The 114,070-nt window shown below is 42.0% G+C and overlaps 1 protein-coding gene across 2 annotated transcripts; it reads right to left on the bottom strand.

Annotated features, from left to right (window-relative positions):
* Positions 1 to 13,404: 13,404 nt before the first annotated feature.
* Positions 13,405 to 103,890, bottom strand: adcy2b (adenylate cyclase 2b (brain)). 2 transcript variants are annotated; one of them, XM_061741051.1, is made up of 26 exons: positions 103,085 to 103,890; positions 80,724 to 80,921; positions 64,482 to 64,643; positions 63,459 to 63,608; positions 56,573 to 56,721; positions 55,322 to 55,433; positions 51,439 to 51,566; positions 50,782 to 50,940; positions 48,096 to 48,228; positions 40,263 to 40,439; positions 40,135 to 40,175; positions 39,903 to 39,983; positions 38,568 to 38,637; positions 38,190 to 38,287; positions 37,464 to 37,548; positions 29,302 to 29,442; positions 28,650 to 28,772; positions 27,637 to 27,691; positions 27,391 to 27,532; positions 25,520 to 25,604; positions 22,158 to 22,316; positions 18,281 to 18,427; positions 17,993 to 18,100; positions 15,501 to 15,615; positions 15,248 to 15,372; positions 13,405 to 14,313 (listed from the first exon to the last, which is right to left on the bottom strand). In XM_061741051.1, the coding sequence occupies exons 1-26, from the start codon at positions 103,346 to 103,348 to the stop codon at positions 14,161 to 14,163; spliced, it is 3,360 nt and encodes a 1,119-aa protein (XP_061597035.1). In that variant the 5' UTR covers positions 103,349 to 103,890; the 3' UTR covers positions 13,405 to 14,160. The 2 variants fall into 2 exon arrangements, with proteins under 2 accessions (XP_061597035.1, XP_061597036.1); XM_061741052.1 differs by lacking the exon at positions 27,637 to 27,691 and having other exon boundaries at positions 27,391 to 27,575.
* Between the last annotated feature and the right edge of the window lie 10,180 nt (positions 103,891 to 114,070).

Below are 114,070 nucleotides of genomic sequence, written 5' to 3' on the forward strand. Positions count from 1 at the left end.
CTTTACAGAGAAAATCCTTCATTTTGCACAGAGTAGGTTTAGATCCGCCAGGATCAGGGATCGATTAATTGGGTCTGCGCCCAGAGCGAGCAAGCGCAGCGTCATCATTTATCCCGGCGCGTCCCCGCGGCCGGGGAGGTCGGCTGAGGCTGCCGCTCGGGCGGTGGGCTCCGTCGTTACTGCTGAAGGATGGTAGATGTAGATGCGTGGGCTGTCGTGTCTGCTGGACTGGACTGTTCGGGCTTTCGAAAAAGCATCGGAAAGTAACTGCTGCAGCGCGACCAGAGAGCTGCGGTGCGGGCTGTGCCCGTCGCAGCTGATCAGGCTCGGATGAACCCGACACACTGAGTCCTGACAACTTATTAATGTAAATAACTTAAAGTAAAATCAAACTAAGTTTTGTCCTCGCTGTATTTTTAAATATGCAACCCGGAATGGACAAATTCATCCTGTTCAGTCTTCCCACTGGGACAAAACCAGTGTCTCATACGTTCAGAGACCGTGGTGCGAAAGTGCGAAAGTGAAACGCCACTGAAACAAAACACAAAGTTTTTCATCAAACATATCCACTCAAGTCTGAACTGAAGTCACAGAAAATAAACTGACCATCTTAAAACACCCATGTTTGGGTCCAGATACAGCTGTGAAGCAGCTTTCTCCACAGTGAACATAATTAAAACTAAATATCGTTTCAGGCTCATCAATGAGCACCTCCACATGCATTGAGAACCTGAACCTTAAATTGTTAAGATGTGTTTATATTAATTTAGTATAAAAATGTGTTGAGACAATTAACAAAGAAAAGGGGAAATTCAAACTGCTGGTAGAGAAATAAAATAAGATAGCATTTGAAAAATAAAATAAAATCTACTTTATTTTTAAGAGAAAAAAATATGTTCAATTCAAGTTAAACATGTTAATTGGCAAATATGTACTTTTTTTAATATAACAGTCAGATGCAGATGTTGATACAACTATGAGGCTACTTGAATATATATACACACACACACACACATACACACATACACACATACACACATACATACATACATACATACATACATACATACATACATACATACATACATACATACATACATACATACATACATACATACATACATACATATATATATATATATATATATATATATATATATATATATATATATATATATATATATATATATATATATATATATATATATATACATATATATATATATATATATATATATATATATATATATATATATATATATATATATATATATATATATATTATGATGTTCTGGACCTTCGCTTGAGTAAATTTTCTCTAAATGGACCTCTTAAAGTTGAATACCCCTGCTATACAGTGTTTATATTTAATGGGCCCCGGGCCACTCTGTACTGAAAAAATTGGGCCCCAAGGTCAGAAAGGTTAAGAACCCCTGCTCTAGGGAATACGTTGGAGAAGAAAAAATAAGGGAACTTTAGTTCTAGTTAGGTTTTATTGCAAAATATTTGCGTAATTTCACAAAACATTTGCGAGAACGCATTTTGTCCAAAACACCCTTTGCGCATCACTGCCTGTTTGACCAGGAGGCTGCTATACTCTGGCCCGCAGTCATGGAGGACCTTGAAGGTTTTCTACAGTCAAAAGATGGGTCAGAGGAGGATATCATGATTCTTGCAGCTGAAGGCTTATGAAGTCAACCAAAGCAGCCAAACTTGAGAAGCCCTTGTACCGACCAAGCCCCTTGTCACGGACGCTTGTCCCCTTGTCCCCCCTTGTCACTCTGAATTATGAACTCCGTGCCTAACCTTAAGCACTGACATAATGGCTTTACAGGACGGCAGTGGCTCAGGTGGTAAAGCGGGTCGTCCAATGATTGAAGGATTGGCGGTTTGAACCCCACTCATAAATCTGTTTGTGCCTTCCTGTACATCCCAAGCCACTGCCACCACAGTTTGAAGTGGTGCTGCTGCAGGTACATCCCATGATGTCCCATAAAGGCTGAGTTCAAGAGCCAGTCCTGCAAGGGATGAGCAGAGTCTCCAAGAATGTAATAGCCAGCAGTCACCACACCAATATTCCTGATCTGAGCTGGCTAACTCCCAAAGTGTGGGCAGTCTGAGAACCGTACCGTCATGCAAGCTTCCTGGCAGTCCAGTAAACACATTCCAGAACAGCCCCTTTCCATCGACAACACCTGAAAGAACCATGGAATGCCATCGTTTATGGTTAAAATAGTCCGTATGATAATAAAGCACACCATCGCCTCAATGTCCTCCGTTGTTGTCGTCACATACGTGACCCGAGTTGTCGCCTAAAAAGACGTCACTGGCGTTACGGGCCACCTTGCCATGAAGGCCCCATCCACAGTGAGATGGGAACATATGATGGTTGGGAACTAGTAGAGGCGAGTAGAGTCGAGACGAAAACTAATAGGAAAGGGGCCGCCTCAATGACGGTGTTCCCCTCCAATCCTCAGTTTGCAGTTTCTGTGTGAGTATGCAGGGGTTGTTTAATTAGATGTGTGGCAGTAGGTGGCCACGCGAGCCAACAGACCTCCCATCAGAAAACCGATCACACTTTAATTCCGACTGATAGACTGACTGGCATCCTGATTTACCGTGCATTTCCCCCTCATTGCCCATTTGAACCCTATTCCACAGCTGTTTTAGATTGGGTAGGAAATGTTGCCCTCAGGTGTAATAAAATTGCTCTCATTTAGAAATTGACTGAAAGAATACATTTTGGAATGTAGAAATAATCTTTGTTGGCTTTGTGTAAGATTGGTTTCATACCGTGATGGATTTTAAATGCCCTGCACTCCTTAACGAAGCATGCATATGCAACGAGGGCAGCGAAACATGTTTTCCCATAATGAGAAGCAGAAGAGCGCTGTGGAGAAATAGCCTATAGAGATGAGAAAGAGGTCTGGCGATGGTGGCGGGGGGGTCCTTCAATAACTCAGGAACCATTGAATGGCTGACTCCGGTCTTAAGGAGGTTTCATTTTCACAGCGGCCTCCTGACAAATAGCTATAAATCCCTCCAAATGCCAGCAGTAATTACACCTGTGATCTGAGACAAGCTCTGAAATGAAAGAAAGCTGGTCTTGATTGTTAGCTGTCACCCTTTCTCTGGTCACACATTCTGACTGTCCTCTATGTCACAAGCGCCATGAAACCTATTGAACTCTTCTGAGGAATCGTTGGCAGTTGCATCAAAACAATTGCTCCCCGGATATCCAGTTTGTGTGTGTTGCAATCAGGGATAGCTCTCAGCATGGTGTCCTTGTATGAGCCACCCCCTGCTGCACTGTCATAATTAATAGGAAGGAGGGAAAATAACAGCAGGTGGTTCTGGTTCTGACACGCATAAACACACATAAACACGAGGCACTCATGCACACAGGAAAACAAGGTGCGGCAGTGTCATGTGGCTTTGGAAAGTGGTAAAGGCTAAGAGGTTAACTGGATCATAAACTTTATTCCAGGCTACTATCAAAGTGCAAGACAAATATTGTACTGTCAAAGATTAAGGTGTGCGTGTGTGTATTGCTATGAAGGTCACATTTGTTTGTATTTCTGTGCTGCACAGACAATTTATATCTCCAGTGTTACTTTGCAGAAACTCTTCATTCTGGAGCTGTTTAGACCAATTCTCTTGGGTTCACCTTTACACTCAGTTTGCCAAGATTAACTTGCGATGCATGGGGGGCCTGGGTAGTTATTTATGCTTTATCAGCAGCCTCTGCGAACATACTTTTTCCGACCTGCATAAGGTTCTGATACTTGTCATCCATAGCTGAACTGCACTTTCCACAGTATGCTGGAGGCGTCCTCTGTCAAGTGTTATAAACCAACTCCGCCACCTGAGTCACGCAGCACATTCAATGAGATAGCTCTGAAGGGCCCTTAAGGGACAAGTATTACCAGCGTAAAGGAAGACGCCGCTGCAACACTGCAAACATGTGCTTTCTGGTGATTTTGTTAGTGCACTGTTGACTCTCTGGAAGACTAATTCAACCATGTGAGATGACAGATAGCTTTTGCTTGTCATTTTTAAAAGTGGCTCAGTGGGCTTTAAGTCTGTGTGCTTATGACTTCAGTGAGTTATTCTTTTAACAAATAAACAAATAAATAAATCTGAATGTGGTTCCAATTAGGGATGTGGTGTTGTGTTAAACTAAATCTCCAACACCTTAAAATCCAATTAAATCAATCTACAGTAGGATGGATTTGATTGGGTTCCCCCAAGATGTGAAAGAACAAATATAGGTCTGCCAATATCTATGAAATTCAATGTAGTTTTAGCCGAATAAAGGTCTGTGTAGTTTATAAAAAAATATGTATTTATCCCTGTAGGGAAATTAATTGTTGCAGTAGTGATGATTTATAGTTTTTTCAAAGAGTCATTGTAGAGTTTTGTAGCTGTGGGCAGGAACCATCTTCTGTAGCGGTTTGTGTTGCAACGGATCTGAAGAAGCCTCTGACTGAAGAATCAGTGTTGTGAAGAGGATGCCCACGGTTGTCCATGATCTTCTTCACTTTCATCTCCAAAGGCTGCAGAAATGTCCCCAGAACAGAGGCAGCCTTCTTCTATTCTATCAGTTTGTTCAGTTTCTGTAAGTCACTGGCTCTGATGCTGCTCCCTAAAACATGACTGCAGATGTGAATCCTTTCTCCATGACAGACTTATAGAAGATATACAACATCTTGCTGCAAACACAGAAGGACCTGAGATTCCTTAAAAAATAAATTCTGCTCTTCCTTTTCTTATAAACAGCATCAGGATGTGTCTGTGTTGTATTATTATAAGCAAAGGCCCTATTGTATGTAGGAATTGTTCTCATTCTTGTTTTTATTTTTCCGACGAAATGAGGGCCTTTTTGCCCCCCCCCCAAACTGGTTTGTATTAATGGGCGTGGCCTAATGGCTCAACAGCGCTCCCTAGAAAACTTGGTGCCTCAAGCCCCACAATACGGTTTGACGTACATGCACGAAAATCGGTACACACTTGTATTATGTCGCAACTTAAAGAAAAGTCTCTTGGCGCCATGGCCGAAACCGAACAGGAAGTCGGCCATTTTGAATTAATCGTGTAATTTTGGCGCAATGTATGCCATTTCTTCGGCCGCTTCTTCGCCTGAACCGTAACGTTCACCCAGGTGTGTTATACATCAAAATGTGCGTCTCAATCCTGCGACGTCGCGCATTACTTTTCTCAGTCAAAAGCGTTACTGTGGCGATGATGCCAAAAAGCACGCCCCCCCTTCATCTGATTGAAGGGGAAAAGCCTAGTTAATGCAATAAATGTCTGAGTTCTTGAAAGATGTGAAATGATAACTGAGAAAAGAAAATACCGCATGTTACATTTAAAGTAAGACAGATTTTCTTTTAAATCATGATCAACTTTAACACAACACTATTTCTTTTCTGGCTCTCTGTGTAGGCGTCTAATGTCTCCACAAGTTTTCCATCAAGCTGAGGGTTTTGATATGAGCCTCGCCATGACAGGAAACACTGGATAGGAGGAGGACTAGACATAAATCAGGAGGTAATGGCCACGTCTTACCAATTACTTCACCTTTAGGAATTCAAGCTTTGCGTTTAGATTTCATTTTTGCCTATTCTGACTTCTCAACAAAAACATTTACTGAAGCCTAATTCTATCTTAGAAGTAAATACAGTAGAAGAAAAAAAGAAGTCTGGACTTTAAACCTATATTTATCACAGAACTGCACGTGATTATATTTCTGTACGAAGGTCAAGTAACAAAAATTTGTTTCTACCTATATTTTCATGTGTTCCCCCTTAAGGACACAGTGAGCTGTAAACGAAAGAGTGCATTATAATTACATATTCAAAGGCCACAACACTGGATAAATTAAGCAACATTATTTATAAATGTTTACAACTTTAATAAGAAGATTTCCAATAATGTGAAATTGAAATGTAAAATGTGTTCGAATGGCAAAGAAATGGCTTGGGAATCCCTGTTGCATTGTGGGGCATGACCGTATTGGAATAGTGACAGATATGGAAACTAAACAACAAGTTGTGATAAGATGACACAAGATACTAAAAGATAAAGAAAATGAGACAGATAGCAGGGGAGTAACAAATCAGTTTACTTATTTGGGTCGGATTAAGTTTTTAAATAGCTTAGATCCATATGAGATCCCAAAGAATTCACCTCTGCGGAGACACCATGTGTGCTTTTCTTTTTAACCTTGTTTGCAGTTTGAGTGTATATATAGCTGAGCAGTTCCATAGTTACAGATCTCTCGAGTCACATGTGCAATTTCCAAATGGATGGCTGTAGGAAACCTTCAAGCTGGCAAGCTCTTATAACACAGCGTGATGGCCCATCTTTGGCTTCCTGCCTGGTCAGGATTTCTCCCAGTAGGGGACTAGTGAGTCATTAGAGAGTTGTTTTCCACACCTTGGAGATTGAAGTGGTTGAAGCTATGAAGCCAGCTTCTGACAAGGCTGGGGGGGGTTCTTTGGGAGATTGCTGTCTATAAATTGGATTCCACAGGTTGTTAGTATTTTTTGCCACAGAAAAAGAAATGATGTGATCTGTACAGAAAAACTGCAGTCAGTTAAATATAACTTGGACCAAGCAGGAGCTGCACCTGTGATGCCCTCGTGCTGTTCAAGATGGCATGAAAGAATGGCATCGTCAACCTTATAAAGAGGAGCAGTTAAATCCTTAAGCTGTGAAATGGCAGAGTTACCTGAATCAACAGTTAAAATAAGATAATTAAAACTCTTAAAAGATCTGTTTCACTACTGCGGTGAGGCTTAAAACCAGATCGAAATTTTTCACAAATACCAAACTCCTCTGAAAAGTTTTGAGTAGGTTAAGAACAACTCTCTCCAAGACTTTAGATAAAAAGGGCAGTTCAGATATGGGATGAAAATTGGAGAAAACTGAAAGGTCTGGGTTGCTCTGAAGAAGTAGGGCTCATTTGGTTCCTTCCTCGCTGCTCTTCAATAGAGAATCGACTGTTGCATCTACTTTCAATATGCTGCCGCACAAGTTGCTGCCATCGAGTCAGAAACAATGTTCAAGTTTTGGAAGTAACTTCTTAGGTTACATTATTATTATATATATATATATATATATATATATATATATATATATATATATATATATATATATATATATATATATATATATATATATATATATATATATATATATATATATATATATATATACATATATAAAAAATGCATTTCTGGGATAGGGTCCAGCAGACTCCCATGACCCTGCAAAGGATAAAACGGGTATAGAAAATGGATGGATGGATGGATGGATGGATAATGCATTTCTTAATTTGTTATTTTACTATTTGACATCAGTGCATATTGCTTTATGGCCTCTATTAAAGCTGTTCTTTTCCCATCATCACTCTTATCAAACATGCTTTTGAATGAGACTACTTTTAGTATTTCGACAGTATACTGTACATGTAATGCTAAACATTTATTTATTTCAATTTTTACCATGTGTCACGTTGCAAATTTCTGAGTATTATGCCATTTACTTTTGGCTTCTTCTGAAACCTTTTCATTTCTGTGGAGTAATTATTCATGTCAAAACACTTGCTCACAGTTAGTTTCTAGGTCACTAAAAGCGGAGAAGGTGGTGAACAAAGCAATCACACACACACTATTGAGCTTATAATTACAGAGAGTTGAGTGGCTGGCTGGCTGTCAGGGTAGCTGACAGCTCTTCCTGAATTGGGAACATTTCTGTTCCAGGAATTTCATTTGAATATGAAAGCAAAATGAACTATTCATAAAAGTATTCAGATAACGGCGGTGCAGTATTGGGCCCTGAAAGGTACATACTGCATGCTTTGCTATTTCAGCTTTAATCCAGTAGAGTTCAAGCACCGTACCTTGATTTTTGTACTTTCTTGTCTATACGTTAGAAATAATAAGTCAGCACTCTTTGTGACAAAAAAAGACACTATTAAATTTGTCCTGTGAAGAAATTACTTTGCGCCACGTGCTGGAATTGCAGAGATATCTGATTGGGAGAAGCACCATAAGTAAGAGCATTGTATTCTGTAGCGTGGATTTGAACGTACACATAGAACATGTCCTACTATTCCACCTCAGGGTCATACATGCACACAATGAGGTGAAATATTGGCAAAAATTTACCACATGGAAAGTGCCATAAGTAACAAGCAACTGTGCACATCATTTTCAGAGCTATTGTCAATTTAAAATCACTAATTTACCTAACAGACATGTTTCAAACTGTAGGAGAAATCATGAGTACCTGAAGTCCCATGCAGGCACTCGGGGATCATGCAAGCTAGGACTAAGACACGTGACTCCAGTTTGGGTCTTTTATTACAGCAGGAATTTTGATTCAGAGGCAGTCAGCATTTAAGCTTAGTATATAAGAAATCACATTAACAGCAGTAACCAGGTCAGACAGGATGTTAGCAGAAGGTTGGAAGCATTAAACAATGTTAAAATGCAAACAAGGAATCACTAGGAAGACTGGCTGCACTGCTAACATGGTTAAACCAATCTGGCACTTGGAATTGGGTGCTTATATGCTGAACAGGAGAAATGAATCACTGGTATGGAGTCTCAGTGTAACTGAACCAGACAAGCAATCATGAAACATGTACCAGGAAATTGGGGATCTGAAGGAAGAGGAGAACAGCGGGTGGACAACCAGAAAAAAGGCAGAATGTAGAAGATATCCATCCATCCATAATCTATACTCACCTATTCCTACTCAGTTTCACGGGCGTCTGCTGGAGTCTCTCCCAGTTCTCTTCAGGGGAAAGGCAGGGCTACATGGGTTGCCAGTCCATCGCAGGGTCTTTTATAGAAAAACAACCACACACACTCACACTCTGTAATATATGTACATAATGCATGAAAACTAAATGTTTTTTATCTGTGTTTGACTGGGCAGGTAATAACCCATTCTTAAATGCGCATATATATCTATGCTTTGCTCAATTTTGTATCTTTCAAATAAACTTTATTTGAAAAAATATTAGATTTTGAAATGAAATTATATCTTTTATTTATGATAACTACATCGTAAATACATTTGCACTTCATACGTGGGTCAAAAAAAGATATGGATCTAGAACAGTCTCATAATTCACAAATGCACAGGACAAGTTTTACAAATGCACAGACCGATTTGCAAATACACACACCGTTTCACACGTGCACAGAACAATTCACACGTGCGTAGGACAAGATAAACAAATGTATTTTTGATGCACACACAAATATAACCTGATTTACAAATGTTTTTTTGTCTGTGAGCTGCGTTGGATTTGCGTGTGACTTTTGAGACTCCGCTGACGTGACTCGATCCACAAAAACGTTTTTTTTAACACAGAAGGATCTGCAACCAATCAGATGTCTTCCTTTGTTCCAGCCAATCATAAGAGCTCACCCCACGTGGGGGACGCAGAGCAGTGGATAAAACACGACTTACTCGTAAACCAATCAAATTAAAGGGGCGGATACACCTGCTGTTTGAACTGCGTTAGCGCCGTTCGCTTAGAAAAGTGATTAATATTTCGAGTTGGTGCAGTAAAGATAAATAAACAGCAACGGGAGATGAAACATAAATAAACAGGATGGAGAGGATATCACTGTTCTGCTTTTCTTGTGATCTCGGTAAAGAAAACAGTGCGATCTGAGATGGTCTGTGGGGCCGTTCAACCAGAGCCCTTGGGAGACTGGAGAGCTCTTAGTCCTGCCGATGCAGCAACTGATGATGAGAAACAGCGGAGATATTTATGTATTTGCTCCGTTTGGTTTGACTACGTGTTACATGGGATTGTCCCGCTGATTCAGCTCAGAACCAGACGGACCGCAGCAGAGAGCTGGCCGTCATCCTTTTGCCTGACGGGGACGAGCTGCAGCGGCCAGGTGGAGCAGCACGCGCATGTCAGGAGATTAATTTACCGAAATATCTGGAGTAAAGTCGGTATCAGTCGACTGATAACCGAAGAACCTCTGTATCCAGCTCAGATGTTTCATGATGGGTAGACAAACCCCCCACAAGCACCATCACCGCTGCATCTTCCCATGAGCATGACTCTGTCTGCACCGGGACTGTGTTGATCTGCCGCCGCTGTTTTGACATATGTTTGTCTCTGTGTGGTGGCGATGTCACATCATAAATGTGAGGATAACAGCTGTTTGTTTCTGACCTCCACGTCTGGTCACTGGTCAGCTGGTGTCTGACCGGGACCAGCGCCACTCGCGGCCAAAGCCAGAACGCGACCTGCAGCAATATTCACCCCCGTACACAGGCTCGTTCTCCTGAAAGACACCTGTAGTTCAAATACAGAAATATCTCTGCTGTTTCTCATCATCAGTTGCTGCATCGCAGGACTAAGAGCTCTCCTGACGGCTCTGGTTGAACGGCCCGACAAACCATCTCCGATCGCGCTGTTTTCTTCACCGAGATCACAAGAAAAGCAGAACAGTGATCTCCTCTCCATTCCGTGTTGCTGTCTTGTTTATTTATCTTTACTCCACCAACTCCAAATATTGATCACTTTTCTAAGCGAACGGCGCTAACGCAGTTCAAACAGCAGGTGTATCCACCCCTTTAATCTGATTGGTTTACGAGTAAGTCGTGTTTTATCCACTGCTCTGCGTCCCCCACGTGGGGTGCGCTCTTATGATTGGCTGAAACAAATGAAGACATCTGATTGGTTGCAGATCCTTCTGTGTTAAAAAAATGTATTTGTGGATCTAGTCACGTCAGGAGAGTCTCAAAAGTCACACGCAAATCCAGCGCAGCTCACAGACAAAAAAACGTTTGTAAATCAGGTTATATTTGTGTGTGCATCAAAAATACATTTGTATATCTTGTCCTACGCACGTGTGAATTGTTCTGTGCATGTGTGAAACGGTGTGTGCATTTGCAAATCGGTCTGTGCATTCGTGAAACTTGTCCTGTGCATTTGTGAATTATGAGACTGTTCTAGCTCCATAAAAAGACAGCAAAATTGTGTGATGCTGAACAATCAGGGTAGTTTGGTTACTGAAACAATTTCTTCAGTGGCTTTTATACGTCCATTGTGGAGTCTCTTTTTGCACTTGTACTGCTGAAACCCTGCACACCTGTGAGCTTCGTATTCGTGTTTCATTCCAAGGTTTACCTATAAAAATTGCTTTTGCCACAAAACGAGATTATGTGTCAGCCATTAAGATTATATATAGAGCTGCACCTTTTCTCATTTTACCAACTCCTCTAAAAGATAGCAGTGAGAGGAGTGGCTATGACATGGGAATAATGGCCCACGAGATAACTAAAATGCAAGTTAATGACCAAATTCTTGCAGGGCTATCATATCTGACAGCCTCAGCTCTCTTTAGTCCTGAGTATCCATTAACAAATGTTAGTCTGTGAAGACACTGAATCAAGAGCTTATGTCAGGGTGGCAGGCTTGTTTTTAAGTACCGTAAGTTGCACACATATGGACATCTTTTTTAATGGTCACACAATACTGATATAGCCTGGAATTATGTCAGTGTGACATAAACATTGCAAGTGGCACCAGTTTAATTCCTACGTATTATTCCAGATCTTTTTGTTTTGTTGGTCTGCTCACTCACAGGAAAGGGTCAGAGTTGTTCCGGTGCTGTCCTCGTCAGAATACGGCCGTCGTTCATCTGCCTGCCCTCTACCAAACACACCGACAGCATGCACATGTGACTCGAATTAAAGCAGTTTTACATGGAATATGGGATTTTATGGAGTTTGGCAGACGGGTATGGCTCAGTGGTCCCCATTTGAAAGCCTGATGTATCACAGCAAGAGATTTAAGTCTTTGTTCTGCCAATTTGCATAATATACCAGTTGCAGTGTGTTATGTCATGTGGAAAGGAAATATAACTGTCCTAGAAGTAGCTGTTGCAGTGTTATCATAGGAAGTGATAATTAGCAATAAACATAAAGATGTTTCACAGAAATATTGAATGTAAAAGACGTCAAAGAGTGAACTAGAAAGTACGTAGACAGTAATCTGAACTCATTTGCAATAGTTCCACTAGTATTGATGTAATTTGAATGTTGAAGCGGTTTTATCCAGTTGATGAATTACAGTTTCTTCTAGTTATTATGGCTGATTAAAGAGCAGAAAAGAACAGACTTAACCTTCTGATTCCGGCTCCAGTACAATGGTCAGTTAAGGGTGGGATCGTTAGATTAGATCATTTAAAGGCTGAAGGTATTTGTTATTGCAAGAATGTGATTTCTTCCACTCTGTGTAAGTCTTTTGTTGTTTTTGAATATACCTGATCAGCACCACTATCTGCTTTCTACTCAAACATTAATAAGGAGGAGATGTACAAAGGTTTTAAGGGGCAACTTAAAGAGGGAATTGGAAAGTCATGTTCATATTTGACCGTCCAAACATTTACACTACTGTCACAGTTAGTTTTTAATGTAAATTCATTTTTGTAGCCTGCTGGTGGAGGCGTATATATATTCTGCCTCTACCTTTTGTGTTTTGGCAGTAATATCCTTTATTCTTAGAAACAGTAGAGTGGGCTATTTCAGTCTGTTTGATGTTCGAATTGCAGCGTTTATTTATAAAGATTATGAGGTAACACGTAAAGTAATGTTTTCCTCTTCAGAATGAAAAAAGACTTCCTGAGAAAATCAAAAAATAACGAAGGTAACAAATGTAACAGATAGAAGTATTTGGTCTATAAAACTTCAGAAATAAAGCAACACATTCACTTTGATAATTTGAGCTCTTAAGTAAATTGACCGTTATGTTAATGAGTTTTAAACCTTGATTTAAAGGAACTGAGGGGTTCAGCGTTACTGTAGTTTCCGGAGAGGTCTGGATGGTTGACATGGCAACAGGTCTCTGATGTATATCGGTCAGTGATTCATTCAGAGATTTATAAACTAACAGAAGTATTTCAAAAGTGTACTCTCTGAGGTACAGGGAGCCAATGCAGGCTCCCTCAGAGCTGGAGGGATGTGGTCCACTTTCTTAGTTCTAGCAAGAACCTGGGCAGCAGCATTCTGGATCAGCTGTAGCTGGGCATTTGGTCTACACCCCACATGGGCCATGGCGGTCCAACTTGCAGCAGAAACACTCACCTGAATTGACTGGACCATTCTGAACCGTACTGAACTGTACCAGACCGCTCAGTGGAAATAGGGCTTAACTGGCCTCAGTCTTAGATACGAGACTAGAATATGGATTTTCAGTCAACTCAACGTCTGGGTGCACAAGATTGATGGTAAAACACGGTAGTGTTTGATGGTAGAGTTTAGCTATGCTTAAAGCATCTGTTTAGTGAAAACCTGGTGAACAAACTGCGTGAGTGTTGACATGGTGGATTTGTGTTTAAAGCATTAAAACAATGATGCTTAGAGAGTATAAATATCTATACAAATGTTTAATGAATAACAAAAGGATGGCAGTGAACATTTAGACACATGCTGTTGGTTTGTTTCCATATGGGTTATGAAAAAGAAACATTCCCTCGTGATTCCTGTGTCTGATTCCCCCTGCTTGCATGGGACACAAATAAAGCTAATAGGCTATAAATACAAATCACAGGTTTCCATTACACTGGCAATTTGTTGGCATCAACAGCTCTATATGACAAGAAACTATTGTAACATTCATTTGGACTGAAACGGAACAAACCAGCTCTTAGTGCCAATGAGGCAATGGTAAAAAATAAAAAAAAAGAAGAAAAGAAAACAGCTCAACAGGCAGCTTAATTTGCTCAAGTATAAGGCTCTGAAGCACTGCAACACTGGCATGGGTAATTAGCGCCACACCACTACTATTGTACAGACAGACTCTTTAGTCAGGCACTCCTTTAGGGAGGGAAGAGACTCCTCCAACTGAAGTCCTTGGTTACACTTGAGATGCGAAAACCACTCCGACTTCAACTTTCAAGGACTGACTGGTTCACCATGGCCCTGATGGGAATCGTTTTTCTCAGGACAAAAGTGATTCTTCGCAGGTGTCGATCCGTTGCACTGCTGACTTCCTGTAACGGGATTTACTTACAGGGCATGGGGAAAAAAAACAAACAAAAACAAAACACTTCTGCGCCACTTTGTGTGTGCAGTTGTGTCTTCAAGTCTATTTATTCAGTTAGTTTGGCGTGTTCACGGCATCACAGTCCCTTGTGACAGAGACCGGGTCATCTCCGTGTGAACAAAGTATGTCTTCAGCTCTCCTTTGCCTTTCACGTTGATGATGCCGCGACATGAACACATGTACCCTAGTACTTGTAAGATGTCATTGGTCTCCTCTGTAACCTGCACAGGGTGACAGAATTACGCCAACATGACAGATGTTCGTGCATGTTATGTGACCAACCCAGTCTCACATAAAAACGTACCCTGCCTACGTTGGTCCAAAGTGCAAAAACGTAGAGGGGCTACAATATTAGCCCTTGAAATGTATAACTGTTACATTTTGAAATGTATAACTGTTACATTTTTCTGCCTATTCATTTTGCGTCCAAGTCACGTGACTTTTAAGATTCTGGCCGTGACAGCAACAAACATGGTGGACATTTTTCATTTTTGAGTGAAAGAAATCTATATTTTGAGTTAGTTTCTGCATAGAAATATATATATTTTACTTTCATAATATTCACTCAGTGAATTTACATAATCACTTGCTTGCTCGTGGTTGCAACGTTTTTTCAGATCTCGTCAGAATAATGTAAAACGGTAACGTTTTAAAAATGTGAAAAAGTAACATTTTGGTTGTTAGACGGTGCTGTGAAAAAAATCTATATTTTGATGCTTCCTCGTTGTTGGGAATTATTTTCAGATCTCGCCAGAATAATAATTTGAAATTGCAACATTTTGGTGCTGGGATACGTGGCCGTGATATATACACGGCCACGTACAGTAAGCCGGCGGGGATGGAGGTGGGGATCCCCCCCCCCAAACCAGATTTTGATAGCGGAGCCAGTCAGCCCACAGAAAGCAGTTTTATTTTGAAAACCAACCCGATTTTCTTGCATTCCAAAAGTCTGACTTCCGGCCCGCCAAAATTAAAGATACAGCCAGACAAATGAATGAAAAAATGAAAATAATCCCTCTGGGATCCCCCTATACGTCATAGTGACGAGGGGGATCCTGGACACGTGACAGATGCCCCCGATCATAGGCAGGGTACGTTTTCATGTGACACTGGGTTGTATGTGACATGCCCCAGTAACTTGGAGAGAGGTCCTACCTGTATTTTACCCAGCACCCCTGTGGTCTCCATCCTACTGGCCACATTCACACTGTTTCCCCAGATGTCATACTGAGGCTTCTGGGCTCCAATTACTCCTGCGATCACTGGCCCATGGTTTATACCTGGGAAAAAAAGAAAGAACTTTCTTTTCAATAATCTTTTAAAACAGTTAGCTTTTTGTTGCACAGCCTAGTTAATGGATATAAATCAAAATGAGCACCGTATTAATGTTGTAAGAGAATTCTCTCACCAATTCGGAGTCGGAAGTCATTGAAGGAGTGTTTGTTGATGACATCTAGCTTCCCAACAAGAGCGAAAGCAAACTCCACCATCGTGCCTATATGCATGTACTGCCTGTCATGTTCCTGAAGAAAATACAGACCGTGAGGAAAGAAGTCAACCCACTCATAGCTAAAACCTTGATGAAAAATGCCTTCTGCAACACACAGGGTTTCTGGAAAAGCTGTCAAACCTTCTGTTTCGCAGCCTCTGAAGAAAGCAGATATATAAAAAAAAACAAAAAAAACAGAGCGGTAAAACCTTCTGCTCTGTCGTGATTACTGAATGTCCCATCATGTAGCAATAATTTTACAAAACAATGACATTTCATGTGTCTTGGAAGTGTCGTGGCAACACATGTGCGTGAGGGGTGGAAGCACGCACATTGCTTTAGTTCACAATACGTGAATGAGTGCCATTTCAGTGTATGGTGTCAGACAACTTTGGTTATTTAATTATCAAAATCCTGCTGTCTCATGAAGAAAAGATCCCCCTCTGGAATCCCGAGAGTTGCCACCTGAACCCAGCAATGCATTATCATGTGTTTCTAATATTATTATGACTTTTTTTGCCACAACTACTTTGAAACGGGTCAACTGGAATCATGAGGAAGTCTGAAAACAAATTGACTGTGATAAATTAGCAAATTTGTATGCAACAGCTGTCAGCTCAGAAAATCATTGGTTGTCACAAAGAAATGAAAAGCTGCTTTTGTCTTTGTCAGAGCAACAGTAAAAACCTTTGTAATAAAAATGACTGAGAATTTTGAATAATAAATCTGACACTGTTATCACTGTAAGTTACAATGCACTTTACACACAATTAAGCCGGCTTTCTATCAGTGTGATGTTTTTTTTAAAGCACTATTACCTTCTGAATGAGGGACTAATTTTCTTCCAGACTGCATGTATTAAAATGTCTCGTAATGGCTCAAATGTGTTAAATAATATTGTGATGCTTAAATATAATGTTCTGTGGTGAAAGACAGGAGTACGTGATTAGTGGGGACAGTGCAGGGACAAGGAAAGCAACCACAACGACATGCTTGGAAAGATAGGAAGCACTGGTGAACCCGGCAGCACCAAAAGGCCTTGGACACCAACACGTGTGGATGACTGCAGAATCTTTTCCTGGGTGCAAAACAAACCCCTTCACATCAACAGAGGTCAAGTATAGCGTGGAGAAGGTAGGTGTGTCATTGTCAAAGTCTGCAATCAAGAGATACCTTCATGAATGTAACTACAAGAGGGTTTACAACAAGGAACAAATCACTGGTGACATTTCAAGCATGGAAAAGCCGGATTAAACTTTGCCAGAAAAACTTATACAAAAGCTTCCCTTGCTCTGAAATCCGATTCACTGTTGGTGTGACTGATGACAGAAGTAGCAAGAGGATTTCTGAGTACAGAGCTTTACTCTCTCACATTCTGCAAAATCCTACAAAACAACAGCATCGTGGCACAGAAGGATAATGGCCCTAAACATTGCAAGACCTTTTCAAGGGAAAGAAATCTAACATTTTTCAATGGTCAAGTCATTCACTTGGTTTCAACCCAAATGGGGCAGCTTTTCCAGTGAACCATCTCCCGTGAGGAAACGCTGAATTTGGTGTTTTTTATGGACTCACATAGTTATTGACTGCAAAATGTTTTTATTCAAGTATGAAACATTATGGTTATATACACATTTTCACTTTATCAAAATACTTTTTGGCCACTGAAAACGGATATACAGTGGGTACAGAAAGTATTCAGACCCCTTTAAATTTTTCTCCCACAATTGCTCAGTTTAATTGAAATGCATCTGGACTCCAATGAAGGAGCAGAAACATCTCAAGGAGGATCAGAAGAAATGGACAGGATTAGAGTTAAATTTGAGTGTCACAGCAAAGGGTCTGAATACTTATGACCATGTGATATTTCAGTATTTCTTTTTTAATACATTTGCTAAAATGTCTACATTTCAGTTTTTTTCTGTCAAGATGGGGTGCTGAGTGTATATTAATTAGAAATAAAATGAACTTTTTTGACTTTAGCAAATGGCTGTAATGAAACAAAGAGGGAAATATTGAAGAGGTCTGAATACTTTCCGTACCCACTGTACTTCACTTAAAATGACTGTAATTCCTGAATGGTACATGCAAAGGTTTTGTGAGAGCTTTTAAATTAAAGCTAAAAATCTACACACAGATTGCCTCTTTATTTTTATATCAAGGATATATGGTAGATACATCGCAGACTCCAATGAAATATCAACCTGGATATTTTGGAGAAGTCTGTCAGGGAGATGCGGGTGAGCAAAGGAGGTGCAAGGAGCTACAGTGGGTGTGCAAAAACTGGGGGGAGGCGACAGAAGATGTAATTGTTAATCAAATGGCATCACTTTCTCCATTTCACTCACCTCTGACTGAAGGCGTCACCCATTCTCACAATTATGGACGAGCATTTACGGATAAAAGCCTACCTGCACACACTCTGGTCCTGGTGCCGCATTGAGTCCAGTTGCAGCCATGTAGGTGCTACCGATAGTCTTTATCTTCTCCACTCCACTGAACTTCGGCTTGGACAGCAGCTGTTGGCACATGAGGCACAACTCATGCACATGAGCAGGATAACGCAATGGCATATGCTGGCGTCCTTTCCCTGCAGCTTACTTGGAATCAAAACCAGAGGAGTGCTTATAAGAAAATAAAAAGGAGCAGCAATTGTTCTTCGTGAAGCGAGCGGGATTGTCAACTAGAGTGGAGCGTACCTCATCAAAGTCTGCTATGATCTCGTTGAGAAGACGAAGGCACTCCAGCCCTTCCTTGTTGACATCAGACTCAGTATAAAACTCTTTGAAGTCTGGGATGGAGGCGAACATCACACACACCGACTCGTATGACTGATGATAAAGGTCCTAATAAAAGGCAAGAAAAAGATAACAGCTGCAAATGTTGCATCGATTAAGCAGCAGAACAGAGAAGATGAGGAGAAATGGTCTGCGGTTAAAGTGAGCCTTAAAAATCCATGAGGTGTACGCCTCATACTCAACATTGACACAGGCTCTTTAAATAAATCAGATTAAGCTTTAATCATCACTGTGGGGACACTGGGTCACCACAGCAGCAGAACAGTAACAGCATTTATCACAAGAAAGACACATGGAAGAACAGGCCTCATTAACTACGCTGATGTGAGGACAGCAGGTGAGAACAGCAGAGAGGAAATGTTAGTTAATTCAACCACCCTGAGGAATACAATGATGGCTATAAACTAACAACACATGTAGAAGGTGCAGTTCTGGTATTTAAAGAGAGACTATACTTTTGTGTAGAGCAGATATTTGACAGTTATTGAATTTCTTTTTCACATCAATGTCTATGCGAGACATCTGAAGCTCCCACCAACAGACTACGAGTTTCAATTAAATCAAAAACACTTGGAGCTTTGCAGAAAGATTTTTTTTAATTAAATATGGAGATCACTGTTTATTTCCCAGCTTTAAACTCTCTCTTCTTAAAGTGCAAGATTAGCTTCCCAATTAGTTATCTGTATATAAACAGTACAAGCCAAATCTGAACAATGTGGGGCTAGTGATCAAATAAAGTCAAATAATCATGAATCAGAATCATGATCATCATGTATCTGCTGAAAACCTGATCCTTTACCAGCTCTTGCTTCTCTGAGACCCGCCCTTTCATAAAGTGCTGCTTTTGTATCAAATCATGATGACAGTCACTGTAGACGTCACCTGTCTGAAGTAAGATTTCCACCTGTAAGGAATATACCGAACCATTCACAACAGGGCAGGGACGGGTTTTATGTCTGAGAGCTACTATTCATAACGACTACATGTCAACAGTCATTCAGCGGTGTCCCTACTCCCCTTCATGTCAATTTTGCTTCATTTTTCTGCTTGGTGGCATGTTTATCCAAAGCTTACCAGAGGCAGTTTCTTCTGCGTCTATTGTTCCCTGAATCAAAGTTGAATCCAGAGGACTCAGTCTAATTTTGTGTTTCAAGTAAAAAACACTTTGGGTGGCTACTTTTTGGGAATATTTTGGAGGCCTAAAATGAAGGAATGGACGTATATTAGGAAATTAAATTAGGTTGATGTGAGAAAACATTAAAAAGAGGTTCATACAGTCTTAATTAGGGCACTGATAGTGCGAAGGCCCCATTGTATCTGTAGGAATTTTTTTTCTCGTTATTTTTATTTTTCAGACGAATTGAGGGCATTTTTGCCCCCCTAAACGTGCCCCAAAAGTCACCAAATTTTGCACGCAAGCCAGGTCTGGCAAAAAATTTGATATTTAGAGTTTGCATTAATGGGCGTGGCCTAATGGCTCAACAGCGCCCCCTAGAAAACTTTGTGCCTCAAGCCCCACAATACGGTTTGACATGGTTTTGAGTCCTTGAACATAATTGGTGCATATTATCCCCGTCCCTTTTTCTGATTGGTCGATATTTGATAGTTCCTACTTTCTGCCATAACTTTTGAATAGTTTGATATAGAGAGTCGTGGCTGGTGTCATCTGCTAAATGTCCAGGCCTGAAGAATCTACATGCAAGTCATACAAGCGCTTCCACTGCAGCACGCCTGAACGTGCACAAGGGTGCGAGGGCCCGTTCATCGATGCATTCAGCTTTAATTTTATTTAAGTTTGTTCTTGGTATAAATATCAGCCTAATATGACTATTACTGGAACTATGTTGTTTGGATCACAACCTCACTAAAGCTGCAAAATTTACCCTTATTTATGCTATATTCCATTTATGCCTATAAATATGCTCTATGTGGCACTTTTAACATTCAAAGGGCTTTGTGCAGCAATAGCAGGACTAAAATGACACAATGCAAGATTTAAAATAAATAACATTTTTAGAAATGTGGAAATTAAATATCTATAATAATTGAAAATTGTAGAAATATATTAAATGAGCAGTAAAAGCAAAAGTTTGATAGAAAAGGGTTAAAGGAAACCAAAAACAACAACAACACAAAACAAAAAGGAGCATATTAAAACAAGCACTTCACAAAAAGATAAGTAAATGTGAGCATTATTTATTCATTATTTGCTTCGTCTCAGTATCCAAATTTTCAGTCGGCTCCACAGGAAATGAGCTTGAAAACTTAAAGCTCCCATCTCAGACCTTCTGGGAACAGCAAGGTAGCCTGCTGCAAAAGACAGAGCTGTGGAGGGACTTGAAATAACATGATCTTTCTAATAAGGACTTTTTGTGTGTGACAAAAGTGAATTTCAATTCTGTTCCTAGTTTGACAGAAAAACCTGTTTATGCCAATTTTAAATGAATAAAATGAAGAGGAAAATGAAAGTGGAAACTAATACGCCATCAAGCTAAATAATTGTATTTGAGGGTTTTGGAGTCAAACCAGTGAAGTCAGTCGTCTCATAATTTGAATTGTGAAAATCACAAGTCAGCCAGAGTTGTACATCCCCATGACAACTCTGTTAATTCTGTAACTGATTTGTTTCCTTGGGCTTCATTGTTGAATGCAGCTGGGAATCATTAGCATATCAGTTGAAATGCATGCTGTTTCCTGATGATGTTGGACAGAACTTTCCTAATCAGGCCCGTTTTGAAGATTTCTGCTTGAAAGTGACTTCCTAATAGAAAGTCAGTACATCTCAGAAGCTCCAGAGACATTTGAATAAATCTGTTGTCAAAGAGAAGTTAACGCAAGTGACATTACAACAAGATTGTACGATTAAATAAATGCATTACTGGAAGAGAGTAAATGAAGATGGAAAAACTGTATAAATAAATAAAGAATAATTGTCATCTCCATTTGACAAAATACTTAGGGTGCATATCTGTTTGGATTCATGTGATAAAAAAACGAAACCATCCACAAATCATTTTAGAAAGTCACTAAAATTTTAAATTTTAAAAAATAATTTTCAAAACTGACCATTTTGACAGATTCAAAGATGCCATTGATGTTTTTTAAGAGTTGTATGAAATCCTTTTAAATCCAACTGTGTGGGGTTTGTTTGCGCCCTGCGATGGATTGATTTGTTTAGGGGGAAATGGTCTACATTGGCTTAAAGCTGAGTTTTTCCCTATTCGTTAGGCATGCTGCATGTGTGTACATGTGATTAAAATGGCTTAAATAGCTGCCTGGCCACAGTGCCTACGATACCTATGCATGGACAATGTCAGTGTATTTAGATGCATCTCTAGATGCATCAAACCATTAGATGTACTCGTAATGTAACAGAAATGTGAAGCCAGTGAAGTGAATCATTGTTTTTTTTGTGAATACCGAGGCCTTCCAAATCTGAGACATACAGTATAACCCCTCCAAGGTGTTCTGGGTCTGAGTCAGGTACCTCCCTAGAGAGGTGTCCAAGAGGCATCCTAATCAGATAAAGCACCTCAACAGGCTCCACTCAATGTGGAGGATCAACTCAAGTAACAGGATTTCTTACCCTGTCCCTAAAGAAGAGTCCAGCCATCCTCCACAGAAAACTCATTTTGACCACTTGTATCTGCAATCTCATTCTCTCGTCTCTAGCTGCAGGTCATCACCATAGATGACGGTTGGACTGTATCTCATCTGGTAAATGGAGTCTTGCCTTTGAGAGATGTGAGATGAGATGCTAAAGATGAGTGTCACTCACCTCGTTTTTCCAGTTGCGTCCCAGGAAGTGCTCGGCGACGTGGGCCGGTAGAACATTCTCCAGCAGAACCCGGTTGAGGTTCTCCATGGTTTCGATTTCCTCACACTCCCTCTTGAACTTGTCCCTCCACAAGAAGTCCAGTCTGCAGTAGTATTCGTTCTGTTACCGGAGACAACTTCGTCAGTCGTATCAACGCTCAGCATTAAGCTTGTGCCAAAACACGGAAGAAAACAAATATAAGAGAAGTATTTTTTTTAAATGAATTATTTTTAATTACAAGATGTAAAAATACAAAGATGTTGAGTTTTTTATAGCACCGACTGGACGCAACGGTTGTTTAGACCTTGACCTACAGATATCTGTAATTCTCAGAGGTAGCACACCCAGTACTGGAGTTGAGGGGGGATGAGGGGGGATGGCATCCCCCCTGAAATAAAAACAGTCCAAATCATCCCCCCTGTAAAACTGCCATCCCCTCTTTCCATCCCTTATGTCATTTCATCAATGAATGTGGTTTTTCTGCTATTTCAACATTTAGAGTCATCACCAGAAAAATAACACCAGAAAAATAACTTATTTGACAACTTTCACCTGTTTCAAGTAAATTTTCACTTGAAATAAGTAGAAAAATCTGCCAGTGGGACAAGATTTATCTTCTCATTACAAGCAAAAAAAATATTGTTCCCCTGGCAGATTTTTTTTACTTATTTCAAGTGAAAATCTACTTGAAACTGGTGAAAATTGTTATTTTTTCCAGTGATGAGTCTTGTTTTAAGTGTAATAAGATTTTTTACTAAAATTAGACATTTTAACTAGAAATAGGACAAATATTCTTATTTTGAGTTTTTGCAGTGAACCATTTTAGTTATCCTGTGAAGGACAGAGGCATATTGATAAGTTCAGAAAACTGTTTTTTATTTTTGTGTTTTGATGTATTTGATGTAAGCCCAGTGGATATTTAAAGCTTACAGAATGCTGCAATTAACTGCTGCTACTGTATGTCATTCCTGCAGGTGTTTTGGTCAGTGCTATTATTTGTAATATATTATATTATTTGTAATGAGCACAAATTATCTGTCCCCATATGATAAAATCCACCATCCCCCCTGATTTTTTTTTACAACTCGAGTACTGAGCACACCTGTATTTTTTCGTCATCATTGCTTGGAAACATTCTTGTCATTTCAGAATCAGTGAAGTAGATTGAAACTGAAGGAATTCTTGGTATTCATAGAAAGCTAATGTCCCTGTAACACAACACTGAAATAACTCAGGGAGCTGCATTGTTTTTGCTCAAGGAGATAGTAGGCAGAGAGGACTGTTTTGCATAACGGATAGCCACTGCTTCGCTTTGTATTTTAGTCTGCTCATGCTCGCGGTTGTTCTGAATCCATCTGCATATGTTAAGAAGAGTTGCATATTGAGGTCAAGACTTTCAAGGGTTCTGTGTTTTTGCATCTCACAGGGTTACATGACTGCCCTTCTGTAGCCCGAAATCTCCGAGCTACTTGTAGGTTCGGCTTCTGCAGTCTGCAGAGCAAACGAAGGATGTGTGTGGGAGCACTCGAGTCTCCTGTGAGATCTGCTTCATATATGTGTGGTTAGCAGCCTTAATGATGAATGTATGCACAGAACGTCTTCCCCTGGAGATTAAAATGTGTTGCCAACTTAAAAGATTCCAACAGTGAAGGTAAGCAGAGCTTTGTTTGAGCTCTTTTACTGCAGTGCTGCTATCCTGAGGCTGAGATAAATTCTGCAAAAGCCTCCGGCCCTCTTAGGATAATTAATGGGAATCATTTGGCTGCGTATACAGACTCAGTATCAGCTCTCTTTAGGAGAAAGCGCTCCGGTACCTCCGCGACTCTAGAAAGTAGGCCAGAAGAAATGGAGCTCATTCAAGATGCCGTTTAAAAACCGGATAACAAGCCTTTAAATGAGTTTTACTCCACTGCGCAATGTGTTCTTGAGGGATGAATTACTGATGCCTTGTTTCCGCTAACCTGAATTCTCCTCCCTCTGACTAAATCACAAGAAAAAAAAGGCTTGTTAGGGTTGCTGATAGTAAGACCGCCGTTCTCCCAGAAATGTTTTTAGGATAACGAAGGTATAACAAAACAGTATCTGGAACTGTAAATGTATTTACCCGTTAAAACTTTTGCAACAAAATGCTAGTTGTTATGCTTCTAAAACAAATGTTCCATTCCCTTCGAGTGACAATTTCCCAGAATGGGAACAATCAAAGGAGCAAATGCGATTCTCAGGAGAGACCCAGTTTTGGGGACAGAAGCTCGGAGGCCTTTTCTCTGTCCAGAACATCTCACAGATGATAGATGTTACCGCCCCGAAAAAAAATAAACTCCTCACACACAATCTGGGTCATCTGAGTTGAGGTCATGCGGACGGCAGGCAAAGAGGAGATTCAGGCGGTGAGGCGGCCTGGCTGGTCCGATAGGACAGAGATATCTGTCGCAACAGCTATTTATTCCATCTCATAAAAAGCTATATCACATCAGTGCTTTCAAAATTTATTTTTTAAGAGTTAATGAAGAGTTAATTTCATCTAAAATCCACTGGTGACAATTCCCTTGGAACATCAGGGCTCTGTTGGTGCTGAAGCTGATTCTGAGTGTTGAATGGCCTGATAACATCGTTCTGAGTGCAGAGGATGACCCAGCTGCAGAAACACGCCTCATGATACACACTTCTCTCCCTTTATGCGACTTCGGACAGCAATTACCCAACTACCTACTTTTTAAAAAATTACACAATATTCCAGTCACCCTTTTTAAAGCCTGATGTTTTTAATACACAGACAATCCAGTTTTGTAATTTTTGTTGTGTTTATTTATATATTGAAATTAAAGAATACCCTAATTTTGTCTTAGGCAGTTTCTAAATTATGATTTTCTTTGCATCATTATGAATATATTTGGTAATTTTGTTCATTTATTTATCCTATTATATGATCTTTAATTTTTGTGGGGGTTTTTTTTACTATAGGGCTGGTGTAGAGAAAATTAATTAATGTATCAAATATAATATATCTTAGCCTGATAGGTCAGACCCACAGCGGTCTGTCTAGATTTCTAGGCCTAATCCAGCATTATAGGGTTAAATGTGTTTGTTTTCATGTTAAAGAGCATCCTGTAAATCAGGCATGTCCCTTACATCATTATGTCTTACGTACGGTGTTCCCCCTAGAATTAAAGAGCACAGCATTAAACACGAGTTTCATATGAAACCATGGATCACTGTGAGATTTTGTTCCTGATTTTGGAAACATTAAAGTACACTTTTTTTCATTTTAAGTGTTTTATATGTCCTGTTTGCTGAATGTTTGTTATCACAAAAGGGTTACTCACCTGTCTGGCTAGTACAAGCAGCGTGATGAAGAAGATGAACAAAGACACGGAACCCATGGTCTTCGGATCCTTCAGGACCCCTGGTCTGAAACACAGAGTACCACACTTACTGCCTCTAACTCATTTACCGTTTCAGTAAAACATGTACAAAACATTAACAGTCTGATCTTTCTGGGTGGCAAATTGACAAGCAAGTTTATTTATTTCATTTTAATATAATGTGTGGCTTCTTTATAAAATAAAGTTGGACTTAATGAGCAATGGCTTTGAGAGACAGAAGGATAGACTGTGAAGAAGTACTGACATGTGTAATCATCGCTGTTTGACAGATGTCTGGGAAATAAAAAAAATCATATTCATGCCATCAATTTAGCAGTTTAGACAGCTATTCCTAACATTTAACTTCTATATAGGATGAAAACCTGCTCAGAATCCAGCACCACGACAGCAGGCTTCACACGGTCGTGTGCAGAAGTCGGTACCGCTGCTATTCATGCAGACTTCGGTTTTTTGTTTAGTTTATTGGGAAAATGACATGGACCTTTTCAGACCAGGCCATCATTTATTTAGCTAAAATGAAGTCAAATAAATAAATAAATATAAACGTGGGCAAGAGTAACTCGTAGATTAGCAGCAGTAGCTTGAGTAAATGTTTCCTGTGTGACTGTGTGAAAGCCTCTGGCTTTGTTGTGGTGACGTTTTGAACACTTCTTGCTGGTCTTTGGATCTTTGTCCTGTTGCATGACTCAGCAGACTTTAGCTGTCAAACAGATGGCCTCACATTTACCTCTAGAGCAGTTGTTCTTGTTCAGTCCGGCTTCAGGACCCTTAGAAAACGTTTTCAAATGTATTTAATGAAAAGGTGATGCAGTTTAAAGTCGCTTCATACACTAACATTAAATAAAAGTGCAACAACTGAGAATAAGGACTCGATATTGCAGCTTTACTTTCACCTGAGTCAAAGCGCCAGTGAAAACGGGTCTGGGACCCACTTTTGGGCCTTTAGAGTACTCTGGTGTGCAGAAGGGTTCTCGTTCACCTAAACAACCGCAAGGGATTCTGGGTTTCTGCCGAGATGCTGTGTCTGGGTTGATGTTGGGCACTGAGGCCAAACAACTCCACTTTTGCCTCATCTGTGCAGAAGCATCGCTCCAGAAGTAAGGTTTGATTCAAATCTGTTGCAAACAAACCTTACTGGTTCAGTTTTCTTCTAATTGTCATGTCTTGAACTTTAATGCCAACAAACTGCCATGAATATCTGCATTTACAGTTGTCTGCCGGGCTGCTGATGATGACCAGTTCACCGAGGGCTGATGTTTAACTTCTGCACATGACTGTACAGACAATCATCGATCAACAACTTTTTTATATTTAAACCATGTGAACCTAATCAAATGTCTCCCTGGAATAAAGAAACAAACATTTAGGAGTAAGAGGGAAATGCAGGGCAAGTATTATTTTTTCACCCCCACCAGTATCTCTCAGTGCTCTGAAAACTTTTGGATTGACGGGACTTTTTTCAGTAGTTGTCAGTCAAAAGTGGAAAAAGAATTCCCCTCCATCGACACAGCCTGCAGTGTCTCGCTGCCACTCATCCTCCTCATCTCCAGGAGACACACTTGACTGACTGTCAGAGGGGATACCGCCACCTCAGCATCAGCCTCTCCCCCAAGTCCACATTCCAGTCTCATCCGTCAGTCTAACCAGCTGCGCTCCACTGAAGTGAGCAGGATGCTGCGTTTCAAAGTAATGATATTTAACCTAGAGGGGGGGCTTCATTGTGTAGTTTTTTTTTGAGTATAGGTGGACGTGTGTGAGCGTGTGTGTGTGTGTGTGTGTGTGTATGCATGTGTGTGTGTGTGTGCCATTACCTATCTAGTTTATCAGTGCGGTACGTTGCTTCGCTAAATCCATCCAGCAGGAAGGCGTGTGTCTGGAGGATGATGATGTTGTAGATCACCACGGCGACCAGCATCACCACCATCTTCAGCTCATAGTTGATCCTCAGAAACACTGAGCATGAAACCAGGCCCAGAATACAACAGTAGATGAAGTACTGAAGACAGAAATAGTGACAAATAAATAAATAAAAATGATATCAGTGACATGGTACTCACTAAACTTTGCAGTTTCATCTTTGTATTTGTCGTGTGAAACCAGATCAAGACTGAACTTCAGAATTCAGGATGCAGGTGGGCAAGAAAAGAAAAACAACTAAGGCGAGATATGCAAACAAAAAACTACTAATGTGCGGAAAAGAAGAGGGAAAAAAACGAATACACAAAAATCCAGGAGGTTGGAATCAGGAACTCGAGAACAAGACAATCTGGGTGAACAGTTGGACTAACGAAGCACGAGGAAGAGATAACACTATGGATATTTTCAAAATCACAGCCCATACTAGTAATTGTTCATTGTATGTGAAACATCTGGACGATGCGCAACTTCTGGAAGAAAATGCCAGCATCTACAACAGAGCCAGTATCAGCAGTCATGTGACCAGTATATTATACTGTAGCATAAGCACTTTACGGCAACATAATACCTATGTTGTATGTTGAGCTAATGCGTTCTGTATACTGCGCAGAATGGGCAAAATGCAGTAGGCTACGTGGTTTTGAAAATGGCAGATGACAAACAACGAGGCCTGGAGGCCGGATAAATAAGACAGGAACTAACTCATCAAAGAAGGAGCTTAACAAAAGCAGTAATCAAATGTAAAAAACAAACAAACCGTGACTTTAGACTTTACCAAAAACCAAACACTTAACTACAACAAGAGTAGGATCAAGGATAAAAACAAAGACAGCGATGGTGTCAAGCTTAGAAAAAGCATAAAGTTAGGGTTTTGTTTGTGCTCCAGAAAATGAGGACAGAAAAAAACCCCTGTCTGTGCATGTAGAGAATAACAAACAAGAAGAATGAAATCCCTGAGCTCGTCCCTGTGTCCAACAGGTGTCTCTTTTCAGATTTGACAAAGCAGCATAAAATCAGCATCAACTTCCTAGGATCATATGCATCCTCAACACCCGGGGAGTGTATTTACAAGGAAACTAATACGTATACAAGTACAATCTGTACGCTGGTATGTTCTATCCACCTACGGTCCAGCTGTCGCTGCTGTACTTACTGGCAAGTAAAACTTGTTTTTATGTTCTTCTATATAGTCCACCTGCGTGTCGTTGGTGAGGTTCACGGTGGGAGCAGTTGGCTGCACGGCCCCAGCAGCTCCTCCAGATTCCTCAACGAAGAACTGACAAGCAAAACAAAGTACATGCTCTCAGTATTTACAGCCTTTTGTGACCTTGTATCAGGTTCATGAAACAGCAAATAAGATGAAACGAGATGAGCAGAGCCGAGGGGGATACAACACTTTCAGTAAGGAAAATAAATAGTCCGAAAGCATTACATTTAAATATCTCCACATTAGCTTTCGAGTAATTTTCATCAGACTGTTCATCACAAATAAGTGGTGTTTATCTAGAATATCAGTGCTGATTAACTGTGCTCTTCACCATTTACCCACATTTTTATCTTTATCACATATCACCTCCATTCTTGTTCTTTTAATCAACACAGAAACAGATGAACTGTACTTCTTTTCTCTGTTACATCTCATTTAACGTCACTCGTGATTGTTTTGAAGTAATCTATCAATTACTGCAAAGCATTAATTAATCTGCATCATTAAAACAAGTAGGAGAGTCAATGCGGCTCTCCGAACGACAACAGAGCTTTGCATATTTACATACTGGGCGTGAACATTCTGTGGAACGTCTCACCATATTGAAGACGGCCATCACCAGGATGAGAGCGGTGGTCGTCATGGTGAGGACCAGCCGCAGCCAGGGGTTGTTGGTGACGATGATGCGAGACGAAGTTGGGAGCCACGGCAGAGAGCAGACGGAGCCCTTCCCTCCCTGCTGTGGAGGCAAAGAAACGCAGGTTGATGATGCAGGAACGATGAAAGTGTTTCTGTCCCGAACAAAGAACATCCCACAACTCACAGAGGAGTGTTTTATGCTCTTGGCTCCTGCAGCCAGAAGCATAACAGAGCTTTAGATCCTTTCAGATAACCCAGATTCTTAAAAACGATGATGGTGAATTAGAAAAAAAAAAACTAAAAGTCACATTTGTTATCGTTATAGCTCGAGGCATGTAATTAACCACAGGTCAGATAAGCCAACTACTTCACTCACAATAAAAGACAAATGACTTGAATTAAGGAAAAGTTTCAGCTTTATTTTTTACTGTTACTACTGTGTTATCCCAGCTGTTGTTACACTCCCTGGTTTCTGTTTTGAGGAGTTTACTCCAGGACAGCATGTTCCCCCTGCATCATGAGATCAAACGCTTCCATTGTTTTTTTGGTCTGAAACACGAGGCAGCATCCCGGGCACCGACGACAAATATAAACATGTGCAAAACTGAAACCCCCTGGCATTAACTGGTTGTCTGGATTAAATTGCCATGAAATGCGATCTAATCTCCATCATAATTGCAATAAGTCACAATAACAAACAAAATGTGCTCTAGGTGATGCTATTATAATTTTAAACATTTACGCTGCTGTGAGGGAAAACAAGTCAAAACATGTTGCATATGACTCAAAACAATATCGTGACTGAACTTGAACTTTTAACACTCAGAAATAAATACTATAACAATTTTAATCAGCATGGTGATAAGTACAGGCATGTTTCACCCCCAGCGCTCATACCTGCCAGTTATAATTATTATAATACTAACTTGTGAGTTCCGACAGTTCTTTGGTAAAAGTAAGTGCACCCTTGGAGTTAATAGTTGGCTGACTCTCCTTTGACAGGAACTGTGGGCGATCGTTTTCACTACCCCTGGATCAGATCTGCTAAGCATTTAGGAGGAATTTGGGACGTTCCTCTCTCCAAAACTGCTTCAGCTCAGATTTTACTTTTAAGATGTTTGGTGTGAACGGCTCTCTCGAGGTTAGAGCTTCCTCCACCACACATCATCATCGTGGGGATGTTTTCATATCGTTAAGCTGTACCATTCTGGGGTCATACATCATGCTGAGTATTCTTCCAGGAAATTCAACTTTTCTTTCAGCGGTCCACAAAACCTTTTTTTTCAGCAGCGTTTGCAGATTGCCACAGTGTGTGTTTTTTTTTTAATAAAATCCAGGCGTGAAGCGATGTCCTTTTGGAAAGCAGGGGCTTCGTTTGTGGTGTTTTGCCATGGACGCTGATATTTGCATGACAGACTTGCGATTGAGCATTTAGCCTTGGCCACTTGATTAAACAAAACTGCTGAGAGCAGCAACATTTATCTTTGCCCTGACTAAGTGTGCAGACTGAAAAAAGATTAACATTGACCTTAACAATGTTTTTGTCTACTGGAATCGTAAGAATGAATCCTCATTTTTGCCTTAAAATGATTATGCTTCCTTTGTTTCATTGTCGTTCTGCATCGAGACGCCTGATGTATGTTCTGACCCTATTTCCTGCAATAGCTTAGTTAAATCTACTGAAATTTGAATCATCTCTCAAGTCTTCTTCTTGATAACTTGCATTCACTCAGTTTCAGTCCAGATATTCACCTAGTTGGAAAAAACATATTAAAGAGCATTAATAGGTTTTTCCACAACAAGACTTATGAACAGAGATGTCTTCAGGCATTTAACTTTTACTCCAGGGCTGTTCTTGGATTCTGCATCGTGTCTTTGGACTCATCCTGGCTGGATTCCCTCTCAGAGTTACTGCAGTACTAAACTGTCTCCATTCAGTTTGTGTTTGTTGGCTCTTTTCATACTTTGAAATGAGTTTGTTTCCCTTTCCAGCCTGCTCTTGCTTGTACGTCTTTGTTCCCATCAGCAGATGCATCTGATGAATAGCAAAAACTGTCAAAGTAGTTCTAAACCCCAGTCTCCAAACTCTTTCCATCAACTGGACCCCCAGTATGCAAACGTCTGAACCAAATGGTCTTTCACTATTGAAGCTTTCAGTTCAGGATCTCACTCAGATTTTCCTCTAGCACTGAAAATGCTTAACGGGTGTGTGCAGTTAAGTCATCGAAAGTTACTTTGGGTTGTTGTCGTCGTAATTAGGTTGCGTTTGTACTCTACCGTGACATTGATGAAGACTGGATTACATTTTATGGCAAATGAACGCAGAAAACCTCGTCTGATTCCAAGAGGTTCATACGACCGTCAGAATCCACACAATTTTTTGTACTGTCACACAAAAAAGAAGAAAGTCCTAAGAAAGTTATTTAAAATTTTCCGAAAATAAAAGGTTGCCATGACCAGAGACAGAAGAGTATGAAGACGTCATCTACAAAGCATTTGCCCTGTATCCCTGTGGTTTTTCACCAACGCATGACACTTCATTAAGACAAATCACATTCAGGGAACTGTCAACTTTTGAAACACCTGCATAATACCTCCATATAAAAACCTCCCCCCTCAGATATTCCCCCCCGGAGTGTCTAAAACAGCGACGGCTTGAATTTTCCTTCTCTCTTGAACAATTGAGAATTTTTCTCCAGCGGTTGCGATGGTGCCTTCTCCTAGCAACAGCCCAGTTCGTTTGGTCTGAAAAGACATTTTCCAAGAAATTTGGTCACAATCACAGCGTAATGAACTTTTCAGAGATGAACAAAGAACGTCCATTAGAGCCAATAAGCCCCATTATTGAATAACGTCACTGAACCAGTCAGACGGTGCTAAGCCGCACATTTAAACATGTAAGTTGATAGTATGTAAGAGGCCCCCTGAGGTTTGTAGGTTAAGGCCTCTTTCACCAGAATCCGCAGAAGCTTTGATCGGGGGGGGTTCAACTTCATCTTTTGTTCATTGCCTGTGTTCATAATGATCCAGTGCATAACTCTGACATCTCGATCAGGACAAGCTCAAGGTTATTGACGATTCAAAGTGACCCATTTACAGGATAATCATCCTGTAAACTTTCTTATTTTTTTTCAAATATTTTTATCCCAATTTTTTCCCCATTTCCCCTCCAGTGCTCCTACCTAAGTCAGTCCTGGGCAACTCTCTTCTTTTATTGCTTACCCATGCAGCCCCATATGAGCATGAAAATAATATCTCAACTTGTGCTTCGCTTCAAACGATAGCAGTAAATCATGACATGAGCTACCGAATGAAGAAGAGTGAAAGACATTACTTCACACAATCCTTAAAACAATGGATGCAGCTGATGCCATGTTTCAACAGGAATGATCTCTTTCTCTTTGCAATATAAAACAGCTACACAAGCAGCTATAACAAGAACATGTCCCGTTATGATCTGTATTTATAATGCATTTAAAGGTAGGGTATGCAATTCCACACCATTTCTAACACAGACCATTCAGTGTATATCTCCTCACCATCCTCTAGTTGCCCATCTTATGAGTACACTTTGAAAAGACAAAGGGCCTGATTTACTAATGGTTTGCGTGTGTAAAAACGTGTGCAGTATGTTGTGTAATTGAAACTGGTTTACTGTGATCGTTGATGGCAAACTCATATTAAGCATTTACATCGCTGGTTATTATGTGCCCCCCAATTAGATCTGTTCTGCCGCCGACTCTGTTTTAACCTCATCTGCCGTTCTTTTTGTCTTACCAACTGCATTTATTCTATCGCAGATTTTTCCGATATTGCGTTTCTTTTGGTAATGTTTAAATTTCTTTGCTGTAGTTCATGAATGTGTTTATTTGCCTCTTCCACTAATATTTCTCCACCGCGTCAAATTTCATTTTGCGCTTGCGACTATATCCTGCTTTCCATCCAGACTCTCCATGGCGCAAAGTTTGCGCCGCAAACCGTAAGACGCGCAACACCTCATTTAAATACTGCTGTTTGCACCTGTTATCAATTGCGCACGCAATCTTAGTTGATCACCCGCAAAACACACAACAACAGCACGTGCAAACTTTTTCAGTGCACACGCAATTTAGTACTCTTTATTTAGGATCTTAGTAAATCGGGCCCAAAGTCTTCATACGCAGCTCTATAAACTGGAAACAAACAAACAAAAAGTACCCGGTAACCCACATCAACAGCCATGTGTTTTACCTTTCAAGCATCGAGCAAAGCACACAGTGCATCAACCCTGTCAAGACACAAGAGCTACTACTGTTTTTGGAAAGTTATTGCTTAACACGAGGGAGAAAGTCATAATTCACAGTAATTCAAGACTTTGATGAGAAGCTATTGACGATCCACTAATGGGAAGCAGGCGTGTTGATGCAAGCAAACATCTCAAATATGCAGGACAGCGGCCCTCGAAGACTGGCGTCCGATACCTGTACCTATATCGAATGGTTTCTGTTTCTGTTTCAAATGATTGTTTTTTTCCAGAAGGTCGGGAAAAGATGATTTAAGTGGACAGGTTTTTCAGTTTTCCCCAAAAAACTGTCAAGATCTTGACAGTCCTTGACAACCTTGGCAGCTAAAACATGTGAATCCACACATAATGTATTGTTTTTCTTCTTTTTCTACGTCAAAATAAAAATGAATATTATTGTCTTCATGGGAAACATTGTGCATTTGATCAACAGAGTAGAATCCTTTCAGTGTTGAGTGTTTTTCTCTGACCTTTGCGGAAACTAAAAGCTTGAAAAATGGCACGGTCACGGTCTTTTGGCATCGCTGCAGTACCAGAAGCACAACCGTTATGCACATTCATGATGCAAAAGTACTTCCTAGACTTGTTTTTGGTTTATTTCGATGTAAAGAAAAATGAGCTCTCCGCCTCATTGTGTTTCAGTAATACTATGCTCTATTTGAGGGATGAACTCATTATAACTTTAAAATGGACATAAGACAGGAACAGAGAGTCCTGTGAGAGAAAATGAAAAGCCTTGAATAATTTTTTTTTCTGGCCTTTATTCAAAGTGTAGACAGGAGGGAGAGAGAGAGAGAATGGGGATGACGTGCAGCAAAGGGTTTGCAGGCTGGGACTTGAAACTGCAACTGCTGCAGGGGGACTGTAACCTCAATACAGGGGTTGCTTGCTTTGCACTGTGGCACCCGGTGGCCCAAAAGTCTTGAATACTGTGTTGATGGAGATCATACGATATCTGAGGGATGGAGGGTTTCCTTTCTCTTTCACATTAGTTTTCTCAAGTAAAAATAAAAATGTCACATATTGCCAAATAATCTAAAGAAGCTCAGGTCTCATCTAATGATAATACAGATGTATGTGTCCAGAGGGTGAACTTGACTTGGATCCTGAGAAGTGACAGGCTCCTACAACACCCTGAACATTGCTCTAAATATGTAGGGGCTTTGTTGTGACAGATGGAGAGCAAACTGACGACATGTAATGCAAATCTTTATGTCTCTATATGTGTAAAGAGGTGAGTTAATAACGCATAAAACCAATAGGTCAATATAGGCCAAAACTAAATGCATACATCCAGACATCCAGAATGTCTGCAGGCGAAAACACTTATATACTGTAATACAACAAACTTGACTTGCACAGACTGTTGCGTGGAGCTAATCAGTGCATTTTACTAATGTGATTAACTGAGCAGAAACATAGCTAATCTCCTGGAAGTAAACGTAAACAATAAAATGCTCTTCTGCATTTGAATAAATACTGCTGTCTTATTCTAATTTTGTTTAGAAAAAAGAAGAAAAAAAAAGGCCAATCAAAACACGTTGTATTGACAACACACCAATATCTGAAAAGTAGCCTGTAAAAACAAGAATTCTTAGAATTGCATCTAAGTAGAAAAAATGAAATAGAATAAAAATCCCCTGATAGTGAACACAGCCTTTATGAAAATATATGAGTTTATTTTACAGCCACAACAACTGGAAAGCCTGCAGTCATTGAACCAACCATGAACCTCACCAGAATATTCACGAGTCAGTTGTCAGGTCATCTGTCTGACAGATGAAAACTGGCTTAAACTGGGTCGCAACAAGGCGGTTATCCTAAATACGCCAGGGATACAAAGGAATGACAAAAAAACAAAAAACACAAGATATTGCAGTAAAAGTCCAGACTTAAACCCAAATTAAATGCATGGCTGGACCTTAGGAGAGCATTGAATGAACCAATTCCTGTAAATCTTAATTATCTGAAGCAAAATAAATAACACAGTTTGTATCAGTGTTCATCTGAAGCTATATTTATCTGAAGCTATATTTAACATGTAGACATGTTACGAACCAAAGGAAACTTCAAGCAGAAAGAGTGTGTACTTTCTTTCTTCTATAATTTTAAGTCCACCTTTAAAAGCCACTCTGTGAAGACACACCTCCTCTGACCGAGTCGGAGCAACGTATCACAAGGACAATTCATGTGTTTGGCACAACAAAATGTACATCTAAGACAAAGTTTTGTTTCAACACGTGCTGGATCTTCCCCACTAATACCCCTTTTCCACCAAACCGGTTCCAGGGCTGGTTCTGGGTCAGTGCTGGTGCTGGTTCACAACTTGTTCAATTGCGAACGGGCTGAGAACCGGTTTGTTTTTCCACAGCTCAAGGTGCTAAAGGGAGACACGTTATTACGTCACTGCAAACGTCAGTTACGTTGCTGCGAAAGTTGAAGCAACAACAACGTATTTGCTCCAATACAGACTTGATAGCACCCTCGGTGGACCATATCGCTAAAAGACAGGTCGTCTCTTCCTCAGACCACTGCTGCTTTGCTGCATCCAGATTAATTTGTCGCTTATTTAAAAATGTCGCCGTCTTGCAGTTTTGCTATTGCCGTTGGTCTTAATAACTCCGCCCCTCCGCTTTTTTTTCTGGCCCGGAGACAGTTCTTTGTCAGTGAGAACAGAAATCCCAGTTCCAAACTCAGCACTGGCCCAGAACCAGCTCTGGAACCGGTTTGCAGTGGTGGACAGTAACGGAGTAAATTTACTTGAGTACTGTACTTAAGTACATATCCAGAGGATTTGTACTTTACTTGAGTATTAGATTTCTTTGGTACTTATTACTCTTACTTGAATACATTTCCAAGACAAATATTTTTACTTTTACTCGAGTAAATTTCTAGGAAGGCTGAAAAGTACTCGTTACTTTCAGGTCTGCTCTTTTTTCTTCTTCCCTAAAATCCTATTGGACACAAGCTGTTTTTGTCAAAGGAGGAGACCTATCACAGTGCACGCTCTCCACTGAGATGTACGTAAAGCGGAAATACGTCAAGCCTCCTCAAAACGATACCGCCAAAGTAGCCTGCGTTTGTCAAGACAGAGCCGCAACAAGTGAAGACAGAGCCGCAACAATGGCTACGCCTGCGTCAGGAGAAGAAACACAATCCGCTGAGTCGTCTGAGTCTGATAATGAGCCAGACTCGGAGCAGGGACTTTCACAAAATCCTTGGCCGTATCTTAACTCAATGTTTGAGTTCGACCGAGTAAAAAACGAGGGCACAGACAAACCACAGACATTTATTTTTTAAATGTTTATTGTGTCTGCCGAAGCAGAACTACCTCTCTGCTTACAACAACTCAACATCGAATTCTCAGAAATAAGAGTTAAAAGATCTTTAAATTAATTTAGAAAAAATATAGTAATTTACTGATGTGGAAAATAAGAAATTTACTCTTACTCTTACTTTCACTTAAAGTAAATTTAAAAGCATTTACTTTTGGATACTTAAGTACCTTTAAAAGCAAGTACTTTTCTACTCTTACTCGAGTAATATTTTGACTGAGCTACTTTTACTTGTAACGGAGTAAATTTTGACCAGTAGTATTTGTACTCTTACTCAAGTACTGGGGTCGAGTACTCTGTCCACCTCTGCCGGTTTGGTGGAAAAGGGGTTTTATTAGCACAGCGTTTTCAGTGCCAGACCTTTATGCCCCCATGTGGTCAGAAGTGGTATTACTACATTTACCAAAATACAAGTGATGCCAAATCTTTTGAGTACTTTGGTTGGTACTTTGTGTGTACGTTTTTTTTTTTGTTTAGGTAATTGATAAATCAGTGAAAACTCACCAGAATGTGACCGGCGAAGCAAAGTAGCAGGATCAAAGCCAACACCAGGAATGTCAGGCCGAAGGAGATCCCTAGCACAGCAGTTCTGCAACACACACACAACACATTACTCCAGCTCTCTTGGCATCTTTCAGTCCTCCGTAGAGCCAACGGAGGCCATAAAAGTAATGAAGATTCTATTGTATTCTGCCTCAGACCTGCAATCCATTTGCACTTAGGCAGCATAACAGTGGCAGTACAGAAGGTCCAGTTAGACGTTTTTCTACTCAACAACACCATACAGCTGATTTAAGGGTACCATAAAAGAGATGATGTAACGTCTAAATGTGCAGAGCAATGTGGCAAAAAGCAGGGCAGGAAGGAGAAGTGAATTAGAAAATCAATGGCCTCTTAGATGCTGAATTACACCTCTGGCTTCAACAAGCAGTAAATTAGCATGACTGTGAATTTCTCTTCTGGCCATTAAAGCGACACCACACTTTGATTCAGCTGATCTACAGCCCCTAGCAGACAGGGTCTCCTTTCATTTTGATCCTTTCTTCTTCTTTTTTTCTTTTGTAACATCGAGCCTCTTGCACCCCTGCCTCTTTCATTTCAGCAAGGTCCCGTTGATGAGACAGCTGGCGTCAAATGACTTTTTCTAAATCAGTCTGCTTCCGCAGCTGGAGGTTGCTGATGCTGCTGGGAGTGTGCGGCGCAAATCTGGCGAAGGAGCTGGAGACTTACTTGGGCAGGACGAGGACTTGCACGATGAAAATACAGCAGAATATGAGGCAGGCGCAGGTGACGTAGTACTTGAAGGCAGGTAATGTAGTGGATCTGTACTGTTGGGAGACGATGGTCACGCGATTAGACTGAAACTCACTGAAGTACGGTCTTTGCAGTATCACATCAAGTCAGATAATCAATGTGATAATGATTATATGAGACTTTGTTTCAACACATTCTAAAATATATGTCAGTAAAGATTTTCAGTCATTTTCTGATAATGATATTTATGTTTATACAACCTCTATAATTAATTTTCCAGCACTAATACACACAGTCTTCCATTGATTTGTAAAATAAACGGTGCTTGGTGCTGTTTTGTATGCATTTGCCTACCTCTTTCTCCAGTGCTTTGTTGTGAAAGAACAATGAGATCCTTTGGATGTCCTCAGACTTCAGCCACTGTCTGCAGACACAAGTGAAACAGACAGCACAGAGCACCAGAAGTCATTCTGCATTCCCTCAGGAGAGTTTAGAAGCTCGCTCTATTCCTGTGGTTGTTTGTTATGCTGCCCAGGCTGTTTCTGATCACCTTTTTGCAGTGCGGATAGGGGTGGTATAGTTCTGCTTCCTCGTACCAATCGCTGTGGGAGGTGAAGCCTGCCTGCAGTCAAACTTAACTGTTTGGCGTTTGTTGAAGTAGCGTTGGCCTGAATCCCAGGACAGGAAATGTCCAAACCAACATCCCCATGCAGCCAGGTGATCTGACGATCAATAACTGCTTTTACAGCGGCTGAACAGCCAAAGTCAGACTAATCATAGCGGACATCACACAAAGTTTGAAACTATTCTCTACATATTCAAAATCAACCTTTTTTCCTGTGAGTCACCACTGGGGGCAAAATTATAAATAGAATGTGAAGTACATGATTTTCTTTCTTCTTACCTGTAATATCATCAAATATGTGATTCGCAATAAGTCGTACATCTCCACAAGGAGACTTCACCTTTCAGGGATCAATAAAGTTTTGAATGGAATTGAAATGAAAACCAGATTTAGCTACGTGAGTTAAATCCTAGAGCTTTTTCTCGTCCCAAAAATGAGGGCTGATGATAGCTATTTTGTCATTCTTTTCACCATTTGTGGAGAAAAATGTTCTGCAAGTTCATCTGCGTTAGACCAAAAAAAGAAAAATCTATCAGACCTAAACTTACAAGGACACACTTGACATTTTCTATCACACAGATAGTCCATTAAAACGAATATTCTAACTTGAACTTGCGACACCTTTCTGAATAAATACAAGTAAATTGTCTTTTAGCCTATGTGTGTTTTCTGATTTTGACCTTTTTGTTTTCACAGTCGCTCAACTGCCCTCTCAAAACAATCCCCTGCTTGTCTCATAAATGCTCACTTTACTTCAGGTTTTTGTGTTCCATCATGCTTTCCTTTTAAATCATTTAATGCCAATAAAATTGTTATTGACGTATTAAATCAAGAGGATTAAATAATTAAGTAGTTAAAATGCAATAAAGCAAAAAGGCTTGAGGCTCATCCATCTTACTTTGCCCACATTTTAAACTACACTGAGATAAATTTGTCTTGATTCAATTAAATTATTGTCTTTTATTCTGTATTCACACAAATACCATTTTCTATCTTTACATGACGTGAGCTGTTACCACGCACATTAATGCAGCTGTGGGCTTGACCACAGACGTGATGCTTACTTCTGTGAGTTGATGCCATCGATGGTGCGAATCATTCGTTCGTTGAGTTCCTGCTCAAATCTCCTCCTCTGAGATTTGGATCTCGAATTGAAGGGAAAAGAGGACACATTTCACTACAGAAAGTGTGTCTGTAAACATAATGAAAAGCTCCTCCAGTGATTGAATTGTAATGAAATGCCGTCACAACGATGCAGTTCTACGGGTCATGATCCATGGATGCTCTCCGGCTCACCTCTCTCGTCTCTGGAAGTGGTACTGCCCCATGGGAACGTCCTGAAACAGGCAGCAGACCGAAAGTGATTTTGACAGGTGAGCGCTGATACCTGAGGCGTCTTCATAAGAGAACGGGAGATCCCTCACAGTGGTGTTGATCTTGCCGTTGTCTGTGGTCATGCTCTCTCGATGGTGAAGGTTGGCAAAAGGTTTGGCAGCTCCCCAGGACTCCAGGTATCGGGTCATCCTGACGGACGCCCTCATCTTCCCGCCGTCCAGAGACGGTCGAGAGCGTAAGCCCAACAGTGGGCTGTGCCTCTCAGTCTGGGAAGATCAACAGGAATAGATAAGTCATGCTCTCCATTTTGTACAGATGTGTGAAGATGTGCTCATACTAGCAGCATCTGGGATTTTAACGATGTGATGCTGATATCTTGGTACCAAAAATACAACATGACACCACCTGAGGCCGTGCAGATGCCAGACTAGTCTGTGGCCTGTTATGTCTCATCAACTTCATTTCATTAGTTCATGAATACAACCATTACAGATGCAACAAAAAGGCGCGGACAATAATGCTTGCACCATTTTTGTGAAGTAGACGTGTGCTGGATGTGGTTTCGTCATATCCCGTTGAAAAATCCACGGAGGTGGTCCTAGAGGCGACACATGTGGGTGTTTCTGCATTAATGCTGCCATCGCTGAAGTGTGAGAGCCCTTTGCCAAGGGCACTGACTCAACACCTTACCATCACAGAGCCTCGCTTTTGAGTTTGTTACTCATAACCGTCGGGAAGGTTCTTATCAGGGGCCTCATGTACTAAGAGTGCGTGGATTTCAACTTGAATCCGTGCGTGGAATTAACAAGACCGCAAAAATTCATATGTACAAAGCTGTGCGTGCGCCCAAATCCACGCAGGTTTCTCTGTACATCCCAATCAGCGTGGATTTGAGCGCACATGCGGGAGCACAACACTCCGCCTTGTGTCCTCCCCCAAAGATATGTTTGAATATGACAATGAAGATAATTATCCATTAAAAACTGCTCATCCTAACAAGAAATGTGCAAAAACAGGTAAAACAAATAAAAAAAGAAAACATCGGCTCTGAGCTGGGTGTCGGACTCCAGTCCTCGGGGGCCGGTGTCCCTGCAGGTTTTAGATGTTTCCCTGCTTCATTGCACCATGATACAAGTGACTGTGTCATCAACAGAACTATCCAGATTTTGATGACAAGTTGGTGACGATGATTAATTAGAATCAGGTGTGTTAAAGCAGTGAAACATCTAAAACATGCAGGACATCGGCCCGTCTGGGATTCAGTTTGACACCTACATGCAGTTCTTTGCTTTGCGTTGCGTTCGGTGAAGAGTTTTGGTTTTATTATGATCGTACGGGTTTATTAATGTTTATGGGCAGCGTTAGTGAATCATTACACCCTGCTTTTTCTTGTTTGTATTTTAAGAACCGACACCAGAATTTTTGGTGGATGAAAAACGGCTCCTCGTTCTGCTTTATTGTCATGCATATTATATACTAACGGATTAAGACCAATACACACGTTTATTGAGTCTATAAGGGATATAATATATCCTTAATGGATGTCCGCGATCACCACTCTCATAAGTATAACAATGTGAACAATATACAATTATATTTAAAACATGAAGCATCATGATCTGATTCCTCTGCTGCAGAAATAAAGACAATTTGTGCCGACGGGATTATCGAGGTGCAAACGTGAGAAATAAAGAACAAAGTTGCTCTAACTCGGAGTGTTTCATCCGCAGGAGAAGAGACCGGTCTAGATCCCGGTGTCGTGCCAAAGAGTGATTGCCTCCCACAATCTGATTTCTCCCCTGAAAATGGGTCTTTTTACCTGCCAAATATTGATTGAAGGCCAAATACAGTTAATGAAAAGTTGTTTCTGCCTAAATCTGACTTGATCTCATTCTTGAGTTTCATAATCTGAAACTCTGACGTTGTAGCGCTCTCGCTCAGCGGGCTGCTGTGCGCGCTCCCGCGGCCACAAATCAGAAGAAATCAGATACACCGGTCCATCACGGGAGAAACACTTTCTGGATCCTGCAGCACCTGCAGCTGACTCCATATCAGACTCTGAAAGTTGCCTAAACGTTCAATAAAAACGTATTTCATGCTGAATCACATCAGTTCGCAACCAACCTTTCCGTGACACCTTTTTTTTTATTTAAGACATCTTTACAGAACCGGTTTTTGCTGCAAAATGTATTTTAATGTTTTTCTGTCCAGACACAGTTATGGGATGTTTTAGGATCTGGCTTTAATCTCCAGTACTCGTCCCATACGGTCGTCATGGTGACGGATATGTCCGACCTGCAGCTCCAGCTGAAAGATCATGTTGGTCTGAACCGGAGCAGCTGGTCCAGTTCAGGGCAGAGATCCGGGAGGATCCTCTTGGTACCTGAACCAGCTGATGGTCCAGTCTCAGTCCCGGACCAGCAAATCCAGACTAAACCAGCTGATGGTCCAGTCTTAGTCCTGGACCAGTCAGTCTGGTGCCTGTGGACTAGTCGCTCCTGATCCTGCATCAGCAGGTTCCTCTCGGAGCCAAAGCTCCATCGGGATTTGCAGGTTCCATCGTTGAGCTCTTTTAGTTGTTTGTTCAGATCATGTGATTGATTGTGAGATTGTTGCAGCTCCACTCTTGTGTAATTTATCTGGTGATGTGGGGACTGTCATGTCCTTCACGTGGTCGTGAACTTATTGTTGACGTTACGTTTCCTCATATTCTGCACTTCACTGCATCACCAGTGAGAGTCGCCAACGGACAAAACCTCAGAAAAGTGCGTACAAAAGCCTTAATGTGTGAGTGACGGACCGCAGCTTTCTACGTTCACGTCATTCTTTGTACATCCGACCGTGAGCGTTGAAAGTGGCGTACGCACGTTTTTTGTGCGCCGCACTCTTAGTACATAAGGCCCCTGGTCACACAAAACCCATTTCTGTAAAGCGATCTGGAAAATGGATGACGTTGGATCCATCCAAACTAAATGAACCCAACGCCACCTACAAGGTTACAATTGACCCTTTCTCAGCCTCCTGATTGGTCCCTGACTGACTAATCAGAAAAATCCTTCTCCGTTGCTACATCCGGGTCAGAATATCCGCTTGGAGCAAACAGCCGTCTCTCTTGTTCACATCAATGGAAAAAGCGTTGTTTTTACTTGCCTTGTATCAACATTTAAGTCACTGGATTATTTTTTTAAACTTTGTATTTGTAAAAGGAAACTTGCGAATGTACTGCACACAGTGTAGTGAGGGTGCATCGTATTTTTATCCCCAAACTGGAAGAAATTCGATCCATACTTTTAAAACATTGTCGGCCCAGCAGCAGCTACAACCCATAGCTACAACCTGTTTCATTTATTTATCTTAAAATGGTTAAGCCGTGTGATTGGGGCACTTTTAAAAGTGACATCTGCTACCCAGACAGAATCACAGGAACACATTTCATCCCAAAACCGACGGTGAATTACGAAAAATGTCTGCTTTGGATAAAGCTATGTGGATGGCCGTACTTCGCAGTTCCAAACCTCTGTTTTTTAAACTAACTACACGGTATCTGAAGTGTTCCTTTTATATCTAGTTGCTGTTGGTTTTCTTTGGTACAATCATTAGAAACAAAGTGATGTAAAACCCTGTTTTTACAATGGAAGTGGACGGGTGAGATGACAGTTTTGTCCGACCTAGCAACGGGGGCTTGACAAAGGGTCAATTAGGTTGTTTTGTTTAAAACAGTAAAGTGATTCACACATTACATTAAAAAGGACATTATGTTTATGTTGTGAAGACTAAACATAAGCTGTTGTGGGTTCCCGCATTGCATGGGTAGCCCTTCAGATGTATACAAGGGGCTGCTGATGACGCTGCTGTGTAAATCGGTGCTTAAACTGAGTGGGTTTTGAGTAAGAAGGACAGAGTGGTTTGGCAACAATGGACAGTGTACAGCTTTTGACACATTTGATCTATATAGGCCAGTGTTTTGAGCCACTTAAACACTTGAATCGGTATTCTCTGGCAAGAGTTCTGCACGTCGGCAAGGAGGACTTACCGGGAATCATAAAGAGGATGACAAACAGCGTGCCATAGGTGATTTATTTTAATTGCTCACACTGACAAACATAACATGGCACACATGACTTTAATACCAGAACGAGACGTGGTCCGTGAAGCCTGGGGCTATTTCCAGCTCTGACAGTGACAGCCAGTGACGGACAGGAGGGGATACTTTTAGCGATCCAGGCTCCATAACTGATCTTGTATCATTAAGGACTTCCTGCAAATGTCAAAAAAAATCCACCTGTAAACCTTTTCCAACATCCCAGAAGGATAACGAGAAGCTATCCCTGGTAAAAATCAATTAAGATGAAATAAAACCATCTCCTCGTATTCTGCAGACACTTCTTTAAGATATGTTTTAGAAGAGGAAAAGTTAACTAAATGCCTAGAGGCTCTGGCTGTGGCCACGACTGCTGGATCAGTTAATTGTTGAGCTGCAGCGAGACAGGTTTTAGATCCCTGTGCTCATGTATTTCTGCTCTGTATTCAAAAATGGGTTCCTGGAGAAATCTGAAAATAGCAGCATAAAGCAGCAGAATAAAAAATGGAAACATCCTCTGCTGTAAATACTGAATCCTCGTGTCTGTTAAACTAAAGATGTCAGCTCAGGGAGAGGTGATATCTCGTTCTGACATTTCCATGTGAAGCAACAACAGCAACACAGCCGTCTCGGCCGTCTACGCCAACAGCACGAATGCTAGCCAGGAAAAATGAACAGTTGATGCTTGTACGATTAAACACCAGGCTGTCCCCGCTTTATGTTTTCCAGCAAGATCCCGGGTCTCATGCAGGAGACGCTGCTGTGGAGCTGGTGGTGGATTAGGGAGGCAGACTGAGGAGCATTGCTTTTAATTTGCCAGGCCAACAATCTGAGCCCGGTCTGGATGCCACAAGCGCTTTTCTATTTGGAGATGTTCTCAGCAGACAGTTCAGAGAAGAGGCACATCCCGTAAATGCTCATAATCGCCCCTTAATATCCTGGTTTGTCAGGACGAGCTGCACAATGTCACAGTATTCTCACAACACCTCGAGCAAGGTTCCTTCAAACACAATCTGGTCTGAGCAGAGCGACTGAGAAACACCTGCTGAAATCGTTGGCACACTGCGTTATTGTCTAGCATTTGATTGTCGATATTGATCGACGGCCCCAGATGAAAAGGAGACACTTGTTTGTGTGTGTGTCTAGGGTGTGTGTAACCTTGGGAAGTTTAAGAAAGCTCTCGTGTAGTATGTTGTGCTGAAAACAACAGAACCATATATTTTTCCTCTCTGGCTCATTACATGACCCCAAAACTTGTTTCGGCGCTGCGAATAAACTGCAGACTTCTCCGTGTGAATCTACTCCTCATGACAAACTACGACATTCACAGGGTCAAGTAGACTTGAAATGTATTTCCAAAATGCCAAACGTGTGTCGTGGCACTCGTGCAGAAGGTGGTGTGAGAGTTACCACCTGCAGTGGCTGCATCCAGCAGGACAGCTGAGAGTTCAGACTGCTAATGCCAAAGTGCCACGAGCCGGAGACGCCCTCAGATGATCTCCGTCCACACCCCGACCGTTAAAGGACAAGTACAGCATAACTAATGCTTCTCCGTCGAATCAAGCACATCCCGACGCCTTTCCATCGGCACAACCCCCCCCTGCAAAGCTCTGTGTCGCCTGACGTGCACCTCCAAAATGTTCTGACTGCGCGCCGCCTCGACCTCAAGTAACGTGACTGGTAGATTTGTTCTTCTTTTTCAGATTTCCTAACACCATTTCTTCATGTCGAGTAGAACGATAGTTGGCTGCAATGTCTGTAAAAATGACTGATGTTGAAAACATTTATTTTGTTGTTTTTGATTATGAAAATGATGTTTATCACCTCCAACTCATGTAAAATATACTTTATTTGCTTCCTGTGATGTATTATGTCTGCGACGAGCTTGCTCAATAGACGGCTGGTAAGGGCTGTATGTACCCGACTTACGTCGCTGCTACGCAGAAATACAAATGTGGCTTAAGCAGGTTCGGGATGATGTCACAAATCATCAACACAACACAGCGCTGGCTTCTCCCTCCCCCTCCCTCCAGGGCTTTTCTATAAAAGCACATTTCCAAAGCATATCCAGTGACTGGCTGCTGTGCTGTTTGTCGTGGCATCAGGTGCAGGCTTACATCAATTTGTGTCCCGTTTACGCCGCCACAGTTCCACATTTTTTACAGTTTTTAACAGCAAACAGCAAAGATATTCACTGACCGTGACACACAGTGTTCTGGGTTTGCAGAATTACTTACCCTACCTTTAAAAGCTATTTTAACAGCTCTATTCAATTTTCAGACTTAATATTAGGGAGAATATACAGAATGCGTATATGAGAATTTATACATATTTGATAAATAATTAAGACCTTTGTTTATATTAATGTAGGATATTGGTTCAATAAATTAAGGTAGAACAGTAAGTATAGATAATGTCCTACATATTAATATCACGTCTGGATGGATATAGACTGAAAACTCTACAAATGTGAAGTCTAACAACAGTGACAGATGGAACAGCTTGTTTTCAGTAGTTGAATGAATGAAACACGTTGAAACATGTGCAATTACTTCTGGAAATGTCTGCACATATGCTCAGAGAATTGTGGCTGCAGCAGTTTAACATCGGACCTAAAAAGCGTTTCGTTCAGCCGATGAACCTCAGACTGAATTTTAATGTCCATCTTTTAAAATGATGGCTAGAAAACAATAACAGAAAACCAAAAGTAGGCAGATTTGACAAGAAATAAATCAATAAATGGAAAAAAAAACATAACAAATTACAGTTAGGTACAAGTCATGCAATGCAATATTAATGTCAGGGTTTGACATTTCCCCCAGTTTGTGTTTTCTGTTCTGCCCCGCCTGTTTTCCATCTGCCCTGATTGTTCGCACCTGTGTCTCGTTATGCCCCGTGTATATCTGGTCTGGTCTTTCCCTGCTCCCTGTCGGTCCGTACTGTTTGCTCCCTCCATGTTCTCCTCGTCAGTTTTTTCGTTCATGATCCTGGTCCAAGTTTTGATCCTGCTAACTAGGCAGGAGTTCCAAAAACAGGGTTTATTACCACAAAACCAAAAGCGCTGCTTAGCAGGATCAAAACTTGGACCAGGATCATGAACGAAAAACCTGACGAGGAGACCATGGAGGGAGCAAACAGTACGGACCGACAGGGAGCAGGCAAAGACCAGACTAGATATACACAGGGGATAACGGGACACAGGTGCAAACAATCAGGGCAGATGGAAAACAGGTGGGGCAGAACAGAAAACACAAACTGGGGGAAATGTCAAACCCTGACAATTAAACTATAAGATTCTTATCATCAGGCATCAAATGTTACATTTGACTGTTTCTTTACTTGTTCTCTGTACTGCATCTAAAGTTTCAAAATGTAAAACCTGCTATGGGATCAAATTTACATACTGTTATCATTTTGGAAATATAATAACAGGAATGATGTGAAACCAGTAACCAAGTGATTTTTCAGCTGACTATGGGATTTCTGTATTTAGAAAAATGTGTAAAATTAAAAATACGATTTACATTGTTTTGGTAGTTATTTGCACTTTTTAGCAAATTATTTAGTTAGTATGGACTTGTAACATACATATTATTAAAGATTGGCTTATATGGGTTGTTTTGATGCATAGCAAATAAAAATACTCCATAAAATGGCAGTAGGCTATAGCATGCAAAAATGTAAAAATATGCTTAGGCAGATTTGCTCTATGGTAGGTCGTAAAGGGGATGTTATACACAAAATAAGTGCAAACGTGAGGAAATACGAGACATGAAAACGGTGTTACTCCATGTGTTAAACATTGTTTTCTATGTGTGTGTACACACTGACGGTATCCAACCTTTGGGTTGATCACCAAATAGGTGACCACTTTATGTTCTTTCAGGTATGAATCTCTGCTCTGGCCGTCTCCAGGCTCCACTTTGTATGAACCTTTCAAATACTCCAGCGTCACTGAAGAGATGTGGACCCTCCTGGAGACAAATAAGACGACACATAATGAGAGGTGAAGACCTTGTGTCATTGTGCTACTGAAAGCTCTGTCACACACATTATTTGCTTTCCAACCGCCCCGGCCTGCTGTCCTCCCTTTCTTTGTTACCTCTTGCACAACAGGTATGGAAGGAGATGGACATCTGTTTTTTCCTCTCTCTCTCTCTCTCTCTCTCTCTCTCTCTCTCTCTCTCTCTCTCTTGCTCTCTCTCTCTCTCTCTCTCTCTCTCTCTCTCTCTCTCTCTCTTGCTCTCTCTCTCTCTCTCTCTCTCTCTCTCTCTCTCGCTCTCTCTCTCTAAATAGTCATATTTTTAAAATACCTTTCAGCAGGCGTAACACCAGAGAAACCATTAGCAGCCCAGTCAGACAACATCGGGGGGAGCCAGGAAAGCTTATTTTCAGAGCACCGTACACCTGCCCACTGGCCGGATTTCCCGAGCTTGTTACAGTGCCAAGATGGCAGACTTAATGGCCACATAAAAGCAGAGCTGCCTGGTCAAATGGGGCAGCTATAATTTACTCAAATGCATATAATAGGTGGAATTAGATCAGACTTGTCTCATGCTCCAAGTCCTTTCTGCATGCACTTGCTCTCCAGCCAGAGTCCGGGCTTCAAACAGAGAGAGCGTGTGTCGAGTCCTCGTGTTGTGTGTGCACAATCTTTATGGAGGACAGCGGGCTTTCAGCGTTTTTGGCTTTGGACAGCATCTTGGCTTTTTTCTTTCCCCAGATGATGCTGTCCTATTGGCGTCACCGCCGTCGTCATTGCCCAATGGCAGTTCGGAGCCAAGCAGCTGAGATACGAGTTAGCACCTCTAAGTCTGAGGTCACGGCCCCTCCGGGTGGGGAACGAATCGCTGCTTCGACTCAAGGAGATAAAATGGCTTTGGTTCTTGTTTACGAGTGGGGGTGGGGGTGTGGTGGGGGGTATCACAGCATGTCATTGCAGCATCGCTGCAAATGCTGTAATGGTTGTGTCATCACGGAGAGAAGCGCTGAGCGGAAAGGTGAAGCTTTTGATTTACCAGTCCGTCTATAGTCAAGATCACCCTCTTTCTTTTTATGGTTTTATGTATCGAGACATAATAAATAATAATCTGTTCTGAGACCAGGTCTGAAAATTCAGTAACACAACCTCAGGAGAAAAACAACAATTGCCAAAATGCTGTCAAAAAGCAACTCCACGCCATAATTCAGTAGCTTGTGGAACCACTTACACCAGTAATAACCTGACGTAATTGGTTGTTGTGTATGATTTTAGTCTCTACTTTCTCTACTTTTTTTTCACTTGTTGCTTCTGATAATTGAGGTTTGTGTGTATTTTTTTAATGCCCTACAACAATATTTAAATCAGGTTACGGTCTGGCCTTCAGGTCGTCCCAACACATAGACTATTTTCTTCTTCAGTCCTCCTGCTCCAGATCTGCTGCTGTTATTGAGGTCGTTTTCTGGTTGTACAACTCATTTTCAGCCAAACTTATTGAACAGATGGCTCATAGTTAACTCTACCGTAGAATATGTTGGCATGCAGAGGAGTTCATTTCTGACTAAATGGCTGCAAGACACCCAGGTCTTGCGTCTGGGAAACAAGCTCGCTTGACAGCTGGAGTGTGTTTTGATCCAATGTATGTTTTTCAACAAATGTGTTGCTTTGCACTCCTATCGAACATTTCAGCTTCTGTCTCGTTGGTACAAAGGACAGTGTCCCAGAAGTCTTGTGGGTCATTCAGATCTAACTTTGCAAACCTAATCCATGCAGATATGTTATTTCCCATGGCAACTGTTCTAAAAAGGCCATAGTTATGTGAACTTTAATATTTAAAATGCTGACTGAGATATGCAGATTCTACGATGAAGATCTTTACACTGGTTGCAGTTCCTCCAAGCATTAAATAGTGTAATATCGGGTTGAACTGGTGTGACATCCGATCCTGGGAGGAATTTTCAGGTGTGATGGACACTTGTCAATAACATGATAAACAACAACTTGTTTGTAAACGGCCTTAAAATACTTCCAAAATTGATGAGCAGCAACAATTGCCTCTCTAAGATCACTGCTCATCTCTTTCCTCTTTGGCATTGTGTCAACATACGGACCTGAATGCTCAAGACTTGGAAACTGCCTTTTTTTTTTGTTGCTTTTATTGAGGTGATTCCATCATCATAATCTTTTACTGACGTGTATTTGATTTAATTTCAGCACCTGGCTGATATTCACCATCTCAGGTTCCATAGAAGCTGTTTTTAGTTTCCTTTGTGTTACATAAAGTATATAAGTAACCAGTATAACATGTCATATGCTGTTGTTCATCTGATGTTGTTGTGACATACTTATAAAACTGGGCAAGAATCACATGATTATTATTATTATTATTATATCCTAATTTGCAAAAGTCTGATGTGTAAAACTAAAGTTTTAAAAGAGGATGTGTATCCATGGTAACGATCTGTGGGGAGAGACCAAAATAAAAGACTGCTAATACAAGCCTACAAAACTTTCCTTCACTGAAAGGTTTTAGTTGCTCGTGTCTTACCCCGGCACTCCCCCTGCCTCCATGTGATTGGCCAGAGTCACGTCATGTGACCACACATCGTACTGCCACTTTCGGAGTCCAATGACTCCGCAGAGGACATTTCCAGAATGGACGCCAACGCGCATGTTGATCTCGACTCCCGTGGCATCTCGGACCTTCCTGTGGAGAGAGCAGAGCAAACATGGGCATCTACATCTGCTGCCCGGCGACACCAACGGAGACATCAAGAACGGAGATGGAGTCGACTTATCACAGCACCGCTAGTGTAGCTACTCCTCGGTTAGTTTGATTAAAATAAAAAAAAAATCACAAAATCAGCGGTGAACAACAGTGAGAGACGCCTTTAATCAGAATGTGATTAAAAGGCCGGCGTCGACAAGCAAACGTAATACCTGTGTCTTCATGCATGAGTGGAAAGCAGAGATCAGAGGAGAACCAGGGCGAAGCTAAACAACATTTATTCATTTGTTTGAATTTTTGTGTTGGTTCAGTTTGGAGGCTTATCGCATTGAATTCCAACTGTGTTTATTCGAGAGTTTAAACAGAGCCGGGATCCAGTCTGGCAGCCTTCTGCTCAATCTGTTCAACAGAAACGTCTGTGTTTGTGAGAGAGGAGAATAATGAGGGTGAAAGGGAAGGAGGGATCTGGTATTTTACTTGATGGCCTCACACATATCCAGGCCCATCTTCACGCTGTTCCTGGCGTGGTTATGCAGCGACTCCGGCAGACCCGACACGCAGTAGTAACAGTCTCCCAGGATCTTGATTCTCATGCACTCGTTTTCCTTAAAAATAAAGCGGAAGAGAAGACATTCAAGCGCATCCACCAGCGACGGTTCAATCCAGTATGGCGAATAAAAGTTAACACTTCATTTATTCCTCACTTCCAGAGTCACGTCCACCAAGTCCAAAAACCAGACACCCACGCACATGACACTTTCCCTCTCATTCCACATGTGGGATGAGTAACAGCTCATCGCTGGACCGGGGTTATGTAAGAGCAGCTTCAGGAGGACGGAGCTGCTGGACTCAAAGCTCAGTGAGCCTGATTCAACTGTTTAGACCTGTATAGCTGCACACCCTTGAGACTCTGGCGAGCCCACACACACCGTGCTCGGTGAAGGTGAAACAAGAAGGCCGAAGGAAAGAGAGAAAGAGACAGAAAAAATAATCCTACTGACAAGGCAGATGCTCATTTCTCGCCTTGGTTGTGTTATAATTAACCAGCCTCAAATTAAGTGAATTGATTTACTTCACGTGACATTAGCTGAAAGCGCGGCATGTCAACCAAGACTAATTTGTCAAGCTTGAAATGTCCATTATATTTTCAACCCGAATCAATTCTAAATTAAAGCACCAAACTAGGATTTATTGATTTGATTCACAGATAATTTATGAATTAAAGTGCTTTGGATCCATGATTCAAGTGGTTTAAAGGGCCATTAATAGTTTATTTATCTAGAATCCATCACATAAAGGGAGAAAGACGTTCACAGGAGCTCCAGCTCATGAAACTTAATCTAAAAACGGGGTGGGAGTAGAGTCAATTACTGCAATCTATCTCTTTAGGTTCTTCTTGCTTACTGAAGAAGCATCTTTTAGTTCGCAAAGATTCAAACAACAGAGCATTTTAAGGTGCCGTGCACTATAAAGCAGGAAATTTAAAGTTAAAGAATCATGTTTATTATCGTTTTAAACAAAGCCAGAGAGGTTTTTTCAGTAATGTCTATTTGCAACCTTTATCTGATCAAATTATATTTTAGGCTACGTGCCTTGGTAACTGGAACTAAAAAAACATCTGAATATAATACTGGAGTTAAAATGTACAGCATTATTCTGGTTTAGGTCATGTTTATGTGACAGATTACAGTTGTGAGTGATGTGAATGATGACTGTGGACATTATGTTCCACAGGGTTCTGTTTGGACTGATAGTTTTCACTTATATGCTTTCCTAATGTAATATTATGTGATGGTACTGCATACATTTCCATTGCTAACCAGATGATGCTCACTGATGCCGATCACTGAATTTACTGCTTCTAAATTTAGTCAGAGCTGAGGTTGTAGTTGTCAGGACTAGTCATGTTATTTACAGATCACATCGCATTATTTCGACTTTCAGTGCAGTCGTGAGTAACCTTGGAGTTGTTTTCTAACACTTACGCTCAGAACCAGTTCATCCTTTAATTCACACTTTTAAAAACAAAAACAGGTCTACCTTATTTAATTCTGATAATATTGTCAAATCTAGGAGCATTCTCTTTCAAAGTGATCAAAAAAAGTAGCCCATGCATTTATTTCAACAGTAAAAGGCTTCAATAACTACACAGTAGGAATTAGCAAGAGTTTTTTTCACTAATTTATGTGGGACACAGGAAAGCAGGGAGGAAGAGGAGGATGACACACAGCAAAGCATCACAAGTCGGGATGGAGCCCTGGTGTGCTGCGGCGAGGACTTAATCCCTGCTACACGGGTTAGCACGGAGCTCAACTGCTTCAGCCGGCCAATTTTAGCTTCTCTCCACTGGGTCCCAGATAAACCCAGACTCAAATTCAAAATCATTCTCTTGACTCACAAAACTCATAATGACCTATTCCCATTGCATCTTAAAGACATCATTGTGACGTTATCCCATCAGAGCATTTCACTCTCAGACTGCAGGTTTATTATTAAACACATAATCTGGGCTGAACTCTGAAGTCAGTCGCTCCTGTGACCAGATGTTGCTGATAAATCATCTCGATGTGTTGAAGGTTATTCATTGAAACACTGTTGAAAAAGCTTTTGGACCTTCTCAATGGCCTGCAAAACTCCTAGGACCTAAGGTTTATCTTCCCTATAGCTTCAGGTATCCCTCACATTGGATGTGGTGTTGAAATATAAATCATGGTAACATTCAGAGCTTTTACTGAATCTTGTTGTAGAGTGAAAGAATAAAAAACAAACTAGGATATAAATAACCTGTTTTATTGCCCTTTAGGTATTTTGCTTTTATTGCTTTGATTTTAAAAACGTGAACTTTCACATTTCCCTTTGCATATTTGTTTTTAGTTATATCATTTTATTATTATTATCATAATTATTATACTCAGTACCATCTTTCATATGGCAATTGACAAACTTTACTTCCACAGAGTTTCCAAAAGTAGAATGGGAGATAGAGCCATTGCCATCAGATCTCAGATCTCCGTGTGGTTTTGGGAGGCAGTTTAACATTACACTCACATAAGAGCTAAAACAATCCAGTTTATTATTAGGTGTAACTTATATTGTGAATCAAGTCAGTTTTAAACTAGAACCAAATATGTGTTTAAATCATCGGGGCTAAGCAACTACGTCACAATGAATTGTTATTTTAAGCCTCTGACAAGATTCAGATTTTCAGATTCGGATTCAGACGACTTTATTAATCCCTTTGGGAGGTTCCCTCGAGGAAATTGACATCTCCATCTCACACACACAACACTGTCATTTACAAAACAAACACCTCAAAAGCCAAACACCCATATAAAGATAAAAAGATAAGAAAATTAAAAAGAGAGATACAAATAAAGATAAAAATAACAGTAAAATGTAAAAAATAAAATAAAAATAAAAATGGAAAAATAAAAATAAAATAGAAAGTGCGGTGCCATAAAAAGAATAATAAGGATAGAAAAAGTGTAATATTGCACAAAGTTATTGCACTGTCCTGCAATAACTCATAGATGACTCGTACATATCACTCCTGTCAAGTGATGGGGTGCCTAGGGACGCACCGAGACACTGCAAAACTAATTTTAACTTTGTATGTGTAGAAAAAGTGTAGAAAAAGGATTGTTTGTATTGGCACCTCTGTCTGGTTGCTGCCACCTTATCACAAGTCTGTCACACAAACTACTGTCAATAACACAAAAGGAGGAGAGTTCATTACTTCTACTTCCATGAAACTGGAAAACAGGAAAGTGTCAGAAGATGAAGGTGACTGGACGGCTGAAATGCCTGTACAAACAGAGATGCTGCTATGAGCACAGACTGCTGGGAACCCTCCCATGATGCACAACCGTTTACTCTGCTCTCTTTACTCTCCGTGTATGTATATGTTAATATTATTGCAAATTGCTTTTTCTTGTTTTCCATCAGAGTATCCCTGGTCTGCTGCTATTGTGTTCAAGCTGGTAGCTGGAAAGCGATGATCTTTCTGAATCTAGCTCTGTTCCCTTTCCTTTGCCACATGCTGCTTTGTGCATGCTCTACGATGGGAACATTTAATTTGAGTGCAATTCAATGGTTTTCTTAGCTAGAACACTATTAATACATTTTCTATTAATATTATCAACGTGAATTGGTCTGAACTGAACAAATTGATACACAATTTGAACTACTTGGACATAGTTTGATTGGACTAAAGTGGAGTGAACCTGGGATGACTTTTCCTGTGAATTAATGCTAAATACGTTTTTTGGGTTGGTGTTTTTTTTTTATACTTAAATTGATTTAAACTGGACTGCACTGAACTAAATAATATATTTATGATATTTGGCTGGTACTGAGTTACCTTTGCAATCTGGTCAAATTTGCCGAAAAGTTCATTCAGCATGTGCACGAGTTCCCCTGGAGAGCAGTCGCTGGCCAGCCCGGTGAAACCCACGATGTCTGCGTACAGGATGCTGCAGAAAAAAATCAGAACCCTCAAAGTTGTTACACAGTTCATCGCAAAACTACTTCCTAACAAGGTTCGCAAACCCTTTGACAGAATTTTTGGCAACCAATTTATTAATATAGTTACATAAAAACAGTGCTCTTGGGCCTTTCCATTTATACGTTGGTGACTAATGTTGAGGGTAAGAGTCTGCATTCACTGCTGTGGATGTCTGTGTTGAATCACATCATGCACGATTATGATTAACCACAGCAAATATGATCATGTCTCCATAATTATATGATATATTGATACATATCATATTGTTTTCTTTGGTAGTACTTTTTCTTAATTAATGTTGTTTATTAATAGGTTTATGAAGACAGCACCATTCTTTTAAACAACCGTGGCATTTAGTCTCCACACTTCCAGTCAAAAATGCGACAATACTGTAGAGAAAAGCTAATTTCCTAAAGAGAAAGAGTCCCCAGCCACGCTGGTTGTTGTAAAACAGCTGGGGAACTGATCCTTGTTGTTTGGCTCCCTTCCTGTGCAGATCACAGGAAAACCACATAGTGGTGGTTCTTTGTTCAGAAAAGATTGTCCTCGTCTTCCTGCTCTGTCAGCCATCTGAGAATTTGTTATTAGTACAGCGATAATTGGCAGATCAACATCACAACACACAGCTGAGGCCAGTATTGGAGAGTAACCGCATGCCTCTCCCTTGAGGCTGCAGGATGACGCAAAACACTTTTTTTTTTAGGGACACTGGACCAAACCTCTGCAGCATTGAGGAGTGTGCCATTGAAAACCGAGGACAAGGGCTCCTGTTTATTTGGTGAGCCAGCCTCTTAGTAAAATGGAGGCGGGTTAAACCTTAATTGAATTTCAACACAGCAATGAAAATGAATGCAGCTTTAAGATTAGATCCATAGAGGATGGCGTATAAAGAAGTGAGGGGAGAGAGGGCGATGATTTCAAAGGATACAGCAAAGAATGAGAGCAGAAATCCAAATAATCTCAGAATAGGTAGACAAGGTAAGGCAAAACAATTTCAGAAAAGAGGGACAGGACAAGATGACATAAACGCAGTGAAACACTGAGATTAGAGCAGAAAATTATATGTTTTATAAAGTGGAGGAACAGATCAAAGTGGAGGAATTTCACCTGACATTGGTGTGCCGCTGCACATAGAGGTTGTGAAAGTTGTTCGTACTCTCGGTTCGACCAAAGTTTGGTCCTTGCAGTCTCTGGATGATCTCAGCTTTCATCACTCTGGCTATATGAGCAGGTAATAAGGACAGTAGTAAACGCTCCTAGAGACACGGAGAAGACAAAATAGGGATCAAAGCCTGCTAACATTATGATTTACATGCTAACAAAAAATAACATTTCTAATAATAAATAACTTTATTTATCCGTTAGGAACTTCATTTGTGGAAAAGCATCAGCATCAGTGCGTGTACAGATAACATATGCAACAGGACAGTACAGAAACAAACCAAACAATCAATATAAAGCAACATACATTGGGCAATCACAAATACTGCTGGACTTAGATGCTGTAAAACCATAGCATAGATAAAATACGAGAGAAAAAGATATAAAAAATATAAGTCCCCCGTTAAGTGCGTGATAAATACAATGATTTTTTAAAAATATGTATAAAAGCGGGTACAAAAATGAATAGGTAAATAAAAATATAAATAGGTAATCTTAGTGCATCAAGCTTCTGTATAGGATCGATAATATGTACAATCACAGAGTTTAGTGATTTTAACAGAACTTTAGATCCTGTTACTTAAAGCCTCTCTTCTGAAAGTCTCCCTGATTGGTCATATAGGTCCATATTGTTCTCTCTTTCTCTCTTTTTTCCTGCTTTGAGGTATACCAAGCTGGGCTCTGGGGCTAGAAGAATGTAAATGTGTTTCCTGGAGATCCTGAAGTAAAGGAAGAAAGGCCTGAACGACTAAAAAAGGCTTTCAGGCGGACTGGGAGCAGTTTCCAACGTGAGAAAGAGGAAGTTGGTGCCAGGGGGCTGGAGTCCCGCTGATAGCTGAACCTGGAATTCAGGAGGAACAATGTAGTTTTTGTCCTGGTTGTGACTGACTGGACCAGCTCTTTACCCTTGCAAGGATATTGGAAGACGGATTAGAGCAATAATAAGTCAAAATACAACAAGACACATACAATATGATACGATAAGAGACAATACAACATGATAAGATACGATATGATAAGATTCAATACCATACGATACAATTCCATACGATACGGTACAATGCAATGTGATGTGATGTGTTACAATACCATCCCATGCTATACCATGACCTTGCACTGGGGAGGTTGGCAGCTCAAATATTTATTGGATAAAGGTGGTGTTGTCTGAGCTGTGTTTCTTGACCTCAAGAAGGCATTCGACACTGTTAATCATAGAATTCTCATGTCTAAGTTGTCTAGCTTCAATTTTTCTTCCAATGCACTAGAATGGATTGAATCATATCTGTTGAATCGATCTCAGTATGTCCGAGTACAGAATCATCAATCAGCTGCCCTCCATCTGTCTACAGGTGTCCCACAAGGATCTATCCTGGGCCCATTGCTATTTACATTATATATCAATGATCTTCCAAATGTATGTCCTGACACCAATATCCAAATGTATGCGGATGACACTGTAATTTATGTACATGGAAGAAGCATGACACAAGTTGCCGATGAACTTACAAACTCCATGGTTAATGTAACGGCATGGTTAAAGCAATGCTGTTTGCAACTAAATGTGTCTAAAACAGTATGTATGTTTTTCACCAAGACAAACAGTTCTACTGTAGAGCCTGATGTCTTTGTTTCAGGGGAGAAGTTACAGGTCGTATCTGAATATAAGTACCTTGGAGTGCTGATTGATTCCAAACTTTCTTTCAAGGCTCAGGTGAAAAAGGTCTGTAACTGGGTCAAGTTCAATCTTTCAAATTTCAGGTTCATTCGAGATAACATGTCAACAGAGGCAGCTAAGATGTTTATGCATTCTATGGTCATTTCCCATATCACTTACTGCTTAACAACCTGGCCGCAGGCTAGCACCACTACTCTAAAACCATTTCAGTCTTTGTATAAACGAACACTCAAAATCCTTGATAAGAAACCAGTACATTTTCATCATTGCCCAATACTAAAAAAATATAACTTGTTGAGTTGGGAAAATATGATTAAATATGTAGATGTTTGTCTTATGCACAAGATTATATACGGCCTGACTTCTCCTCCACTCAGACACTTTGTCAATATTAGAACAACTGCTGATCGGTTCACAAGAGGTGCAGCAAGAGGGGATTGTATTATTCCACTCAGAAAAAGTGCTTTCAGTCAGTCTGCATTCTCTGTTAAAGCTGCACAAGAATGGAACTCCATCCCTGCAACTATCAGAGAACTGGACGCATACAGTTTATTTAGAGCTCATTTAAAGAAATGGTTGATTAATACTCAGCTCTGTCAGCACTAAAACTTAATTTGCACCTTTCTTTATTTCTGTACTTTTGTACTTTTCTGTACTTTCTGTATCTTTTCTGTACTTTTTTGTATTCTTACATCTGTCCAGGGACTACAGATGAAAAATAGCCTCTTGGCTAACTCTGGCACATTTACAGCAATGTTTTTATTGATGTGCATTGTCCCTGTCAAATAAACCAATAAATAAAAATAAATAAATAAATTGTAAAGCACGTTGGATGAGAATTTACATCTCTAAATTTTCAGATTTCAGAAATTAATTGATGCCTTAAAGGAGCATGAGGCTCCTTTTAAGAAATGAGACTCTCTAGCGCCACCCTTCACCACGACGGCCGTCGGGGGTACTGCAGCCAACAGTGAAGCCGGCACGGGAGAACGGGGAGAACGCACATGCAGCGTCATGTGACGTCACATCCGCAGGACAGCGCGGGAAATTCGGCCTCCGAATTGCAGCACATTTTGCAGCACACAGCCTGTTCAAGGCAACCAAGAGATACGCTAGAGGGCTCATTCTTTTTGGTTTGGAACGCTTCATCTGACATTATTACTAGAAAACTTAAAACGTATACAAATTTTTTTCATAAATCTTGCCTCAATCCTGCCTCAAGCTCCTTTAAGCAATGAAGTCATATATCTTGGAGTATTGCTCACAGGGGGTGGGTTAACGGAGGAACCTGACAGGGTGATTGGGGCAGCGTCAACGGGGATGGGAATACACTTCAATCTATTGTCATGAAGTGGGAATGGAGCTGAAAAAGAAAACCTGTCAATTAAGCAGCCGATTTACGTTTTAATACCCATCTATGCTCTTGAGGGATGACTAAAACAATGAAATAATGAAAACAAACTTCCTCCAAACACCCTTTAGGGATTGTGTGATCGGCTCATTCATCTCTAAGGGGCTTGGGGTGCAGCTGCTGTCGGTCCACAAAGAAAGGAGCCAGGATGTGGGGACGTTTGGGCAGCTGCTCGGTACGTCTTCTTGATGCAGAAATGTTCTGGACATGCCACATAGGGATGAAGCCATGGATGATCTGCAGACATCTGTTCAGACTGTTGCCACCACAACCTGTTCCTGAATAACCAGTAGAAAAACAGTTTGCTGTTTTGTACAACTCTATTTTTACAGTTTATAGTTTTACCCTGCTGGTATTTAAGCTCCTAAATATAGATCTATTATTTCATCCACTTGATGATGGCTCATTGAGGTCATTTATCAGGAAGCACTGGAGGCCAGTGTCAAGTACCCAAGAGTAATGACGACTTAGACTCCACACTTGGATTTTTAATTATCATCAAGTAATTTAGGCAAAAATAGAAGGAATGTGATTTATTTTTACTGCTTTAACCACTGACTCCTACTTCAGTTATATGCATTTTAACATCCACCGTAGGCAGGTTGCTTTCAGTCACACGTGGCAGTGGGTGAGAACTCTGCTTGTGAGCAGCGAAGATGGATTGCTGCAACACAAAATGCTCTAAGTAAACTTTTAAAAAAAACGTTCCTTTTTTAGAAAGCGGATGTGTTGTTTTGCCAGGTTATGCCATAGCTGCGCTAAAAAAAAAGTCATGTCTTTGCATAATGCAGTCAGGTACTAAAAAAAAAAATACGGGGTGTTAGAGATGCAAAAATCCATCTTCTATTCTGTTGTGTAACCATGCAAGCCTTTGCTTTTAATCTGGCACCGTACACATGAGATGGACAATGTTTCGAGGGTAATTTTGGAGTGTGTGTGTGTGTGTGTGTGTGTGTGTGTGTGTGTGTGTGTGTGTGTGTGTGTGTGTGTGTGTGTGTGTGCATGTGCACCGTAGTGCGGGCGTGTGTGTGCAATCAGAGTGAACAGCTGCCTGAGGGGGTGTGACTCATAAATGTGTCTCACAGTAAAGAGGGTCATTACATTGTTCACACACCACGGCTCATTTCCTAAAACACAGCAGCAAATTAAGTGGAGAGCGGGGTCTGGGATGGGGGAGCGCTAAAAATAGCAGCACGGACCATCCGCCCTTATTTACTTATTCAGCACTGAGGCAGTTTGAACAATCTAGTGTGAGCACGCAGAAGGGGGTACAATAGCCTGGATCGATGTCGTGTTATTAATAGCCTGTTTGATTAATGGACTGACGGAATCTGTATCTGTATTCAGCTGCCGTATCAGATTTGGCCCCCGTCAAGTTACGTACTGGTATGTGTGTGTGCTTCTTCTTACCCAGTAGAGTACCAGTTGACTAAACGATTGGTAGCATAGGTAAATAAAATATTCATGAAAAAGCAACACAATGCTTACAGTATATACTTATATCTGTGTGATATTTGTAACATACAAAGACATGTACAGTAGAGATTAAAAATGCATATTTCCTCATTGGAAACATCTAAAATCTTTACAGTGAAAAAAAGTCACCAGGAGCAGCCCCTCTGAGTAGAGCATCAATTATTAGTGTGATTTTATATGTCAATTCCCTGGCTGGAAAGAATGCATAATGTCAGGACAAAGATGTTAATGTCAAGCAAATGTCATCGCAAAATACCGCTTAAGATATGACTGACCTACCAACTCACCTTCACTGGAGGAAAGAAAAAAGGGAAGTGAAATATTTAGGTAATTAAAGGCACTTCAGTTTGATTTGGGCCCTTATGGAGTAGATGTGATGTACAGTGATGTATGAGATAAAAATAGAGGCTACAGTCACATAGCAGCTTTGGGAAGCTATTTGACCCCTTCTTTCTGCTGTGTGCTCGTGTCAGCGCCAACACGCTAATGTTTAGCAGCAACACTACAAATCTGCCCCGCTCACTGATTCATTGTAAACTATCTGGCTAAATAATGTCAAGTCAAGTTCCTTTTATTGCCACATGGCTAGGCCGGTGTAATTAGTCAGATAATGTGTCTGAAGTATTTGTGATGACTGCAAAAGAATCTGAAATACCTTGGAGTTGGGATGTCGGAAATCAGTCTCATCAAATTTCTTTTTAATATGCATACTAGTCGAGGAAATAACCGATTTTTTTTTTACATCAACTTATCAACACTTAAAAGGTTAACAGAGGAAAGGAGTGAGCTAAAGAGATGTAAGAGGTTGGTATGCTGGAGGCATGGTTGTCCGGACAACAACCCGATGGGGTGGCACCTTGTTTTTAACTCCTGGGTGGACCAGTCTCTGCGGCTGTCAAAGCTGCTCACGCAAGACTGTTATTCATGAGGAGATTCGATAAGTTTGGACTCAGCACCACAACATTCTGCACTTTTTTGCTAGTGCACCGTCAAGCGTGCAGCCACTGGCTCCGTCACCCAGCTGCAGCGTCGGGAGGCCCGGGCTGTTAGTCTGCAGACTGTAAGTGAAGGCAGCAGAACACCTCATAGGCTGCTACCTGCCCTCTCTACAGGGCGTCTTCAGTACCCGCCGCCACAGGGAAGCAGAGGATCTCCTCCCACGACGTGTCTGGCAGATACCTCCAAAACATCCGTGCATGGACCATAAGAGTTTTTTTACCCTCCAGCCATTAGACTTTGTACATTCAGATCCTTCTTTTTTCACTTTTAATTGCACACATACAAATGTATCTTTATACATTACTACCTTACACATGTACCATTTCCCTTCTTTCATTTGAGAAATTTGAATTTTTGGAAAATCTGACATTTCTTTCCCTAGCCCACGTGTCTCCTCCCCCGTGAAAGGTTGTCCCTGAGTACTTCTGACTAACTACTGTGCTTAAATTTGCTATTTTAAAATGTCGATATTGACGAGCGTCGTTACACGCAGATAAAGAAGAAGGAATCTGGATGTTGAATGGCCAATAAGTTCATTGTGAGATGTGATGCTTTTTAAATTAATGCTAAAGGCACTTTCTGTGCTGATTTTCTGTCCTACAGCGCTGAACAATTATAAGTCTCTCTCACATCAGTTGTGGTGTTGGCAGTTTTTATACTGATTGAATTTAAATAGTAGAGGACAATTTATGACGTTCAGATCGATGGTATTTTACTGTACACAGTATACAACATCTAAGTGTACTCTTAAAAGGATGTGATGGCATTTTCAAGATTTCACTTGATTTTTATGAGACAGTTAAAGGAGCTTGAGGCTGCTTTTAAGAAATGAGACTCTCTAGCGCCACCCTTCACCACGACAGCCAACAGTGAAGCCGGCACGGGAGAACGGGGAGAACGTGCATGCAGCGTCATGTGACGTCACATCCGCAGCCCAGCGCGGGAAATTCGGGACCGAATTGCAGCACATTTTGCAGCACACAGCCTGTTCAAGGCAAAGGAGAGATACACTAGAGGGCTCATTCTTTTGGGTTTGGAACGCTTCATCTGATATTATTACTAGAAAACTTAAAATGTATACAGATTTTTTTCATAAATCCTGCCACAATCCTGCCTCAAGCTCCTTTAAGTGTTTGTGATTAGCTGAGTGGGTCTCGGCATCAGAATCATTGAATTGATTGTGTTGCACTCAAACAGAGAATCAGCTTCACGCGCCGCCCGCTACCCCAACAAGACTTGGGCCTGTGAGGTCCGACTGTCGGACTCTGTACCTGCTGGTGCTTCTCAAACTCAAGTTTGACTGGTGACTTGATGCAGTTGCAGGTGTCCTGATACGTCTGCTTGAGCGCCAGGTCCATCAGATGCTTGTGATACGCGCCGGCCAGGTTGCCGCAGGTGAAGATGATCACATTGGCCAAGAGCTGCCACACACACAGGCGCACACACACACCCATCAGCAAAAGATTAATACAATAAAAGAGTGCAATGAGGTGGTACATGTTCCCAACTATGATTTTACTTGTAATTTTCCAACTGTGCAACCTTCCACTGGAGCCTGTATTAATACCTCATGAAAAGAGCACAAAAACAAACACAGTTCTGCAGCTCTGTCCACCGCTGTCTCAACGTCAAGCCCTTTAAAATGTGCAGCAGCGTATCAGTCGATTGTCCTTGGGGCCGTGTCCAGGGGTAATAAACAATAAACAAAAGCATTTTTCATTGTTACTGCACATTTCCACTCTGCATGTGTGCATTTGAGAGAATGTGAAGAGACAATATTGCGTTTTCACCCTTTTGATACATGTGCTTATGTTTATGTGAGTTTCAGCAATCCATGACTCATATCAGTTCCTATGCTGTGATTGTGGAGACATTCACACATTTTATGTTCATTCTATTGGTCTTGTGTACGTGTTGCTAAATGCGGACTGCCGAGAGAGTCTGTTTTTAAGAGTTGCTCCCCGAGAAACATTAAAAAGCTGTTTATATTACTCTGGAGGCTCCTGAATGTGTGTCATGACTGTACATAATAGATTTACTATTAATAACCCAGAACTTATGGAAAAGCTGTAACTCACAAGCATGGAACAACCTCACCCATTGTGCTTTGATAAACGGACCCCTGTGCTGCAGCGAACTGAGCAACATCACAATTATTTAATTGTGTGGAGGTCCCGGCTGGGAGGTTTATCGCAGAGTCATCTAATGTGCAGCAGAGGCGTACAGAGCACTGTAAAAATGGACGGTTTTAAAGACGTGGTTAGAAGGTTTGAGAGTGGACAAATGTGTGTTACCTGCCAGATCAGAGGCTCCAGTTCTGTGACAGTCGATGTCAGACATATGCTGAGGGTGATGGTGTGCGATAGGCAGGTTATGCCGCTGGCAATGACGGCCCATTTCATGGAGAAGGGCAGCATGGTGTAGACGACAAACACAATGAAGAGGAAGAAGGACACCTGAAAAGAAGGTGAGGACACAAGTTTTTCTAACATCAAGCATATCTTATTGGAGGTTGTTTTGTTTTTCTTCATTTAGAGGGAAGGTTTGCTCTAGGGTGTGCTGTGCTCGTCCATAAAAAAACATGTATGTATGTATCCAGGCTCCAAAACAGCGTTTAACCTGCTCCGACTGCAGTGAGCAGTGGACATGAATCAGGACACCAGAAACGCCTGGGTTACTGAAAGTCCACAAAGACAAGAGGAGTTAGGAGAATCTACCGCTATGTGATGAAAGACATCTTTTGAGGATAAGTTTTCATTAACATTTTCATACAATATCAGTCTGATGACATCCTGACGATCCTCAAAGAGGACGCACTGCAGAGAAAACCCTGTGACCTCTTGGCCGTCAGTTAAATCACCACTGAAAGTGTAATGTTCCCCTCGTGTCTTATCTGGAAATGATGCCTGACACTGTTGTTACACTTGTGGTGTGGAGATCTGCTGTTTCCTTGTGTTGCTTGTACTCATAAATGCGTTTATGCAGATGTCGGGTCCCCAGAAGCAGTCATATGAGACCTCTCAGATTTTGATAGCATCTGCATAGCATTTCTCCTTGACACAGCACTTCCTCTCTGTCAAACTCACCTCTACACCCCACTTTGACAAAGTCAGGGTTCTGATGTGATCTTCTTTTCAACTTAAAACCCTATCTATTCAAATGCTCATTGGAGTTAACCTTAAACCAAAGAGTGAATAATAACGAAGCTTCATTATCTCAGAAGAAATTGGATTTTCTTTTTTCCCAGTACAGACGGATTCATTCATCCATTCCTTTATTTTCACTTATCTATATTTGGTTTGAAAAAGGCTAAATAGGGGTTTCCAGATGTCTCTCTACTCGGCAAAAATGTCAATTTAATTTGGAAGGATCTTAACAAATTTCCAAACCAGATGAGATCTTTTATGTAACCTTCTGGATTTAACCTCAGACCGACCCAGAAAACCTCAGAAGGAAGATGTCTGGATGCATTTTAATCGGGTGCTTGAGCTACTGCAGCAGGCTCCTTTTAAAACACACCAGTGGAGGATCTATTCCCTTCAGATGACCGATCTGTTCACGCTCTCCAAGGCCCCTCGTAACCGCAATCTCATTTCCTCAATCAGCACCCAGAGTTAGGGACGGGTGTAGAGAAGCGGCGCTGAACTGTCACTGCTCCCAGACTGGTACCAGAGGATGAGGTGCTGCGATTAACATAAAGCCATTTCATCGTCCCATCATGATGACGAAGCTGTCGACAACACAAGCGTAATTACATTCTGCTGTCCAGGCGTGGCTGAACTCCCTGAGGTGTGGGCTAACTTCACCAAACATCACCCAAATACGGTGTTACTGCGTGTCAGAGTGTAATCTGTCAACATTTTCTGCTGAAGCATCAGTCTGCCCAGCGCCGTTGCTGCGACTGTCCCAACCTCGTCATGTTAACAGTGTTTGCAACATTATAATTACAAATACAGGTCTGCAGTCATTTATTCAGGGCACAACTAAGCCGCTATAAACTCCTCTAATTAATGTTTTTAAATTACACACCTCATTGCATTCACGTGCTCTCACCCCTACACACCCTCCTCTACTCAGATATCCAGCTAGATCATATGCAAAATTTAAGATATTTAAGATATGCTATCTTTCAGTGGTTAAAAGACCCCCCCGACAAAAACAAACCAAAAAAAGACTCAATAGAGTGTGAGATGAAGGCTTTCTTTATCGCCCATCTCTCCGTTATCTATACCCTTTTATTCCTATCCAGGTTCTCAGGGATCTGCTGCAGCCTATCCCTGCTCTCATGGGGCCAAAGCTAAACCCTGGACAGGTCACCAGTCCATCGCAGACTTTCTGGTCTCCCATGATTCTTTTGCAGAAAAACCTGTGTTGTTTGTCTAAATTAAGAGCACAGCTGAGTGGGCTGCCCTCTTCTCTGATCCAACACCGAAATGCTCATCTGATCTTTATCGGAGCTGAGTGGGATGCTCTCATGTTATCTTGTGATCCTGCAAATAAACTGCCATGAAAGCACATCATAAACATATTTAAAAGGCTATATATATACACATGTATATATATATATATATATATATATATATATATATATATATATATATATATATATATATATATATATATATATATATATATATATATATATATATATATATATATGTTATATATGTTAATGGTACATGTTAAACGAGACGCTTGTCATGGAGTTTCCGTTCTACTCATCGCTCCTTCCCTGCTGAACTCTCGGCAGTGACCTCACACTTCGTCCCTGTCCGCTTCCCCTGCACGTCTGTCCAGCCCTTCCTGTTATGGTGGCCGGCTGCTCTTTGAGGTCAGGGGTTCAGCAGAGACACAAGATGAGCCGCCACCTTCCTGCCTTCCTGTTTATTTCCCGTGTCTTTCAGGTTTGAGGGAATCATTCAGCCAGCGAACAGGAATGAGCCGGCAGCTTGGAGTAAACCGTTTCCTTGAAACAACGTGGAAAACATTTCAATTAAAGAAGTTAAACACCTTTTGCTTCCCCTCATCTTTCAGTACCTGACACAGAGCTTTATGCGAGCCCCTGACAGACATCCCTGCAGGGACCGTCGACAGGCATGCAGGCGCTTCGTCAAGCAGAATCAGGACTTTAACACTTGGTATAAGTGATTGTTTGGTTGACCTAGTTCCCTCCAAGAGAAGATCCCAGCGCAGAGAGCACGGGGAGGTGTTTTGTGTAGGCTCAGACCTTCTGTTGCTAAGGGAACCAAAGGCAGGAAGGATGCTGACGTCTGAGCACATGCAGTATCATGAAGGTCTTGTGTATTTGTTCTGTTATAACCTTCAGATCCTAACCCTGAACTCCCACCTCTTAGAAACTGAGTCAAGGGGCATCTGGAGTGCGCGACACACTCTCGGTTAGATTGGCTGTGTGGAATTGAGGACGTCAGCCTCATTTCTGGTCCATCACCTGTTTCTATCTGCTGCACAGGCCGCAAGAAACACTCCATCCTTGCTGCACTCCAGCCTGAATCCTAATACACCCTCAACACTTTGAGATGGGGAGCAGCAGTACTTCAACTTTTTCAATTACCCCCCCATCTCTTTTCTTCCGAGCGTACATCCCTTTTCGCTCCAGACCAAAACAGCACAAATACGCTCACTTGCCTTTCAACATAAATACAGACTGATGCAGAGATATGTATGTTTGACACATCAAATATGTGTCTCAGTCTGATATCTTAAAGCTTTATTATTAGCCTCAGAATCTCACTTTTTATATTGTTTTTCTTCTTCTTCACAAGCAGGGGAGATTGTGTCTCAGTTCTGGAGGACCAGACGTTAAAGCTATGTTCAATCCGGCTTCAGGAAAATGAAAAGAAGCCATTAAAACCGGATAAAGCAGCCGGCTTGTGAGAGATAAGGAAATGCTGTAAATGTACAAGTTACTTTACATGCTTACAGAAAGAAGCAGGGCCACTGAGCATGCTCACAACGGGCTGGAAGGGTCAGAAGTGGATGTCTGCACACACACAACCAGGTGTTCCTCGCTGATTTTTTCTTGTTTTCTCTCATCGTTGGCCCTCGCCATTATCAGCTTTGTGTGCTCCATCAGACACGCTGTTCTCTCAGTAATCACAATCAATCCAGCCCACAGAGAGCAGACTGCAGATCTGCTGCCCTCCCATCACTCCGCTGCTGCTTTCTGGCAAGTTTGTCCCTTCATCGCACGCTTTACAGTCAATACTTCTCAGTTTTCCGTCCTTTCATTAACAAGAAGCTGGACATAATAATAATAATTAAAGCTGCAAGCAGCGATGAACGGGCCCTCGCACTCACCGCCACCGCCCCCCATAAGCATATCAGAATTGACACCACCCATGACTTCCTATATCAAACCATTCAAAAGATATAGCAGAAAAAAGGGACAACCAATCAGAAGAAGGGGCGGGGCTAATTCAGGCCAATGAAGGTCAAGGACTCCATACAGATTCTGATGACACCACCCACGACTCTCTATGTCAAACCATTCAAAAGTTATAGCAGAAAATCGGGACAACCAATCAGAAGAAGGGGCGGGGCTAATTAAGGCCAACGAAACTTAAGAACTCATTACAGAGTCCCATGACACAGCCCACGACTTCCTATGTCAAACCATTAAAAAGTAATAGCAGAAAAAAGGGACAACCAATGACAAGAAGGGGCGGGGCTAATTCAGGCCAATGAAGGTCAAGGACTCCATACAGAATCTGATGACAACACCCACGACTCTCTATGTTAAACCATTCCAAAGTTATAGCAGAAAATCGGGACAACCAATCAGAATAAGGGGCGGGGCTAATTAAGGCCAACGAAGCTTAAGAACTCAGTACAAAGTCCCATGCCACCACCCACGACTTCCTATGTCAAACCATTTAAAAGTTATAGCAGAAAAAAGGGACAACCAATCAGAAGAAGAGGCGGGGCTAATTCAGGCCAATGAAGGTCAAGGGCTCCATAAAGAATCTGATTACACCACCCACGACTCTCTATGTCAAACCATTCCAAAGTTATAGCAGAAAATCGGGACAACCAATCAGAAGAAGGGGCGGGGCTAATCAAGGCTAACGAAGCTTAAGGACTCATTACAGAGTCCCATGACACCACCCACGACTTCCTATGTCAAACCATTCAAAAGTTATAGCAGAAAAAAGGGACAACCAATCAGAAGAAGGGGCGGGGCTAATTAAGGCCAACGAAGCTTGAGGACTCATTACAGAGTCCCATGACACCACCCACGACTCTCTATGTCAAACCATTCAAAAGTTATGGCAGATAAAAGTATTCTAGGGGGCGCTGTTGAGCCGTTAGGCCACGCCCATTAATGCAAACCATGAAATATCAAATATCAAGTCTGGCTTGCATGCAAAATTTGGTGACTTTTGGAGAACTATCAAATATGGACCAATCAGATGAAGGGGGGGCGCACCTTTTGGCGTCTAGCGTCGCCACGGTAACACTTTTGAAAGAGAAAAGTAATGCACGTAGTCGCAGGATGGAGACGCACATTTTGATGTATAACACACTTGGGGACACGTTACGGTTCGGGCTGAATTAACTGCCGAAGGAATGGCATAAATTTCGCCAAAATGACACGATTAATTCAAAATGGCCGACATCCTGTTCGGTTTCGGGCATGACCCCAAGAGACTTTTCTTTAAGTTGTGCCATGATACAGGTGTGTAGCGATTTTCGTGCATGTACGTCAAACCGTATTGTGGGGCTTGAGGCACAAAGTTTTCCGGGGGGCGCTGTTGAGCCATTTTGCCACGCCCATTAATGCAAACAATGAAATATCAAATTTATCGCCAGGCCTGGCTTGCATGCCAAATTTGGTGCCTTTTGGGGAACTATCAAATATGGACCAATCAGATGAAGGGGGGGTGCGCTTGTTGGCGTCTAGCGTCGCCACAGTAACACTCTTGAAAGAGAAAAGTAATGCGTGTAGTCGCAGGATGGAGACGCACATTTTGATGTATAACACATCTGGGTTCACGATACGGTTCGGGCTGAATTAACTCTCGAAGGAATGGCATATATTGCTCCAAAATTACGCAATTAATTCAGAATGTTCAAAATGGCCGACTTCCTGTTCGGTTTCGGCCATGGCGCCAAGAGACTTTTCTTTTAGTTGCGACATGATACAGGTGTGTACCGATTTTCGTTCATGTACGTCAAAGCGTATTATGGGGCTTGAGGCGCAAAGTTTTTTCTGTCTGAACCAATCAGATGAAGGGTGGGCACGCTTTTTGGCGTCTAGCGTCGCCACGGTAACGCTTTTCAAAGAGAAAAGTAATGCGTGGTGTCGGAGGATGGAGACGCACATTTTGATGTATAACACACCTGGGTGCACGTTACGGTTCGGGCTGAATTAACTGCCGAAGGAAGGCATAAATTTCGCCAAAATGACATGATTCATTCAAAATGGCCGACTTCCTGTTCGGTTTCTCGACATGACGCCAAGAGACTTTTCTTTAAGTTGCGCCATGATACAGGTGTGTACCGATTTTCGTGCATGTACGTCAAACCGTATCGTGGGGCTTGAGGCACAAAGTTTTCCGGGGGGCGCTGTTGAGCCATTTTGCCACGCCTAATAATGCAAACCATTAAATATCAAATTTTTCGCCAGGCCTGGCTTGGGTGCAAAATTTGGTGACTTTTTGGGCACGTTTAGGGGGGCAAAAAGGCCTTCCTTTTGTCAGGAAAATAATAATAATAATTAAAGCTGCAAGCAGCGATGAACGGGCCCTCGCACTCACGGCCACCGCCCCCATAAGCATATCAGAAATGACACCACCCACGACTTCCTATGTAAAACCATTCAAAAGTTATAGCAGAAAAAAGGGACAACCAATCAGAAGAAGGGGCGGGGCTAATTCAGGCCAATGAAGGTCAAGGACTCCATACAGAATCTGATGACACCACCCACGACTCTCTATGTCAAACCATTCAAAAGTTATAGCAGAAAATCGGGACAACCAATCAGAAGAAGGGGCGGGGCTAATTTTCACCAATTATGGTCAAGGACTCAATACCGAGTCCCATGACACCACCCACCACTCTTTATGTCAAACCTTTCAAAAGTTATGGCAGAGAAAAGTATTCTAGGGGGCGCTGTTGAGCCGTTAGGCCACGCCCATTAATGCAAACCATGAAATATCAAATTTATCGCCAGGCCTGGCTTGCACGCAAAATTTGGTGACTTTTGGAGAACTATCAAATATGGACCAATCAGATGAAGGGGGGCACGCTTTTTGGCGTCTAGCGTCGCCACGGTAACACTTTTGAAAGAGAAAAGTAATGCGCGTAGTCGCAAGATGAAGACGCACATTTTGATGTATAACACTCCTGGGTGCACGTTACGGTTCGGGCCGTATTAATTGCCGAAAGAATGGCATAAATTGCACCAAAATTACACAATTAATTCAAAATGGCCGACTTCCTGTTCGGTTTCGGCCATGGCGCCAAGAGACTTTTCTTTAAGTTGCGACATGATACAGGTGTGTACCGATTTTCGTGTATGTACGTCGAACCGTGTTGTGGGGCTTGAGGCACAAAGTTTTCCGGGGGGCGCTGTTGAGCCATTTTGCCACGCCCATTAATACAAACCATGAAATACCAAATTTATCGCCAGGCCTGCCTTGCATGCCAAATTTGGTGCCTTTTGGGGAACTATCAAATATGGACCAATCAGATGAAGGGGGGGCGCGCTTTTTGGCGTCTAGTGTCGCCACGGTAACACTTTTGAAAGAGAAAAGTAATGCGCGTAGTCGCAGGATAGAGACGCACATTTTGATGTATAACACACCTGGGTGCACGTTACGGTTCGGGCCGTATTAATTCTCGAAGGAAGGGCATATATTGCTCCAAAATTACGCGATTAATTCAGAATGTTCAAAATGGCCGACTTCCTGTTCGGTTTCGGCCATGGCGCCAAGAGACTTTTCTTTAAGTTGCGACATGATACAAGTGTGTACCGATTTTCGTTCATGTACGTCAAACCGTATTATGGGGCTTGAGGCGCAAAGTTTTTTCTGTCTGAACCAACCAGATGAAGGGTGGGCGCGCTTTTTGGCGTCTAAGGTCGCCACGGTAACGCTTTTGAAAGAGAAAAGTAATGCGTGTTGTCGCAGGATGGAGACGCACGTTTTGATGTATAACACACTTGGGGGCACGTTACGGTTCGGGCCGTATTAACTGCCGAAGGAATGGCATAAATTGCGCCAAAGTGACACGATTAATTCAAAATGGCTGACTTCCTGTTCGGTTTCGGCCATGTCGCCAAGAGACTTTTCTTTAAGTTGTGTACTGATACAGGTGTGTAGCGATTTTTGTGCATGTACGTCAAACCGTATTGTGGGGCTTAAGGCATAAAGTTTTCCAGGGGGCGCTGTTGAGCCATTTTGCCACGCCCATTAATGTAAACCATTAAATATCAAATTTTTCGCCAGGCCTGACTTGCATGCAAAATTTGGTGACTTTTTGGGCACGTTTAGGGGGGCAAAAAGGCCCTCCTTTCGTCAGAAGAAAGAAAGAAAAAAGAAAAAAGAAAAAAAAATTCCTACAGATACAATAGGGCCTTCGCACTGAAGGTGCTCGGGCCCTAATAATAAAAATTCCTACAGATACAATAGGGCCTTCGCACTGAAGGTGCTCGGGCCCTAATAACCACAATTATATGCTGGAACAATGCACCTTTCAATAACCATGTCTACCTCATACTGCTGCACCTTTCACTTTTTTATTGTATATATGTAAATAAGAGCCACATTTGTCTATTTACAGTTTGCTACTATTTAAATCTGGGTACAGTGAGTGAAATAACCGTCCCCTGTCTGGCATGTTCAAACTTGGCCAATAAAGTAACTAGCGTAGACATGTCCTAAGGACAGCGTATATTTATATTCCAGCACTTCCTGCCGCACGTGTACTAATAAGCATCTTTCACAGGTAACAGCGATACAACTTTCCTTCTCCTGACTAGTGACATTTAGCTTAAAAACCTCCCACAATGGGAGCGATGTGATCCAAGTGTTTTTTTGTTTTTGTTGGTGCCGCTCGCAGGAGTTAATCAAGAGCTGTCAGGGTATTTTCTTTCAACTGTTTCTCAAACAAAAAGCTCTAAAGCCAATATGTCCAGACTCCAAGTACGTTTTGGCAACAAAGTATTTGATTTATAGCAACTACATATACAAAAATGATGGTGCCCCCAACACGAGCAACACCTGAAACAAAACGCAACAGAACGCAAGATCCATCTTCTCCACCCCAACGTAGTGGCTATCATATGAAACTAGAAAAGCTGCACTCGATACTCAACATAATCTTTTCTGGGCCGAACACTTCATGCCAAACTCAAAACAAACTGAAAGCCAAAATTCACATTTCACAGCCAGCACATCAGATTGCGTTTTCATCGCACACTATGTCAGCAAATCCCAAAACTATTCCCACCAAAAGCAGTTTATTTTATTTCTTACCATTTCGTTGTCATTTTCAGTCTATCCACACCATTCTTGGACCAAAATTCACGGCTTAATCCTTCATAGAAGTGGAACTGCTTAAGGCGATCCATCACGCCTTTGGGGGAAAATAGTCGACAATTAATTTCTTAATGTCTCTAATCTGACTGAGCTGCTGCAAAATGATAGGTAAAGAACAGCATCCGTGGCCGTGTTTACACCAGGCTTTAAAATCCGTCCTAAGTGAGCCGCTAACAAGCGAATGTGGTTCTCGGGTGGCAATTGGTGACTGGATCTCACTTCCCATCCTTCATGCAAACAAACATCCACTACTTCTCCCTTCAAAGACCTGATGTGTTGTTGTTTAATCTGCAGGGGGAGTAGGCCGGGGAACCACGCCTTGTTGTCAAGGAAAAGAAGAAAAGCACTTCTCCTTTATATGTTATTTTTTTCATCTTTTTTAAAAACACTAGAGCCATTAGTATTCACTAATAACAGCAAAGAGGAAACACGCAAAAGCATAAGACTGGAGACGGTTACAAAACTACCGGTTCTGTATAAGTGGTGGAAATTCAAGATCATCATTACAACCTGCAAAGTTCACTCCAACAGCATGAAATAGACCGAGGTCACATGACATCCAGGCCAGCTTCTAGGTAACTAGGCCTCTCTCTCCACATAACGTTAAGGTTCATGAACGCACCACCCGGAGAGCTCGGAACAACAACAGAGCATGGATTGTATTGAAATGTGCAAACTTCAGCCACTCAGATGTGATGCTTGTTCATTGGACTCGCCAAATACATTTAAGGATCAGGTATAATAGACTTAATCTCATTCGTTTAATTCAGAGGTTGATGGATGCCCAAGTGGGAGAATCGCGGGAGAGAAATTGAGTGATTAATAATGCAAAAAGATTTTGCTGTCACGGGCGGCTGCTTTTGAACGATATCTCCTCGCGTGACGGATGACGCAAGGGAGTGAAACCAAGGTGAGAGTGATCCAGAAAATCCAGGTGAGCTGGGTAAAAGCGAGGGATGTGCTGGTGGGCATCTTAACAGGTGGAGATATCGTGGGGAGAAAAGAAATGGGATTTGATGAATAGAGGGAGACAGGGCGCCGGATGAGAAAATAGTGTTCCCGAACCTGAGAGAGGGAGAGTCTGGCGCTGAAAACTAATGTGTCTGGCTGCTGATCTGCTCACCTCCACCCCTCATCAGGCCTTGTTAACATGCAGGATTCATTCTGGACTCACACACGTGCTCAGTGTAAAAAGCGTCTTATGTTGAACCTAACAGGTCCGACTGTCCTTTGTCCCATAGCAGTTTACTGTTTGTTTCACTGTCGCTGACAAGACGGAGACTTGTGAAAAGAAAGGGACGGCAGCGGCTCAGGTGTAGTGTTGTTTTTGTCAGCCTGTTTCAATTTTAGTTTTAGTCTAGTCTTTGGTTCAAGCTATCATTTTAGTTTTTTTTTTGTTTTAGTCACGTTCCTACTCCTTTTAGTCGTGTCCAGTTTCAGTCGACTAAAAGTCTGACCATTTTAGTCTAGTTTTAGTCGACGAAAACTGATGACATTTTAGTCTCATTTTAGTCAAAGAATTTATTTAGCAAAACCCATTTTACAATTCAAACAAGGTTATCTTATTATTATATTATTGTTACCTTATAGACTCAAGAATATATACATTCCAGATACAGAAGACTCTAATTTGAGTTTACAACATATTTATTTATCCGCATTTCTCAACATCTTTTTCTTTTTCAACAACACATTCGGTTTTCTTTTCCACGTCTATGTATCCAAAGATGGTCTCTTCTTCTTCTTCTTCTCCCAGCCCCAGAGAAGATCCCCACGTTTCTCTATGTAACTTTGTTTTTAATCGACGTGAACCTAGAGCTCTGCGTTAACGGCATCAGCCTCTAACTCTGCAGCTGCATCTTCTGGATCTGATTCCCCGCTGCAGCGACTGGGATTGAGGACGTAACGTCACCCAGCAGCAGAACTAAACCAGAGGAAACTACTGAAAACATGGACATTAAGGATCTGTGTTAGAACATTTCGTCTCCTTTGGTCAATGAAAATGAAGACGCATTTTAGCAGTTTTTATTTTGTAATCTACATTTTAGTTTAGTTTTTATTCGTCTACGATATTGCATTATATATTTAATTATCGTTATCGTCACATGACCAGCATTTTCGTTGCGTCTCGTCTCGTTTTCTTCAGGAGATAAAGGTTCGTTGACGACGATATTTAGTCATAATTTTCGTTGACGAAAGCATTGTTAATCAGGTGGTGGAGCAGGACCCCTCCCACTTCCCCCTCCTTGTCTCCAGCGAGGGCTTCGCTGGTGTGTGAGTGTGTATGAATGTGGTGGTCCAAGAGGCTGTTGATGCTGATTGGCTGCCACGTTTCCGTCAGCCTGCCCCAGGGCAGCTGTGGCTGCACGTGCAGTTTAGCACCACCAAATAGGAATGAGGCGTGCATGAATCATGGACCCATTGTGAGCAGTGTCCTAGAAAAAGTGCGGTATAAAATGTAATCGGCTATACCTCTACCTCTCGATTTTGAGCGGTTTAAATAAATGTTGCTCAGCTTTTCCAGCTTTATTTCTCACCGTGCTCCAGGTGCGAACCAGACCGTACAAGAAGGTGCAGGTCTAGTATGATTAGAAGCAGAAGCGCTAGAGTTGGAAATGAACGAACAAGAAGCGCAGTGTGCTCATGACCAGGGGCCTCATCTATTCATCGATATCATGTGACATCACACAGTACTCGCAGCGCCATCTTGAGGACCGATTTCCAACATGCCGTCTATCTGTTGTGCCGTGGGATGCGGCAACAATATGTCTAAAAAAACGGGATTGAACTTTTATAATGTCCCCAAAAACACTGAGCGTCGAGAGAAATGGTTTGCTGCTATCAGGAGGGACCACTGGACTCCTACAGAGCACTCCAGACTTTGCAGTGAGCACTTTATTTCGGGTAAATAACCAGGCTTGCCACCCATCCCTTGAAATACAGAATTGTTACGGGAATTAAAAGTTGCGTTCCGTATTGAACCAAAACGGAACGCAGTTTATTCTGTATTTCACAATTGTCCCATGCACGTCTGTTACACACAGGAACAACGAACTAACAGTAATAAACAAAATAAAGGAGAGGATATATTAAAGACAGCAACATGTGTTGGTTCGCTCTGTTATTTATTAATGTCATGTCATTTCATTTGTTTCAGTAAATTCAACTAAGGTGAAAACAAATATATTAGATATATTATTTCCCACTGCATGCAAAGTGATATATTCCAAGCCTTTATTTATTATATTTTTGATGATTATGGCTCACAGTTTATGAAAAGCCCAAATAAAAAATCTAAAAAAATTAGAATATTTTATAAAATCATTAAACAATTCAATCATCAAAATGATAACAGATAAAGGCTTAATATATCTTGCTTTGCATGTAATGAGACTATGTAATATATTAGTTTCACCTTGTAAGTCTAATTATTGAAATAAATTAACTTTTACACCATATTCTAATTTTTCTAATTTCACAGCCTGATGTGAAGTAGCGGTAAGCTTCGGTACTTCGGAGCTTCGCCGGTGTATGGAGAAGGATTGTGGACCAGGTAGATATATATGTCCGCAAACGACAAATCTGGCAGGTTTTTGGCAGACTGGAGTGGAGTCAGTAATTGATTAGATATTATATACGGATCGAAACCTAAAGTGTCAATTTTCTGTATATACCGTTGCTGTTCTTCGGGAGTTAAGTGAGTTATTAGGTGAGACGTCATATTGGCTGCGCGACGTGAAGGTCCCCGGCGTTTTATAATAGATCCATGGTCCCCGGTCGGTCCTCAAGATGCCGCTGACAACAAAAAATGTCACGTGACTGAAACCCATGAATAAAGCTTGCTTGCGCAGAAAAAGCGCCTGAAAGTTGCGGAAGCCACCTTCTACGCAAAGCCTCGGATCTAAAAAGAAAAAACTAACCGAAAAATCAGCTTATCTTTACGGCAACTCGGACCCTCCCGTAAGAATCTACTTAAGACACGGGGAACTGGCGACACAGGCTGTGAGGTGGTGAAATGAAGCCAGATTCATGTCATACTCTTAATAATGTCATCACATATCACAACATATATCAGACTTAAAATAATAAAATAATAAAATAAAATAAAATAGCGCTGATCGTGTCCCTCTGTGTGTGAAGCTCAGTCAGTCAGGACTCTGCTGCTGGAGCTGCAGCCGCGGTGATACGCGGGGAACCTCCTCACACCCACCGCTTTAGGACAGAACAAATGAGGGGCTGCGTTTAGGGAGCCCCACGGAGCCCCTAAAGGGACTCAGATTTTTTTTCATATATATGAGTTTTACGCGCGTGAAACCTTTAAGTGCGGGTGTATGGTGCCTAAATTAGGGTCCCGCGTTAAAACGACGCAGAGCCTACGGCGTAGGGTACGCGGTGACGCGCACCTACGCCGTAGGCTCTGCGTTGGTGACGCATAACCCTAAACCTGCCCTGAGCAGCTCTGAGGGGAGGGAGGAGGAGGGGGAGCGGGGGTGAAGCGGGGCTGCGCGGCCGTTTTCGTATCGCTTTCATACAGTGTCTTGATAATTTGCAATTTAAGGCTGAGCCTACCGTTATTTTTTCAACTGTAAAAAGTAAGGGGAAAAAAAACATGATTTTGAAAAGACGGGGGGACGTGTGTTAGCGCAGCAACGGCGTGCTGCCACTCACTCGCTTTATTTGATTGTATACTATTTATATACTTATTCTAACTTTTACTGTGACCACCAGATAATGTGGTTTTCCTGTCCTCCACATCATCTACAACATCTAGGTCTCCGTGAAAGTCAGTGTCACGGTGGCTGCTACCTCTCATTCATTCTGACGCCTAACAGGCTGCAGGAAGCCACTGCGCATGCTCAGTAGGCTCATCCATATGCATTTATGGGCGTGTAGAGGGCGGGATATGAAGCGGATTCAGCTGCGCAGCATTCCAGCTGGACTGTGATTCATAAAGGAACGTTGCGTGCAAATCTGCGTGCACATGGTTTTATTGATCCAGATTTTTTTTTGCGCCCGGCATTTTCGGCTTTTGAGTGTACGTGCACTTTTAGTATGAATCCTAAGCACTCCATTTTAAATGAGGCCCCTGGTCCAGAGTTGGTTTCCACGTTGGGGGCTTTGGTCTGTGGTGCACATCAGGGTGGATGTGCAAAATCTAAGGTAGTCCTGAACTTCAAACATCAACATCCTCCTATTTGTTGATTGCTGATGAATATTTAGGTTTTTAAATACCCGACATGTTTCAGCGATTACTTCCGCCTTCATCAGAGTCACCTTGACGGATATCTCTCATGTCACAAACATGTCAGGTATTTAAAAACCGAAATATTCTTGTCCGACAAAAAGAATCAGCAAACAAAATTAACTTTATTTAATCATCAACATCCTCTATTTACATTCATGGATTTTCACTTGGACATGCAGTTGTAAGCTAGTTAAACCTGTATATGTGGTTTTGATTATTTTATTACAAGTTTTGATTATTGTTCCAGCGGGTGAATGAGACCTGAGGAAGTTGTCATTCCAAGGAACCAGAAAGAAATGAGAGGATAAGTGGAGCTGTCAGAGAAATCCTTCAGCCTGTGTGGAGGTCGGAAAAGAACTGGTGAAATTAATCTCACTGCAGTTTCTCAGGAAGTCTTGACCTTTATTTAAACCGCTGACATTTTGACTTGTAAAAACAGTTAGTTAACGGTCGGCGTTGACGTGCAACCGATGCGCCTCTGAAGCGTCAGCGGAGGCCGTCACAGAGCTGACCTGTGATGCGTGTGAAATCCAGTCATCATTTAAACACCTGTGCTTCGCTGGTCTGTTCTGCTGCAGAGTGCTGCAGACGACAGCCAACGAGAGGTGACGTGCAACCAGCCTTTAACTCGTGCATCAAAATCCAATTTAGAATCAGGAATGAACCAGACCGGCATGTCTTTGAGCTCCCACAGAAGAGCTGACTTTTAAAAATCTTCTGGAGGTGATAGAAATGTGATGCTTACTTTTCAGCTTTGGTGTCAAAGCGGATGCTCTGGCAGCTCAGGTGTGTTTTCAGGTGTTTGGTGTAGTGACTGTGGAGCTCACTCAAATACCCTTTTATGAGCTCCAGGAGAAGGTTGCTGGAGCTGCGGTGGAGTGCTGGTGTTGGTTGCAGTGATATAAATGTAGTCTTACAACATTCCTATATATTATCTGCTGTCATATACTCTATTTTGTACTAAACGCTGTATAACAGCAGCCAAGTAGCTATTGCTTTAGCAATGAATGCATTTTCATTGAATACAACAAAATACAGTCCTAACAGGACAGCAAGTACATTTTGCCCTGTTGGACTTGGACTGAATACATTTAGAGGTAAATTAGTGTGGAAAGCTGTGTAAGTGCAGCTGGGTCATTTGTAAGGCCTCAAACACATGAATCCTCGTATGGGGCTCGGATTTTCTGGACGCAAAAATACGATACGGACCTTCGCAAACCACAGCGGGGGATAGTGTGACCGTCTGATCTGAAGAGAATCCGACCTCTCTGACTGACCGTTTACATGATATGCTTCAGGCGACCAGATCTGATCCAAATCAGGTCTTTCCTGATGCCCTACAATCCACACGGTTGCTATGGTAGCCAGCATGCATTGAGAGGATATAACCAATTCAAAATGGTGCAAGAGCTGCTAATTTCCTCAAAGTTACAAGAGAGGAGCAGAGACGGAGGACACTTGTGTGCGCTGCTTCGTGTCAGACCGTTCAGATGTATCCGTACAAATACAAACAGAATCACATTTGAAAGCACATCTACGATTGGTTTTAGTCTGATTGGGAAAAACGTTTATAGTGTTTTGTTGTCTGTTCAGATTATCCCAAACAAAATTGATCTAGATACAACTGGATGTGCTAAAAGTGGAATTAGGGCTGGCAGTGTGATTATAGCTGTACTTGCTCATCCAGATGTGAACGCAGCGAAGGAGACCCTGGGGCTTCTCTACTGTACCTGATCCCACGGGCTGAGTTTGCCCCCGGTGAACATGAACAGATATCCCATGGTGACCAGACAGGCCCATATGAGGAGAGAGAAGAGGCGCAGCATTCGCTTGAAGACGGACTCAATGCAGACGAGGATGAAGATGGAGAGGAACAGGAACAGAGCCGTAGGCACTGCGATCAGGAACGTCAGGTGGTTCTCCGTATTCTGCAGACAAGGACAGAAAGTGTTATTGCAGTTTTCTTGATAGCTTTATTGTTTATATAGATGTCTGTGTTGTGAATTTGGTTCAGAAATGACAACCTTGGTCTGGCAACTCAATGAGCCGCGTACAGACACAAATGCAAGTTTGTGGCAATGAACAAACAAGCGAGACACTTTAGATATTTCTCTCTACCCAATCCTAAAACCTCTAACCTCCACACTTCTTTTGTATTCCACTGAGGACATTTGATCTTCTAGACGATGAACAGGACTCTGCACACAAACAGATGAACAGACGGCGCAGCGATCGGCAGGCAGACAGTCTGAGCCCTGAGAATGTGCTGCTGCATCACTTCCACCCTCATACCGTCACAGTCAGCACTCAAAAGCTGTCACCACACACACACGCACGCACGCACGCACGCACGCACGCACGCACGCACGCACATGCATACACACACACACACGCACACGCACGCACACACACACACATCCACTCCGTCTCTTTACTGCGGACCAGGCAGCTCTCGCTAACCATCTCAGTAGAGATCACTTTGTCATGTGAACTTTTGAGGATGCTGTACGCAGCGAATCATGTCCCTCCTAACAGATTTCTATATATAGAAGATTTTCTTTAAATAGTTTTTCTTATAAGGTAACTCGAAATAGTTCAAATTTGCATTGTAAATCATTCTTCAAAACATCTATAATTCCTCCTGGCATGATGGATATCAGTTTCTGGGCCAGAAACTTATATTGAGGAATTACGGCAGGTTCTCCACTGGATTAAGATATAGGGAGTAACCTGGTGATACGGTGCTCCATCGTGCTGGAAGACGCACAGATTATCACCAAAACAGCCCTGGATTGTCTTTCAGAGGTTGCTCCAGGAGGATAGTTCAGTACCATTCTTTATTCATGCCGGTGTTTTGGGGCGGATTTGTGAGCGAACATTCTTCCTCGGATAACAAGCACGGAGGCTCCCAGGATGTGTCACTGTTGGTGTGAGATGGTCACGGTCTTGATCACCTTTTCAAATGGGGCAAATCGATTTTCCACTTTTCCCAAACGGCTGATGAAGGGGCTTCATCAGACAAAACAACGTTTCACTCAACTTGTTCTCTTCATGCTTCCTGGAGAATTTCAGTCGGTGCTGGCTATTTTTCTCAGAGCCATGTGACTTCTCCACGGTCTTCCCCCTCCGGTATGTTGAACAGCTCTGGAAGCGACACCAGTCCTCAGCTGAATCCTCAGGAGGAAGTGGTGCCAGCGCTGGCTGGACACTCTTGGACATCCCGAGGCCTTTTATTCGCCGCAGTCCTACTGCTCTCTTTGAAGCTCTTGATGCAGCAATACTTTTAGCAGCCGTTTCACTCGTTAACAATCCCCCATCTGCTGATGTCTGGAATGCTGCATGTTTTATTATGTGTCGTGATGCTTTTACATTCATCCTTTCACTTTACACAACAATCTTGAAACCATGTGAATCACCACTATGAAGAACACATTTGTATCACTGCCAAAACACTCGGCCGTGTCTCTGTTGTCAGATTTCTTGCAGTTCTCCCACTGCTTCCCCGGGATAGATAAGTAGAGAGCTTGATAAAGCAGCCTCTGGTTTTACAAATTTCCCCACTGATGTTAGATTCATTGTTCAATGTTGCAGAAGCTTCAGCTGCAAGTGAATGCCGTTATTCCACAGGGCCCGCCGAAGTTAATGTAGCATCAGTTTTACAGTCATGCTTATCAAACAATTAGGGGAAGGCTCTGTGAGCGTTTGATATTTCTGTAATGTAATTAACTGATTGACTTGATCTGGACCCAGAATAGCGGCAGAGACTTTTGCAGCCCTCGTGGACCACTGATCTTCCCAAACATGGCACACATGACGTGTTCTGGCCTTTGAGATCAACTGCCTTTGAGTTTATGTGCAGGACCATTGATTTTATCTCAGTTGAGGCCCAGATTTACTGCTAGACTCGATTGTTAATCCCTTTTTCAAAGTGGCTCAAAAGCAAGCTCACTTTTTAAATGAACTATTTTACATTTGTGTCAAATCTCACAAGACCAGTAATTATATTATATACACCCTTTAAGGACATGAGCAAATAAATCCAACCCCTCATGGGCATCTCAGGCTTTATAAATGTATCTGCTCTGTGTAAGCTGTGGATGTCACAGCTCCTCCATTCAACCCACCGCCCAGCTGTTTTGTTAATACAAGTGCAAAATATCTTAAACACAGCGGCTGTGGATGATAGCAGCGGCAGCTCAGCCAGATAACGCTGCGCTGAATAAGAAGATCACACAAGCAGAAAAGGGGACACTCCTGGATGCAGGCGGCTCGTCTTTGTCCTCGCTGCGGCTGCTACGTGACGCCCCAACGATAAACTAACAGGATGTTGCAGAATCAGCACAAGTATTCAAAAACAAAAGAACCTTGAAAAAAGCTCATTGCAGCTCCTCAAATGCTCCCCTGGGACTCATGCTGTCACATTTAGGCACGTATAACTGTTATGTATGTAGCTATATGGACATAATTACATTACTCATGTAGTAATGTAAGAACACTTCAGGCAGCTACCCGTGATTAGTGTCAAATATTATTGGATTATTTTCTCAGTCAATTAATTCAGAATCATATAAAATTATCACAGAGCCCAAAGTTTACATCGTAATGTTTCCTTCATCCAGACTAAAGACTAAAATCATGACTGGAAAGGCAGCAAATTCATACTTTTTAAAACGGTGGAATTATGAATATATGATATTTTATATGGGCAACGACTTATTAGATGAAACAAAAGCCAGCAGTTCAGCTTTTAGTCTGTATTATTTTTAACCTTTTACAAAACACTAATAAAAAATAAATAAAACAAACAAAAAAACTGTACAACCCCAATTCCACAAAGCTGGGATGAGGCTTTAAATGTAAGTAAAGGTCTGGAGGCTGATGCACACCTAAAAAAAGACTTGGTGCGTTGGAGTAGGTAGGAGTGAATCAAGGAAAAAAAGGGGTCTCCCGCACACTGTAAAGTCAAATGCAAAAAACTTTAATAGGGTGAACAAATAAGCAACGTTTCGGTCCACAGGACCTTTCTCAAGCAGAGATTTTTTTAAATGTAAGTAAAAAAGAAAGAAAGTCATGATCTGAAATCTCATAAAGCCAAAAATTATGTTCACAACAAAATAACAATGATATATCGAATGTTTAAAGTTCAATATTTTACCACATCATGAAAACTTTTAGCTCATTCTGAGTTTCATGGCAGTGACATCCATCCATCCATCCATCCATCCATCCATCCATCCATCCATCCATCCATCCATCCATCCATCCACCCATCCATCCATCCATCCATCCATCCATCCATCCATCCATCCATCCATCCATCCATCCACCCATCCATCCATCCATCCATCCATCCATCCATCCATCCATCCATCCATCCATCCATCCATCCACTGAACATGCAAACTCCACACAGACAGACTCCTGCTGGGATCAGACCTGGACCATTCTGGGTCTCTAAAGTACATACGGACAGAAGTTCCACAATCTGTGACAAATCGCTTTTACAAATTGTGAAACAATTTCAGAATAATCTCCTTCAGCATGAAATTGTGAAGACTTGGAATATCTCTCCATATACAGTGCAAAAGAACACTGAAAGGTTCTGAGAACCAGGACAAATCTCTTTATTAGCATTGGAAATGGCTGAAAGTCAGTAGTGGATGAGGGTGGTCTTCACAATATTAAAAACAGACACGAGCCTGCATACTGTATTAAAATAATCTGTGTGGTGAATTGGTCTGCCGAAAGTCGAGACCATCCACCAACTGAAAACATTTGGCAGGACTCACTTCTCTGCAAGCTTTATATGTTTCTCTGCTCCAACGCACCTCTTTCAAATGTATGTGATCCAGCCAGGGTGCCACTGAGCAGCACACGCTAAAGAATAAAACCACTCCAACCCTTTTACACATTTCTCCTAACTCAACATTTTTCATCCAGCGAAGGTTGGTGGAAGTCCACAAAATGAGAGTGAGAAACCTCCCGCAGCCGCTCTTTCTTTGAGAGTGCAAAACAGTAGGCTGCCACCGCATGAAAGACCACAGATAATGAAAAATTGCAATTCAGTGCTTTTTCAGATTCAACGAGGCGACTAATGTTCTCTCCAACTTCTTTTGCACTCCTGAAAATGTATAAATTATGAAGGGCACAATCAAAGGGCAGACACCATCCACCCACAGAAGTAATTTTAAACCACACCAGTCGGCTCATAATTACACTTATAGGTACAGTAGCTTAAATTAGCCTGCCGCTGTGTGATTGCCTGTCATTTTGTAGTAAAATGAAACTCAGGTCGTGCGTATAAATGTGGCTCCGTTTGAGAGTCACAGTGGCTGCAGAGAGAATGCAGAGATGTCACAAACTTGGCATTGACTTTGTGGATGATTTGACAGTTTATTGACTGGAGCTGTTTGTTGATCAAAGCGTGAGCGGCTCTTATCCTGCGAGTACAAGATTAGAGTATTTTAGTGGGTATGAATGTGGCAGCTCAATAGGAGGGGGGGGGACAAGTCTGGCGGAGGCATCCCATGGGATCTGGCTGCTGACGCCACAGCAGCGATGCACACAGCCTTAAGCAGAGATTAGACCCCGATAAAAATGTGAACTCACACATGCTAGAAGAGCAAGTCTGGGAGAAGGACGCTCCTTTGGCATCTAAAGATGCTCATGCACAAATATGCAATCGCTGGATGGAGAGGAGGGAGCCGCCTCCCCCCCCTGGAGCCGCTGGAGCAGCTTTTTACGTATTTGTGGAAGACAAAAACAGAAGCATCCGTGCTTTGCACATTTCCAACCATGGCCCGTCTAATCCACTTAAAACCCCTTTGAAATGGTGAAAGCCACTTCCCCAGACATGCCAGTATGTGTGTGTGTGTGTGTGTGTGTGTGTGTGTGGGGGGGGGGGGGGGGGGGGGTTGCTGCTGCATTGTAACCCAGAAAAAAATCATTTCCATTTCTTTTTTCTTTTTGGTAACCCAATAGACTTCATACACCTATTACTTTAATAGGAAAAAGGGAGAACGGAGAGATAAAAGAGCAGCACAAAGACACGGTGTGAGCTAAATATTCAGCTGCAAAAAGACCCAAAAGAAACAACAAACAACTCAACTCTCCTTCAGAAACTGGGGAGACAGTTTGATGAAAACACAGCAGTGTAAGCACTTTCCATGTTTGGTGCCTGTTGAATATTTATCCTGCCCAGAGAAGCAGTTGGTGGCATATTTCCTCAATCTGCTCTCAGCCTGGAGAAGAAATTCATCAATAATCAACACGCCCCTCTGCGCTGTGCTCTCCGGCTACAACAGGCCAAAGCTCGTCCAGCAGGGAACTAGAAGACTATTACAATAAAATAAGATGAGGTCATTCTGAAGTTTGTTTAGGTTTTTTATTGCAAAAACCTGTTTTTTTTTGTTTGGTTTTATTTAAATCGGCGGCCCAGCAGCACTAAACTTACACTGGCTTACAACGAGTACGGCAGATACTGTAACAGATACTCTGTTACAGTACTTTGGTACTCAGTTACGCTCAGTTTTTTTTAATACATATTGTATAATCATAACTATACTGGGTGTTCTGGTTCGTTTAAGTTGAAATAAAAGCGCTTCCTCTGTGGGAGGTTGTGGGGGGCGGAGACATGGGATTATTGATCAAGGTCAAATCTGATTGGCCCCCTAAACCTTTCTGGCCACTGTCCTTTTCCTGAGAACCAGAATAAGATTAAAGGTTGGTGAAATTCCCTGCCCAAACACAAATGTGTGTTTGTGGCTCAGATTAGCTAAGTAGGATTCTGTAAACACCACTAAGAGAAGAAGACGAGAGAACGGAGGACCAGCAACTAGTCTACATTTGACTAAAGTTGCATATTAATGGAAGTTAACAACTGGTGGTGTTTCTGGGTAGGCTACAGCCTAACTTATGCTTCTCTGCAGAACCAACAACATTGCGATGCAGAAGCATAAATCAGGCTTGAGCAACAAACAATAATGTTGGTTGTCATTAATGTGTGAACTGAAACTGCTGTCACTCAACTCGTGTCTAACAACGTAGCTATGACTGAACAGTTACTCACTTGTGTTTGGTTCTTACCACTTTGCAGTCACATATATTGGCTGCTGCAGTTAATCTAATTTAATCTACAATGGAGTTATTTTTCTTTGCACCAGTTGCAAGATGCATCACAGTATCCCATGAAGATAGCATGAGGGTCATTCCCGTGCATCAAAATGCCATTTTCCGGGTTGAAGTCAATGCAGAAGTAAGAGAAGATGCAGTTCCTCGACACGTCACTGGGGGCTGGAACCAAAAATGAGTCATCCTTCTGTCGCAGCGTCGAGTAACGGGCTGTACCAATACAAAGTTAAATCACATTGCCTGACAACGCCACCTCTGGAATTTCACCCAAAGAATTATTTAATATCTCTATCAAGACACACAAGTTCGTTTACTCAAGGCAAGAGACGTGAAATCCAGATACTTTATAAAAATAGGTTTTATTACACAATGTTTTAAAAGAATACTAAAAACCAGTCATGAAAATAAAGAGCAAAATAAATAAGGGGCAGGAGCTGTAGCGTACTGGTGCAGAGGGGAACTAGTGAAGGGAGTGGGAGTCTACAAAAATGAAAGATATTAACGTAAAAATAATTAAACACTCAACCACACGTGGCAAGCACACAGCACACAAAAGGGAAGGACTCCACCCAGGTCACCAACACCACCACCGGCCTACAGCAACTGCAAAACAACCAAATTGTTACAAAAATAATCATATAATAAACATGCAAAATAAGACAAAAGGGCAGGTAACTACTGCACTAGAAACACTGCCCGAAATGAAATAAACAAGGTTAAACAAACACTGGTCCCAAAGACTATTAAACTAAATTAATTAAAAGAAAATGGCACTGTATCGCCACATTTATTATCGGGGTCAAGCCGGGAACTGGGCGAGACTTCAGGGGACCCCAGCAGAGCAGACAAGCACCGCAGTGAGGACAAGGCAGAAGAGCAAGCAAGCAAGCAAGCAAGTGGGAGCGCAAGCAAGCAAGCAAGCAAGCAAGCAAACTGCAGCAGGAGACGAAACAGCAGCGGTGGCTTTAATCAGCTGGTGGTTCTGACGTCACACCACCGGGGACTCCGTCAGCTGATGAGCCTTCCTACTATAAACAAAACTAAATTAGTATCCCAAGCTAAAAGTAAGTAAACTTGGAAGGCAGCAAAAGTAATAGCATACCTTCTAATAGGTTCACACAGGCATAGAGTGAGGGAGAGAGGAAACCCGCACGGTCACCAGCATTTGTCCGTGACCACACTAGTGTTCAGCCAGCGTGGATAACAACCATAGTAGAGAGAGACCTACACAGGAGATGCTAAAATCACGCAACAGGAGCACGGCATTCAGTCGCCGCTCTGCAAGGAAATACAAATTATTTTAACCTACCGAGAGAGCAAGACTAACAACTAGAGTGAAGCAGCAGCAGCATTACCTGAGAGGCAAGAATGTCTGGGGCGGAAATGACGCAATGGGGAAGTGCAAGACACAGGGAAAGCTGCCACTTATATACACAGCTGGACCAATTATTGGCTACAGCTGTGTTGATTAAGGGCAGCTCCCTCGTTCTGCTACACTTCATTCACACCTTTGCTTAAATATTGAACTTTGCTGCAGAGACACAGAAGCCTACAGCCCAGTTCAAATAGCTAGATTTACGCCCATGAACATTGAATGCTGGCTGAATTATTTTTCTACCTGTGCCATCAGGCAGCTTGTGCTAACTGTGCATCAACTAAACACCGCCTAAACAACAATGTAAACTGTTCCAAATGTCTGCTTGTAGCGCACTTCCCCTCCAGGGAGGATTGGCTGAGGAAAATGGGAGCCATGGTGGATCATTTCAGAACCCTTTCTGACCTTGGAGGTCTGCTGGTAACCAGCAAACATCAGGCCAAGCGACCACACTTTCAGTTTCAGCTAATCCACAGTTCAGCTCTGACAGCACTCGTTTCAGCTGCACCGCTTTGAAATGAGAATGTCGGGACAGACTGTGCATGAATGAATATCAAGTAATATCAGTTAGCATCATAGCTTAACATAAGCTGAGTCAGTCAAGATAAAATACAAAATGGGGACTGAATTCAGATGGGCGTGCATTAAAGGCCTTCTAACTCTGCACATTTGCAACAGGGTACGAAGAGAAACAGGCTTCTAAAGCCCCCTCCGGGAATCCTGCAGTGACAGCGGGCTTGCCCAGTTCTTGTTATACAGTCTGCAGTCATTCCTATTCAATACCAAAACAAATTTGAGCTTTCTTTAAACATTCAGGGCATCCCAGAAGCATAATAGCTCAAATAGTCTTTTTGTACCATTTCTTCTCATTCCCTCTCAGCGGAGGGGTCGCCGCAGCCAACCGGCACAGGTTTTACACCGGATGCCCTTCCTCACGTAACCTTGCAAACTTGGGGAGACGCAAATATAACCAGTACTGACTGATCAAATCAAATGTACTGTGTTCACCACAGTTATGTGTGAAGTTAATCATTTTCAGGTGGCTGCGGTGCTCAAAATAAAAAAATAAATAAAAAAAATGTTGGAACTTTTTAAAATTCATGAAGAAAAACGTATATTTATATATATAACAATATAAAATCTTGTTTGAATCGTTGACGTTGCATGACTAACTGGAAGAGGCGGTTTTTAAGACCAGAGAGGCAGAATCAGGCAAACAAAAAAGAAAAAAGAAAGAGAAAAAAGCGAAAGAGAAAATTGAGTGAAGTGAAGTTCCACTTTCACTCACGGAAATGTGGCGAACAGTCAGGACATCCTGATCCCTGCTGTTTTCATACCTGAACTGTTTAATCACTTCCTCTTATTGGCCCCTTGTTTCATTACAGTCAAATTATGAATTAAATAAACCCACTCGTGAAATATTTTAAAATAGAAAAAAAATATTGAAGTAAAAAAGTGGAGTCGTGGTGAGTATTGTAATAGCCCGTCACTTCATGTTCATTTTTTGTTTATTTTACTTTCAGTTGAGCAATTAGTTTCTTGCCACAAAAGGCGCCTCACAAACCATCACATGCTTGAACAGATCCATCAGACATTCACAGCGCTGGAGGAAGAGGTAAGAGCATCCCTTTAACTACAAGCTGATCGAACTGCTTTGGAACAAGGTCAAGCTCTTTCTGCAGATCAGGATCAAACCTGTACAACATTCAGGCGATTGTTTTCCCTTTCATATTATATTCATATACCGTATTTTATCCGTGTTCACACAACTTCTTCAGCTGATTCTTCTGTGATGTCTGGAGTGAAGATCTCTCTTGAGGTAATTCCTCGGCATCTCTGCAGAGAACAGGTCTGGGTTTTGACCGGCCGTCACAAATGGCACTCTTATTCTTCTATCATTTTTCTAATTTTTCTCATTCTGTGGTGGATATACGTTAAGGAAGCAGGTCATTCTCCTGCTGTTTCAGCAAACTTCTCTTTTACTGTTTACTGTCACCATGCGAGTCAGCTCCTGGTACAGGTCATGGTTGCATCCCGCCTCGGTGTCTGCAGTCCCCTCCTGGCCGATCAAACCGCTACAAAAGGTCCAGAATGCAGCGGTGCATCTGGTCTTCAATCGACCCAGACGGGCACCTGTCACACCTCTGTTCACTGACGTCGCTGGCTACCTGTGGCTGCTCCAATTCAACACAAGTCTCCATCACCTGCCCACAAGGTGCTGGAAGACGGTTTTCCCACAGCGTTTCTAATTGGTGGAACCAGTCGCCGTTAAAGCGGCTGTTGAAAACTGTCCTCTTCGCTCCCGAATAACTTTCAAAGCTGCACCTGAATGTTGTCTTAGTGCCACTTATTTCAACCCTGATTGTGTCGCTCTGCTTTGAGTCTGCTTAATGTGATGTAATGTTGGCGGGTGGTCCAAGCCCAGATCCTGGTCCTCCCTGCATCACACTTCACCCACTGGGATTGCTGAGTATTCTTCATGAACGATTCAACATTTCATAATAATCCACTAAAACATTTTTCCATCAGCGTTGCCGAGGTGTTCTTTCGAAAGCTTCACGCTTGTTTATCTTGAGCCATGGCGGTCCTGCCTCCTCTCTGACTTATGTACGTTAGACTCCTGAACGGAGATGTTTCCAGTTCAGGATGTGTTGATCTGTTGCTCGTGGCTTCGTCTTTACCTCTTTGATGCTTCTGCATTCTTCCTTTGAAGTCATCTTGGCCCGATGCCCGCGTCTAAAAAGCGGAGCCACAGACGTAAACTGTTTCCATTCATAGTCGATTTGTCCGGCTGTCCAGCTGTAACTCAGTGATTTAGTGGTCTTTCTTATTGTGAGGCATGACTCATATCTGCAGATACTTCTTATGAACAGAAAATTTATATTTTTCTCATGTATTGTCAATTCTTGTAGCTCTAAACCACACCTCTTTCTCTCTATTTTTTAGTGTTAAAACATTCTAAGTTGACATGAACGCAGCTCGTGTTCTGCAAGTTTGCTGTAAAAGCATAAGGGCCAGTCCCAATCCCCCCCCTAGCCGTACTTTTCAGCCCTACCCCTAAATTTTGCGCGTTCCCGTGAGGGTAGTGGTGTCCCAATTCCTCTTTGCATCTAGGGCTAGTGGGCATATCGAGGGCTAGGGAGTATGAATCTAGCCCCTTAAAAGCTAGGGATTTCAGATGCTGACTTCACGACGGAGGGCTTGAGAAAATTTCCCAGAATGCTTTACGTCATCATTTGCAGACTGAATCAAACAAAAAAACATGGCGGACATACTTTTTAGAGAATAAAATCAATATTTTGAGTTAGTTTCTGCATAAAAATGCGTTTTGATTACATTTCTATCGAGAAATATATATTTTACTTTCATAATATTCAGTCAGTGAATGTACATAATCACTCGCTTGCTCGTTGTTGTGTTGTATCTTCAGATCTCGCCAGAATAAAGGCTGATTCATGGTTCCGCTTTGCACCAACGCAGAGCCTTAACGCGGAACCATAAATCGCCGGCGGCTCTTCTCATCCCCCGAAAACATCGGAGCAAATTTCTTAACGGGCGTTATTTGGATAAACTGAGCCCAGGTTGGGGATCTTAACGGTTACTTTTACGTCTGAAAAAATATTAAAACTTAATAAAGTGACATATTAACAGCGCTACAGCGGAAATTAAAACAGCTTTTAGCTCTCGGCTTCCTGATATGGTGTGACGTATGTGCAAACGTAACTACGCAGTCGCTTACGTACCCGAACATATACCACACAGTGACGTAGCAAGTGGTGTCCCAATCCCTAGGGAAGATTACAAGGGCCCTACCTATTTTTAGGGTGAAGTGGTAGTGGGTGAGGGCTAGCGGTAGAAAGTAGGGTGAACATTGGGATTGGCCCTAAATGATTCCTCAAGTGGAGGTAGGCGCCGTAGCATCAGCCACTGGTTTGTGGGCTCCAGTTTAACAATCGGGGCGTCACCAGCCTGATCTTCTGAAACGGAGAGTTGTAAGCGAAGCCTGGTCACCACAGGCCCGTGCTCTCAACCCTGCACGTGTTCCTCTGTGTTCCTGTGTTTTGTTTTCAACAGAGGCATCCAGGCCACTGGCAGGAAATGCACATGGCTTTTCCATAAGACAGCCTGTTTGGTATAGCGCTAACACGAGATTTAAATGATCTGGGGCCTCATTTATAAAAGGGTGCGTAGGATTCGTGCTAAAAGTGTATGTGCGCTCAAAAGCCAAAAATGGCGTGCGCACAAAAAAATGATTTATAAAACTGTGTGCACACACATCTGCCCGCAGTGTTCTCTTTATAAATCACAGTCCAGCTGGAAGATTTCCCTCTACAAGCCCACTTTTTACCATGAATGGTGAATGCAAACTACTTGATGAATGTATTTGCATATGAATGAGCCTGCTGATCATGCACAGCGGCTTCCTGCAGTCTGTTTCTGCTGTGCGTCAGGATGAATGAGACATGTGTCGAGCCACCGTGCCACTAAATTTCACCGAGACCGAGATCGAGATGTTGTGGATGAGGTGGAGGCCAGGAAAACGACATTATTTGGTGGTCACAGTAGTGGCATCACTAACAAAAAGAAAGCGAGTGAGTGGCAGCACGTCGTTGCTGCTGTAAACGCCGTGAGTGGCACGGACAGATCTGTAGCAGAAATAAAAAAGAAGTGGTGCGATTTGAAGGTGAAGGCCAAGAGGTACGGAGCCCCTAAAGGGACACGGATTTTTTTAATATATATAATGAGTTGTACGTGCGCGCGTGAAACCGTTACGCACGCACGTAAAACCTTTGCATAGAAGGTGGCGTGCGCATCTTTCAAACCCTGTTTTGTGCACACGCAAGCTTTATAAATGAGGCCCCTGATCTGTGTGGTACCGGCGCAGAGGTTTCCCTTTCGTTGAGCTGCTGCAGGCCTGCTGGGAAACGTCGCACGATGAGCTGGACAGAATTCCATGAATATCCCTTTACTGCTGTCATCAACTTTGCACTTCTCCTTTATTCCCTGATCTAATACCTTTGGGTTTGCTGGTGTATCTTCTGGACCTTCCCACCTCATTTCCAGCGGGTTAAAGTTCAGAGCTGCCCTGCACGAGCCTGAGGTCCGCTATCACCTCGTGCCCGCTCCGGATGGGGGCTGATGATACACTTTGATGGATTACTTGGCTGTAGCCCGGTTTTTATGAACTGTCATTACATGAATATGATTTTGACTTAATTGTAATGAACAGGCTGTGAATGGATTGTGATGAATTTTGATTAAATCTAATGATGCTGGTTCATAATTGGACCATATAACTGGAGCGTGTTTAATTGAAGTGGTCTGTTAATGTTCTGAATTAGTGCAATGTGAATCAATTGAATTGCACTGAACTGAATTATGTCGATCTGGAACTTGAAGGAAAAGTTTTCGGGACATTGAGACCTCGACATCTCAAAGCTGGTTCAAGTTCCTCAAGATTTTGTAACCTTGTGGCATTTTTCTCATGGTTTGATTTCTTTTCATACGGACATAACCCTATTATGTGGGCCCCGCTCGCCTGTCGTTTATGTGCTGTCCAGTAAGTTGTCTTCGTTGTTGTGCATGTCATTTATTTATTGTTGGTGTATGTAGTGTCCGTTGTCGTCTGAGATGAGAAATGTAGAGACAATCACCCCCCCCCCCAGGACAAATCAATCAATTGTTTTCTGACATGCTGAGCCTACATGGATTTGGGGTGCAAAGATTTGTCCACATAAATCGATTAAATCAAATATTAGAATTGGTCACCCCGGTATTTGAGCGTAGATGGGTCGTACTAAACCACACAGAGCTCACAGACAATAGCGGGCTTCTCACACTCAGCCATAGATGTTCATTTATAACAGTAATGCACTCCAGGAAGTACTGAGGACAGGATAGAGTCCATCGTCTGTAAGTAAATGTGGCCCAACAGAAAAGAAAAAGAGGATGTGGATGATACAACTTTCTCAAGAATAGGAACAAGCTGATGTAGACAAGCCAGAAAAACAAGTGAAATTCAGATTGTGATATGGAGCCGTCATTTCACAGCAGCACTGTGGCGAAATTAACTAAATAGGACAAACTTCCTCCTAAACCTGCCTCCGTCAAACCTTTGACGGGTCGCACAGCCCGAACGAAAGCAGCCAAAGGCCTCATGAATGCATGTTTACACACAGGATACTGCCGCTGCAGGATCATACATGTGACGGGAACATGACACACATTTGTTAACTACTTCTGTGGCTGGATCAGTGGTGCAGCCAATCCCCCCCGGTCATCCATGTGCGAGACGAATAAAAACGAGACTAAAATGTAGATTACAAAATAAAAACTCGAACAAAATAACAAAATGTTATCACAAAGATCCTTAATCTCCATTTTTTAAGTAGTTTCTTATGGTTTAGTTCTGCTGCTGGGTGACGTCACGTGGAAATCCCATTCGCGGCCCGCGGGGAATCAGATTCATAAGATGCAGCTGCAGGTTTAGAGGCTGATGCCGTTAACGCAGAGCTCTAGGTTCACGTCCATTAAAAACAAAGTTACATAGAGAAACGTGGGGATCTGCTCTGGGGCTGGGAGAAGAAGAAGAGACCATCTTTGGATACACTTTCCTACATAGACGTGGAAAAAAGAAACGAATGTGTCCTCGCAAAAGAAAAAGATGGGGAGAAATGCGGAAAAATCAATATGTTGTAAACTCAAATGGCACTTTTCCACTAGTATCGGCTCAGCCCGGCACGGCTCGGCGCGGCTTTACACGGCCCCACACGTGTGTTTTCGCACTGCCAGGGGAGAAGTGGGCAGGTTGTAGTGAAGCTGCTGTGACGTACTCTATTGCGCAACACCTTTGTTCATGTCGCCGCTGATCAGAAATCAGCTGGAACTGGGAGCGGCTGGGAGTAAAACAGCCCGTCTACATCGCTTTTTTAATTTTTTCTCGACAGCCACCAGGTTTATGAACATCTGCACCTCAGAGTTGGATCACCAAACAGACGTTTTGCGCTTTATAATAAAATCGCAGCGGGCCGCGAGTCCCCTCGCTCTGACTCCCGCTTCCTGATTCAAACGTCTGACGGCCCCGCCCCCCGACCAATCAGAGGCGCGGAGGGTGGTGACGTCCCCGCCCCCCGACCAATCGGTGGCGAGGAGGTGGTGACGTCAGAAATAGTCCCTGCTCAGGCCGCTTTTGGCACTTTTCCACTAGTCTCACTTCAGCCCGGCACGGCTCGGCGCGGCTTTACACGGTACCACACATGTGTTTTCGCACTGCCAGGGGAGAAGCGGGCAGGTTTGGGTGAAGCTGCTGTGACGTACTCGATTGCGCAACCGCTTTATTCATGTCGGCGCTGATGAGAAATCAGCTGGAGCCGCGAGCGGCTGAGAGTAAAACAGCCCGTCTACATCCCTTTTTTAATTTTTTCTCGACAGCCACCAGGTTTATGAACATCTGCACCTCAGAGCTGGATCACCAAACAGACGTTTTGCGCTTTATAATAAAATCGCTGCGAGCCGCGAGTCGGCTCGCTCTGACTCCCGCTTCCTGATTCAAACGTCTGCCGGCCCCGCCCTCCGACCAATCAGAGGCGTGGAGGGTGGTGACGGCCCCGCCCCCGACCAATCGGTGGCGAGGAGGGTGGTGACGTCAGAAATAGTCCCTTCTCAGCCCGCAAAGAACCTGGCTGAAATGGTTACAGAAAAAAGTACCGACTTGGAGCGGCTCTACACGTCTCAGCCCTAGTGCGAAAGCGCAAAATGGGGCCATAGCGGGTAGAACCGGGGAGAAGTGAGACTAATGCAAAAGCGCCATTACAGAACCTCACTGAAATGGTTACAGAAAAAAGTATCGACTTGGAGCGGCTCTACCCGTCTCAGCCCTAGTGCGAAAGCGCAAAACGGGTAGAACCGAGCTAAGGTGAAACTAGTGCAAAAGCGCCAAAATTAGAGCATCTTCTGTATCTGGAATTAATGTATTCTTGAGTCTATACGGTAACAATAATATAATAAGATTATATTGTTTGAATTGTAAAATGGGTTTGACTAAAACGAGACTAAAATGGTCCTGGACAGTTCTGACAAAATAAGACTAAAATGCTCAGACTTGACACGACTAAAAGGAGTATGAACGTGACTAAAACTAAAATTGAAACAGGCTGCTAAAAACAACACTAGTGAAGAGGCAGGAATCTTGTACAAGGAGCAGACAATATTCAGCGTCGGGTTTGGAAGAACAGGTGGGGTACCAGGGAACAGGAGACAAGGCAGAGTCCAGAGACAGGCAGGGTCAAAACAGAGAACCCTGGAGAGTCTTGCATCGAGATGCCTGAGAACTATCTGGCTATGAGAGTGAGTGGAGCAGGGGACCAAATAGTGGCAGAGTTAATGAGCAGCAGGTGTGTGCAGGTGAGTAGCAGGTGTGAGTGATCAGTCCTGATTGCAGAGGGTGGAGTGGGGGGTGGTGGCAGAGTCCATGACTACGTTTACATGCAGTCAAAATTCGGGTTATTGCTAATATTCTGGTTTTAAAAGGGTTATTGATTGCATGTAAACGCAGTCCATGAATGAATGAGTGACCGGGGAAGCAGAATGCAGGTTGTGACATGTATTTTATTAGTCTTGCCATATGAATAAAAACTGAAAAGGCTGAAATAGACTGCTGGAGATGAATGAAGGTGCAGCACAAGTAAAGGAATGTCCCTGCATTTATCATAAAGATAAGTGCACCTTTGCTGCTGAAGATACTTCAGATGATGGGAATGTGAGATCACAAGTGTCTGGTCGTGTTTCAGTAAATCCTTTTTTTGCTACATGCTGATGTGGCTCTGACCGCACAGAGCCGGTGGTGTCAAAACATCTAATCCGTCCAGCTTCTCCGCGCCGCCTCGCCCAGTAACGGCTGGTGATCCATCACCGCGGTAACAGGCGTCAGTCACTCTGCTGCTTCTGTCAAACTGTCGACAGCCTGGAACCAGACCGGGTCGTTTTTTTCTTTACATTAACATCAAACTGTGATGTTGGGAAGACCAAAAATTTTGAATCATAATGATAGTAATGACACGTTAATGACACCGACTGAGATTAACAACATTCTCAATAAATTAAAGTAAATAGTGACCAATAACGAGAGCTATTTTGGAACAGTGAATTTATAGTTTAGTTTAGTTTAGTTTAGTTTATTGGTCATTTCAATTTCCACAACACAAATAACCCAAATCCAGGTGTAAATCGTCAGTTTAATACAAAAGAAATACGTATATAATTTTTTTGGTACATATATACAGGGCTGCACATAATTATTTTGGTCTGGTGCTCAGAGGAGCCCCTGGATATGTGACTTGGGGCTCCAAAAACGCGGTGACCCGTCTCGCCGGATCGATAAAAGAGGGATGCAGGAATAAGTTATAGGCAAAACGATATTTATTCACTTATAAAGATGAATTAACAAATTATGGTGCGTGTTAGTCTGTAGAGTCAGTATAAAAGCATATTTTGCACCTAGGGTTGCCAACTTTCAGAAATAGAAATAAAGGACACCCCGATTTCAGCAGCGCAGGAGCCAAAAAAAAGCCTCAAAACTTCTAAACTGCATAAAATTGTTTATTTTATATGAAAAAACGTGTTCTTTAATAGCATTGAACTTGCATGACTGTACAGACAGCCAACCATATAGCAGCTGAAATAGCCTCCTATGCTATGTATGTCCACATCAGCCAAGGTGTGGAATATTGTTCAGGTGAAGAATATGGTGTAAAAGTTAACTTATTTCAATAACTCAACTAGAATATGGTGTAAAAGTTAACTTATTTCAATAATTCAACTAGAATATGGTGTAAAAGTTAACTTATTTCAATAATTCAACTAGAATTTGGTGTAAAAGTTAATTTATTTCAATAATTCAACTAGAATATGGTGTAAAAGTTAATTTATTTCAATAATTCAACTAGAATATGGTGCAAAAGTCAATCCATTTCAATAATTCAACTTAAAAGGTGAAACTAATATATTACCTAGTCTTATTACATGCAAAGCAAGATATATTGAACCTTTATTTGTTATAATTTTGATGATGGAATTATTTATTGATTTCATAAAATATTCTCTAATATATATATATATATATATATATATATATATATATATATATATATATATATATATATATATACAATTTATATATATATATATATATATACATATATATATACAACTGTACATATATATACAACTAAAAACCAAGGAAAAAAAGTGTAGACTTAAGCCTAAGCTTATGACGCTTTTACAAGAAAAAAAGAAAGGAAAAAAAGAATGTTAGCTTTTATAAACTAGTGCATTTAGGATTTAGCAACATGAAACAAAATACATAAATAAATCCATATGAGAAATTGCCCGAGTATAAACAAAAAAACTGTACACAAACATGCAGCATATTCCACATGTCATTACTAAATATCATTCCATACAAAAATGTAATATTAAACGCAACTAAATTGCCATATTGACTTTTAAAATGTCATTAAGGTGCTTTAAGGTAATTACTGGGTCTGCTAATACACACATAAGAACAATGCACAAACACACACACACACAAACTTAAAGGACTTTAAGGAGATAAGAAAGAGAAAAGAGGAATTTTATCAAAAAATGGCAAAAGAGGGAAATGAGTGACTTCCTCAGACAAACCCACCCAAAACACACAATCACAAACAAGCACATGCCATTGCATGAGCACACACACACACACACACACACACACACACACACACACACACACACACACACACACACACGCACACACACACACACACACACACACACACACACACACACACACACACACACACACACACACACGCCCTTCGCTGAATGGGTGGTTCGTACCTCTTAAGAAATGCCACATTCACTCACTCCCACCGTGATCTTGGGAGACAGATAAAAGCGCGTGGTAATTTTGGGAGTATTAGCAATGCTTCAGTTGGGTTTCTGCTGGCTCGCTGATAAAGCCAGACCTCTTACATCAACATCCTCCCCTCCCTCTGCTGCCCGGTCCCCAGCTCCAAACCCCCCACCCCCACACCCCTATTTATTCCTGCCATTCTTCTTCATCCAGTAATAAATACACATGCCGTAGCGAACAACCCCTTTCATCACTATTTGCAGGCCTGGCTGCAATTTCCTAAGAACAAAGAGAGAGAAAAATGAGTTTAAATCCGATGATGGCTTTTTTTTTTTTCTGGAGGGGAGTCCGTAATGCAAGCAACAAAGCATAGGAGTCCAGGGGGAAAGGGGGTGTAACATCTATTGAAATCTATTGACCTGCCTCGACAACAAGCCTCTAATCAGAATGATAGGAGTCCAACGAGACTTCGGCCTCCGGACACGCGCCCGCAGAGCCAAACACAATCCTACAGACGTGCAGCGGTAAACAATCAACGTGAGACAACAGCAACAATGGCGATGAGTGGGCCTCCTTTGGTACGGCCGATTTGTGAAGCACAAAAGCAGCACTCCACAAACAATAGCATGTGTTTGTGCCGGAGTGTTTGTTTCCAAACAACACTTTTCATTTGACAAAGCGCCGACTCCCACACGGCTGCGAGCTAAACTCTCATCCTGCTCTTGATCCCCCCCCCCCCCTCTGCAAACCTGGCTTTGCAATCTGAAGTTGCAAAGCGCGTCGCAGCCACTCGTGCTGTCACACACGCTCATACGCATGAACACCGCCCGACCCCGTCCCGTGAAAGCAAAGCTCTGCACTCAGCAGATGAGAATGATTGGAAAAGAAGCACGTAACCCCACAGGAAGCTCCGTTGCCCAGAAACATGCAACATTCAAAACCTTAAAAAAAAAAGTTTATTCTGAGTTTTTCAGTCAATATAAGACTTCATCTTAGAATAAATTGAACTAGTTCTTTAATTCTAGTGTAATTCTGTTCACGGAGAGGTGGGAGGTAAGACAAATCAGTTCTGGAAAGAAAGGTCAAGATAAATAATTCAAGTCAAAGTTGGGCTTTTGTGTAAAACCGAGGTTATTATTTTTGGTCCCAAACATGTTAGAAAGGGATTAGATGAGGATGTGATGGCCTCCAGTAACTGTGTGAAACCTTGGTTCAATCAGGATTTGTAATTTAAACCGTATATTAATCAGGTTTGTAAGACACCGTTTTTCCATCTCCGTAATATCACAAAGATTAGGAACATCCTCTCCCAGAGTGATGCTGAAAAACTAATTCACACGTTTATATCTTCTAAATTAATATAATGTGTTATTAGCAGGGTGTCCAAGTAATTCTCTGAATATCCTCTAGCTGATCTAAAATGCAGCAGCGAGAGTGCTTACAGGAATCCGCAACAGAGACCACGTCTCTCCAGTGTCAGCTTCACTCCATTGGCTCCCTGTAAAACTCAGAATCCAATTCAAAATTGTATTACTTGCGTATAAACACAAAACGGCTTAGCTCCGCGATATTTGCAAGACCTGATAGTACTTTATATTCCTAGTAGAGCTCTCCGTTCTCATAGTGCAGGTTTATTCATAGTTCCTAGAGTATCCAAATGTAGATTTGGAGGACGGTATTCTGCTATCAGGAACCGTTACTATGGAAGCAACTTCCAATCTGGGTTAAGGAGGCTGACACCACCTCCACCTTTAAAACCAAACTTAAAACCTTTATGTTTAGTAAAGCCTATAGTTAGTGTTTAGTAAACCTCTAGTTAGTGTTTAGTAAACCTCTAGTTAGTGTAACTCTAGTGTGTTAGAGTCAGTAGTCATAGCTACAGCTATAGAACAAGACCATAATAGTTAGTCTCAAACCAGCCTCATTGTAGATATGCTGCTATAGAGCTACGCTGCAGGGGGGCACCGACATGATCCACATCACCCCTTTATTCTCTCCTCTTCTCTCTCCTTAATTCAGATCAACCCTCTGTTAGTAAGTACCTCATAATCATCATTGTTCTCCATTGTTCTTGTAGTTTGTTGTGCTGGTCTGCCCCTCTCTTTTTGTCTTCTGTGCATGTTTGCAGGCCAGAGCTTCAGGAGCTGCATGCTGACCTGCAGCCCCCCCTCTGACCATCCCACTGCTGCTTCCACCTGTCTGTGTGGATGTCTGCTAGATGCTTGCTGATATCCTGGCCTGGATCCTGGATATCTAAGCACTTAGAGACAACTTGTGCTGTAATAGACATTATATAAATAAAATTGAATTGAAATGTGTAAATGAAATAAGGGAAAATTGATTTGCGAATAATTTAAACCATGTGTTTAACTCTAAATCATGCAAGACAACATATTTAACGTATATTATATTGTGAAAGAAAAAAATTATCTCTTGAATGTGATGCCAGAAACATGCTTTTTTTTAGGATGGGTCTATTGTATTTCCTTACACTACTGGTGGAATATCTAACATTGAAAACTGGCTTGTCGGTATCATCACTGGCCACGAAAGTTTTTATATCTCAGAGAAGCGATATGAGGTCCATTACTCTGTAGAAGACTTTGACATTTTAAGAAAAAAAACACTGCCAATAAGAAAATTGCAAAACATCGCCTGTGGTACAGCATGTCAATAAAATATTCACAGAATCCGCGGAAAGACAAGGCTACAACACTTTGATCAATAGCGGGGATTTTCATGCCCTAAGATGCAGGCGTAGCGTATCCTCAGCACCACTGATAGAAATCACTGTCGCTGAACACAGTTTTTGTTTGAATCAACCACAGCAGGTTAAAGCTCGACCGTGGAAACAAGAAATCATGTGTGCATTTCCCTCTGGGAGTCTCCCTGTGAGGTAATGAATCAACATTTGCAATTCTTAGAAGAAATTATGCACGTCGGGCTGAGGAGAACAGGATCATCAGAGTATCAGCACTCAGAGCAGCAGGGGGAAGATAAGAACAATAAGGGAGGTCTTGCTTATTTAGGCAAGTCATTGTCTAACCGTTTTCGTGTGTGTGACAACAGCAGGGTTGGATGGTAAAAGATTTCAACTCCCAGACTGACTTGCAGGTCCACATCTGATGCAGCATTCTGATACGCAGGAAAAGTCGAGAGCAACCCTCTGAGCAGCTGAAATTGGACACAAAGTAAGACCTAAAAAAACTATTGACTTTCAGAAGCTTTGATACACAAAGGTGTGAGGCTAGTTTCTGAAACATGATACTGAATCAATTAACAACAACTAATCCAGTTTCAGCACGTGTTGCCAATATTATTTTCAGCTAAATATCAGGTTGTTGTTGCATAAAATCGACTTCTATTTATGTACATTGCTCAGCTGGAGAAAAACTGGAGGGGAAAGTAAAAACATCTATAAAATCAAATGATGAATGCAGTATTAGTTCTTTTAGTTTCATATGGATCAGTTCATCACCTCTCATCAACTCTTGGAGAAAAGAAAATAAGCATACATCCCGCATTTGATCTATTTACTTCATTTCCTGTCAGAACAGTACTGATGCTGCATTTATAAATAGACGCAGTCTTGATGAAGCATCCACATCCATAAAACCCTGTCTTACATAGTTACCTCTGCACATTATCATACCCTTTTAGACACACACACACACACACACACACACACTTACCAGTCCTAAAGCGAAGAACACAGCCAGCAGTGCGAGGCAGGTTCCCATGACGATCAGCAGCAGGAACACGATCAGCGGATGCTGCTGGCTCATTCTGTAGTAGGACTCGTACAGCCAGTCCTGAGGCTTCTCGGCTTCCACGTACACCTCCACCTGGAACCCGGGACACCCGTCTCCCAGGCTCTCAGACCCCTCGGCCCCCTCCCCTCCATCGCTCTTTTCCAGCAGGTAGCGTCCGCGGGTCCACAGAGCCTCCTGCCACATGGGTAGCTGCCTCCAGGTGCTGGCTGGCGCTGCTTTCTCCCTGACCCAAAGATTTCAAGGGGCTCGCTTGCAGAGAAACCGGCAGGGTGAGGACTGCACGTTGCCCCTCTCTTGCCGATCCTCACCCCTCAGACGTCCACCGACCTCCCTTCCTCTTTTAAAAAACTTTGCACAGCTCTCGGTGATGGACAAACAGGATGGAGGAGGAGAGCCAACTTTCTAGCTCCTGCAGTTTCCTGTGCATCATCTGTCACTCCTCGTGCCGAAGGTGATGAACTGAGTCAGGACGGTGTGAAAACAGATCTTCCACCTCCTCCACCTCCTCACCTCCTCCTCCTGGTTGACTGGGCTGCTTGAACTCCAAACAGGGAAGACGAGAGTTGAGATCTCCTACCTCTTGCTCCTGCCTCTTGTTTTCCTTTCTGAGGGGTCAGTGTGATGAGGAGCCGGCAGCCCCTGCTCTCTGCTCTCCGCTGTGGCTGCGACGAGGCCACATGTTACTCTGCTGAGGCGCAGATGAGGACTGAGAGAGCGAGAGTGTGTGTCTGACTGGGAGGGAGGGAGAGAGAGTGAGAGGCTGTACCAATGCGTGGTGGAGAGACCGAGAGAGAAGGCGAGAGAGCGCCGGTGGGTGAAAGTGTGTGTGTGTGTGTGTGTGTGTGTGTGTGTGTGTGTGTGTGTGTGTGTGTGTGTGTGTGTGTGTGTGTGTGTGTGTGTGTGTGTGTGTGTGTGTGCGCTCCGTCGCTCTCAGAGCGAGTGGAAATGTGAGAATTGCGATGTGTGAGATTAGCAAACAGGGCAGAGTATTGGTACATGACTCAAGACTGTGAGGCTGCATGTGTGCAGGTTCATGTATGTGTGAGTTCTTACAAGGAAGCGCAAAAAAGGGAAGTGCGTTGAGACATTAACATAAGGGGGAAGGAAAAAGTGTAAAGTTAGTAGACTGGAGGAAGAAGTTTGTGTCGACACGAGTACAGGTGTGTGTGTGTTAGTGTGTGTGTGTGTGTGTGTGTGTGTGTGTGTGTGTGTGTGTGTGTGTGTGTGTGTGTGTGTGTGTGTGTGTGTGTGTGTGTGTGTGTGTGTGTGTGTGTCATTAACAGGATGAAAGTGAGTGTGGAGACCTGTGACAGCTGTGCTAAATCAAGAAGAGCAGCTGATTGTGGAGGGAACCAGAATGGAAATGCCACCCCAGCAGCCGGCGACCAGATAAAAAGACAGGCAGGAAAAAAGAAAAAGCACATACACACATACACACATACACACATACACACATACACACACACACACTGGGGAAGAGGAAAAAGACACAAAGTCAGGAAGGAAAAAGCCCTCCGGAGACGGAGGGAGTGTGGGAGGAAGAGAGACCTGTGCTTCAGAAGGTGGGGGTGGGGATGGATGGGGGTGGATGGGGGAGGAGGGCAAGAGTGACAGTAATGAGTGAAAGTTTGTCCTGACGGTGGGAGTAAAAATAGGATCAGGTGAGCAAAAATCCCAATATTCCTCAGCTTTCATCTCAACTCGTCTCCTGTCACACCGAGATCTCTCTCTCTCTCTCTCTCTCTCTCTCTCTCTCTCTCTCTCTCTCTCTCTCTCTCTCTCTCTCTCTCTCTCTCTCTCTCTCTCTCTCTCTCCATCCATGTGATGCACTGCGAGGTGTGAAAAGGCCACTTCAGTGTGCCAAATCCACAGTTTCCATCTCGCAGGAAGAAAATTGCAAACACACTGCAGGTAATAATAAATACAGCGCAGACAATTGGCTGACTATTTTTGGAAACTGGGAGCTTTTTCGTCCTCAGATAAAAAGCTTGCGTGCTGATCTCATCTGGTGTGAAAGTGAAGGCAACACAGTGAGAACAACCGAGAAGAATTAAGAGCAGACTAAGGCAATCACGTAACCATGTTTTTCGTGGTCACCACCTCAGAGTTGTTGGATTTTCGTTTTTTTGTGGCTTTTAGCAGGTCCAGTCTGGGTGGAAGATTCAATTAAAAATTCAATCTTGAAGCCTCTAAAGCACATGAATGCACGGTACCTGTTCACATGAAAGAGTTGGGCAGACTTGCCATCGGTCCAATTACTTCGCCTTGGTCACTCACCATGATTGGACCTGTTATTCCACAGGTGATTAGTATTTGTTGTCTTGACTGAGAGTCTTTAGTTAATTGTTTGCTCTCAGCATGTAAAGACAGATGTAGGGAAAATAGGGTAAAAAATAAAATAAAATAAAAAAAAGATCTCCTACCCAGCTTTTAAAAAGATTTTAGAAACCGAAAATGACATCATTATTTTCTTCTTTTTTTTTTTTCCCTTGTCTGCACACATATTAATGATTGATACCATGTAGGTAAAAACCAAAGGCGTATATATCGTATATATATGTGCATTATTGCTATATTTAATATATATACATACGCCTACATACGCATACACATACATACATAAATATATACATACAAACCCAGTGAGTTTTTTTTTTTTTTTTTTTCTTTTGTGAGGGGGGTTGGGGTGGTTGGTGGGGGGTGGGGGGTTGACATCCACTGCCAATCCAGGAAGCAGGAACACACGGAGGCACACGTCAAGCACTGAAAATCTGCAACAAAAACCACGAACAAAACACAAAACCAACAAAACCAATAAAACCAATACGGAGCCGACCAAAACACAAGCAGCAATCAACCCAAATCAGAGTCTGAGCTAAGCTACCGTTAACTAACCCCACAAACTACAGAACGAGCATGCAGGTGAACAAGCCAGTATGTATGTCTATGTGTGTGTGTGTGCGTGTTTTGTGTGGCTGTGTATGTGTGTGTATGTGTATGTATATGTGTGTGACTGAGTGGCAATATATGTGTGAATGTGTGTGTGTGTGTTTGTATGAGTGTGTATATGTATGTGTGGCTAAATGTAACTGTGTGTCTGTATGCATATGTGTGGCTATGTGTGTATGTGTGTGTGTGTGTGTGTGTGTGTGTGTGTGTGTGTGTGTGTGTGTGTGTGTGTGTGTGTGTGTGTGTGTGTGTGTGTGTGTGTATGTGTGCATGCATGAATGTATGAATATGTATACGTGTACGTGAGTGTGTATATGTCTATGTGGCTATGTGTATGTATGTGGGTATGTGTGTATGTATGTGTGTGTGTGCGTGTGTATGTGTGTGTAATAAACCAAACAAAGCTCGACCTGAAGTGTATCAACACATCTACATCTACATCATTATTTTCACTGACATCCTTTATACACAATAAAGCTTAATGTAAAGATTTTCCAAATTTTGATTCATCATGAATTTGAGCTTAACGTTAAGGTTTCATCTGGCTAGAAATGACAAGAATGTGAGAAGCTACATTGCATGAGGGCAGTGGATAATGATTACTTTTCTTAATTAAAAATGTAATCTCTATTATTAATCAGAGCCGTTTTGTTTCGTTTATCATCATTATTATTATTATTATTATTATTATTATTATTATTATTATTATTATTATTATTATATTGCTATTGGACCATTCTTCTTCTTCAAAAACCTTCCTCGGGGTTGAATGGCTTTCCGCGCCATCACCTTCCCTGACACGGGATTGCAGCTGAGGTTTAACTCTACGCCGTTTTCCTTCTAACATGACCCTGTATGAATATGCTGATCCGGTCCCGGACAAATCTTTGTCCCCCAGATGACTCGTGAGTCGTGCCGACCGATCGTCTTAATAATTGGATTCTTCAGCTTTACATGTTTGAAAAAGTGGGTTTTTTTAAATAAAGAGAAAGAAGAATCTAACTCATACACGGTCCCACACAGCAGGAACTAGCAGAAAGATTTATTCACTTTCCATCAAAAGCTTCAAAAGGGTCAGAGATCTAAGTGATAGATACCTTGAAACTTTGGGTTGTCTGTGTTATAAACTGGTCTTGATATGCTAATTCAAGCTAAACCTTGCTCTCCGCTTTGTGATGTCTGGTAGCTCGTATTACAAAGACCAAACCACTATTAATGACGATAGCTGCTAACTCACACTCACGGAGCAAAAGATTGATGGGACTTTCAAAGTGAAGCAGCATCAGCTTGTACTCAATTAATTTTCCGTGATGTGTGGGTGAGCAGAAGGTGGGGGTGCAGGAGTGTGGTGGGTTTGTGGCAACAGCAGGTACCGGGAGACTCCCAGCTTGAGAGAAAGCCTGTTAAAAATGCCAGTGTGTGACAGCCATGTCTGCTGAGGCTGAACCATTAAACGAATAAGAATTAAAACCCCAATTTGAAATAACGCAGTTACTAAATCACAAAGGCTGCAATTACATGTTATGCAATACAACGGCTTGAAAAGCTAGCTGCTCACTGGTTTGGCAGTGTCATTTCCTTGGGTTACAGTTGTGTCCACCAATGAGATGAACAGTCCTCTTCTGCACTAGTCACCCAGACAGGTCAGAACTGGTCCAAGTATAGACACATGTAAGATCAATCGCAATCATCATGGTCCCTCCTCAGCGTAAAAAAGCACAGATGAAACGTATGAAAAGCAGGACTCCTGGGGTTCTTACGGGAGGTGTACAGCGCAAGAGGCTGCCGTCTAAAACATGTTGCAACCCACTTGTTGCCACATGAGGCCACACAATGTACTATTACCAGCATTTAAAGGAGCTCCGCAGGCTGCTGTACAGCAGCAGTCATGCAAAACTACTGCTCATGTTCCTACTAACTTATTGAAACAGACCATTATTCATGAGTCGTTGATGTAGTAACGCCATGTGAAAGAGACCGGAGGTACAGGGACATGAACTCCATTACTCACCTCTTGGCTAGAAGCATGCTATCAATGAGTTTGAAAGCCCTATCAAAACTTTTCATGAAGAGACACCAAGGTTTTGCACATATTTACCTTTCAAGTTACTCGTGCAAAATGTTTGTTTTTATAGTGGTTTGTTTGTTAATGAGCCAGCGTCCCGGCACAGTGAAATTACGTTATGCAGGATGTATGAAAAAACTTGCAATGGATGCAATGACTCTGCAATTGTGGGGTGTATCAGTGAATCAGTATACACACACACACACATATGGACACAAGAGGGCTGGGATAGGCGAGCTGAATGGATGAATGGATGAATGGATGGATGATTGTATTAGATTAACTTGAATTGAAGCATGTCAACTCTGCCATCTCTGTAACGTAAAGAGCAGAACATACCAGGTAGGTTATCCTCTTTTTCTACCTTCTAGTCCTTCTAGCTAGTCCTCGTAGCTTGTTACTGCTTCTCTTTTTATCTGTTTCTTCACAGCATGTGCATGGAGGAGTGAAGCCAAGCGGTCTACTCTTCAGCGCTGTAATGCCAGTGAACCCTCTGGAGTGGGTGACATTTCAGTCCACTGCCTGAGTAGTTTTCTTTTCATTCTCCAATTTCTTCCACATCCTGCCTTATTTCTTTCTTGTCTTCAACAGTTTTCCTCTTCCATTCCCTACGTCTTCCCGCCCCATCCAACCTAATTGAATGTCTGATTCAGCTGTGCTGATTAACCACTCCTGTGATGATTGCTCCTGCTCAGCGTTATGGCCATTTTCTCGCACTACATTAAACGAGTGTATCGATTTTGTCAAAATGTATCGTTTTATCTGTGGCGTCGGGTCATTGCTCCATTGCGTGACTCAGTTTCAGAAAAGCCTTAGCTGTACAACAGTTGGCCTCACGCCTGGCACTAGAATATGTTGGTATACAGCTGAATTCACAGGTGATTTCATGTCTGCAAGGTGCTCAGGTCCTAAGGCTGCAGAACAAACTCATGTCGTCACCCTTCTGTCTTTGAGCCTGACAAAGACCACTGTGCCAATGGGATCCTAATAATCTGAAGAGCAAGAAAAATAATGACTCAAAATTCAACATGTAGTTATATCAATTGTTGGTAACACACTTTGGTGGTGGTGTGTAGCCCCCCATGAGCTCATCAACACATTTTCAAGAGTGTGATAAGAGAACACAAGACTGAGGTGGTAAGTGGGTCTGCAAACTAACCATCTACAAATCTGATATCACCTGATGGCGTATGTTGGAATAATCCAAATTCACAGAGGCCCCAATCCACATCCCACAGGGACCAAAGCTTCTGTTGCTGGTACCAGATGCTCAAGGACACGTTCTGATGCTCTCTTTCTAGACACTACTTGACAGAGCCCTTTTGGTTGCATACCCAGGACCTGCTAACTATTAAAGGAGCTTGAGGCCGGATTGTGGCAGGAGTTATGAAAAAAATCTGTATACATTTTAAGTTTTCTAGTAATAATGTCAGATGAAGCGTTCCAAACCCAAAAGAATGAGCCCTCTAGTGTATCTCTCCTTTGCCTTGAACAGGCTGTGTGCTGCAAAATGTGCTGCAATTCGGTCCCGAATTTCCCGCGCTGGGCTGCGGATGTGACGTCACATGACACTGCATGTGCGTTCTCCCCGTTCTCCCGTGCCGGCTTCACTGTTGGCTGCAGTACCCCCAACGGCCGTCGTGGTGAAGGGTGGTGCTAGAGAGTCTCATTTCTTAAAAGGAGCCTCAAGCTCCTTTAAGTGTTGTAACCAGGGGTGGACTGGCCATCGGGCATACCGGGCATTTGCCCGGTGGGCCGATGGGGATTTTGGGCCGGGCCGGGCCAAAAAAAAAAATTTTTTTTTTTTTTTTTTTTTTTTTTTTTTTTTTTTTTTTTTTAAATCGGCCCAAAAAATCGGCCCATTTGATTTTGTTTTTTACCTGACAACAACTGGTACCACTGGCCGATTGGTTATGATGAGTTAGATTGGTTATGGGCTGGAGTCAGGGCCGCCCCAAGGGGCCTCGCGCCCCAAGGGGCCTCGCGCCCCCAAGGGGCCTCGCTCCCCCAAGGGGCCTCACGCCCCAAGGGGCCTCGCGCCCCAAGGGGCCTCACGCTATGGGCCGTTTTTTTTTTTTTTTTTAATTATTTTTTTTTTTGTTTTTTTTTTTGTTTTTGTCCTTATAAATATCAACAGTCACGTTCCATTACAATGATGCGCGTGTCTGTTGTTCAACACAACTGATCAGACCAAGCGCAGACACAAGCTGCTCTGATCCAGACAGGTGGAGTGTGGAACAAACTGTCACACAATGTCGAGAGAACGAGACAGAGTTTAATGTCTCTCTGAAAGGCTCGTTTGATAAATTTGTTACAAAAATCACCGATCCGACCGGGTCTCAAGCAGCCGCGGGGCCCCGCGTCGAGGCAAGCCCAGATGATGATGAGGCAGGGGAAGGTATCCAGTATTTTGCTAATTGGAGAGTTAAAATTGCGCATATAGACACCCGATCCGACCCGAAAAACCCAAAAAATTTTGCGCGCGCTCGCTACGCTCACGCGCGACAATAATAATGTTCAAATATGATGATATCAGCCTGAAAATCACAGGACTTATCTGTGGTGGTGAAAGAAGTCAGCAGTATGAATGAAGATGTGTGCCATACAAGTTTGCTGGTCTACTCAGAAACAGTACTAAGTACATCTATAACGGGACTGTGGGGGATGGTGTAGGTTTAGGTTTATTAGACAAGAACATTCACACCAACAAGACAGTGTATAAGCGGTGTCACAAGAACGTTTGTTTTCATTCATAGGCTTCATTTTCTTTCCATCAATACCTGGTGGGCCGGTCTAGGCTCAAAATGCCCGGGCCGATTTTTTGTCCCAGTCCAGCCCTGGTTGTAACCATAATGTTGTCACGGCTGATCAGGGTAAAGATTCATGAACAGGGAAGTAAAAGCATAATGGTTCCACATGCATGAGCTATATTATCAGCATGGACATTCAAGTGTTTGTGTGTGGAAACTTCTTTTTAAAAGGGATCTCATTGGATTTTTTGCAGCTATTTCTTGCACAGTTCTAATGCAACCTATTGACGCCTGCTGTTAAAACCCATGGTGATGAAGTTCTTAGAGAAGTGATCTCTTCTGCCCACATCTTCAAGTGTATGCACTATTGTTCGTACTCACTTTTGCTTTCTCAAACTGTAATGTCAATTCTCATTTCTACTTAAGGCCTTTGAAACAAATGTTTCTGGTCTTTTGAACTAATTTTTCAACAGTTATTTATTTTTTACAACGTATGACATTAACAAGGCAGCACGGTGGCTTGGTGGTTAGTACTGTTGCCTCAAAGCAAGAAGGTCCCCGGTTCGACTCCCAGGCCCAGCAGGGTCTTTCTGTGTGGAGTTTGCATGTTCTCCCGATGCTTGCGTGGGTTTTCTCCGGGTACTCCGGTTTCCTCCCACAGTCCAAAAACATGCATGCTAGGTTAATTGGTGATTCTAAATTGCCCGTAGGTGTGAGTGTGAGTGTGTCTGGTTGTTTGTCTGTATATGTGGCCCTGCGATGGACTGGCGACCTGTCCAGGGTGTAACCCCTGCCTCTCACCTGAAAATAGCTGGGATAGGCTCCAGCAGACCCCCGTGACCCTGCAAAGGATAAAGCAGATATAGATAATGGATGGATGGATGATATTAACAATACTAACAATCATAGCCATTTTTTTTCTGTTTTCAAATCAGTTTTCCCAAAGCTCTCCAGTTCCACCTACCTCCTAGAATCCTGTTGAAAAATGTTACCAAAATGCTTCACAAAACAAAGATAAAACACAATACACAATACATGATAAAATACAATTTAATCTTCATATTATTATTATTATTATTATTCATAATGTAACAACACCCTTAAACTGAAACTTAAAAATAATAAAAATAATAAAAACTGTGGGGAGAAAACACTCAAACTGCATTAAAAGCCAAGGAGAGTCTTCAAAAGAGATTTGAAAGTCCTAATGTGGGAGCAGACCTCTTAAGTGATAGAAGCTCTGCTCCATCATTTAGGTTTATTTTTAATTTTGTTCCTTGGACCTTTTAAAAGCAACTGATAAGATGCTCTTAATAGTCTGGCTGGAGCATTAGCAAAAAGTAGCTCGGTCAATATGAAGGTGCCAGCCTATTTATAGCTTAAAAGGCGATAATAAAATGTAAAAATCAATTCTAACCTTAACAGAAAGCCAACGGAGAGAACCCAGCGCAGGTGTGATGTGTGATCCCTTTCGCTCTCATCAGTTGAAAGTTGAGCAGCTGAATTTTGCAACAGCTGCAGGCATTTGATCAATGTGTGGTCCATGAACCACATAAAAACCCTTGCAGAGGTCAAGGTGGGATTTTTTTAATGTGTGTATCACTATCTCCAGATCCTAAGAAGGGAGGTACGCCTTGACTTTAGCTGTTAGCCTCAGCTGAAAGTAGCTTGGCTGGACTACAGAGGAAATCTGTTTATCACATTTAAAAGCATCATCAAACTGTATGCCACGAGTTTTACCAGAGGAATGCACCTGAGAAGAGAGAGGGTCAAAAGACCTTACATCCAGCGGCTCAGAGGGACACAACACAATCACATCTTTTTTCCCTTAATTTAGGGTTTAAGAATTTAAAGACAACAAGGATTTAATCTCTTTTAGACGGTCAAACAAGAGGCTGCAGTCGACCCATACTTTTTACATTTTAAGGATTCGTATATCATTGACACTGCAGTTAAACAAGCAATTATGTGTCTTACAAATAGACCCCACGAGCAACATACATAATAAAAAGGACAGGGCCTAAAACAGAAACCTGTGGAACACCACACATGAGTGAAAGTGTTGCAGATGAATAATCCACCAGATTTACAGAAAAATTCCTGCTTTAATAAGAATGAAATCACATTGATGGAGGTCATTTGATCCCCACATTATTATCCAAATGTGTCAACAGAATTGTATGGTCTGCAGCAGTACTCGAGTTGTAAAAAAAAATCAGGGGGGATGGTGGATTTTTCTTATATGGGGACAGATAATTTGTGCTGATTAAAAATAATATAATATATTACAAATATTAGCACCGACCAAAACACCTGCAGAAATAGTGCAGGAATGACATAGCAGCAGTTAAATGCAGCCTTCTGTAAGCTTTAAATATCCATTGGGCTTACATCAAATACATCAAAACACAACAATAAAAACAGTTTTCTGAACTTATCAATATGATTCTGTCCTTCACAGGATAAGTAAAATGGATCACTGCAAAAACTCAAAATCTTAACAAGAAAATGTGTCTTATTTCTAGTTAAAATGTCTCATTTTAGTAAAAAAAAATCTCATTACACTTAAAACAAGACTCATCACTGGAAAAAACAACAATTAAGTAGAAAAATCTGCACGTGGAACAAGATTTTATTGCTTATAATGAGAAGATAAATCTGGTCCCATTGGTATTTCAAGTGAAAATTTACTTGAAACAGGTGAAAATTGTCAAATAAGTTATTTTTCTGGTGATGACTCTAAATGTTGAAATAGCAGTAATACCACATTCATTGATGAAATGACATAAGGGATGGAAAGGGGGGATGATTTTGACCGTTTTTATTTCAGGGGGGATGCCATCCCCCCTCATCCCCCCTCAACTCGAGTACTGGTCTGCAGCAGTATTTCTCTGTTCTAGTCCTGAAGTACTAAAGCACACCTGGCTTAAGTTAATGGTTCATTCACAGACTTATGCAGACTTTACTGACAAGAGAAAGAGGGGATCTGGTACTGTATGTGTGTGTGTTTGAAGTGTTATAAGGATCAACAGGATATGTATCAAAAGGATTTACAAGAGAATTAAAAAAATCATACAATACCTGCGGTCTATGTCACAACATCGCCAATACACAGAAAGCTACTCACCCCAACTTTAAATC

The sequence above is a fragment of the Cololabis saira genome, chromosome 15 (genome assembly GCF_033807715.1).
Source record: "Cololabis saira isolate AMF1-May2022 chromosome 15, fColSai1.1, whole genome shotgun sequence".
NCBI lineage: Eukaryota > Metazoa > Chordata > Actinopteri > Beloniformes > Belonidae > Cololabis > Cololabis saira.

What these genes read in the sequence shown, in the direction of transcription:
- adcy2b (XM_061741051.1), bottom strand. Translation starts at nt 103,348, where the DNA reads ATGTGGCAGGAGGCTCTGTGGACCCGCGGACGCTACCTGCTGGAAAAG. An exon ending in AAAACAAGTTTTACTTGCCA is followed by an intron (nt 27,692 to 28,649) that starts GTAAGTACAGCA and finishes TGAATTCTGAAG; the next exon opens with TTCAGTCTTGATCTGGTTTC. An exon ending in TGACTTCCGACTCCGAATTG is followed by an intron (nt 15,373 to 15,500) that starts GTGAGAGAATTC and finishes TTTTTTTCCCAG; the next exon opens with GTATAAACCATGGGCCAGTG.